The following is a 131,345-nucleotide window of genomic DNA, read 5'->3' on the forward strand; positions in this document are numbered from 1 at the left end:
TGTAAAGCTTTATCATGACCAGTTCATTTATCACTCACAGGGTTCAAAATTACAGATACATGCAGGCACAAACTAGAGCGAAGTTGACGGCACACCGTTGCAAATCCCATGCTTCCCACCGAAAGCAAAGTTGAAAGATGAGAGAAAGTTCCAACAGGAATGACCAAATATAAATTTTGAGTTAAAATTTTTCCCCCATTTTGACCCATCACCCCAAGTCCCCACCCACTCTCTAGGGCATGAACTGGGGGTCAAATTCAAAAAAAAAAAACAACTACATATTTCGTGAGTGTCTCAATGTTAATTGCATATACAAAGTTAAATTGAGAAAAACATGTTTTGCAATGTTTCTGTAATTGCATTTTTTGGTATTTGAGCTTTTGGTCCTGCCCAAGGTACTGTTCTTGCACCCTTGTGCCACGTGGTGATCATAACTACCAAATGTGATAAATTTTTGCACAACCGTTTAGGAGGAAATAGCATGACAGACAGACAGGCAGGCAGGCAGACAGGTAGAGCCGATTACAGTATCCCTCCGTTTTTCATCAAAGAGCATGGGGATAATATGCCTGGTGATGGCTTAGTGGTTAGGGTGGTGGGCTTGGGATCCTAGGATCCTGAGTTCAAATCCGTCTCAGCTGTTAAATTAATACCAGGTGGGGTTGACTCTGCCTGTCATCCTTCCAAGGTCGGCAAAATGAGTGCCCGCATGCTGGTATTCTGTGTCGGAGTGGCGACCCATCCAGGATTGTGTCCAATAGCCAAGGACACTGCTTAGGCAGCACCAGCGCTCTGCACAGAGTGTGGTCCCGATGGATGGATGGATGGATGGATGGATGGGGATAATGATGGTGCACGTGAAACCTCCTTAAATGCACTGTGTTGTGTGCACATAAAACAAAATGTCATTTTGGGGGGTGGGGGGGGTTTCCTTGCCTTGCACATGATTGAGGCTCGTGGAAGAGCGAGAGCAGATTGGAAAGGAACAAAATAGAAAGGGGGGGTGGGGAATGCTAACAGCAGAATAAAAGTGAGAGTGAGATCAAGGCGAGGGGGAGGAGGACATGTGTGAGTGAACAAACAGCACATAAACTGAATGAAACATAGCAAAATGAAGGGGAAAACGGGGACAAAACAGAAAAGGAACAAACCAACCGATAACTAACAAATGAAAGGAGTTGAGGGAGAGTGGGGGAAACCACAATAATATGGAAAAAGGGAGTGCTTGGGAATGGGTCATTTGGGATAGAAGAAAACATGAGGATGGAGGGGGTATGGCCTGAAGTAGTGGTGACCAGCTGTCTTAAAATCCTGGAGGGAAGAATAGGACTGAACAGACTGAGGAAATTGCTTCAACAATTGAGAGAAAAGAGGAATAAATGAGTGGAGGTGAGCAGTTCGCATGGATTTTGGGAGTTTAACAAGAAGAGCGTTACTATCACACTCTGTGCCTCCTGCAGAATCCTGGGAGAGATAGAGCCAAGGGAGAGCAGAGGGAGCAAGACAAAAAAGAGGAGGCAGTGGAATACAGACAGATCACCAACCTGCTAATGAGAGAGAAGAGAGGAGAGGAGAGGAGAGGAGAGGAGAGGAGAGGAGAGGAGAGGAGAGGAGAGGAGAGGAGAGGAGAGGAGAGGAGAGGAGAGGAGAGAGGAGAGGAGAGGAGAGGAGAGGAGAGGAGAGGAGAGAGAGAGAGGAGAGGGAGAGGAGAGGAGAGGAGAGGAGAGGAGAGGAGAGGAGAGGAGAGGAGAGGAGAGGAGAGGAGAGGAGAGGAGAGGAGAGGAGAGGAGAGGAGAGGAGAGGAGAGGAGAGGAGAGGAGAGAGGAGAGAGAGCAACAGGCTTACACACTCAGATTTGTCGCAGATGATTCCAATGATTTTGACAGCCTTGCTTTGCACGGCATCAAGAAGGGCGATGTGTGAGGCAGCTGTGCTAGCCCAAAGGGGAGAACGGTACTCCAACAAACTGTGAATGAAGGGCTTGAAGGTTGTCAACAGTTCAGAATGGCCAAGGAAAGACTTTACACAATGAAGGACGTCCAGTCAGTGGCTAGCTTTGGAGACCAACTTGGAAATATGATCTGCCAAAGAAAGATCATGGCTGATGCTGAAGCCCAAAGTTTGAGCAACCTAACCTCTTCAAGTCGTTTTTATTTTCAGGAAGTACATGGAGGGGTTTACCAGATAGTCCTTTCAGAGAGACAGGGTGAGTGTGTGGAATTTGTCAGGGTTGAAAGACATATGGCAAGTGTTGGACCAACTCCAGATTCTCTCAATGTCTGCAAACAGGGAAGAGGCTGCTGCCTGTCTGTCTGAAGGATGATATATTGTTGTGGGCCGGGGTCTGGCGGCGATAAACGACCACGAGGTGGAGCAGTAGAGTCGTCTCCCACCGAAAACCCGGAATTTAGGTCATGACTCTCGGATAAGTCTGAGAGTTCACGGGTCCCTTAGCGGACCGTGGTCGCCAATATTTTGATGGCGTGGGGTAGGGTTAATGGCCTAATTTCAATATACCTAAATACCCACGTCGTCCAACTACCAGGGAAAACCACACCCTCGGCCAACTCTGCCCGGATCGAGTTGCAGGTACCGACTCGGATCCAGCGTAACCGAGCGGAGTTACCAGAGCCGCGCTGGTCCAAATGACAACTTACCGGCCCAAACAGCCTTACTATTTCTCAATACGTACCTTGCTAGGCCAATGAAAGAAAACACGAACAACGAACTGGAACATTTAACACGGGGGTTTATTACAAGTAATAATTGGGAGGAAGACACAGAGCAGAGTTATCATGAATAAAGAAATGTAATGTACAAGCAAAGGAAAGCACTTACACAATTTCTACTTCCAGATGGGGCCCACGGACACACACACACACCCAAAAGAAACTGGACCCCGTGGGTCTTTAGTCGGTAGAGCTGAGCTGGGGTACCTGTCCCGCCCCGTGCGGTCACACCGACCCGAACCACCACGGTGGGACTCGAACCCACGACCCGAAGGCCACGGCCCTGGCTGCTCGGTCACAAGACTTGCCCTCCAAAGGACCGCAGACCGCTCCAACCACGACCACGACAGTCTGCAGAGTCCTCGTCGCCAACCACTCAGCCACGATGACAGACTGCTCAGCAATCGCCACGATCTCCTCTCTGCCGAGCACTGGTCCAGACAACCACTCAGCCACAATGACAGACCGCTCGGCAATCTCCACGATCTCCTCTCTGCCGAACACTGATCCAGACAACCACTCAGCCACGACGACAGACCGCTCGGCAATCGCCACAATCTCCTCTCTGCCGAACACTGGTCCAGACAACCACTCTACCCTTCTGAGGTGTGAGGGGTCTCTTCTCCTCGCCACTCGCCTCCTGATTGGACGAGGGGTTGTCGGACGACTCGTGGTCACCTCCCGATTGGCTGAGGCGTGCGTGTCATGCTCGCCCTTTGCTCATTGGCTGGAGGAAACGGTCCATGCCCTTCCTTGGGGCGGAGCCTCGATCCGAAGCGACGGAGGCTCCGCCCACGCCCTCAGTCAAAAACACGTGGGCAATGGCGACTGGGTCGAGTGAAAGAAGGTGGCGTTGTTGTAGCGGATGGAGTAGTTGTTGTAAAAACCTAACTTAAAAATAACTCGTAGCGCACACACGAAATTCCCATAAGACAGAAGAAGGGATTCCAACTATAAACACATACTTATTGAAATAACTAAGCTACAGGGACTCTGGCTGTTTGTGTGCACAAGGTTTCCAAATGGGTAACAATATGACACGACAGAGAGTGGAATCATTAGCAAAGAGTTCGGCAGGATTTTCCAAGAAATCAGAAAGATCTTTGATGAAGATGAAGAACAACACTGGGCCAAAGACACTGCCTTGGGGGCACTGCAGCCTTGACAGGGAGAGGATATGAGATGATCCCGTCAAGAGCTTCACGATGACTAGGTGAGTGGAGGAAGTCAGTGATTTATGAGAGGAGGTGGTCTTGGATGCCATAAGCAGAGAGTTTTGAGATCAAGGCAGGGTGCCAGAATGTACCAAATGCTCAATATGTGTCCAGAGACTGACCTGATTTCACTTCTGAGATTGAGGTCTTCCAATCATTGTCGGCAGTTGAGAAGCGGCATGTTCTGGGTAGAATAACCGGGTCTGAAAACAAACTGATGATCTGAGATCAGGCCGTTGGAGAAAAGAATGGATTTCATGTCAACTACAATGACAGATTCCAGAACAACCCTACTTATAATTGGAAGCAAGCTTTTAGGCCTGTAGTTAAGAGGATCTGTATGTATGATGTGTCCAAAATATGACAGTTTCTGTTTTAGCATCAGCGCTTCTAATGTACACGGTGGTCTAATTTCTTCAAGCACCGATTTGTTTGTTCTTCATGCAGTCCATGGAATTTTTAACATTCGTCTCCAACTTCAGATTTTATAACTGTCAATCTTCTTTCTTTCATTTATTTTTCACTGTCCACGACTAACATCCATGCCTTGCAACTGGAAATACCAGAGCCTTCATCAGCCTCCTCTTGGTTTGTATTGTCACATCTTTGTCAATCCTGACGTTGCCGTTCTCCCCAACGCTAACCATCTATTAATTTCCCCTCTACATTCCCCACTCACTTAAATCCTAGAACTCAGGAAGATGAAACTTGCAACTATGTCCACGTGATCATCTTCCAATTTGAACACATCAATCTTCTCAGTTGACAAGATTTTAGTCATTTTTACGTATAAATAAAGACCAGCTTTTTCACTTTCCTTCTTTACTCTCTGCAGCAGATTCAAGTCCTCTTTACTTTCTGACAACAGAGTAGTATCGTCAGCATACCTTCGGTTGTTGATACATCTTCCTCCAATCCCAACGCTAGCCTTGATGTCAGGGGTCCTCAAATATTTTTGATCGTGGGGCAGAACCAAAATTCCTTAGCACCTTTAAAAGCTACATTCTGTGGACACTACCCTTTTAAAATGTTCTTGCATAAAAGTTGATCTATTTGCTCCATATTCCCAAGAACGTTTTTCTCTTCGGCAATTACAGTCACTAGTGCAGGCCTGTAGGTGCCGGCCCATAGGTGCGGGCCCATAGGTGCGTGCCAGTATGTGCAGCTTCGTTCCTTCGCTCTCGTAAACGACGACTGGATTGGGGCATTGTTTCAATTAGATCGGACCAACCGTATCATAAATGGCCATAACTTGGGAAACACCTGGGAAACATACTCAGGTCCCCAGCGTCAATTGTGACGTCATATCAAACGAGAAAGAAGAATTGACGCCTCTCTCTCTCGCCCCCCCTCTCTCCCCCTCCACTCTCCCCTCTCTCTTTCGCCCCTCTCTCCCTCTCTTTTGAATTGTGACGCTCCCTCTCTCGCCCCTCTCTCTTGCCCCTCCTCTCCCCCCCTCTCTCAGCCCTCTCTCTGTAAATGTATTCACAAATGTCTACCAAGCACAACAATTAATTCAAACCTTGGGGAAAAAAAAAACTTTCAAACCCTTGGGAAACAGCTCTTTCCCTTGGGAAAATTCAAACCTTGGGTTTAATGAATAATTTGAACAATTGATTCGAACCTTGGGAAAAAAACAGCTTTCAAACCTTGGGAAACACTTGGGAAACAGCTGAAGAACGATATCAAACCTTGAAAAGGCACATACTCAGGTCCCCAGCGTCGATTGTGACTTCATACCAAAGAAGAAGAAGAATTGTGACGTCAATCGTGCAAAATAATAAATGAATAATTAAACATTAATTGACATCATTCGTGACGTCATAGCACCGGGTCCTGTCATTGGTTGACAGATAAATGGCCGTAACTTGGGAACCGCTCATCCGATTGATATCAAACCTTGAAAAGGTACATCCGCGTGGCCCTGGCAATATTCCTGGCAAGTTTCAATCAGATCGGATCGGCGGTTGTCGAGAAACGGTGGTCCCAGACAAACAGACAGACACACACAGAGATTGCTGGAATTATAGATAGATGAAGCAAGAGTATTCAAGTAACAACTGAATACAATTGATAGACAACAGTACCCTACAGTCACCATGCCACCTCACCATCTGGCCTACATGCCAAGATGATGTGGCAAACTTCATTAGTGGGAACAAAAAAAGCAAATAGTTTATCAGAATAATGTATAAGAATTACACCAAAGCAAACTATGAACGGTCAGGGTAGTGTGGTTTATGTGAACAGTGCAGTCGTTTTTGCTTGTACGTGATCTTGTCAACACAGGGCCCAAACCATGACCTTGCCTATAATTGGAAGCAAGCTAATAGGCCTGTGGTTAAGAGGATCCAGATGTATGACGTGTCCAAAGTATGACAGTTTCTCTTTTAGCATCAGTGCTTCTAATGACCTTGCTACACTGTTCAAGATGAGGGTCTGTTCAGCAGGAGGGGTATTTATTCTTGGTATACTTCATACTCAAGAACACTGCCTCACAGATGTTTGTACAGTACTGCTAAAAAGGCTGATGAACTTGCATGCACACTTGCAAAGCTCAGAAAAGGGTGAGCTCAGGAAAGTAGAAATCCACAATCGATGACATCTGAAACTGTCCCTTCAGATCCATACTTGCTTGCAGATCAACCAGATCCAGCTGTAGATGATTAGGTGCTATCATAAAATCGACGCCTTGTTGAACTGATGGTTCCCAGAATCAATTACCTTGTGCTTCTTACCCTCCATTGCTGTATTCACTGAAATGAGGAAACTATATAGTTTGCACTGAGGACCACAGCCACAGGTGGTAGAGATGGGGAGGAGCTAGGCAGTGTATGTGGATGCGAAATACTTCCTGCATTTCATTATGCATTTCTCATGGGTGCAAATTAACATTTTTATCCACTGGCCAGCAGGGCCGGTGACTAGAAAAAGTTACCGGCCAAGCAGAATTTCTACCAGCCCGATAAAATAAAGACAAAAGTCACAAATTTGATATCAAACACTTTTAATATACTCGCATGAGTGAGTTTGATGAGTGAGGTTGGTTGGATGAGTGAGGTTGGTTGGATGAGTGAGGTTGGTTGGATGAGTGAGGTTGGTTGGATGAGTGAGGTTGGTTGGATGAGTGAGGTTGGTTGGATGAGTGAGGTTGGTTGGATGAGTGAGTTTGATGAGTGAGGTTGGTTGGATGAGTGAATTTGATGAGTGAGGTTGGTTAGATGAGTGAGTTTAATGGAGGAGGTTTGCAGAATGAGTGAGTTTGATGGAGGAGGTTGGGTGGATGAGTGAGTTTAATGGAGGAGGTTTGCAGAATGAGCGAGTTTGATGGAGGAGGTTGGGTGGATGAGTGAGTTGGATGAATGGGGTGGGGGTGGAGGGATGATGCAGGGAGGAGGAGGTTGTGGGTGATGAGGGGGGGACCTTTTTGTGTGGGTGATGGGGGGAGGGCAGGGGGGTTGTGAGTAGTGCTGGGGGGGGAATTTTTGTGGGTGATGGGGTGGTTGTGGGGATGGTTGTGGCTGATGGACGATGGGGGAGGGGGGGTTGTGGGTGATGGACAATGGTGGGGGTACTACTCGTCCACCCAACATCACATATAAACTCGCTCATCCACTGAACCTCACCCATCAAACTCACTCATTCACCCAACCTCACCCATCAAACTCAATCATTAACCCAACCTCACCCATCAAACTCACTCATTCACCCAACCTCACCCAAACTCACTTATTCATCTAACCTCACTCATCAACCCAAAAGCCTCATCAAACTCACCCATCAATCTCACTCATTCACCAAAATTCACTCATTTAACCAACCTGGCAGTGTTGGGCACAGATAACCAAAAAGTTAACTTTGATAACAACAATCCGATAACGATAATCCGGTAATTATAATACAAAGTTATCGGAAGTTAACGATAATCCGATAACGATAACTACTTTTTAACAAAAAAAAAAAAAAGCTTCAAAACCCATATAAAAGACTTATTTATGCTAAACCCAAGAATAAAATAAGCATTATGCGTCTTTTTAGAGTCTATGAGTCGTCACACACAGCACACACAGCACGTTTAACTGGACGGAGTCCAACATGCATTGGGAGGTTAACGGGACGGGTCAAGGAGACAATGTGAATCCAACAAACAAATTAATGTCCATTTCTTACCGAAAGAGCAATGGGAATAGGTCCGCGGAACGCTGCGCACACAAACAGGAAGGCACCGTTAATTCAAAAATGAGAGGCACGACCTTACAAACACACCAAGAACAGTTACAAACATGGTGCGACAGTATCTCCATGCCTCAACACTCATGTCCGATTGTCTGTCGCTCTGCCAAAGGTTAGAGCGTCCTTGTGTTTGAATTAACCGATCTGTACGTTTCCCAACCTTGACCGAACCCAGTACCTGCAGAGCCTAGCAGCCCCGCATGGCTGAGGAAGTCGCCATTGCAAGGCTTCTTCTTCTTCGTCTTCTTCTTCTTCCTCCTCCTCTTCTTCTTCCATTTTTCTTCACGCGGCGGCCTGATTCAGCATTATCTTGTAAAACAAGTAATCTATAATCATGTACATTTTTCTCCTCAATAATTAGTTCGGCGAAATGCGACCTGGAAACGATAAAAATGTTATCGGACAAAAAATTAACGGACATTATCGGACGAAAAAAATCGAGTTATCGGAAGTTAACTGGTCCGATAACGATAAATAAGTTAACTTCCAATAATAGTCTGATAAAAAAGTTAACTTCGATAATTATCTGTTATCGGATTCTCGCTTTTGTGCCCAACACTGCAACCTGGGCATGAGAAAATGCGTCCAAACCGCGCCAAACCGTCAAATCTCGCGCAATCACGCGTGATTTGGAACGAGATGAAAACAGACAAAATGGCCGCCGCAGAATTACCGGTGATTTCTACGGACAAAAACAGTAGTTCTATTTGAGAAAACTAGTAGAGAAGCTAGTACAAATTGTACAAAATAACAGGAATCACCGGTGATTCGCCAGCCGCGCAGGTAAGGCAGTATTGTGTACCCGCCCAGCACAAAAGTTAGGCGCCATTGGCGACCAGGCGGCCGTTAATTTGCACCCCTGTTTCTACCTTTTTCTCAATAACTCCAAACTAAATCTTCCTTGAAAGTAAAGTTGGTAAACGATTCTCCCTTTAAAAGTATTTTAAACATTTTAAAATGCTCTACTTTCACTATCTCCCAGTCAGGAATTCACCACGTCTTCTTCTTCTTCACCTTATCCATCATGCTTCATTTTCTTCAGAAAGATAGTTTTGTTCTTTTCTACTGTTCTTTTTGTTCTGTTGCATCCTCATGTTTTGTGTTCTCGCTTTTCCATGAGCTCAACTATGTGTACTATATATATATATATATATATATATATATATATATATATATATATATATATATATATATATATATATATATATATATATATATATATATATATATATATATATATATATATATCCACTGACGGGGGATTAGGAAGGATTAGATCCACAGTTGAGACTGATGATGCCTGCGTTACAGATGTGGACCATGGTCTGCCTTTTCAGGACCCTTGCTCTGTCATCCAAGTTTGATTTCCTCATGATGTACTCACTATACAGATTGAACAAGTAAGGGGAGAGAATGAACCCCTGTCTGACCAGTTTTCCAATTCCAAACCATTCTGTCTCTTCATGCCCCGTTCTTACTGGAGCTTCTTGTTTCACGTACAGGCTTCTTATCAGTCATATCAGGTGCACCGCCATCCCCATTTCCCTCAGTGTAATCCACATCAATTCATGATCAACATCATCAAAAGCTTTACTATCTATTATGTAATGTGAAATGTGGTGTCTGTGCATGTGATTGGATGTTCACACGTTCGGCTGTCTCCCATTTCCGGTGGCCGCTTCCTGCACTGTCAAAAGCTCCACACGCAGGCAAAGCTCAATATTCAACCAGAAGAAATGCATGATACCAAACAAGATACATTTCAAATGTATAAATAAAACATGGAATCACAGTTTGTGTATTAACAGTGCATGAAGGATATGACCTGGGCTGACAGGATGGCCTCGAGGTACACACACTTGCTTCTAAGCTGTCTTGCTTGGGTTTGAATCTCAGCCCAGCCATAAACTGTCATCCATGTGTTTCACAGACTGGGTGAATCATTAATGTGCATGCCATCCCACCGATGAATGATAAACTCGGTGTCCCATCAACCGACATTAGTTGGTGGACGTTAAAGATCCCCCAAGGTGTCCTTCGCAAACAGTGGGCGAGCCATCGCCAGCACCGTGAACAAATGACAAATTCCTGGACCTAACTACTGCTGTGAAGGCAATGACAAACCACCCCGTATAACCCTTGCTTAGAAAGCCGCTTTGGCAGCACCGACGCTCCGTGACAGAGTATGAAGATTATCACAAAGTTAAACAAACCATGTCAACGTTGTTATTAACAGTAGCATAGATGGCAAGTGACCCACATTTCACGGGTTTGACCCGTCTTGTTTCTGAAAACAAGCAGACCCGTTTTAATATCGTCAAAACCCGTATTGGATAGAAAATACAATAAACTTTGAAAATGCAATGTTTCCCTCCTATTCCACTCGCAAGGACTGACACAGACTGATAGACCTGCAGCGACCTCGAGCCAATAGGCAAGGTATCGCTCTGGTTTCCACTTTTCCATTATTTTCATCTATTTTGGTTTTCAGTTTTTCTTTATTTTCATTCCTTTATTCTAATACCCCAATCCTTTGTATTTTTTGTGCATTCATGCCCACGCGTGTCTGTCGTCTCCCACTTATGGCGCATGCTTCCCACACTGCGTTTGAAAAGCTCAACATTCACTTTTGAAAAGATGGCAGAAGAGGCATGAATAAAGTTGATACCAAGTTTTATTTCATAAACGTGATATTTTGCCCTCTTTTTAGACAAATCCAGCCTCCGCCACCCGACGCTGCACCACCATTTTGCGATGGGCGGTATAAGTAGCTCAGAGCTTTGGCTATGAGTGAAACCAAGAATGTATTACAATGAACCTTTTCAAGTTCATGGAATAATTTAAATTGATGGACTAATTGAAACTTACCCCGTCACTTGGGACGGGTACTTTTGCTTGCTTTTCCCGTCAATGGGGCCAGGTACTCTAACTAGTAATCTATAAAACAGAAATACATCTTCCTTTGATATTCTCATACTTTTTCCATGATCTGCCTCACATATTTACAAGGTTCAGGAAGGTTTTAGGCAGAAATTTAAAAAATGGAACAAAAAAAACATAGCCCCCAGGGTTCAGGTGGAAGGCAGCACCACAACTTTCTCAATGTAAATGTGTATCATATAGTGCCATCTGGTAGGAGCCGGTATTACAAGTCGTGATAAAATAGGCCATAGATATCATAAAAGTGAGGGAAATTAACCAGTCCATGAGGATGGGTTCTTTTCAACAAATAGAGACTCTAAATGTAGTAACAAATATGAGATCAACACACCTTGTCCTTAAGTTCAGTCTCTGGAAGATCCCGAATGTCAGACAGAAGGTTTTGTATTTGTGGAACAAGCAGCGCCTTCATGTGGATAAAAGGCAGAGAAAATGCACCCATTAATTTACCTGTATTTACACGGTTCATAAAGTTCTGTGTACAACATAATATCACTGGTGAAGTTCCAAATGTCATGCCTCAAGTGAAAGTACCCTTTGGAAACACATCACAAATATTCTTTCTTCATTACTGGCATTAACTTTGAAATCACACTCATTCTGCACTTTATCAGTCGAAGAGAAAAGCACAAATGATCACACTCAAGATATACGGATACACTCGTTCATCAAGCACTTCCTAACAAATGTAATCTATCTGTTCATGCCCACGTGCTACTACATGCAAGCGCAAGCAACGCTACAGGGCAGAGAGACAAAGGAAAGAGGAATGAGAAGCCATCACTGATAATTCTGACCTAAATACTGCTGCTGTTTGGTTTCATTGTTCAATCGGTGTTATACATTGTGGTTGTTCTACAATTCCAGTTCATATGATGTGGTAATACCTCCCTCTCTTCCACAACCCCCCCCCCCCACATAATTTCCAACGCAAACCTCCAGTAATTACCTGAAGTGCGAGTGGGTTCAGGAATTCAGAACAAACACCAAGAGGATGAAGAAGAAGTGCAACTGCCTAAAAGGGAGACACAAAGTATTGTTGAACCAAAAAATAGTGAGAAAGATGTTGAGGAATGATGGCATAGGATTAAAAAGACAAGCCAAAGGGAAAGCAACAACAAATGACATAACCTAAGCAAAAACCTAATCATATTTGACTGAACGACACAAGTACAAGACGTGACTTTTGATTGGAAAAAGACTTTGTGACAACTCGAGTAACAAAGTGTTTTTCTTCCACATTCCATTCAATCTCATTCTTCCTTCCAAGTCTTCAAGGTCCAGCTGCTCACAGTTTTTCCTTCCTGAGAGCTTACTTCCGTGTACACTGTACAGCTTATCACCCCATGCACCCTCCCCTACCCCTCATTCCTCCCCACACCCAATGTCTGTCGAAGTCTCCTCTATTTTGTCCTTCAACCCTACCGTTGGTGTTTCTCCCCCCCCACCCCCACACACAATGTCTGTTGAAGTCTCCCTCTATTTTGTCCTTCAACCCTACAGTTGGCATTTCTCCCCCCCCCCCTTACCACTCCTCTATCTCTCTACTGTTGTCTTTGTCCTGATCCATTCAGTGTTCTAGCTCTTCCATGAGCATTGACCTTGTATACAAAAAAAGGTGATGGGGGGGGGGTATTGGGTAGCAGAACAGCAGAATGTGTTACCCACCAAGGGGGCCATTTTGCTGACATCATTTTCAAAGCCTCTTGCATTTTGAAGAAATTTCAATGTCTGTCGTTTACAAATGTTAATACAGTTGAATAGATAAATTATGAAATGAAAATATATCCATATTTCAAAAGTGTCACCTTTTTTCCCCATACCCTGAATAAGAAGTGTCTTCCCACAATTTTACCTCCCCCAAGTTTTGCCACCAGGTTCAGTTTCCTTTGGGTGATCCTTGGGGAAATGTCATGGTGATTGAACGCAGTGAACTTTTACCAACCGTTTTGTCCTTCGCAGGAATCTTATACCACCGGCGTGGATGGTGTGTGTTGACGGAATCGTCTGATGCAACAATACATTGATATAATTTAGCATCTTATCATCCTGCGCACGTGAAGTGAAAAAACGAGGTTAAGCAATTGGTTCACTTTGTTTGTCTGTCTACAAACATCAGTTTATGATCAAAGAACAACTAAATTTCAATTGAATGTCAGATTTTGAACACGAATCGGAAAACAAACCCTTAGTTTAGCAACACTTTGGCTATAAATTCTTCCCGAGTGTGCATGCCCAGAGAGGAGTGAGATTGTTTTTTTTGTTTGTTTTTTTTGTTACTCTGTCTGCCTGTCTTGCAGTCAAACAAAACTGAAAATCATTCCAAACAGGAAACTCAATGTTTTTAAGAACGTCATAAAGAACACAAACAACAGGCACAAAGAACTAATGTAACGTTTTAAATAAGGTGTTGTAAAGACGCTGCATCAATGGCGGTAATCTTCAAAAATATAATTTTCCAACAACATTTAAAATCTTTACTTTATTTCAGTTAAATTGATTACTGTAGTCGAACACTGTAGAACACAAATTGCCTTTTTAGCTCATTGAAAAAAATATATTGTTGAGCAATACATACTTGGACAAAAATTACGGCATTTTACATCATCTTAACCAATCAAATTTTTCTGCTTGCAGAACCCGATAATGTCCTATTTGTCAAGACTGCAAATGGCAAGGTGTTCTATGAACTCTTTAGTTGTGGATGCAAAATGTGTAACACTATTTCATGCCATGTGTGACAATTTTTAAGTGCCTTTAGATGTGTCATTCTTCAACCATGGCTGGTTAGTTATCAAAACAGGCCAGCCAGGGGCGGAATATTAAAGTTGAACTGACAGGAAAGGACAAGACAGACACAGACACCAATTATAATACCCTCTCCTCTTCGAGAACAGGTGAAGCGAATAAACCAAAAAATAAATAAAAAACAATGCAAATGAAAGCAAATTATTTTAAACAAAAACAAACTGCCACACCAATTGTTAAAATGTAGTCTTGTCTATTCATGAGCATTTCTCACATCACTTGGACATCTCACCTCCAAATCTGTCCGTTCTTCCTCAGCCTTGTCTCTAATGGCCTGGAAGCCACCTTTTTCACCAAACTCCATGAGGAACACAACAAAGAAATGCAGAGAAGGCAAAGTGTGATAAACATTCAGAGAGAGGGTTTAATGGGGAGAGTTCATGCAAGCGTGAAGAGAGGGAATGTAATTTTTTAAATAATCTATAAACTGTACAGTGATCAGCATAGAGGATTAGACAGAAAAGGTTATACCATACATTATTTGTCACTCACCAGGTTTATGAGATCTACCAGCCAACCATATGGCTCCTGACACACACACAAAAAATAAATGGAAGCATTCAGGAAGGTATGCAAGAGAGGATTCGTGTGTGTGTATGTGCATATATATATATATATATATATATATATATATATATATATATATATATATATATATATATATATATATATATATATATATATATATATATATATATATATATATATATATATATATATATATATATAAAATTTTCAAAATGCTGAAACAGTGAAGCAAAAAGGGATTGCGTGGTGTGAAAAAGGGATGCAAATGAGATGCACAATTCGACCCAGTACCTTGGCTGGGGCAGATTCTGGTGTGACTCCATAGGGTTGGCCATGCCATTGTCGAGTGCTGACCTTGCCTCGATTTTTGATGTGATATTCTGACTCGGGATTCAGAGACTGATTTGAGAAAAAAATTAAAAAGTGCGCTGAAGAAACATCCAACCAATCAAAATTACAAGCTAAAGAAGTAGGAAAATTTGACATCAAAAGAAATGCCTCAAAATTTTCAGTTCATAACCAAAGTGTCGTAGAAAAGCTACACGAAATAACAATGAAAGGTTTGTATTATTTTAAGTGGAGCGGCACTGTGATCGGTCGGGTGACATCATCACACGAAACTTTCAAAATGGCTGCCCCGCTAGTTGCACATATGAAGCAGACGACAGTTCTTGAATTTCTTACGATGGAAGAGGTTCCTCCAATGGATATTTATATGTATTTAAATCATGTGTATGGCGATTCTACTATTTATGTGAGCACCGTTAGACGTTGGGCAAAGCATTTCAAGAGCAGGGAAATCTATGTCAACGACAAGCCTTAAAGTGGTCGGCCTGCAACCGCAGTGACACCGGGAAACAAGAGTCAAATTGATCTGCTCATTAAAATGCATTGCAATTGATGGAGACCATGTAGAAAAATAACTTCATATCTTCTTCGACACATTCTCTGCCAGTCTGTCCGTCCCTCTATCTGTCACGCTGTCTATCTGTCTGGGTGGAGTTTCAAAATCAAATCACCACCATTTTGTTTGCTCTGTAAGCCTCTGCCTGTGCTGTACAGGAACCACGGCAAGTTGACTGCATCGTTGCTGTGGTACCCGAGTGAGTCTTCGTGTAGATATTTGGAGAGACGAGCGTTTCCTGGGAAAAAATAAGGTAAGTGGCGTATTTGTGGGGTATCGGGTATTAATTTTATGAATGTCTAAAAATTTTGCGTGGTCTGATGCCTCAAGGTAGCAAAGGGCACAACGGATTTTCACAAACCAATTGGTCTAAATTGATTTTTTTTCAAGCGAATGATGCATTTCATCACATGCCTGACAGTATCAGCTTTTAGATTCCATAAAGAATGAAGATGGTTGGTTTAAAAATAACGTTTAAAGAATAAAAAATAAAATTTATACTTTGAAAGCAACTTTGACAGTTTTTGAAACATTATAAAGGACCCCTTTGAAAGCTCTTCCCAGCCATGGGGATGATGGGGGGGGCGGGAGGGTTGAAAGTGAGGAGAGGAGGAAAGGAGAGAGTCTGGGGGGGAGAGTCGAGAGGGGAGAGTCTGAGGAGGGGAGAGAGAGGAGGAGGAGAGGAGAGAGAGTAGGACGAGAGGAGAGAGAGGAGGACGAGAGGAGAGAGAGGATGAGGAGAGGAGAGAGAGGAGAGGAGAGGAGAGAGAGGAGGAGAGGAGAGAGAGGAGGAGGAGGAGAGGAGAGAGAGAGGAGGAGGAGGAGAGGAGAGAGAGGAGGAGGAGAGGAGAGTCAGGAGGAGGAGAGGAGAGAGAGAGGAGGAGGAGAAGGAGAGAGAGGAGGAGGAGAAGGAGAGAGAGGAGGAGGAGAAGGAGAGAGAGGAGGAGGAGAAGGAGAGAGAGGAGGAGGAGAAGGAGAGAGAGGAGGAGAGGAGAGAGAGGAGGAGGAGAGGAGAGAGAGAGGGGGGAGAGGAGAGAGAGGGGGGAGAGGAGAGAGAGGGTTGGAGAGGAGAGAGAGGAGAGAGGTAGAAGAGGGAGGAGTCGAGGGGAGAGGGTTCCGGTCTTGAAGTCACCTGTTACATTAAGTGTAATATCCACGGGTCCCTGTTAGTGTACGCCTATTCCCTGTAATTAGCCCACCCACCCCTCTCGACCGTGTGTGTGTGTGTGTGTGTGTGTGTGTGTGTGTGTGTGTGTGTGTGTGTGTGTGTGTGTGTGTGTGTGTGTGTGTGTGTGTATGTGTGTGTGTGTGTGTCTGTTCAGGCCATAAACTTTTTATAATTCGAGCTTTGTTGAAGATTCTCAACTGGTTAAAAATATATATCTATATTTAATAAAATGTACAATTCTTTTTTAACACGTTTTGGTCAAATGTAGTTGAAGTACAAAGCGGACACAGACAGGCTTTGGATTTTGAGATGCTTTCTAGTTACTACGTACATGCAAAGCAAAAAGCTTTTCAACTCCATCAGGCCCTCCTGGATATCATGTTCTATGGACTCTCTAGTTTTCATTATAATTGTAATTATATTTGGTGAGAAGCAAAATAAGAGGCGTTACTTTCATACCGACCCTTGCACATACTTTATAAAGGTATTCGGTTGAAAAAAAACCAGTATAATACTAATATTATACTGCTACTAATAGGTAACATTTGTGGCCTACATTAGCACATTATGTGAGGATAGAGACAGTCCGACAGACAAATGAAAAATCGTGCTTAGCACGACACTTGGCGAATTAGTTGACCTTTCCGTGTGGTGGTCCAAGCTGTAATGTCATGGAATGTGTGGTGTTTATTTGATCGTACATTAATAAAATGACGCGACGTCACAAATAACAATTACCCTTAAAAAATGACGTCAATAGGCAAAACTTTGACGTCATACGCTTGCGAAAACTATGCGTAATTTGTAATAAGATGCATTTAGTAATCATTTAGATATTTGAATGAAGTTTAATTTGGCGTCAACCGGAAGTCACTATGACTGAGTCACTGAGTTATGTCCAAAAATGTATTTTCACGTTGTGTGACGTCACGTCGCGACGTTTAGTCTGATTAAGACGGGGTTTGTACGCGAACCATCTCAGGTGGATTGCCTATCAGGTGTAAAAATTTAAGAACGACTGGTCCAGCCGTTTGGGCTGTAGACGACCGGACAAACAAATAAAACCAATGTCACCCACAGGGTGACCCGTATCTTGCCAAAAGGTGACCACATGTGACTTATTTAAGGTCACACTGAGGTGAACAGAGCTGCTATTCACCAGGAGCGACTCCTTGAGGAATATCTGCCTACGAGAGATTCCGATGAGAATCGTTCTACAGAGTAACCATGAAAAATATGTTTGCCTCATATCGTCACCAAATGACGTCATAATGTCTCAAGCTTGACGTATCTAGAAAGCACTCATCGAGGTGTTCAATTTGAGGTACTACACGATATGATTCCTAAAACTTGAAAATTTGACCTTGGGGTCAAATATGTTTGACCTCAGGCACTAACCATGAAGGTCAAGGCCAATCACCACCAAAAACTAATCAGCTGAGCGCCAGACCATATACTACATTTCCATAAAGTTTGGAGACGATTCGATTAAAATTACTCAAAAAATAAGGGTTTCGTCGACTCCCCTGATTTGCGACAAAGTGACCTTGACCTTTGACCTTGACCTTCAAAATTTTATACGCTGAAAGGGACCTCTATAGGCCTCTGATATGCGAAGTTACAAAAATTTCCAATGATAACTGTGCTCTGCAGAATTTTTTATACGTGATTACAGACAAAAAAATAAAAAATAAAAATAAAAACGTGCAAGCTCACCAACATATCTTGCAAAAACTTCGTTTTGCAAGATAACAAACCAACAAACGGAACAGACCAACATACTTGACAAAATCGAAGATTTCGCCAAGTAACAAATGGACTCAAATGCAACACACTCTCCTCTGGTGGGGATAATGAATAAAGTTCTGCGTGCCAACCACAAAACGCAGATTTTGGATTATGCAACAAAAACTAACTACTGTACGAAGCGCAAGCCTTTTTATAAATACAATATTCACATCAACCATCAATGCCATTTTCACGATTGCAAAAGATTGCTCGTTAATCTGACCCCTCCACCGATTATTATGATACAATTAAATCATGAACAATAACAATTGTAATCAATAAATTAAAAATGGGAATAATTATATTCACTAATGAGTGAGAATTACCATGCTGAGGACGGGAAGCAATGACCGTGGTACTGAACCCAATTTCAGTCTTTCAACCATGAGTTCAAGCAACAGATGAAGCATCGTGAAGATCCCTTCGTGAATGTCGCCACCCCACTTGTGCACAGCGTTTGACCTAAGCAACTGCAAAGCACACATTCTAAATTTGTTTAGATATAACAAACTAAAATGGAAAATGTGAAATGCCAAAATGGCAGTGGAAGCAACTCAAAACACAATCAACACAAATAACTGGTATCAAAGTGGTTCAAGTCACAATAATAGTTAGGTCACACATTGATTGGCAGGTTCCGCAAATTGTTCTCACATACCAAGAAGGAGCACATAGTTACAATTGGATATCGAGAATCACAAAAAATTTGGATAACTACAGGGCAGAGAACCCAAAAACACAATCAAGTTGAGGTTTTGTCAAAAAAAAAAAGACTAAAAAACATTTTGAGATACAGAATTGCCTTCACCAGTGATTAACACAGGCCATGCATGTTCTGGTCTTGAATCATATTCCAGGGGTTTGGTGCCATGTGGTGGATCAGAGCAACATAGAACAGGATATCATTCTCATAATCACCTTCATAGTTTGGGCCGAAATTCGGTTGTGTACAGGGTGTTTCAAAAAGATTGATCCAACTTTGACTTCCTGCCATTTCTTTGTTTTTGACCTATACCATTTTCCTTTTCAGGGTTTGGTGGTGTTATCATGGTATTTGTTCCCTGGGATTTCTAGCTCCGTAGCTCAACTGTGCCATTGACAGTGAAACACAAGACAAAAGTGGTGGCTCTGTGGTGTGAGGCTAAATTATATGCAGACACCCGTTGGAGGTTCTGTCAGGAATACAACCTCAGAACACCTGATGGACCCACAAATTGTGTCATTCAATGTATTGTGAAACATTTTGAGCACAAGGGGGGTACAGTGCACAACCAGAGAAAGGACAACAGTGGCAGGCCAGCATCAGTAACCGAGAGCCAAGCCAACATCAACACAATGCGACAGTCCTGCAGTGGACAGTCCCAAGAAGTCCCACCGCGTTCCTGGGAGAGAGGCATCAAACCAACATCAGTCTGGCATATCCTCACTGAGGAACTGAAGCTTTTCCCATACATCATCTCTATTTGGCATAAACTGAGTCAAGATGACATGAGAAGGAGACTTGATATGTGCAATTGGCTCAATGACAGGATGGAGCAGTACCCAAACTGGATCAACCTGATCTGGTTCAGTGATGAAGTCCATTTCCATTTAAATGATGCCATCAACAACCACAACAACATTTTCTGCGGGGGGGGGGGGGGTCAGAACCACCTGAGGAGATCACTGAGAGGTACCTTAAAGGGCCTAAAGTCACATGTTTCTGCACTTTCAATGCCAAATGGGGAACGCTAGGGTCTTACTACTTTGAGAATGACAACAGCAGGACGGTGATGATCAACGGTGAGCACTACCAGGCCATGCGCCACAGGTTACATAATGATCTAGCCAAAACGTCACCCTAAACCAGCTCAGCATGACCTGGTTTATGCAGGATGGTGCACCCACGCATACAGCTAGTGACACCATCACTTTCCTGTGGTAGCTCTTCAGAAACCACCGCATTGCCCTGGGTACCACGCATGACTGGGCACCACATAGCCCAGACTTTAACCCTCTGTACTGGTTCCGGGGGGGCTGCCAAGGGCTCTGTCGATGCCAACCGCCCTGCCACACTGGATGATCTGAAACAGGAAGTGTCAGACAACCTCCAGGCAGTGCCACATGAGACCTACAGGAAAGTTGGACATACCATTGCAGTCAGGATCAATACCTGTCTGAACCACGGAGGGGCACACATCGAGAACGTCAATTACCAGGATTTTGCGTAAATACCAATTTCAGACCTTGGACTCTCACCAACTCGAGCAGTGACTTACTGCAATAGTAATCAGTGATAGAAAATACCATGTCATAAGCTTTCAAAAAATGTTTGGTTCACATTCCTGAGGTTTGTTTCTTTGTAAATAAACATTTAAAGCTGCATCACTCTTTTTGAAACACCCTGTATATACACTTTAACTAGAAAGAGCAATAAGAGATTGCAGACCCTTGCCAGGACTTGTTTTGTGGTGTTTGTGGTTGTTTTGTGTGGTGGTGCGTTTTTGTGTGGTGGTGCGTTTGTACAGACGATCCATTGACGATGTAGGTTTATGTTCATACAGCAGACAAACAGGTTTTTCGGTTTTACTGCATAGATTTACGTTTATGCCTGGTGTTGGCTTAATGGTTAGGGTGGTGGGCTTGGGATCCCAGCATCCAGAGTTCAAATCCGACTCGGCTGTTGCATTAATACCAGGTGGGGTTGACTCTGCCTGTCATCCTTCCGAGGTCAGCAAAATGAGTGCCAACTTGCTGGTATCCTGTGTCGGTGTGGCGACCCGTCCAGGATTGTGCCCAATAGTCAAGGAAACTGCTTAAGCAGCACCAACGCTCTGCACAGAGTATGGTCTCAATGGATGGATGGATCGATTTACGTTCTAATTGTATGTATTTCATAGATGTTGTCACGGTCCATACTTTGACGTATGCACATTTTAAAACTATGCACTTTGTAGATGTACTCACGTTTATAATACACATACTCACATTCTAATCCTACATACTTTGTTGAGGTACTCAGTTAAAAATAGATAACGAGTAATACTGGCTACCACCAGGTGACATTATATGTGGACAGAAAGACACACAAACAAACAAACAAGCAGACAAACAAACAAACAGACCCAAAAGCAATACCCTCTGGTGAGGGTAAAAAGCAACTTCATGTTTAATAGACACAGAACCACCCAATGCTGAAAGCAATGTCGGGTGATACATTACAAACCACAGTATCAGTCAGCCTACATTGGTTTTACAAGCCTTATATTTATTTTTGTATACAATGTCGAGGCTCGTATGAGAGCTAACACACAGAATGTACAACAAGGGGAGCAGGAGATAAGAGGGGAGGGAGAGGGAAAGGGAAAGAAAAAACTGGGGAACAGAGACATAAGGAGATCTGTGGAACAGAGAGGGATGGGGCAGAATACACAGGGTAAACAAAATGGGTACGACAGGGACTTTCAGGAAGGAAAGCAGGGAATGTGAAGGAGGTGGGTTTTGGGTGGACTAGCGGGAGTAAAAAAGGTCATGGTTTTGGATGGGGGAGATAAGAGGTGGTGGTGAACAACTGTTTTGAAGGCCTGGACGGAAGAATGGGATTGAACAGTGTGGGAGTTTGTTCCAAAGGCAGGAAAAAAAAGAGAAATGAAAGAGTGAAGGTGAGCAGTGATTCTTGATTTTGGTAGTTTTACCAGAAGGGGGTTGCTGGTGGACCTTGAGCACCCTGAGGAAATATGGCGGGGATAAATCGCAGACAGAGCAGGGGGGGACCAGAGAGGAAGAAGACAGAAAGACCCCCGACCTGCCTGCGGTAAGGGAGTGAGAGGCCCAAAGACTCAGCCTCATCTTTGGAGATACCAATGATCCTAAATGCCTTGGTTTCCACAGCGTAAAGCCGAGAAAGGTGAGAGGCAGGAGCACCAGCCGAGAGGAGAGAGCAGTACTCATCAGGCTGCAGAAAAAAAACTTTCTATGTGGTCAGCTCAGGTGTGCCAAAGGAACAACATTTCTTGGCACACCTGAGAATAATATCAACCAGCCACCACCCCCTCCCTTCACCCCCGGAATGAGAATTGATCCACAGATGCAGTTCTCTATTGGGAGATGCCTTTTTACAGAAAAAAAAAAACAAAACAGAATGGTCAAAAAAAAAAAACATAACTACGAAGCCAAACATGCAGTGTAGAGCACTTCGGCCCCAAGACTAAAGTACGCAGTCCATCAAAGCTTGGTAAACTAATACACATACACCTTGGCCTTGACGTCAAAGCTCATCATCATGCTAAAACATGTACATCCTAGCCCACAGAGCGAGAATGAAATGTCATACCATCAATGCTTCCGTTTGGGGGAACCCTGGCTGCTAAAAAGGATGAAATGGATTCCCACCAGGAGTAGAGTTGCCAAGCCATCTCATTGGAGAATATATCCAAGAGCCCCTCCTAAACTGGAGTGACAATCATGGACCCACGTGTCACACCGGTGCTGCAAGGGCCCTGGCAAGCAGGGGTTGCTGGACAAGCGTTCAGCCTGTTTAGGTATCCATTATATTGCAAGATATTTTAAAGTTAAAACGCAACTTTCCATTATATGAGCACATGCACGCACGCATGCACAACGTAGCACATTAATTTTTGAGAGCTCCCTCTCTTCTCATTTCCTCGGCATCGACTTCTGCAAACCCATTGTTTTACACGTCTCACCCGTCTCGTCGCCCATTCCAGTCCTCCACATTTCCGTCCACAAACTCAATCCAACACAAACTACAAATGTAACAATTAGAATGGTTGCTAGGGTTTGCGGTTTATTGCAGACCTATGTCACTCCACCCACCACACATCCCTTTACAACATCCCTTTTAAGATATGAGCACACGTGGAGTATATTAGTCCTTGAAAAAGGACACTGTTCACTGAAATGCTCGATTTTCTTAGTTTTCATCAAATTTGGTAAAACCTCAAGCTTCTTGTGCTTTTGTGTTCTCCACTCTGCAGTTCTCTCAATTTCAGCAATTACGGATTAACCCAACGACAAACTGTTCTTTGATTTCTTGCAACTCTTTCTCCTCAACAAACCGATGCGACCCTTCTTCAAAGGAAATGGAATAAATCAGAATGTCCTCCACAAATTCTTAGCACAAGTCAACACCTCACCTCTAAATGACCAACTCACTTAATACCATCTCCAAACTGTTAAAGAAACTTGATTATGAAAGTTTTTTTAACAAAACAAAACTTGCTGCTACCTGAGAAAGGTGCACGGTCATATTAGTAAAACGAGAAGATAGATATTGTCACAAGATCATAAATCTTTTTAAATGCCGTAATATCCGCTTTCTTCATGAAAATCACAAACTCATAAAGCAAGACTTCTTCATCTTCATCTTCTTTCCCACACATCACATGGCTGACAGGAGCATTGTTTGCTGTGGGCGCAGCTGTGCCACATATGCAGTGTGCCCCCTGTAGGTCAGAGCAGAAATTTGGAATTTGACCAAGATGCCTGTGATGGCTTGTCTCCAAAAAGACTATTGGATGGAGATTTGACTCAAAAGTAAAATGGTGGTACCAAGCAGGGAAACATCAATATACAAATTAATGATGTTGGCATGAGCAAAAAGAATACAATTCTACATGTAGGAGAAAACATTAACTCGTTCTACCTGCCATCGATGAGAAAAAAATAAATAAATAAATAAAAATCGATGGACAAGCAAGAAGGGAGAAGAAAATGACATCAATAATGTTAAAGGCAAACAACAAGGTCATGTGCCTCAGCCACCAACAATAAAGTGCTGATGATGTCCAGGGCATTTGACTTGGGGGTGTGGGGGGTGGGGGGAGGGGGAAATGCATTGAGGAAATCGGGCTGTAATGCTGGAATACTGGAATACTGGTTCAGAGTCGGTGTTAATCTTCTATTACCTGACAAATAAACAATGCGTCAGACTAGCTGTGAGATTCCAAAGAAGGACTGTGCCAAGCAGAGTACACCCAGTTGACATTTGACTTTAGATGCCAGTTGTGAAATGTGGTCCCAAGACAGGTAATCTCTGATGGTGAGGCCAAGAAACCGAAGAAGGTAAGAACTTTGTAGACAACAGCAGAATTAGCAAGGATATTTTTGTGAAAGTAGGATTCTTCCAAACGTCCAAGTAACATCAAATATGCAGTATGCAGAGTACATATATTCAAGTGAGGTGTAAAGCTAAAGACAGAAAGACACCAGGGTCAGTGAGCAGAGAAGTAAGGACTGCTATTAAATACAAGCAATCAAACGAAATTTATTGGGTACAAAATAATGGGACTGAAATCAGACTCGTATCAGAATTGGAGTAAACAGAAGTGAGTGAAGAAAACATACTTCATGGCCACCTGTATGTGGACACCTGCTCATCCAACATCTCATTCAAAAATCATGGGCATTAATATGGAGTTGCCCCTCCCCCCTTTACTGATATAACAGCCTCCACACTTTTGGGAAAGCTTTCCACTAGATGTTGGAACATTGCTGCCAGGATTTGCTTCCATTCAGCCACAAGAGCATTTGTGAGGTTAGGCACTGATGTTTTTGCGATTAGGTCTGGCTCACAGTCGGCGTTCCAATTCATCCCAAAGATGTTCAATGGGGTTGAGGTCAGGGCTCTGTGCAGGCCAGTCAAGTTCTTCCACACCGATTTTGACAAACCATTTCTGTATGGACCTCGCTTTGTGCACGGGGGTATTGTCATGCTAAAACAGGAAAGGGCCTTCCCCAAACTGTTGCCACAAAGTTGGAAGCACAGAATCATCTAGAATGTCATTGCATGCTGTAGCATTAAGATTTACCTTCACTGGAACGAAGGGGCCTTGCCCAAACCATGAAAAACACCCCCAGGCTATTATTCCTCCTCCAACAAATTTTACAGTAGGCACTATGCATTCAGGCAGGTAACGTTCTCCCAGCATCCGCCAAACCCAGATTAGTCCGTCGGACTGCCAGATGGTGAAGCGTGATTCATCACTCCAGAGAACACGTTTCCACTGCTCCAGAGTACAATGGCGGTGAGCTTCACACCAGTCCAGCCAATGCTTGGCATTGCGGACGGTGATTTTAGGCTTGTGTGTGGCTGCTCGGCCATGGAAACACATTTCATGAAGCTCTCAACGAACAGTACTTGTGCTGATGTTGCTTCCAGTCAATTTGTAACTCAGTAGTACATGTTGCAACCGACAGCAGACAATTTTTCCGGGCTACGCACTTAAGCACTCTGCGGTTCCATTCTGTGAGCTTGTGTGGCCTCCCACTTCGTAGCTGAGCTGTTGTTTCTCTGAGACGTTTCCACTTCACAGTAACAGCACTTACAGTTGAACGGGGCAGCTCTAGCAGGGCATAAGTTTGACGAACTGACTTGTTAGTGAGGGGGCATCCCATGACGGTGTCACATTGAAAGTCACTGAGCTCTTCCGTACGGCCCATTCTACTGCCAATGTTTGTCTATGGAAATTGCATGGCTGTGTGTTTGATTTTTATACACCTGTCAGCAATGCATGTGGCTGAAATAGACAAATCCAGTAATTAGAAGGGGTGTCTGCATACTATTTGCCATGTAGTGTAACTTGGGAGAATATATGATAAGAGAATATGAAAAGAATGGGAACAAAGAATATTAAACACAAGAAAGATGTCAAGTATAGCACAATACAGTACTTGTGAACTCAAAATTTGAAAATTTGACCTATCAAGTGTTTTAGATGATTGATTCTTATACATAATGAATTTGGCTGATAAGTTTTCCAACTACAACCTAATAGGTGTTTTGCATGATTTGAATGGCCTTAACCTTTACCTTCGACGAATTTTGACCAAAATTTACACACATATATACAAATAAATCTCACACTCACAATCTCCCTATCTCACAAATCTCACACTCTGACAACCTCTTTCCCAAAGGACCATCTGGCAAGCCCTCCTATCTACTTTCTTAACAATCCTCTTGAGGAAGTTCATTCATTCAAACTCCTGGGTCTCACTATCAGCCACAATCTTTCTTGGGTAAACCACATTTCAAAATTGGCCTCTAAAGCCAGCCACCAACTGGACACCCCTGTTGTACAAAGTCCTTCCTTGGCACACAGGAACTCCTATCTTCCTTCAAGAGTTTCATCTGCAGCTTGAGAGAGTACTGCTCTCCCCTATGGACTGGCTCCCATGCCTCATATCTTGCTCAGCTTGACAACATGGACACCAAAGCCAAAGCCTTTAAGATTATTGAAATCTCCCATAATTCTTTGGGTTTATCTTTGGGCTTATCACTTTGCCATCACAGACATATCGGTAGGGTCTCTGTATTCTACCACCTCGCTTCTGGTCATGCACCCTTTGCTCTTTCCATACTTTGTCTTCCCCCCTCCCCTCCCTTCTGGTGAAACTACCTAAATCCAGGGTCACTGCTCACCTCCCACTCATTTGTTCTTCTTTTTTCCCTCCTGTGGAATCATCTTCCACATCCTCTTCAATCTTATTATTCCCTCAACGTCTTCAGGATAGCTGTTCACCACCATCTCAGAAAATCCACAATCCAAAACCATAATCTTTTCTACCCTCATTAACCTCAACCAAATCCCTCCTCCTCTCAATTTTCCAGTTTTCCCTCCTTGGGGAAGAAAATCTTCTGTATCCATATTGTCCACCCCATGCATGCCGATTCTGCCTCCTGTTTTTGTCTGTTACGTCCTGATCCGTTCATTGTACAAGCTCTTCCATGAGCCTGGACTATGTATATAAAAAAGATAAGCTGTGCAAGTTTCAATTTTACATCTGCAAGAATAGTCGAGGTAATAAAATCACAAAAAGCCCCATTTCATTATAATGGGATGAAATTGTTGTCATGGAAACCGTAGACATGTCAAAACGGCTAAATCGATTGTTCTGTTTATTTGTGAACCAATTCAGTGACCCAATATGCAAATCCTGTTCAGCCCCAGACCATTATTCCTCCTCCACCAAACTTTACAGTTGGCACTATGCATTCGGGCAGGTACCGTTCACCTGGCAACCGCCAAACCCAGATTCGTCCTTTTAGTTTTGCCAGATTGTGAAGCATGATTCATCACTTCAGAGAACGCATTTCCACTGCTGCAGAGTACAGTGGCGGTGAGCTTTACACCACTCCAGCTGACGTTTGGCATTGCACACAGTGATCTTAAGCTTGTGTGCAGCTGCTCAGCCATGGAAACCCATTTCATGAAACTCTTGACGAACAGTGTTTGTGCTTATGCTGATTCCAGAGGCCGTTTGGAACACGGTAGTGAGTGTTGCAACAGACAAATTTTTTTCACGCTATGCGTTTCAACACTCGGTGGTCCCATTATGTGAGCTTGTGTGGCCTACCACTTCGTGGCTGAGCTGTTGTTGCTCCTTGACGTTTCCACTTCACAATAACAGCACTTACAGTTGACCGGGGCAGCTCTAACAGGGCAGAAATTTGATGAACTGACTTGTTGGAAAGGTGTCATCCTATGACGGTGCCACGTTGAAAATCACCGAGCTCTTCAATGCAGCCCATTATGCTGCCAATGTTTGTGCATGGAGATTGCATGGCAGTGCGCTTGATTTTGTACACCTGTCAGCAATGGGTGTGCCTGAAATAGCCAAATACTTTTGGCCATGTAGTGTATATATATCTATACACATTAGAGGGTAATGCCATGCTCAGGGCGGGAGCACCCTTCCCAGCACACCTTCGGTGAGCAAAGCACACCTTCAGCAGACCTCTGGGAAACCCACAAACTGTAGCACTTCTTGAAAATGCATTGTATAATTTTTTGTCATTTTTGTAAGAAATTATATTGATCACAAACACCACACAAACATCTATACAATGTTCTTGCAATATACTTTTTTTCAGCAAATAATGGGCAATCTCCACCCATGCAGAGGGTGGGTACTCTGCTAGTTTGAACAGAATTTGCATATTGGGTCACTGAAATGGTTCACCAATCAAAAGCTAGAAGCCGATTGGTTTTGAGGCCAAAAAGGTCAAAGGGTAAATGGTCATAGTCACATAAAAAAATGAATTTGCATCCGATTGACTTGAAATTAGAACAGGGTTTGCAAAAAAGGGACACCGATTCACCAAAAATCAGAACGATTGATTTTGTGGTTTTGATGATTTCCATGACAACAATTTCACCCTATTACAATCAATAAAGAGCCCCCAAGTGGCCGGCAGTCATTTCTTGAGGTTGCAGTTCAGACCTCTGCTGAATCCAAAATCTGGGAAATGTCACGGATGTTAGACTGAAGTAAATTTGGGGAACCCTGCCCTGGGAGCCCCCCCCCATTCTCCCCTATTCCCCCCCCCACCCCGATCCAAAATCGAAAATTCTAAGACCGCATGATCCTGCAGACCATCGAGTAGAAGGAATTTCTCAGGTTTCAGAGCAATTAGTTGGTAAATAAGGGACGAGTCGAGTCGAGATGCAAAGTTTCAGGGAGTAACCCCCTCCTCCTTCTAGGAGCCCCCACAATCCAAAATCGAAAAATTTAAGACCAAGCGATTGTACAGGCCACTGTCTTGTTTCCATGTGTCAAATTTCACAACATTAGCTCGGTGATAAGGGCAGAGTTGCAGAGTCTTGTTTCCGAAAAGTGTTTGATTCAGTGAATCGGAATGCCCGATGGAGGATTCTCGGTCTTCATGGGGTGCCACCAAAACTGATCAATGTGATTTCTGAACTATACTCAGTATACTCTGAACTCAGTATATGAACTGAACTCTGAACTGAACAGTATATATATATATATATATATATATATATATATATATATATATATATATATATATATATATACACTGAACTATACTATACAGCTGTGAGATGTGGTGATTCCATCTCAGACTTATTTCCAATTGTTACTGGAGTTTGTCAGGGGTGTGTACTGGCCCCCACACTTTTCATCGCGTGTATGGACTGGATTCTGGGGAGGATATCAGAGAGATAAAGCTGTGGAACATCGTTTGGGAATGTCAGGATCTCTGACTTTGACTTCGCAGTCATCTTTGCGGAGATGCTGGATATCCTCATGGGGGGTCTTGAGGTGCTGAATGAGGAGTCAGAGCAGCTGGGGTTATGGGTTTCCTGGGTTACAACTAAGATCCAGGCTTTCAATGATATATTGGATGCCGCTATCTTATCTGTTCCCATTTGTAGTGAGGATGTTGAGGTCATGGAGAGATTGTCTTACCTTAGCAGTGATATTCATGTCTCCGCAGGTTGTGAGCCAGAGGTCGATAGACGTCTGTGTCGGGTCTGGGGAATCTTCGGGTGTGGCGCTGTCGGTCACTATGCAGCATGAAAAAAAATCGAAGTTTCAAAGTCTTTGGTCCTTCCAGTCTTGTCCTACGGATGTGGAACTTGGACTCTGACCAAGGATCTGAGATAGACTTAACTCCTTTGGTACCAGTTCTCTTCGGGGAATCCTTGGGTATTGTTGGTCAGTCTGTGTACAGGGAGCAGTTGCTGAGAGAGACTCAGATGAGATTTGTTACCCATGTAGTCTGTGAGCGTCAGTTGCGGCTGTATGGACATGTGGCTCGTTTTCTCGACGCTGATCCTGCTCACCAGATTCTCTCAGCGAGGGAGTCTCGTGGGTGGAGGAGGCCAATGGGCCGACCACGTGCCTCATGGTTGCAGCAGGTTGACCGGCATCTCAAGGAGATGGGGATAGGCCAGGCATCTCCCTGGGGATTGTCAGATGGAAGCCCCTGGAGTACCGAAGGAAAATGAACAGAGTGACGCGCCGCTCCGGCGCATGCTCCCATCCGTGACCTGATCTGACTTGACTGGAATCCCAAGTATTTTTATTCAAAGACAACAACCCTTGTAGTTATGCTAAAGATAGTAAAACAGCCAGACAAGATAGTAAAATGATGTTGAGATCTGTTAGCTTGATTTCACCTTTTTTAGATTGCGCAAAATATGTTTTTATATTCTGTAATGTTGAGATTTTTTTTTTCTTGACTGAAAAATGAAAGTTTGATAGCTGCTTTAGCAAGTAAACAAAACTACCGATTCATGACCAGTGCTAAAATTTGGCATCACTCTTCATAGCTAAATACAGTTTCTTGCCAAGTAATCTCACAGCATGATGTTGCCGAGTTTGTGGACATCCAGTCGGCAGGGTCATAAAACTGTCCAATTATATTTTAGAATCATTCAAGATGTTAAAAAAATAAATAAATAAATAAAATTTAAAAACTCATTTTTATTATCAATATAAACATAAACACCATTCAATAAAAAGATGCATGGTACTACAAAACTTTAATATAGATGTAAACAGAGACATTTTGAAAGACATTATCATAAAAAGAAAACCACAAAGCTTTTCGTTGTGCTCTCTTCAGGTGAAATTCACACAAAGTGAGTGAGTAATGACCTGTATAGCCTGTGAGCTTGTTCATCCAAATTGATGGGGTCGCCATGGGCTCTCCTTTGGGCCCAACGTCAGCAAACATTTTTGTTGGCTATCAAGAACTGCAGAAGTTGACCAAGTTGCAGGTAACTCAATCCCCCATCGTATACTACAGATGTGTGGATGACATATTTTGCCTGTTTGAATCTCGTGAAGTCTGTGACCACTTCTTGAATGAATTGAATTCTCTTCATCCTGCCCTCACGTTCACTACGGAATTGGAACGTTCTGATTGCTTACCCTTCCTGGATGTCCTCGCAGAGAGATCTGCATCTTCATTTACTACGTCCATCAAGAGAAAGCCCACTTTCACCGGCCGGTGTACTCGATGGGACTCTTTTAGTTCAACGAGATACAAGATTGGTTTGATCAATGTATTAGTGAGTCGAACTAAGAGGATATGTTCCAACTACAAGCTTCATACAGAGGTGGACAAGATTGTCGGCATCCTCAGTGAGAATGGATATCCTGAGTATATCATCAGGAGGTTTATGCACAAATTCCTCACTGCTGTAGATGAACGGAAGATGGGTCCTGAAAAGTGCCTGGTCTATATCAAGATCCCTTGGAAAGGGAAAATGTCACAAAGATATGAGGAACAAATCAAAACATGTCTCAAACGGGTATCTGGCTGTTCGTCCAAGAGTGATTTTCACCTCTAGACATCTGATTCCTGCAATTAAGAAGGATGTTCTGCCTGCCTCAAAACTTAGTAATATTATTTACGAGTTCAAGTGTCGATGTGACGCTCGGTATGTAGGCACAACTACCCAGACTCTGACTGACAGAATCAAACAGCATGTCCCTTTGTCCATCAGGAAAAACACAATTGGTACAAGAATACAGCCAGTACCTGCTTGTAGGAAGGTCCCAGCATCAATCCCAACATCGTGTGCATCTGCTATTGGACAGCATTCGAGTGAGAATGCAAACTGTGCTGAACATTATAATGTGGATGCATTCAAGATATTGAGTAGAGGACGAAGTATAACGCATCTCCGAATACTAGAAACAACATTTATCAATTCCATGGACCCTATGTTATGTCGGCAAAAAGAGTTTGTCCACTGGCTTTGCTTATTTGTGCAAAGAAGAAGAGGAACACAAACTCGTCTCACGATCACAGATTGTGATGAAGAAGATTCTACAACAGCCTTAGCGGCTCCGCCTCAGACTCTGCAACCTCCAATTGGAGAGCTAAACACTGAACAGGCTCCTCACACCTAGACCGTTGGGAGATGATGCGTCAGTAGAGAACGTCCATTCAGAATTGGCTTTGTTGATAGGTGTCTATTAGACTGTTCTTCATCATTACTCACTCACTTTGTGTGAATTTCACCTGAAGAGAGCACAACAAAGAGCTTTGTGGTTTTCTTTTCATTCTAATATCCTTCAAAATGTCTCTGTTTATGTCTATACTATTCAATAAGAATATTTTCCCCTGATCTCCAAATCATGTCCGAAGCTCTTCATTAAAATAGGACGCTTTGTAAATGACAAACGCTCGACTCTAAATGATATGAAACTGCCATCTTGTTCTCTTAGAACCACATAAGCATAGACTGAGAATCGTACGCAAAGACAGAGTATGAAAACTGAAGGCGAACCTTGCCGAAGGCTTCAGGTAAGCAACGATTGAGAAAATGGCAGCAATTTTCATCCTTTTCGGCGATTCCTGAAACACAGCGCACAATTTTCACCAAATGTAGATTGAGAGCCAAAGCTGCCACCTCATAATTCATCTTATGACAAGTCTTTCTGGCAACAAGTATAAATATTTCACCAGTATAAACATACATTAAAAGAAGACGAAAAAGGACATTTTTCACAAAATTAGGGGCCGAGTTAATCATAAGTGGTATTTGTTAAATACGAATATGTAACATAACCACTTTTAAATTATTAAATGTCAAATATTATTGCAACTTGGTGTTTATACAAAATATCACATCTTCAGAAGGATTTTTTTAAATACCCTTTAACACAGAATATGGGCTGTTTCACAATGAGGGTACCAGGTTTGTCTCACAACCACTAAAAATGCAAACTCAATATTTTTATATTTTTATTTCTCCAAATCCGACATTGTTAATTACAATACTTAAATCCAAATTTTTGGAGCATCTGAATGAATATTAAAAAATTTATAGCCAGCAAGTAGTTTCCTTATAACTTCGTGGCAGTTTAGGTGTTTCCGGAGAGGACACATTTTTGACGGACACATGTAAGGCAATCAGTGCAGTCCATGCAAATAGAAGGTTATTGGTTACACTCAAACTTTGTAGCATAATATCAGTACAGGTGTATACACACTTGGTAAAACACACAATAAACTTTTTAAAAGACCCTTTATTTATATAAAAAAATTCTTCTACAATATGCATTTCCAGAGAGGACATTTTTTGACGGACGAACGGTGGGACATATTTATTGAGGGTGAAATAAATATTCATAGTCTGAAATGAATATGTTGTGGACAAAGTACAGAAGAGGTATTAAATTGATGCAACAACAGATAAAAGTCCCAATTTCTGCTTGTATTTGTTTACACACTGTGAATGTAGTGTACCTGGAGAAAATGAGACAGCTATTTGTCAAAAAAATGACAATTTTTTATGCCATTCTGCCAAAAATTGACATTTTTTGTCAAATAAAAAGTGGTCCAAGTTGTGCCATCACAAGTACCAACTACTGGCCCTAATGACAGAGATACTACAGCCTCTCATTTAGCTATTTAGCATGCAAGGGTACAAAATACCAGAAATGACCATGACTGTGAAACAGCCCATATGCAAACAACTTGGCATTTTCCATGTCAATGGTTCGCATTATTTTTCAATACCGAATCGAAGCTCAGAGGAGGCTCATGGTTTGTAGTGAAGGCAGTTTTTTAGTGTTAGTGAATGAAAGATGAGTAATCTGATAGATGAAATTAACGAGGTATCGAAAATGTAATGTTAATGAGGCATGATGGACCAAGTGGCCTTAAACTCACAATACAAGAAATCGCTTGTAAGTTGAAAGGTCATGACAAGGTAGAAAACATTTTTGACCAGGAAGAGCAATCAATGATTGCAGACCTTCACTCCAATTGTACCATACATACTTTTTGAAGTACTGGCATTCAAATTGTACATACTTTATAGAGGTACTCATTTGAAAAAAGATAACTGGCTACCACTCGGTGGTATTTTGACAGATGTTAGCACATTCTGTATGGACAAACGAACAGATGGAAGTGCAATAAATACCCTTTCCTTTGGTGAGGGTAATAAATACAAACATAAAAGATTAAAAGGAACGTGATGGCTTCTCAAGTAATGAAATCGATATTTAGGTGAAATATATGTGATAAAATGGGGTGGCGGGGGGGGGGAAGACTGACTGGAAAATGCAACAAGTTACAAAATCAAAATTATGAATGAAGAACTAGTCTTAATTGTGAAGGTGAGTGTCATTCAAAGTCAAAATTAAACACCAAACAAGATGCAAGACTTATTTATTTATTTTACACATTTGCACATACCTCCCATTGTGAAAGATATATTGGTAATCAGCTGAGATGCTACGGTATTTAATAGGATGGGAGGGCAGGACACGGAATTCACGACTTGAGGGACACAGCCAGTTTGGCCTTCAAACGTACACGTGTTTGAAGGGCATCGAGGACACTTGGCCAGGGCACCGAAGCCAAAGCGGCAAAAAGTGCTCAGGCACCGAGGCCAAATGAAGAATGCAAGGATAAATACAAATACCCGTGAACTTATCAAAAATGAGTATTTATCAGTGCCGTACTTTACAACTTGTCACCAATAAAAACATTGTGATGGTGGAATGGTGAATATGATCTGCACTAAATAATGCAAGGTGGCATTGATTATGTAATTAAGAACTAAAACGATGAGTGAATTAATCACACTTGTATTCCAAAACAATTTCACCGTTCAATAACATAAACATATCATTTTTTATATGTTGATTTATTTATTTCTATCTATGGCTCTGATTTATCGATGAGAGAACAATGCACGTGGAAGGGGGGGGGGGGACTTTTGAATGAAAATTTGAATGGCTCAGCCTCATACACACTCGAGCATTTGAATTCACAAGACCATGTGACATGTAAACCATGTTCTATTAAACAACATATATAATCATAATGTTCTTATTTTGGAATTTAATTATTTGGCGAATATTATCCTCATTGGTTGTTCATAATTCTGGCGGGGCTGGTGCATATTTAATCAACTGTAATCCCTCTCCTTCTTTGAAATAGTTATCTCTCCAATCTGCATGTTAATGTTCATCATTCATATTCAGCACAAGGCTGCAGAGTGGCATCATTTGCTGAGGGCATGGCTGTGCCACTGATGCAATGCCCTCTGTTGGTTAATGCAGGAATTTGTAATTTGTTAATGGTGCCGATGATACCTCGCCTTATCTTTGATCTACAATGTCCATCAACGAATGCGAGCAAACGAGACTCCCGATTAATGTCCAGCCGAGGGACGGCACACACATTCGTGAATCACCCTGTCTGTGAAACACCGGGATGACAGTTGAGACTTGGGTTGGGATTTGAACCAAGGCCAGAGAGCTTAAAGGTGAGTGTGCATACCTCAACATGCATCTGAAAATAAACAATGTGAACACGATTGATGTGACGAGTTTCTTGATAGGCCAAAAAAATATGGAGTGCATGAAGAATCACTTTGTACACTACTTCAGTGGTGAAGAATCACTTAAAAATTCGAGTATTCGGATCCGGATCTTCAACCAAAATCGAATCATTTCGTCCTAGTCACACACCCAACCTGTCCACCGAGTTTAGTCTGAAAACGTCCAAAACATTTTGATATCTTGCTCACAGAGACAGACAGACAAACAAGCAGGGGTGAAAACATAACCTCCATCCACCTTCGGTGACAGAGGTAACAATTTGGGGAAATTGACAAGGACACCAATATACGTGGCTTTTCTTCAAAATTATATCACAGGGTTTTAAACCTCGATAAGCAAATGCAGATGGGACAGCAGTGTTGATGTCGCTTCCTAAGAACAACCCATTCTGAAATGCTGGAACAACGTGGACCCATGAAATGCCATTTGTTACCAACAACCCAATTTCCTGTTCAACACACCTTAACAGAGACTTTCTTGGTCTATAAAACATAACCACACTCTTCTTGAGCAGCACCAGCAGATTCAGTAGATAGCATGCAAGAGTGAAGTTAAACGAGCTAATTCTACTGATGATATCCCTTTAAAAAATATATGTTGTTTGTCCTCTGGGTTGTGCGTTCATAAGCTGTGCCCTATTAGCCTGCCATTCCAGACTCAGAAACTATAAATACACATTGCAGCAAAGCCAGTTCGAGTGACAAGGTTCCAGCACACAGCATCCCGATGTAAACATTGATTTATATTTTAGACACAATCTCAATCCCTACAATACAAGACAAGAATACGAACTAAAATATTTTCAAAAAGCTTAAAAAAGAGAACATTTCACAAAGTGCAGAGAAAGCAGACAGGCCATTTAGCTGTCTAATCTACATTTCATTCCCAGGCTAACTACAAGCTATCACCCTGGTGCTTCACAGACATTGCCGTTGCATAAACATCCTCCAAGGGGATTTTGGTGCATTGCCATTTTACCCCTCTGTCATGTTGATCTTCCATGATTCTCAATTTCACAAAGAACTAGAACGGGCACTCGTAGAGCGCATACCTTCGCCGCAGCCACTAGTTACCTTTGTATTAAGTTGTCCACAACGCATCTCAATACAAATATGCATTTCATGACCCCCATGACCTTTGACCCACAACCGCTACCTAGGGTGACAATAGTACTATACCTTGTGTCATTTCAGAAGATGGGGAATTGAACACTGAACAATTTGGAGTTAATCTGATGTAAATCGGAAACATATTAACCGTTTTCATCATGAAAAAACAATGTTGACCTTTTTGTGACCTTGACCTTTGATCCGATCGCTCCCAAAATCTAATGGATTTGTCCTTTCATGATGCCAAACAAAGCCAAAACAATTAAAGCCTCTCTGCGTTTTGTTTTTTTGCGTCAAGTTGTCCACAACGCTTTCCGATATAAATGTGAATTTGTGTGACCCCCTTGACCTTTGACCCCCAACCACTGCCTTGGGTGACAAAAGTACTATACCATGTGTCATATTAGAGGATGGGGAATTTAATTTTGAACATTTTGGAGTTAATTTGCTGTAAATCAAAACAAAATTGACAATTTAATCACGAAAAAACTATTTTGACCTTTTTGTGACCTTGACCTTAACCTTGGATCCGATCGCTCCCAAAATCTAATCGATTTGTCCTCTCGGGATGCCAAACACATCCACAAAATTTCATGACAATCTGCGAAGTGGTTTTTGTGTAATGTTGTCCACAATGCTTCCCAATCAAAAACTCCATTTTGGTGACCCCCTTGACCTTTGACTTCAACAGACTAACTAGGGTTGCAAACACTATACCATACGCTATATCAGTGGATCGGGATTTGAATACTGAACATTTTGGACTTAATTTGATGTAAATCGGAACAAAATTGACACTTAAATCGCAAAAAAAATGATTTTGACCTTTTTGTGACTTTGACCTTGACCTTTGATCCGATCGCTCCCAAAAGCTTCGCCTGGCGTCCTTGAGTAACTGCACATCATCTCTGAAAATTTCATGCAAATCGGTCCAGCAGTTTTTGCGCAATGTTGTCCGCACACATATTTACCAATAAATAAATACACAGGGGTCAATACAATACCTTCGTCAAATGAAGTTTGCGAAGGTAACTCGAAGGGCACTCGGCAGAGCGCATACTTCCGCAACGTAATGCCTGCTCCACGAGAACATATCGGGCCCAATACATTTTTCATATATCATGCTATACAGTACGAGATCGTTTTTGGTCCCATCTCTCAATGGTGAAGAATCACTTTTAAAATTAAATAATTCTTGTATCCAGATCCGAATTTGGATCTTCACCAAAACTGAATCAATTGGTTGTAGTCACATACCCAACCTGTCCACCAATTTTCATCCGAATCCATCCACAACTTTTTGAGATATCGTGCTACATATTAGTTAAGCTCAATCTCAATAATGAAGAATCACTTTAAAATTCCAGTCGTCATATCCGGATCCAGATCTTCACCAAAATCTAATCAGTTCGTCCTTGTCACACACCCAACCTGTCCACAAAAATTCAACTGGATCGGTCCAGAACTTTTTGAGATATCCTGCACACAGACAGACTAACAAACAAACAGACAGAGAGAGAGAGGGGTGAAAACATAACCTCCTTCACCTTTGGTGGCAGAGGTAACAAGATGCCACCAGGATTTGGAGGAGGGAGACAGGTCTGAGAGTTCAGACGAGATTAGAAAGATGTTTTCTGATGTTGGGTAGGACAAAAGATTGGAAAGATGTTTGGTAGGACAACTGAAGACGAGAGGGGATAAATTTGTGCATGAGGGAGAGCAAGTTTCTTTGAAAGAATTCCCAGGATGAGTTGATGTCGGAGGAAGTAGAGATGAGAGACCAGTCTAGAAGTTTGATGGCTGCTTGAAGACCCTGCCAGTCGGCTTGACTGAAATGCCAGACTCGACGGCGCTGAGGTGGTTCTCTGATAACAGCCAGAGAGATGTCTAATTTGACAAACATGTGGTGAGATTAACTGATTGGAGCAGAGCAAGAACAGGAGATATTTTCATTGGAAATTTGTCAAAATCAGATCCAGAAGAGATGGAGTACCATTGGTTGAGATCTGGGTTGGGAAGTTCACAGATTGTATCAGTCCCAATGAGTCACAGAAGTCTTTTGCTAAAGTGCCATGGCAGGTGAGAGAGGTACCCACACCCAGCCAAATGACATGATGACAGTTGAAGTCACTACATATGAGGAGACGGGTCATTCTACCTCAGTTCACCCAAGGGTTGTAATCCGACACCCTCAGATTTGGCTAATTTTTTTGCATGTATGTTATATATGATAGTCTATGTTCACATACAAAATTTTAGCTAAATCGGACTCGGGTTGACGAGATATGACCTTGAGAACTTTTGACCTTTTCGACTAATGTCGCATTTCCACCAAAATTCAAATCCTCATATCTCAGCAACCCCTTGCCCTATCTCGATTATTTTGGTGTCGTTGGAAAGGTAATTGTCTATAGAATGCAAATCCAGCATCAGTTCGTCGATCTAGTTAAGTTAGGGGTGGATGATTTTTGGACATGACATTTGACCTTGACCTTGAAGACCTCGTGACCTTGACCTGACCTTGCATGAAAATGAAAGTTCATACTGGCTACTATAACATATTGTTACGTCTGAGGGGGGGTATGCATTCAAAGGGTAATTAGGATGTTTAATTAGGTATCCCATGCTGTTCGAGTTTACCAGGATCTCGATGTAATAAGTAGCAATTCAGTGGTGATAAGTTGTCTAGTAAATGTCCATTTCTTCAAGGGGGAAATGATAATTGTCACGTAATTAGATAGGGACACGGGATAGGGTAAGTGTGTCTGCGTAAACCCCTTTTAGTAGTCCCTGGAGGCTGGCCGTGACGTCACAGGACAGGGCTGCGGATGGCTCCGCCCCTTGATCACGATTGGCGGAAGGCGACGGCGGAAGGCCAATAAAACGGCTCGATTGGAAGTGACGAGGACTCGAGTATAAAAAGGTTCTGTTCGGGAAAAGAAGTGGAGGAGGGGTGATAAAAAGAAAGCGTCTGGTCGAGGCTGTTGGTCTCGGAGCGTGCTCTCTTGTTGCGCTGGTTTGTTCCTCGATTCGTCGTGTCTCGTGGCCTTGCTGTGCCTCGTGCCTCACCTCGGTTGGCTCTGGAGTTCTGCTGGCTCGGAGTACGGGACCGAACGGCGGGCGGACCTGCCTCCCTCTCCTGCTCGCATCTTGGTGCCAGAACTGGCTCCCTGGCGGCTGTGAGCAGTCTTGGGCCTACACCAGGAGGTCGACACCACCAGGAACAGTACCACGGTGTCTCCTGCCCCTGACGAGCGCAACGCCAGCTCGTCCAGCGCCAATCCAGGGACTGTTGCGTCGACACCACGGGCCAGCCTGACCACTAGGACCAGCTACGTTGTGTGTGTGTGTGTGTGTGTGTGTGTGTGTGTGTGTGTGTGTGTGTGTGTGTGTGTGTGTGTGTGTGTGTGTGTGTGTGTGTGTGTGTGTGTGTGTGTGTGTGTGTGTGTGTGTGTGTGTGTGTGTGTGTGTGTGTGTGTGTGTGTACCTGGCGCCTTCGAGGGTTTGAGATTTGTATATCCATTGGAATTGTTTGTGTTTTCCCCACGCCCGAACCCACACCACCATCCCGTCGAATCGCCCCGGATCCCTCCTCTTGCCGAGTCTTATTATTATTTCTGGTTAGAGAAATAAACATTATTAACTCAGTGAAAAGCGACTCGTGCCACCTTCCTCGTCCCGTTTGCCATAGAGCGATTAAAACTGCCATCTTTGGGTTATAAAAAATAAATCGCCTCCATCGTTTCGGCTCATTCTACGTTGGCGGGACTGTTCAAGTCCCGTGGACGTCACAATATCAAAAAACTGGAGGGGTAGTATTTTCGGCCAAAGTTCAAAGGTCGTAAAAATGCAACCAAATCATGACATACATAGACATTTGATGGATGCGTGGGACAATATAAAAATAAGTATAATTTTTTGAACCTGTGCTTTCATTTGGAGGACTTTGGAATCAATGCTGAGTGGAACTTTTTTGCCACTTCACATGGCGAAAGTGCATGTGACAGGTTAGGCAGAACTGTAAAGAGGTTATTAACAAAAGCCAGCCTCCAACGCCCGTACACAGATGCGATCCTAACTTTCGATGCCATCATTAAATTTTGACCGGAAAATATTCCAGGAATTCACTTCATCAATGTACAGCCTGGTATTGTGGAGGATTACGAACTGAAATTGAAAGAAAGACTAGAAAATGCGAAGACAATCGCCGGTATTCAAAAAATTTCATCGATTTGTTCCATTATCAAAATAGAGTATAAAAGCATTCAAACTGAGCAAACAAGAAGAAGAACCCAATACTGTACGTGCGGCTCGAGTCGATGGCGAAACTGATGAGGTAGATGATGAATCAGGACTAGAGTTTGAAATGAGTAAGCAAAACTATGTTTGTGCTATCTATGACGAAAATCCATGGATTGGACTTGTAGAGGGTATTTCTGATGAGTATGGTGACTATTACATCAATTTCATGCATCCCCACGGTCCGACTAAATATCTCAATTGGCCACTGGATGTGGACAGATGTTGGATTGAAGATTCAGACATTCTGTGTGTGACCGATCCACCATTAGTTGTCGGTTCTGGAATAAGAATTCGTTATAAAATTAGTGACCAAGATAGTGCTAAAATAACCAGTTTATGTAGAAAGTGGCAAACCCGTTAAGATTTATCTATGATATTTTGTGACTTGAACATGGTTTCCTTCCCCAAGAGAAAACAATTATTTAGCAAACTTTTTAGCAAAACAAAAATTAATAATTGAGACTAAACATCTATCTTGGATAAAATTGTATTTATGAATTTTTTGTATGATTCTGTGTTAAATTCATATTTTTATTTGCTTGTTGTAGATAGTGATAATATTTTGTCTTGACAAAATGAACTACTGAACCAAAAAATGTATGATTTTTTTCATCTATTTCAGTAGCAATTAGTCTTGAGGTTATGGTGTCATGTTTTGGTTGCGATTTCTATATTTGGTTGCGATGCCTTGAACTTTGGCAAGGCAGATTCATCGATGCAGGTCCGGACTTTTTTTATCTTTGATCTACAATGTTTTCTCAGTATTTCAAAAAAGTTGGATTTTATGTACGAATGTCTTTTTTGCAGACGAATTCCTGTTTTAAGGTTTTTGTTCTCTTGAAAAAAAATCCCTGATGGAATGTATTGAACTTGTGTTTAAAATCTTCTGAACGATGGATTCTAGTATGACAAAAAAAAAAACTCGATGCAGTTTTGCCTCGTTTTCCGTCGGCAGCACTGCGAAACAGGCCTGGACAAGTCCATTCATGTTTGAACGTAATATAGCTAATATTGACTGTAAACTGACAAGCCGGGGCATGTCTATGACGTCATGATTTTATTGAATTTTTACGACCTTTGAACTTTGGCCGAAAATATCTCAAGAAGAAAAAATACTACCCCTCCAGTTTTTTGATATGTTATGGTCGACAGTATGAACTTTCATTTTCATGCAAGGCAAGGTCAAGGTCACGAGGTCTTCAAGGTCAAGGTCAAATGTCATGTCCAAAAATCATCCAACCCTAACTTAACTAGATCGACGAACCGATGCTGGATTTGCATTCTTTGGACAATTACCTTTCCAACGACACCAAAATAATCGAGATAGGGCAAGGGGTTGCTGAGATATGAGGATTTGAATTTTGGTGGAAATGTGACATTCGTCGAAAAGGTCAAAAGTTCTCAAGGTTATATCTCGTCAACCACTAGTCCGATTTAGCTAAAATTTTGTATGTGAACATAGACTATCATATGTAACATGAATTAAAAAAATAGCCAAATCTGAGGGGGTCGGGTTACAAATTATTGTTTTTCTGGGTGATTTGAGGTGGAATGACCCAGAGTTGGGATGAAAGGATAGAAGTTGGTCCATGTTTTTGGAGAGTGAGGTGTAAATGGAGTCATCACTGTTTGGTGGACGGTACAGCACACATATAAACATGAGGTGGGAGTGTAGGGGAAGCCATAGCCAGAGGTATTCTTGGAGCTGTGGGCGAGAGAGAGCACTGCACGGTGAGTGAGGAATAGAGTCTTTGATGAAGAGAGCAACTATGCCGCCAGGTCGAGGCTCAGGAGTGTCAGAGGAGGGAGTTACCAGGGAAAGATACGAGGGTGTCAGAGACGTGTTGAAGGAGGAAAGTCTCTATAAGGCAGATTATGTCTGGTTTGTCAGTGGCAACTTGTATGGAGAGATCTATCAGGTTTGAGTGAAGGCCCCAGATGTTTGAGGTCCACATTGTTAAGGAAGAGGAGGGGAGGTAGCTTTTGGGTGCAGGGGAGGGAAGGGGGAGGGTAGGACAAGGGAGATGGTGGGGGAGGTAAGAAGAGTTGTTGAAAGAGTGTGGGGGATTGCAGAAGAGCTAGGGGAGGAGGCCAGATGAGGAGAAAAGGCTCAGTGGTGATGGGTTGAGGTCAATTGAGGAGTAATAATAGAGGGGATAGAGGGCAGTTGAACATTGGAGGAGGTGGAGTGATGAGATGGAAGAGAGAGGGCAGGGGAAGGAGGCAGCTTTGTGGATGTAGGGGTGGGGCTTTGGGAAGGGGGAGGGAGGGGGGAGAATGGAGGGAGAAGGGTGATGGGGGAGTTTTTGAGATGGGTGAGAGGGAAGCTTGAAGGAAAAAAAAAAGTGTGAAGGTTTGCTTTGAGAGGGAGGGGAGACAGTAAGAGCGTGCACGGCCAAGGTGCAGGATGACGATGGGAGAGAATGAGAGTTGGTAGTGGTAAGGTGAAGAAGGGAGCGGGCAGGGGGAGGTACAATATTTGAGAGGTTGGGAAGAAGAGGTGTGATGCGAGGAAAGAAGGAGCACGTTTGTGGTGTTGAGGAGTGTACTGATTGAGAGAGTGAGATATCTGTTAGGTTAGAATGGAGCCCATAGATGTTAGAACACCACACACTTTGGGACAACAGAGGAGCTGTTACTGAAGCAGAAGACAGTGAAGAGGTGCTAAGAGCAAAGGTAGGATGAGGGGCAAGATGGGAGGGGTTATGAGGACGTAAATTTAAGGAGGTGGGGTGAATTGGCACAGAAATTGAAAGACAAAAAAGGATGATTGATGGAACACGTACATGCATTGCAAACTGGGAGTTTCAAAATTTTTAAGTCAGAGATGCAATTAAAGACATTACATGAGGGATTCAATCAAGGAGAATGAAGAGAATGGAGAAAAGAAACGATGGAACAGTTGGACTTTTTAAACATGGGAAGAAGGAAACGTCGAATTGAAAAGTCTTTTGAAGAAGAGAAAAAAAAATTATAGTGAATTATGATACAATACCGAGAACCACGCGTGTGAAAGAGGAAGTTGTGACATTTCAAGAGACCATTTTTTTATTTTTTCTTTTGATAAAGATTACTTGAGATTAGGTGAAGGAAAGGTTGAAGAAAAATCATAAAGGTGGGTGGTGAATTTGTATTGGCAAACGTAGAAGGAAGCTGGCAGGTCGACAGAAGTAACAGGAATAAGAGGGGGTAGAAAAACACGTGGTTAAGGGAGGTGTAAGGTTAGAGGCAAGCAGTGAAAAGACATAAAGAAAAAAAATTGATTGATTTTTAAAGATTAGGTGAAGGAAAGGATGAAGAAAAAGAATCGTGAAGGTATTTGGTGAATGTGGGTCGGCTAAAATAGGAAGATGGTAGGTCGGCAGAAAGAGTTAGAAGAGTCGGTACAGGAAGTCACGTGGTTATGTGTAGAATAAGGCAAGGAAGGAAAAGGGTGTTTTTGTTGTATTTTTTATATTTTAAGACAAGAAACAGAGGGTATAGTTTGGAGGGACAGAAGGAGCGTCGTTAGACAAGTGGAGAAAATACAAATAAACACGATCGCGCGCACAGACGGGAAGATGAGTTGGCCTCAGGGAAACCCGATATGAAAAAAAAAATTTTTTTTAATTTTTTAAACGACGAAAACTCATCAAATAGCACAAATTTTGAAACAAAACCAAACTAGGAACACACAGTAAACATGGAGGTCACAAAATAAACAGTCAAAACGTGGCAAACGACCGGAAACTTATCTTTGAGAAAGTCGGCAGAGATCCCTGAGAGAACCAACCATTGCCTCAAACACCGCAACCAGAGATTAAATTGAAATGATTAAATTTAAATGAAGATTTTATTGGTTGTAGAAAAAAAAAATTTGGGGGAAGTTTACCGCCATTGATGCAGCATCTTTTACACCACCTTATTCAATATGTAACATTAGTTCTTCATGCCTGTTGTTTGTGTCATTTATAACATTGCTAAAAACAATAAGTTTCCTGTTTGAAATGATTTTCAACTTTGTTTGACTGCCAGACAGGCAGTCAGAGTGAAAAAAAATATCTCTACTTGAGGGGCACAGCCATGCATGTGCAATCAGGCCAAATTCAGAAGCAAAGCACTGTAACACTAAACTGCAGGTTACCGGTAGTTTCCCGATACAAGTTCCGATTCGTGTTCAAAATTTAACATTAAATTGAAATAAAGTTGTTCCTCGATCATAAACTGACATTTATAGACAGAAAGGACAGAGAGAAAGAGAGACGGACAGACAGACAGACAGACAGACAGACAGACAGACAGACAGACAGACAGACAGACAGACAGACAGACAGACAGACAGACAGACAGACAGACAGACAGACAGACAGACAGACAGACAGACAGACAGACAGACAGACAGACGAGAACCAATTGCTTCACCCCACTTTTCACTTTGTGTGTGTGGGGTAATAACATTGCAGATGTTCTCGGCTTAGACTATTTGAGACTGCTTCAGCAGCACAATTGCTCTGCAAGGTGTGGTCATTAGTTTCCGCTGCCTGAGATTAGGTTAGGTAAGGTGGACTGAGGTTAGGTTTTCACGTCTGTCTGTCTGTCTGTCTGTCTGTCTGTGAGCAGGATATCTCAAAAAGTTATGGATGGATTCTGATGAAACTTGGTGGACAGGTTGGGTGCGTGACAAGGACGAATTGTATTGATTTTGGTGAAGATCCGGATCGGGATACGAAAAAAATTTTTAATTTCACAAGGGATTTTTCAGCACTGAGAGATAGGGCCAAAAATGATATACGGCATAATATCTCACGTAGTTATAAATGGATTTGGACTAAACTTCATGGATTTAGACGAAACAGTTCGGTAACTAGAACAAGCCAATTAGATTTTGGTCAAGGTACGGATGCAGATCCTGCCTATCCGTGGGATACAAAACGTAAACTGTTCAGCTTCGTGGAGGCAGTGCTCGACTTGGTTATTTAACTTCAATGAGCTTGGTGTTTGTTGGCTTCGCAGTTCAGGTGGTTGGCCAAATAGCTTAAGGTCTAGAGTTTGAGCCACTATTGTGCCGTCAGATCACATCAGCCTGTCATCCTTCTGATGTCAACAAAATGAGTACCAACTTGCAGGGAAGAATGAGACATTCTCATATCCTGTGTCGGAGTGGCAACCCCTATAGGATTGCACCTCCCAGCCAAGGAGACTGCTTGGGCAGCACTAACGCTCTGCGCAGAGTCTGGTCCCGATGGATGGATGGATTTAAAAATTCAGATGTGAAGACTTCTCATATCTCCTCTGTTTCTTCAAATTACTGCATTGCAAATAATTATCCTTCAAATCAAAGGATCATTTGAGCGGTGGTGTCACGAGCGAACCTCTCGACTTGAAAAAGTGGCACGATATTTTTTTATTCCTCCCTTTTCATAACTCCTATCTTTTCCAGTGTCTCTCAGCCAAGTGCAAAGCATGGGAGGCAAACGCATCCTAGGACACTTGGAACTTGTGCTTCAGAGTCGTGTGCCAGTTGGCAAGTTTATCTTGCAATCGGACTCCCATCAGAAATGGAAACAGCACAAGAGCAGTAGTTCCCGTCCCATTGCGAAACCCCCCCCAACGATTCTGTGGACCACCACGTAAACGACCATCACAGTGACAAAATTGTGACGCAAGCGAGATGAACAATGGCCTTCCACGAATGATTGCTTCTGAGGGTGTATCAAGTTGCAACGTATTGATGTCATTTGACGTGCGACGTCATTTGGAGTGGAGATCCAGGGTGCTCGTGTTACCCACTTTCCCTGAACCCTTTTTAACCACGATTAAATCATCGGTCTTTATTGTTTTGGTGGTGGAACGTCAGATCACAAAAAGTTGCATTTCCTGTAGCATCAGCTTTCAATACCAGGAATGGGTTTTTGGGATGGAGACAACCCATAATAGCGAACGTAGTGAGCTTCATACTTAACGCGTGCACATGAGAGAATAGGAAACAACACAATACCCTGGCAATTTGGAATCCGTGTCGTTGGCTATGACCCTTTTGCTTCCGGTTTTTGTCATGGGGAATGGATTTTAATAAAGATATCTCCCACATCATCAAAAAATAAGTTTTAATCGCGATTCACATTACTTGATCGCTGATCCCAAATCCAGGCCGAAGTAACGGGAAATTGCGTATACAGTTGTGAACAAGTTATAGGTAAAGTCAGAAGCAAATGTAAGAAGAATTCTAGATTCGGTTCGAGTATTTATTAACCTCCGCCATCGAAGATGGACGGAGGTTACTGTTTTCACCCATCTGTTTGTTACTTACGAAATCTAAAGATTTCGTAAGTATATTGATGACTTCCGTTTCTGTTTGTTTGTATGTTTGTTTGTGTGTTTGTTTGTGTGTTTGTTTGTGTGTAGGCACGATAACTCGAGAACAGAAGAAGCTACCAATGTCAAATTACACCACGTGATTCACGAGGGTGATGGCTAGTGCTGATTAGATTTTGGTCAAAATCGGTCAAAGGTCAAGGTCACAGTGAGGTCAAAGATAATTCCATAAATTAATGTGGAGAAATGGAGTATTTTTGCTTCGCTCGACGTTACGAGTTCGTTTTAACTTCGATTTTAATTTTGACTTCGGTTTTTGCGATCGCTTAGGACGCTTAAAACTCGGTTGTCGAAATTCTGGTAAAAATCGGATGTTTTGGAGACGTTTTAAGAATGTATAAAAAAATATTTCACTCGACGCGTCACAGGTCGTCCCATGATGCAGTGCGCTCGAGCAGACGCGTCGTTGACCCACGTAAAGGTTTTGCGTGTGCGCGCTGACGGTGTTTTCGATAAAGATGGTGTTTAAAAGTCATTTTTTATCTCAATAAAGGCTATCGTCGCATGCCTGACTCGCTGAGCCGTCGGATTATGTAAAGTTTGTTGGTGGATGGCCGAATATTACGGTTTTGTGACTTTGATAAAATAATATTGAATAATCGCGTGGAGAAATGGAGATTTTTTGCTTCGCTCGACCTTACGAGTTAGTTTTAACTTCGATTTTAATTTTGTCTTCGGTTTTTGCGATCGCTTAGGACGCTTAAAACTCGGTTGTCGAAATTCTGGTAAAAATCAGATGTTTTGGAGACGTTTTAAGATTGTATAAAAAATATTTCACTCGCGCGTCACGGGTCGTCACGTGGTGCAGTGCACTTGAGCAAAGGCGGCGTTGACCACGTAAAGGTTTTGCGTGTGCGCGCTGACGGTGTTTTCGATAAAGATGGTGTTTAAAAGTCATTTTTTATCCCAATAAAGGTTATCGTCGCATGCCTGACTCGCTAAGCCATTGGATTATGTAAAGATTGTTGGTGGATGGCCGAATATTACGGTTTTGTAACTTTGATAAAATAATTGCATGGAGAAATGGAGATTTTTGCTTCGGTCGACGTTACAATTTTTGATGGTTTGGTACAGAATCATCGTAGAAACTTCTGCTTTGTGTCGCTACCTTCTCTAAAGACAGCTTTTATTAGACAAGGTCAGAGGTCAAGTTGACGATTTCGTAAGTACCAGTCTATGACTGCTTGTTTGTTTGTTTGTGAACAGTTTTAGGGAAAAACTCCTGAACAGATTTCGACGAAACTTGTTGGGGGGATGAGGTATGGTCCAAGGATCATGCCATTAGATTTTGGACTTGGTCCAAAGTCCAATATGGCCGCTATGGTGGCTATTTTGAAAAAATATTTGAATTTTTGTTTTTGCATTTCTACATGTTGTGATTTCCAACCAAAAATAAATAAATTTGTTAGACAAAAAAAAAAATTTGCAACTTTTTTTCAAAAAAATTTTGATTTTATTTGAATTTTTTTTTTTTTGCATTTCTACATGTTGTAAGTGATTTCCAACCCCCAAAAAATTGTTAGATAAAAAACCCAGAAATTTTGCACCTTTTTTTTCAAAAAAAATTTCGATTTTATTTTTTCGGCATTTCTACATGTGCGTCGATCGAGTTTAGTTTATTCAATCGTGGTTCAGTAGAGTCTGATCCATTTTGACCTACAATGAATAGGATATCAAGATCACTTAAGTGACCCAGCAGTATTGGCGGCGGAGGTTTTGCACTCGACCGAGTGCTCCCCCTCTAGTTTTTTTAGATGAGATCCTGTTCTAGGCGGTGTTGTTGTCGTTGTGAAGGTAATGTTGAGGTAATATTTATTTTTTCAGATGAGATCCTGTTCTAGGCGGTGTAGTTGTTGTTGTGAAGGTATTGTTGAGGTAATATTTATTTTTTCAGATGAGATGCTGTTCTAGGCGGTGTAGTTGTTGATGTGAAGGTAATGTTGAGGTAATATTTATTTTTTCAGATGAGATCCTGTTCTCGGCGGTGTAGTTGTCGTTGTGAAGGTATTGTTGAGGTAATATTTATTTTTTCAGATGAGATCCTGTTCTTGGCGGTGTAGTTGTCGTTGTGAAGGTATTGTTGAGGTAATATTTTTTTTTTTAGATGAGATCCTGTTCTCGGCGGTGTATTTGTCGTTGTGAAGGTAATGTTGAGGTAATATTTATTTTTTCAGATGAGATCCTGTTCTTGGCAGTGTAGTTGTTGATGTGAATGTAATGTTGAGGTAATTTTTTTTTTTAGATGAGATCCTGTTCTAGGTGGTGTAGTTGTCGTTGTGAAGGTAATGTTGAGGTAACATTTATTTTTTTAGATGAGATCCTGTTCTCGGCGGTGTAGTTGTTGTGAAGGTCATGTTGAGGTAACATTTATGTTTTTGATGAGATCCTGTTCTCGGCGGTGTAGTTGTTGTGAAGGTCATGTTGAGGTAATATTTATTTTTTCAGATGAGATCCTGTTCTCGCGGTGTAGTTGTCGTTGTGAAGGTAATGTTGAGGTAATATTTATTTTTTCAGATGAGATCCTGTTCTTGGCGGTGTAGTTGTTGTAATATTTATTTTTTTTAGATGAGATCCTGTTCTCGGCGGTGTAGTTGTCGTTGTGAAGGTAATGTTGAGGTAATATTTATTTTTTCAGATGAGATCCTGTTCTTGGCGGTGTAGTTGTCGTTGTGAAGGTAATGCTGAGGTAATATTTATTTTTTCAGATGAGATCCTGTTCTTGGCGGTGTCGTTGTCGTTGTGAAGGTAATGTTGAGGTAATATGCAGTCGTGTTATCACGGTTATAGAAATGCACAAATAATTAATTTGATCTATAGTATACCCAATCACACCTTTATGACTAAAAAATTAACAAAACTTGAGAGTAAATACTCTTGCAGTTTTAAGTCTACCTACTTTTATAATAAAGATATCTCCCGCATCATTAAAAAATAATTTTTTATCGTGATTTACATGATTTGATCGCTGATCCCGAATCCAGGCCGAAGTAACCGGAAATTGCAGCATCAAATGTAAGAAGAATTCTACCTTCGCTTCTAGGCTTTGCCTATTCCATATTACCCATATCAAGACACTTTATCTTACAAGTCCAAAATAGCACTGTTCAAGAACTCTGTTGATGGACACTTTTGCATCCCATGACCTCTGGACACTGCCATCCCCACCACACACACACACACACACACACACACAAATCCCCACACACACACACACACACACACACACACACACACACACACACACACACACACACACACACACACACACACACACACACACACACACACACACACACACACACACACACTCCCCATCCCCTCCCACCCCCATTTTTGGTGGTGTTCCCAAGACCTTATAAATGCTTATGATGTTGAAATGAAGTGCTTCACTTTGGGGTTGTTAATCCAAAGGGGGAGATTTCACCATCTTTCTACTCTACCACACCACACCACACCACACCACACCACCTCCCCCCCCCCTCCCCGCTTTTGCAGAACACACCTTCTAAATTGAAACACCTAGTTTGTGTTGCTCACCTTTTCTCGCCAAACGCGTCGCAGCAACGAGACACTGTCCCAAGGCCTCGTCCCGCCGGTACGGGATGGACCACTGCTCAGTAAACACTCGGTTCTCCAACTCGCACAGAAGGCCCACTGGAAACTCCTGCCGAGAATTCTGATTGCCATTGACATCCGAAACCTGCAGGGGACGAGGGGAACACACACAACCCAATGCGGGTTAAAAATATTCCCCCCCCCCCCATTTCGAATTGTCCTCAAGAGTGGAAAATAAACTGCGCATCGTCGTGCGGCCTACGGTGCTCGGCTATCCGAGGCACGACCACCGCGTCGTCCGAGGTGGACCCGCACCTGCAGGTCGCCGTGAGTTTGGCGAACAGAGTCTGTCCGCGCATCCCGCATGTCCACGTCGCCAAGGCCCGGCCGCTCGTGCGTCAACAGCGACACCGCTTCGGACACGTCGTTATTGGCGAGAAGCAAAGCTTGGCGGACCGCGTCCGGGTCTGGGAAACCCATGGAGAGCAGAACGGCCTCTGGGTCCATCATCGAGGACGATGTGGGGAGAAGGAAGGGGAAAGGGAGGGACCAGGAGGAGGGGAGAAGAAAAAAAGCGAAAAGAAAAGGGAAGGGATGAAAAAGGAGAGTAAACTAAGAGCCGAAGAAGGAAGTAAGAGTGAAGAACTGAGAAAAATTGATATGAAGAAGAATCGTTTCAAAAAAAACAACTACAAGTTGCAAGAAGACATACGGGGGAGGGAAATGAGGAAGTGAATCACCAGGTGTGAAAAATAATAATAAAAATAAAAAATATATGAAAAAAAAGCGCGATATGAGTCGTGAAAGATACAGCACTGAGGAAAAAAAAACAATATAAAAAAGGAAAATAATAATGATAGTCACCAACAAAAAAAAAGATTAATGTAAGACGCTGAGGTAAATGTCATTTCTCGTCTGCTGGTGATTGTAACGGTGGTGACTGGTGAAGAGCGCGTCGTGATAGAGCGGTGTATTACCTCATCGCTGTCAGCACTGCTAAATTCATTTACATCCGTTATTTTTATTTAAGATATTAAATTGAAATTACGGATGGGCCCACAAAACCGAATCCAGCTCGCACACCAACGTTGGCCGAAAGTTGGCAAAGGTTTGATAGTCGTAAGATGATTTCCGACATTGCTCCAACGTCCGTAAAAAGCGACGTCGATTTATCAACTGTGAAACGGCAGCCCCCCCCCCCCACCCCCCCGGTGTAAAATCGTTGGGACAATGGCCGGCGTTGGGAATGTGGACAAAATTACCTTGGGTCAATGTCAATGGACAACCAGCGTTGTGAATATGGACAAAACCCTCACCCCGGCACAACCCCAACCCCACAACCCCCTCACCTTCCCAACGCAACTACACAACCCAACACCCCCTCTCCACCAACCCCCAACCCCCAGCCACAACGCAACCCCAACCCAACTCCAAGTCCTCAACCCCTCCCTCCCCAACCTAACCCCGAATCCCCAACCCCTCACCCCCACCCCCCAATCCCAAGTCTTTAAACCCCTCCCCACCCTGTCTTCAAATGATATCCCCACTCCACATCTTCAACCCAACCTCAAATACTCAACCTCAAGTCCTCAACCCCTCCCTCCCCAACCTAACCCCAAGTCCTCAACCCCTCCCACCCCAACCTAACCCCGAGTCCCCAAATACTCACCCCCACCCCCCAATCCCAAGTCTTCAAACCACTCCCCACCCTGTCTTCAAATGCATCCCCACTCCACATCTTCAACCCAACCCCAAGTACTCAACCCCAAGTCCTCAACCCCTCTCTCCCCAACCTCACCCCGAGGCCCCAGCCCCTCAGCCCCACCCCCCAATCCCAAGTCTTCAAACCCCTCCTCACCCTGTCTTCAAATGCTATCCCCACTCCCCATCTTCAAACCCAACCCCAATTACTCAACCCCAAGTCCTCAACCCCTGCCCTCCCCCAAATCCACTCCTCAAACGCCTCCCCTTCCTAACACCTCAGCCCACCTTTCCCAACTCTTTGTTCTCGTTCTCCCTCTCCCAACACCTCAGCCTCACTCTCCAACCCCCCCCCCTCTCATATATTTATCTTCTGTATATAGGTTTGTGTGTACCTCGTCCATATTTGTCTGTCAACAGCTTGGTTCATCCCGTGTATTTATTCATAGCGTCTTGTCCACCATTATCCCCATATTCTCCTTTTCAATAAACACGACATAAAAACTGTCTTCTTGCCTTTTCAGCTCCCACTCGTTGCGCCGCCAAGTTCGGCCTCATGTGGGTGATCCATGGGGAATGTCAGTATTAAGTGAACGCAGTATTATCAACACCGTTTCAGAATCCCTGGATGGTCTTGGACCATCTGGCTCAGAGCAGTCTGTTAACACTTTACAGACCCCTTTGATGTGACAACTGGAGTCAGGTTGTTGGATAATGGACCTGGATACAAAAAAAACCCCATCCTGTTGACAACTGGTCTCAGGAGTGTGGAATTCGTCCCAATAACCCAAAGGAAAATTTAAAACAAAATTTAAGTGCAAAGAAAGTGGTTTGGCGATGGCGAAATTTCGAAGATTTCACTTTCAAATTTGAGCATGAGAGGGAAGTGGACAAAATGGCGGATGTCTACGTAATGGCGGATAGTGAGAAACGTGCTTGGAGGTGAACTGAGTGTGGGGCCTAGTGGGAAAGGGCCAAGGGTAAGAACCTCCTCCACTCCTGAGCAGTCCAGCCAAAAGGCTGTCACGGTGGATTTCCAGGCCGTAATGGAATTTATAGGGGACATGAGGGGGTAAATGAAAGCGGAAATGAGAGAAATGAACGGAGAAATTAATAAACTGGGGAAAAAAATGACATTTTAACGGCACAATTGAAAACACAAATCAAGGCATTTGGAACCGGGGACACTGGAGAGGAAGAGACGTGTGTGATTAGTAATGGCCTTGAAGGACACCGTACTAATGTGGATGTCACTGCTCTGGTGGGAAGAGATGTCTGTGTGTTGAGCTAGAGGGCTCAGAGGGAGCAAAGAAGCTGGAGGGCCTCGTGGTGTGTGGTCACCTCCGTGGTGTGCAGTGAATCCAGATCCAGATACGAGAATTTTTTGATTTTTCTAGTGATTCTTCACCGATCACCATTGAGAGATGTGGCCAAAAACAATACATAGCATGATATATCAAAAATTTATTGCGCCCGATATGTTCGACTGGTTTGTGTTGTTATTACCTCCGCCCACCGAAGGTGGACGAAGGTCATGTTTTCACCCATTGGTTGTTATCGCCTTTGGGGTTTCAGGAGGTGGGAGGCCTCCCAGAACTCAAAATCTCTACCTCCTATTTTTTGGTAAAGGATAATGATTCACGAACCAAATTGTGAAGTTTTGTTCTCGTAGCCTCGTTCCAAGGACTCTTTTAAATCTTCACTGAACCTCTGACAGCCTCCACTTGTAGCTCATTTATAATGATATTCCCCAGAATGACTTTAAGTACTCAGGAAGTGTTTTCTTTATCATTCCTGTAACTCAGACTATCACTGGTACAATTTCAGCTTTCTTCAATTGCCAAATCCTCTTGACCTCATTTTTCAGATCCTGAAATTTGGTCATTTTCCTGATTTCTGTAGCATTTAGTCCAAAGTAATTGGGAACTGAAGCCTCGATCGACAGTGCTGACTTTTCCTTTTTGTGTTTGAGCACTATGTCCGGATGCAAGGATTTGTTTGCGATGATCACACTTCATGGGATCATCTTGTCATGCGTGAGCATTATACAGTACTAGCGATACCCGTGCACATGCACAGGATAGCAGTACAACATAGCTGGTAGCAGACGACAGACCGTACATGGGGAATGACAAAAATACGCATTGTGCAAAATGCAAGTGGTACTATGGAACGCCAAGACTTCCCAAACATTGTCGGCATTTCCGCTAAGTGCCACAGCAATTTCATAGGGATCGTGTGACGGCGAGCCGAGTTTTTAGTGTGCAAGCTTGGTATTATAATAGAGATGTTCATTTTCAAGGATCGGATTTGGTTTGTGTTTCCATGATTGTTCTGGGACTGGGATGTTGAAATGTTTACAGATGTGCCAGTGGATTACTTTACAAATGCTGTCATATCTTTCTGTGTACAGCTGTTCTGACATGAGTTTTTTTTACATCCCGACAGGAGGTGACTGGTACTTTCTGTTTCCACCGCACAAAACCTGCATTTGGCCGATTGGCTCAATGTCACCGTTTTCTGAAAGGCATTGGTGTAGTGTATTTGGTCTTGAACATTTATGATGACTCATTCTCCATCCCAATAGATTTGACCTCTTCTTACCCATTCCAAGAAGCCTTCCTTGTCGATCCCTATCCTGTCAAGCTCTTTTTTTAAATTGTCCTGCTCTTTTGTCATTCTCCCATTTGTCAGAATATCTGCTGATATTTCTTTTTGTAATTTTACATATTTTTCTTTGCAATCATTGGGGCTGTGCTTGTTTGTTTCGTTTTTCTGTGTAGTATTCAACATTTCACCTGTTTTTGGAAGTTTGTTTCTGAATGGATTAAGAATACCTTTTTTGGTCTGTTGTTTTGAAAAGATCATGGCTTTGGATGGGGGATGACCTGATATGGTGGTGTCAAACAGCTGTCTTGAAGACCTGCAGGGAAGAATGAGATTGAAGAGAATGTGGAAGGTGGTTCCACAGGTGGGAAAAGAGGAATAAATGAGTGGAGGTGAGCAGTTTTACGTTTTGTATTCCACCAAAAGATCACATCTTGATCCGGATTTGAAACAAAATCGAATCGGCTCGTTCTTGTCACCGAACCATGGACCAAATTTGCATCATGTTTGTATCGAAATCTTGTGTCCAAAACGCATTGCTTTCTGTATCCACCTTACTCAGTCACACCCAACTGTTCTAGACTCTGTGTCCTTTTCATCTGACAAAGTGGAGAGTTTGCTGTCAAACCTCGACTCAGATTCTGTAACCGGTCCAGACGGCATCAGCCCACGTGTCCTAAAAACCTGCTCCTCTGCTCTTGCTCACCCTCTCTCTGTTCTATTCACCCTCTCATTTGCTCAAGGTCATCTGCCATCTGCTTGGTAATCAGCAAACATTACCGCTCTGCACAAAAAAGGTGCAAAAACAGATCCTTGCAACTACAGACCAATCAGCCTTCCCCCAATCATCAGCAAGGTAATGGAATCCATCATCGCTTCAGACATTAAATCCTTCCTCTTCTCCAATGGCTTGATTTCCGATCATCAATTTGGTTTCAGACCAGGTCACTCTACCCTGGATATGCTGCTTCTGCTCTCCCAACAATGGATGGAGGTCCTCAATGCCGGACATGAAATCGAAGCCATATCCTGAGACATATCGTGTGCTTTTGACACGGTCTGGCACCCTGCCTTGCTCACCAAACTCTCTTTCTATGGTATCCAAGGCCATCTCCACTCATGGCTCGCAGACTTCCTCTCCTGTCGCAGTCAACGTGTGGTCCTAAATAGAGTTCTTTCATCCCCTCTACCTGTGCAGGATTGAGTTCCTCAAGGCAGCGTTCTGGGCCCTGTTCTTTTTCTGGTTTTCATCAATGATCTCTCTGACTCTCTGGAAAATCCTCTTTATCTCTTAGCCGATGAGTCCACCCTCTGCCGTACCATCTGTCATCCCTCAGACCAGCAAGCAACAGCTTCTGCACTTCCTGCCGATCTGGGTAAAATCACAAACTGGTCCAACATGTGGAACATATCTTTCAACCTGGACAAATCTCACACTCTCACTTTGTCTCTCCGAAAGGACCGTTTGGAACCCCCACCCCTCACACTCCTCATCCCCCCTATCTACTTTCTCAATAATCTTCTGTAAGAAGTCCTTTCTTTCAAGCTTCTGGGTCTCACTATCTAACATGATCTTTCCTGGGAAAGCCACATTTCCAAGCTGGCTTCCAAAGCCAGTTGCCAACTGGGAATCCTCCGTCGTGCAAAGTCCTTCCTCGGCCCACCTGAGCTCCTGACCACATACAAAGCTTTCGTCCATAGCCTGATGGAGTACTGCTCTCCCTTCTGGGCTGGTACTCCTGCCTCCCACCTTTCTTGGCTTCACACTATGGAAAACAAGGCATTTCAGATCATTGGCATCTCCCGCGATGAGGCTGTCTTTGGGCCACTCACTCTCTCACCACAGGCAGGTCGGTGGTCTTTCTGTCTTCTACCCTCTCCTCTCTGGTCTCGCCCCCCTGCTTTGTCTGGGACATGTCCCCACCATATTTCTGCAGGGCGCTCAAGGTCCACCAACAAACCCCTTCTGGTAAAACTACCAATAATCTTCTGGTAAGAATCACTGCTCACCTTCAACCTTTAATTCGTCTTTTTCCCTGCCTTTGGAATAATAAACTCCCTCACTCTGATCAATCCCATTCTTCCCTCCAGGCCTTCAAAACAGCTGTTCACCACCACCTCTTATCGTCCCCCATCCAAATCCTCAATCTTTTCTACCCCTGTTAATCCACCCCTAACTCACCTGGCTTTGGAGTTGGACCGACCGGCCGGGTTGAAAATGTGGCTTTCCCAGGAAAGGTCATGGCAGATAGTGAGACCCAGAAGCTTGAAAGAAAGGACTTCTTCCAGAGGATTGTTGAGAAAGTGGAGGGAGGTGTTTCCAAGCGATCCTTTCGGAGAGACAAAGTGAGAGTGTGAGATTTGTCCGGATTGAAAGACATGTTCCACGGGTTGGACCAGTTTGTGATTTTACCCAGATCTGCAGTGAGCGAAGAAGCTGCTGCTTGCCGGTCTAAGCGATGACAGATGGTATGGCAGAGGGTGGAGTCATCAGCAGAGAGATAAAGAGGATTTTCCAGAGAGTCGGAGAGATCTTTGATGAAAACCAGAAAAAAGAACAGGGCCCAGAACGCTGCCTTGAGGAACTCCAGCCTGGACAAGAAGAGGGGATTCAAGAACTCCATTTAGGGCCACACGTTGACTGCGACAGGAGCGGAAGTCTGCGAGCCATGAGTGAAGATGGCCTTGGATATCATAGGAAGAGAGTTTGGTGAGCAGGGCAGGGTGCCAGACCGTGTCAAAAGCACGCGATATGTCACGGGATATGGCTGTAACTTCATGCCCGGCATTGAGGACCTCCATCCATTGTTGGGAGAGTCGAAGCAGCATATCCAGGGCAGAGTGACCTGGTCTGAAACCAAATTGATGATCGGAAATCAAGCCATTGGAGAAGAGGAAGGATTTAATGTCTGAAGCGATGATGGATTCCATAACCTTGCTGATGATTGGGAGAAGGGCTATTGGTCTGTAGTTGCAGGGATCTGTTTTTGCACCTTTTTATGCAGGGCAGTAATGTTTGCTGATTTCCAAGCAGATGGCAGATGACCTTGAGCAAATGAGAGGGTGAATAGAACAGAGAGAGGGTGAGCAAGAGCAGAGGAGTCGGTTTTTAGGACGAGTGGGCTGAGGCCGTCTGGACCGGTTGCAGAATCTGAGTCGAGGTTTGACAGTAAGTTCTCTACTTTGTCAGAGGAAAAGGACACAGAGTCCAGGGACAGTTGGGTGCGACTGGGTAAGGTGGGTACAGAAAGCGATGGGTTTTGGACACAAGATTTCGTTTTTATTAACAAGTTTAGGCATTCAGCCTTTTCACGTGCAGTATCAGCAGTGCGGCCCTTTGAGGTAAGGGAGGGATGGAGGGGGAACATACACCAGAAACAGATTTGATTAGACGTCACCAGGATTTGGAGGAGGGAGAGAGGTTTGAGAGTTCAGACTTGAGCTACGAAAGATGTTGTTTTCTGGCTCTCCTGAAGTTAGACACACACTTGTTCCAAGCTTTATGGAAGGAACTGAGATTACCCTCAGTTGGGTTTGCTTTCCATGAGGTAAAGACAAGTTGTTTCAGGACAACTGCCTCATCACAAGCTTCAGTAAACCAACGGCGGGAGGAAGGGTAGGACAACTGAACACGAGAGGGGATAAATCTGTGCATGAGGGAGAGCAAGTTTCTTTGAAAGAATTCCCAGGATGAGTTGATTTTTGAGAAAGTAGTGATAGGAGACCAGTCTAGAAGGTTGATGGCTGCTTGGAGACCCTGCCAGTCGGCCTGAGTGAAGTTCCAGACTCGGCGTCGCTGAGGTTTTGTGCTTCCATCTCCCACCCCTCTTGTCTCCTGCTCCCCTTGTTATATGTTCTGTGTGTTCACTCTTATACGAGCCTCGACAATGTATACAAATATATATATATATATATATATATATATATATATATATATATATATATATATATATCCTTCTACATGCTGTTCCCGAAGATATAGGTCTTGACATCGAGCTTTGTTTTATCAACTCCTTGGTGAGCCTCATGTAAGTGGGAAACTATTTCACGCTGCATCATGTGCGGTATGACGATGCATTCACCTTTCATAATGAGTGCATCTTCTATGATTAGGTCATCTCTTTCGGCCCAGTATTGGTGAAGCTGGTGAGATATGGATGTGTGTTTATCTGGCCATCCATTGATGATGATGTGTTTCAGTCGCTGCAATTCTCCATCTTCACGCGTTGGCTGGAATTGTTCCACAAGCTTATTGGCCGTAAACTGGACAACAGTGATGGATACGCCAGTGTCCATGGTGTCAATATGGTTCTCACTCAGTTGGCCAGACAGTGCATCAGCCACGAGCATGTCCTTCCCAGGGACATTCACAATGGTCAGGGTCATAAGGTACAGTGGTATATGGAGAAGTGGGCATTGAAGTCACTGAGTTGCTGCTGAGAGGTTCCTGAGGTAAATCATATCGATTGGGGTATGGTCTGATTGTACAGTGAAGTGGCTTCTGTCGATCAGATGTATGTGTGGAACCTCTCACATCCATCGACAACTGCAAGTAATGTTGGCATATCTGGTTTCAGCATCACCAAGAGTCCTCAAAGCGAATGCTCTTGGCCTGCCATTGTGGCCTGAGAGCAGCACCGAGACCGTGCATTGATGCGTGCATGTGTGCATCAGCGATCACTTGGGATGCGGTTCCAGGGCTTGTTCCATAAGCAAGCGGCTTGCTTTACGCTTGTCAAGCTGCTCGTTTGATTCAAAGCGCTCAAGCAAGTACTCCAACGGAACGGAGTGCTCGGCACCCCTTAAGAACATGCCGGTTTCCATGGAAACAGTGCTGAGGTAAAGAAATGAGGAGTCAGAAGGAACCACCTGTCAGGTTATCTATATGGACCCTACCAGTGTGCATTTTGGGGAGGGGGGGGTTTCATGTTTGTATATGTTGAAGAATCAGGATGAAAAGTCGAGTAAAAATTAAATTATGAAATGCTAGTTTGGATAATATTATGAGTACAGTATACATAACAGGGATAGGCCTCTGAACATGTCATTCGTGGTCGTGTCGTTTTGAATCCGACTATGGCGGCCATTTTTGCGAGCATAACTAAGCACCTCTCTTAATCGCTTGTTCCGCTTGCCAAGCGGTTGATACGGAACGATTGGTTTGGAAAGTAATTGCAAGCCGTTTACTAACGGAACACACCCCCAACAGTATGTTGTTCGCACTTGCCAAGTGGCTTAAGCACTGAGGCAAGCTAGTTTGATGCGGAACGGCTGGCTTCGTAAGTTCTATCCAGCTGCTTGTTCCGGTGCTTGAAGCCCGTGTGGCGCGCTGTGTCCTGTTTTGAGCGCACACCAACGGCAACATCGTTTCTTTCAACGCTCATGACGTCATGGCTATTTCCTGACTTTCTATCTCCGCCACATCTCCTCTTCCTCTTCCTCCTCCACCTCCTCTTCCGCTTCCTCTTCCTTTTTCTTTTCCTCTTCCTCTTCCTAACCTCTTCCTCTTCCTCTTCTTCCCATTATGAAATGACCTCTGTACAGTTTTATATTTGGGGCTGTAAGGTTCAATCCCACTGTAGCTTTGTGCAGATTTTGTCATTCCATTTTGTATATTTTTGAGTCAGTCTTCCTCACATCTGGCTTCGCATTTCGCTTTTACGTGAATTCCGTCGATTTTTCCTATTTATTCGGTGGGTGTTGGCCATGACGGTATAGTTAGAAATAGCATACCACTCCTCAGTCGGATGTTGCTGCTCTTGTTTTTCGCTGTGGAAGACGTCGCTGCTTGAGGACATTGTGTATGTACTAAGTAAAAGACGGTACAGTATTTGTATGGGAAATGTCTTCGGATTGAAAGTAAAAAAAGGGAAAGCAGTAAAAGGAAGTCTTCAGCGGGGATGTCAAGTTTAGAGTGCGGGAAATTTGATGTGAGCGGTGTTTGTTTTGTTTTTTAAAATTCGGTTTAAAACGATAATATTTAATACTGAAGTGAGAGAGCGAAAGTGGATGCAGTGCACGGGGTTTAATTTATCCTTTGTGGAATGTGAGATACGGAATTAAACGTTATTTTTGGATTATTTTCCTTCCCACATACATGTTTGCAGTATCCGTGGGCGATTCGCATGGTGATGTTTGTTCGAGGATTTCGTAAACAAGCTCAAATGAGCTAAGATCCTCGTCCTCTTAATGATGACGTCATAAAAACGAATATGACGTCATTGTGATGTATCAGGTTTGCGATAAATTATCTGTGCTAATGCCGGCTTGATTCCCGCAAACAAAATTCAAACAGCTTGCCTAGTTTCAGAGATATTGGTGTCGGCGATTTCCATTAGCGGCGATATGACGTCAACTTTTTTTCAAGGAAGAATTTCCAAAATCGGAGATGGTTACTGCCTGCGCGTGGGCTTTCTGCATATACGTGGCAAGTTTCACGAAGATCCGATGAAAACTCTGGGTTGTGAAACAAAAAATGTAAAAAAATAGGAATGACCACGTCATAAAAATTGATATGACGTCATAGTGATGTATCATATGTGCGGTAATTCATCTCTGCTAATGCCCTGTTCGATTCCCGCAAACAGAATTCAAAAAGCTTGCCTAGTTTCGGAGATAAATCTTTAGGCGATTTCCATTAGCGGAGATATTATGACGTCATAACTTTTTTTTCTAGGAGGAATTTTCAAAATCGAAGATGGTTACTGTCTGCACAGGGTATTTTAACATATATATGCCAAGTTTCAGGAAGTTTCGATGAAAACTGTAGGCTGTGAAACAAACAAGTCCACAAGAAGAAGATGAAGAACAACAACGTGAGTAAGACTTAGAGATCCTCCACGAGGATCTAAAAAGTTAAAGCTCTGTCTGTTCATATTACTCTGCCGACAACCCTCTCCCGCCCAAACAATAAATAAACAAGCAGTCATAGACTGGTACTTACGAAATCGTCAACTTGACCTCTGACCTTGTCTAATAAATGCTGTCTCTCGACAAGGTAGCGACGCAAACCAGAAGTTTCTACGATGATTCTCTACCAAACCATCAAAAATCGTAACATTGACCGAAGCAAAAATCTCCATTTCTCCACGCAATTATTTAATATTATTTTATCAAAGTCACAAAACCGTAATATTCAGCCATCCACCAACAATCTTTACATAATCTGACGGCTTAGTGAGTCAGACATGCGACGATAACCTTTATTGGGATAAAAAATGACTTTTAAACACCATCTTTATCGAAAACACCATCAGTGCACATGCAAAACCTTTACGTGACTCAATGATGCGTCAGCTCGAGCACGCTGCACCACGTGACGAGCCGTGACGCGGCGAGTGAAATATTTTTTATACAATCTTAAAACATCTCCAAAACATCCGATTTTTACCAGAATTTCGACAACCTGGATCTGATTTTGACAAATTTCCCTGACAATATCTGCTGCTCTTCCTTCGCTCCAATTGGTTCTTCTGACCACGTCCTTGTCAAAGTGGACATCTCTCTGGCTGTTATCAGAGAACCACCTCACTGCCGTCGAGTCTGGCATTTCACTCAAGCCGACTGGCAGGGTCTCCGAGCAGCCATCAAACTTACAGACTGGTCTCCTATCACTACTTTCTCAAACATCAACTCATCCTGGGAATTCTTTCAAAGAAACTTGCTCTCCCTCATGCACAGATTTATCCCCTCTCGTGTTCAGTTGTCCTACCCTTCCTCCCGGCCTTGGTTTACTGAAGCTTGTGGCGAGGCAGTTGTCCTGAAACAACTTGCCTTTGCCTCATGGAAAGCAAACCCAACTGAGGGCAATCTCAGTTCTTTCCACAAAGCTCGGAACAAGTGTGTATCTACCCTCAGGAGAGCCAGAAAACAACATCTTTCTCATCTCAAGTCTGAAGTCTCAAACCTCTCTCCCTCCTCAAAATCTAGGTGGCGTTTAATCAAATCTGTTTCTGGTGTATGTTCCCTCTCCATCCCCTCCCTTACCTCAAATGGCCGCACTGCTGATTCCACACGTGATAAAGCTGAATGTCTAAACTCGGTGTTTGCAGCTAAATCTTGTGTCCTAAACCCATCTCTATCTCTACCCACTTTACCCAGTCGCACCCAACTGTCCCTGGACTCTGTATCCTTTTCTCCTGACAAGGTGGAGAGCTTGCTTTCAAACCTCGAGTCAGATTCTGCAACCGGTCCAGACGGCATCAGCCCACGTGTCCTCAAAGCCTGCTCTTCTGCTCTTGCTCACCCTCTCTGTTCTATTCACCCTCTCATTTGCCCAAGGTCATCTGCCATCTGCTTGGAAATCTGCTAACATCACTGCCCTGCATAAAAAAGGTGCAAAAACAGATCCCTATAACTACAGACCAATCAGCCTTCTCCCAATCATCAGCAAGGTGATGGAATCCATCATCGCCTCAGATATGAAATCCTTCCTCTTCTCCAATGGCTTGATTTCCAATCATCAATTTGGTTTCAGACCAGGTCACTCTACCCTGGATATGCTGCTTCTGCTCTCCCATCAATGGATGGAGGTCCTCAATGCCAGACAGGAAATCCGAGCCGTATCCCTGGACATATCACGTGCTTTTGACACAGTCTGGCACCCTGCCCTACTCACCAAACTCTCTTCCCATGGTATTTAAGGCCATCTCCACTCATGGCTCGCAGACTTCCTCTCCTGTCGCAGTCAACGTGTGGCCCTAAATGGAGTTCTTTCATCCCCTCTTCCTGTGCAGGCTGGAGTTCCTCAAGGTAGCGTTCTGGGCCCTGTTCTTTTTCTGGTTTTCATCAATGATCTCTCCGACTCTCTGGAAAATCCTCTATTTCTCTTTGCCGACGACTCCACCCTCTGCCGTACCATCTGTCATCCCTCAGACCGGCAAGCAGCAGCTTCTTCACTCACTGCAGATCTGGATAAAATCACAAACTGGTCCAACACGTGGAACATGTCTTTCAATCCAGACAAATCTCACACTCTCACTATGTCTCTTCGAAAGGACCATTTACAAAACCCCCCCATCCACTTTCTCAACAATCCTCTGGAAGAAGTCTTTTCTTTCAAGCTTCTAGGTCTCACTATCTGCCATGACCTTTCCTGGGAATGTCACATTTCCAACCTCGACTCAAAAGCCAGTCGCCGATTGGGAATCCTCCATCGTGCTAAGTCCTTCCTCGGCCCTCTTGAGCTCCTGACCACTTACAAAGCTTTTGTCCGTAGCCTGATGGAGTACTGCTCTCCCCTCTGGGCTGGTGCTCCTGCCTCCCACCTTTCTCGGTTTCACGCTGTCGAAACCAGGGCATTTAAGATCATCGGCATCTCCCGCAATGAAGCTGAGTCTTTGGGCCTCTCACTCAATCACCGCAGGTTGGTCGGTGGTCTTTCTGTCTTCTACCGACTCCTCTCCAGCCTTGCCCCCCCTGCTCTCTCTGCGATTTGTCCCCACCACATTTCCACAGGGCGCTCAAGGTCCGCCAACAACGCCCTTCTGGTAAAACTACCAAAATCACGAATCACTGCTCATCTTCATTCTTTCATTCCTCTTTTTTCCCGCCTTTGGAATAAACTTCCTCACTCTATTCTTTCCCATTCTTCCCTCCAGGCTTTCAAAACAGCTGTTCACCACCACCTCTTATCTTCCCCCATCCAAATCCTCGATCATTTCTACCCCCGATAATCCACCCAAGCCCACTTCCTTCATTTCTCCTGCTTTCCTTCCTGAAAGTCCCTGAAATGTCCATCTTCTCTTCGCCATGTTCCCGTCCCATCCCCATCCCTCTCCCTTCCACAGTTCACCTAATGTGTCTGTTCCCCACTGTTTTGTCCCTTCCACTCCCGCCCCTCTTGTCTCATGCCTCCTTGCTGTGAGTTGTGTGTTAGCTCTCATACGAGCCTCGACCAAGGTATACAAAAAAATAAAAATAAAAATAAAAACCGAGTTTTAAGCGTCTTAAGCGATCGCAAAAACCGAAGACAAAATTAAAATGGAAGTTAAAACGAACTCGTAACGTCGACCAAAGCAAAAATACTCCATTTCTCCACATGAATTTATGGAATTATGTTTGACCTCACTGTGACCTTGACCTTTAACCTATTTTGACCAAAATCTAATCAGTGCTAGGCATCACCCTCCTGAATCACGTGGTGTAATTTGACATTGGTAGCTTCTTCTGTTCTCGAGTTATCGTGCCCACAAACGCACACACAAACAAACACACAAACAGAGGACGGAAGTCATCAATATACTTACGAAATCTAAAGATTTCGTAAGTAATAAAGGAAATCAAAAGCACCTTGAGGTTTGAGGATGTCTGTCCTGTCTTCTCCGCCTCACCGTTCTTCTCCTCGGTGAAATTAAATAAACAAACTGATGGATTGAATCGGTGGTGTTGGTAAAACACGGACATCGTGGTCCAAATGGCCTTCTCTTGGTCCCGAAGTTCCGAGTAAAAAATGTTATACCCTCCTTTCTCCTAACATCTTCCTTTTCTTTTTCCCCGATTTTAATTTTCCACACCACCCACCCAATCAACCATGCATACCTTATAAGTAAATGGCCCCGTGTGATTTGACTTTTTTTTTAATCTTCACCAGGAATCGATATCCTCCAGGATATCCCTGAGGTACGTGCACTCACCTCTTCGCAGTTTAGCCTGAGTTCTTCAAATCTCTGCCCAGCTACAAACCGTCATCCCAAGTGTTTCACAGGCGTGATTCATCGATGTGTACGCCGTCCCTTGGATGGACATTCAACCGGCCGTCCCGTCCGCCGACGTTAGTCGGTGGATGTTAAAGATCCCATGGTGTCCTTCGTGAAGTGTAGGCAACCTATCGCTGGCACCCTGAACAAATTACAAATTTGTAACGTCCAGGGGGCACTGCATCAGCAGCGCAGCTGTGCTCCCAGCAAATTAAGTCACCCACATCCATTTGCTGCAAATGAAAGAAGAATAAGAACTTCCAGAAATTGAGGAGCCAAACAAGTTTGATGTTTCATTCTTTGAAATCAAAGCATCTTACTTTGGCAATAAGCTTTCATGCACTACTCATGATGTTGATAAAGCAACAATTGTATGCAACAATAACACAAATTATGAAAGAAGCTTGATGGTGCTATATGCTTGTACCTGCACATCACAGTCTACCAAATATTGTGCCGTTTCATTATCCAGGTGTAACGCTTGAAGAGTGGAAACAGAAAGGCTGCTCATCCAAGTTTCTGTGCCATGCCTCTTATTGGTAATAAGCGCCCAAAGGGACCGAAGAAGCTACGCAGGAAAGCCAGCCGTCCCACTTGGGATGTGTGTATTGCTCAGCTGTTTTGTGTTTGTGTGCGTGCATGAAACTATGTGCCTGCATTTGCTTTTACGCAAAATAAATTAGCTCTGGACGGGATTGTCATACGCGAAGACGTGTTGAAAAGTAATGCTTCCTGTTCTTTTTCTCAAAAACAAGCAAAGATATTTGAATAAAGCAAAGACAGATACCAACATCAATGTTTATTCTACCGTGGTGCAAATCACCACTGCGGTCCACACGATTCTGCCAACATTCAAGTAGTTTTGGGTTGCCGTCGCACAATAGAATAGAACTGTGTGTCCTGCTGACTTAAACAGGACTTCACAGCAGCCTTGACATAATTATTGGAAGAAAACTGTTCTCCCCGAAGATGCTCCTAAAGTTTGGGGAAGAGATGAAGATCTCTGTGCTAGTGATCCTTTGTGACTGTACTTCATCGACCATCTCTTACTCTCAGGATCATAATGGTGTATCCAGCTCCCGTCTCCAGTCATCTCATCTTCACTCATCTTGACTCATGTAGAAATGAGACATTTATTGTCAGAATCACGAAACTTCGCACCCAGTGGCGGGAAGAACTAATTTGCAGACTGCGTTTTGTTTCTTTCGAATATCTTCACCTGTTTTGGAGAAAATGAATAGGAGGCATTTTTTCAACACATCCTCGTATTTTATGAAATGTAACATTTTCTCCTCCTCTGCTATGACTGTTTGAATGGTTTTATGCTTTTGATCAACGTTTTATGTTCAGTGTTGGATGCTTTGTTTACAGTTATCCTTTTTTTTTTCATTTTCTGCAGAGCACGATGACAGACATTGAAGCAATGAAAGCCACACCAGAGGAGCTGGTATGTTACGTTTTCAGTTGCTGGTTATTGTTACAAATCCAGGCCATACATTTTGAGGATCATTACAGCCCTTCTCTTATATTTTTCAATCGTTCTTCACTGTTTTATCAAAATTTGATGAATCCACGGTCGCATGACAAACATTTAGCCAGCTGTGATTTTGGTAATGCATCAGGAAAGTGCTATTTCGGTTTTATAAGTTAATGCAATGTATCAGGGCAAGAGGTGATTGTTTTGGATGTAAATAGTCAAATTTCATAATATGCATGGCTTTATGTTGCAGTATGCAATCGAATCGTATGCAATTTAATTTCAGGCCCATCGAAAAGAAATTCACCATTCACACCATAGGTCTCAAGTCCAGGGAGCCTTCCGATCATATCGTTCACACTCGAAAGTTCACACCCAGGGAACGTCCACAAAAAGTCGAGTTGGCCGAGAAGCTGCGGTCACAAAAGAGGTGAGGCATCCGAAAAGTGAAAACCGAAAATCCACCCTAATATGCTAAGAATGCCAATCAACCTTTTCAAACCACAAATCGTCAATGTTGCAGCAGGGCTGTTGTCTGATAGTAACTTATAACCACTAGAAACAACAGCTCCCTTGGGGAGCAGCCGGGGGAGATGAGAGGAAGAAGGGTCAGTTGTGAGGGGGGGTGATTAGTGGAGGGGGTGGGAGTCAAATATGTATTTGTGCAGTGGTTCATACAGTGCCTTCAGAAAGTATTCACACCCCTTGACTTTTGTCACATTTTGTTGTGTTACAGCCTGAATTTAAAATGGATTAAATTTAAATTATTTTGTTACCGATCCACACAAGATACCCCACAATGGCAGTGAAAACATGTTTTTAGAATTTATTTACAAATTAATTAAAAATGAAATACCGAAATATCAAATTTATAAAAGTATTCAGCCCCCTAAGTCAGCAAATACATTGTAGAAGCACCTTTGGCAGTAATTACAGCTTCGAGACTTCTTGGGAATGTCCGAATCAGCTTTCCACATCTGGATTTGGAGAGATTCTCCCATTCTTCATTGCAAATTTGCTCAAGCTCTGTGAAGTTGGATGGTGAGTGTTGGTGAACAGTGTCATCCTTGAGATGTCTCTACAACCTGACTGGAGTCTAATTGTGGCCAATTCAATTGATTGGACATCTACTATATAAATGGCAGTCCTTCTGTCTGTCTGTCTGTCTGTTTGTTTGTAACCAATAAGCTCCTAGACCAGTGAACCGATCTTGATGAAACTTTACACACATATAGACCTAACATTCAGCTCCAGGATGCGCTAAGTGGCTTTCCATAAAATGAAAAAAATTATATATATAAAAAAATAAAAATAATAAAATTCCCATTAAAAAAAGGCTTTTTAATAGTGCGCCGGCGTATTAATCGTAACAAAAGGCTTCATGGTTAAAACGCTAGGGTTTTTTGAAATACAAAATGTTCGTATTCGTTGACTTTTTAAACATACACATTCTCCTCCTGTTATTTGAATTCTCGAACTGCGCATGCACGGCAACAGCGAACTGCTGATATATCTGCTCATGAACGAGCCAGGCAAGGGGAGTCAGCTGCAGAGAGAGAGAGAGACAGACAGACAGACAGACAGACAGACAGACAGACAGACAGACACACGTCTTACTGCTGATATATCTGCTCATGAACGAGCCAGGCAAGCAGAGTCGGCTGCAGAGAGCGTCGCCTAACTGCAAATAGAGCGTCACACCGACGGGCAAGAGAAGCACAAAACTCATGTTCCAGCTTTCTTGGTCCGGGTTTTGGCAGGACATCAAGGACAGTTGCCACTGCTGCTAGAAACATTGAGTGGCTCAAGGCCGCCTTCAACTATGACCTCTCTGAGGATTATGGCAGCATAAAGCCTTCCTTCCGTAAATCTGAGGAATAAAAGAAGCCTTCCTAATTTTCTCCATACAACTAATGCCTCAGTCTAACTAGCGTGAGGAGAATAGGGCAAATTTCCCGGGTATTACTGGGTACTTCAGCTAGTGATTTCTAAAGAAAGAAACACACCTTTCTACAGAGACGTGACAGAAATAAATAGACACCATGATTTTAAAATAATTTATTTCTCATTTGAAGAACATTTGATCCATTTTAATCCATACACTAGTATTTGGTAGACTTGCCATTTGCAGATTTCAACGCTTTTACTCTTTCAGGCAAAGAATTAACGAGTTACAAAATTTTATCTTGTGGGATTTCTGTTGAAGCGTCACACAAAAGGTTTAGCAATTCTGCACGTGATGTTGGTTTCCTGGACTTTTTCCGCACAGCTCGATCCAATATGGCTCAAAGGTGTTAAGTGGGATTCATGTCAGGAGAATGATTTGGCCATTTCTGTCCTTCTATTCTTTGGACTTTTTTTTGCATTGTGGCATGGAAAATGAATTTAAAATACAAAAAACTAGTTGGATAAGTGTCCACCCCACTGAGTTAACACTTGGTGGAAGCACCTTTGACAGAAATTACAGCTGTGTCTGTTGGGATACGTCTCTACCAACTTTGCACATCTTGATTGGACAATATTTGCCCATTCTTCTGCACAAAACTGTTCCATCTCATTGAAATTGCGTGGAGAGCATTGATGGACAACAGTCTTCAAGTCATGCCACAGATTTTCGATTGGATTTAGGTCAGGGCTCTCTCTGGCTGGGCCACTCAAGAACATTTATATTTTTGTTCCTTAGCCACTCCATTGTAGCTTTGGCTGTGTGCTTTGGGTCGTTGTCATGCTGAAAGGTGAACTTCTATCCCAATTTCAGCTTTCTTGCAGAGGGCAGCAGGTTTTCCTCAAAGTTTTTTTTTCTGTATTTTGCTTCATCCATTTTCCCTTCTATCTTGACAACTGCCCCAGTCCCTGCTTATGAGAAACATCCCCATAACATGATGCTGCCACCATCATGCTTCACAATGGGGATGGTATTCTTTGGGTTATGTGCTGTGTTGGTTTGTGCCAAACGTAGCATTTTGCATTAGGCCAGAAAGTTCCATCTTTGGTTCATAAGATCACAAAACGTTTTACCATATGGCTTCAGAATCTCTGAAGTGTTTTGTTGCAAACTTCAAACAGGACTCAATGTGAGCTTTTTTTTGAGTCATGGCTTCCTTCTTGCCACCCTACCGTACATGCCAGACTTGAGGAGTGCTTGGGATATTGTTGTCACATGCACATAGTAACCAGTTTTTGCCATAAAGTCCTGTAGCTCTTTCAAAGTTGCCAGTGGCCTCTTGGTAGTCTCTCTGATCAGTCTCCTCCTTACTTGGTCATCCAGTTTGGAGGGACGGCCTGATGTAGGCAGGGTCTTGGTGGTACCATCAGCCTTCCACTTATTAATGATTGTCTTGACTGTGCTCCAAGGAATATTCAAGGCCTTTGAAATTTTTTATACCCATCCCCTGATCTGTGCCTTTCCACAGCTTTATCCCAGAGGTCTTTTGAAAGCTCGTTGGTGCTCATGGTTGAGTCTTTGATGTGACATGCACTACCCAGCAGAGAAAACCTACAAGAACAGCTGATGTTTTTCTGAAATTATCAGAATCATTGCAATTTAATACAGGTGGAGGCCAATTAACTTGGTGTGTGATTTTGAAGGTGATTGGTTCTACCTGAGCAAATTTACAATTGTTATTCTAAGGGGGGGGGGGTGGACACTTATCCAACCAAGATATTCTAGTTTTGTATTTTTAATTAATTTTCTGAAATTTGTAGAATTTGTTTTTCAATTGGAAGTTGTGGGTTACGATGTGTAAATAAAGGTGGAAAAAGTCTGATTTAATTCCAGGCTATAAGGCAACAAAAGGTGAAAATTTTGAAAGGGGGTGTATACTTTCTATAGGCACTGTATATACATACATACATACATACATGTAGTGGACAAAAAAAATGGAAACACCAATGTAAAGTCACTTAATCCGGTGTTGGGTCACCATATGCAGCCAGCATGGCCTGTATGCACCGTGGCATAGAGTCCACCAGCATCTGGAATTCTGCGGGAGGGATGCGGCACCATTCTTCCATGAGAAAGTCAATGAACTCACATTTGTTTCATAGAGGTAGAAAACGTTGTCTCAGGTGTCATTCCAGAATATCCCATAAATGCTCGATTGGGTTCAGATCTGTTGACTGAGAAGGCCATGATATATGGATAACATTAGTCATTATTACCTCCACCACCAAAGGTGAAGGAGGTTATGTTTTCACCCCTTTCTGTCTGTCTGTCTGATTGTCTGTTTGTTTGTGTGCAGGATATCTCAAAAAGTTGTGGATGGATCTGGATGAAATTTTGTGGATAGGTTGGGTGTGTGACAAGGAGGAACTGATTAGATTTTGGTGAAGATCCGGATCTGGATCCGGCTACTTGAATTTTTTAACCGTTTCTTCACCATTGAGAGATGGGGCCAAAAACGATATCTAGCACGATATCTCAAAAAGTTATGGACGGATTCGGATGAAACTTGGTCGACTTGTTGGTGTGTGACAAGGAAGAACTGATTAGATTTTGGTGAAGATCCGAATCCACATCCAGATTTGATAATTTCTACAAGTGATTCTTCAGCATTGAGAGATAGTGCTAATTATCGGTTTAGCACTGATATCTCAAAAAGTTGTGGACGGATTTGGACGAAACTTGGTGGACAGGTTGGGTGTGTGAGAAGATCCGAATCCAGATCTGGATACGAGATTTATTTAACTTTTCAAGTGATTCTTCACCATTGAGAGATAGGGCCAAAAACGCTATAGTACTGTGTAGCATGACATTTCAAAAATATATTGGGCCCCGATATGTTCTTCTGGATTAGGCATTGCGTGGCAGAGATATGTGCTCTCCCGAGTGCCCTTCTAGTTTACACTGTATTTATTGTATGTATATGTTTATTTAAATGTTAACACGCTTTCTATACATAGTTGCGTGTTCATTGCAATAGTAATGTGTTTATTTCTGGCTTCCATCGATCTTCCTCACTATCTTCTTGAAGCCCAGGAACTGAACCTTCCGTTTCCCATTGGCCCTTGGTTTTCACCATCGCGGTTTCAACTATCATGGCATTTTCCAAGAACCTAACATGGAAAAAATATCACGGCATTTTCCCACGATATTGGAGGGTTTCCTGTATACCAGTATATTTGAGAGACACTCCTCATTCCGAAGCTGTTTTGTGCAGGTGCTGGTACAGCCGTATTCTCTGGGTGAAATGTTGTCACATGCTGATCGTTTGTTGGCCTCGGCTGAAGACTCATATGAACATGTCCCACAGCGACGTACTGGTCAGTTTGAACAAATACTGGCATATTAATGTTTAGTGATGGAGTAACACAGATACAGGTACTGATGCATGTGTGTGGTGCAGCTTTGCTTTCAGTGACTCCAGCCCCCAGTGCCCTGTGCAAATCACGAGATTACCCGTCTTTGCTTTGGCCTGACCAACCGACTCAGTTCCACCTGAAAGTAATATAATTAATTGCAGTTGATTTCAAGTGATATTAATGGCCTTACTACATGTTTTACTTCATACCCTCACCCTTGAGTGCTGATTATCATAGTTACTGTCATCCCTCAGGCTCTTAATGACATCCCGGAACACTTGATTTCAGTGGGTGGTGATTATGAACAAAAACGTCCTTCCCAACTATCTGAAGTTGAACATGGACATCTTCAATTCCTCAACTCTCCACCCTATCCTGGTACAGTGTAGCTGATGTGTCGTCTCTTAACATGTAGTGTTAAATACCAGTCAGTGGAGAAAGAGAAATTTAAAATGTTAATTCTAAAATCCCAAAGTGCTTTACAAATACAGTCTAAAAAGGAAAAATGGTACTGAAAAGGATTTTAGGAGAGATTGAGGCTATTATTTAAGGCTTAAATAATAAGGATAACAGCACAAGACTTAAATTTTAAGCGGTGAAGCCGCTTCAATATTTGGCTATGTCCGTCCGTCCTTCAAATATGACGAAGAAGAAGACTAATCTTTCCAACCCATCATGTTTAATTCAAAGTGATATTAAGTGCAATTCTAGAGTGTTCGAAAGGGTAATTCTAAAGGATAAATCGAATGGGTTTCGTTCGTTTCTAGGCTTTGTCTATTTCATATTAAAAATGGCAAACTGAACTGCTTCCTTCGGAGGCAGGTGCAATTTTGTATACTAGTGCGGGCCCGTAGGTGCCTGCCCGTAGGTGCGAAACGACGACTGGATTGGGGCATTTTTTCACCCCCTCCCCCTCTCACCCCCTCTCTCGCCCCCTCCTCTCTCCCCCTCTCTCGTGCCAGTACCCTCTCTCGTGGGTGAGGCGTGCCAGTATGTGCAGCTTCGTTCCTTCGCTCTCGTAAGCGACGACTGGATTGGGGCATTTTTTTCAATTAGATCGGACCAACCGTATCATAAATGGCCATAACTTGGGAAACACCTGGGAAACATACTCAGTTACCCAGCGTCAATTGTGACGTCATATCAAACGAAGAAGAATTTTGATGCCCCCTCTCTCTCGCCCCCCCTCGCTCCCCCCTCTCTTGCCCCCTCCTCACTCCCCCTCTCTTGAATTGTGACACCCCCTCTCTCCCTCCCCTCTCTCCCTCCCCTCTCTCCCTCCCCTCTCTCCCTCCCCTCTCTCCCTCCCCTCTCTCCCTCCCCTCTCTCCCTCCCCTCTCTCCCTCCCCTCTCTCACTCCCCTCTCTCACTCCCCTCTCTCACTCCCCTCTCTCACTCCCCTCTCTCACTCCCCTCTCTCACTCCCCTCTCTCACTCCCCTCTCTCACTCCCTCTCTCACTCCCCTCTCTCACTCCCCTCTCTCACTCCCCTCTCTCACTCCCCTCTCTCACTCCCCTCTCTCACTCCCCTCTCTCACTCCCCTCTCTCACTCCCTCTCTCACTCCCCTCTCTCACTCCCCTCTCTCACTCCCCTCTCTCACTCCCCTCTCTCACTCCCCTCTCTCACTCCCCTCTCTCACTCCCCTCTCTCACTCCCCTCTCTCACTCCCCTCTCTCACTCCCCTCTCTCACTCCCCTCTCTCACTCCCCTCTCTCCCCCCTCTCGCCCTCCCTCTCGCCCTCCCTCTCCCCCTCTTCTCTCCCCCTCTTCTCTCCCCCCTCTTCTCTCCCCCTCTTCTCTCCCCCTCTTCTCTCCCCCTCTTCTCTCCCCCCTCTTCTCTCCCCCTCTTCTCTCTCTCCCCCTCTTCTCTCTCCCCCTCTTCTCTCTCTCCCCCTCTTCTCTCTCCCCCTCTTCTCTCTCCCCCTCTTCTCTCTCCCCCTCTTCTCTCTCCCCCTCTTCTCTCTCCCCCTCTTCTCTCTCCCCCTCTTCTCTCTCCCCCTCTTCTCTCTCCCCCTCTTCTCTCTCCCCCTCTTCTCTCTCCCCCTCTTCTCTCTCCCCCTCTTCTCTCTCCCCCTCTTCTCTCTCCCCCTCTTCTCTCTCCCCCTCTTCTCTCTCCCCCTCTTCTCTCTCCCCCTCTTCTCTCTCCCCCTCTTCTCTCTCCCCCTCTTCTCTCTCCCCCTCTTCTCTCTCCCCCTCTTCTCTCTCCCCCCTCTTCTCTCTCCCCCCTCTTCTCTCTCGCCCCTCTCTCTGTAAATATATTCACAAATGTATTCACAAAAAAACAAAAAACAAATAAATAAACATTAATTGTGACGTCATTCGTGATGTCATAGCACCGTGTCCTGTCATTGGTTTGGTAAATAAATGGCCATAACTTGGGCACTGCTTGTCCGATTAATATCAAACCTTGAAAAGGCACATACTCAGGTCCCCAGTGTCGATTGTGACGTCATACCAAACGAAGAAGAAGAATTGTGACGTCAATCGTGGGGAAAAAATAAATAAACATTAATTGTGACGTCATTCATGACGTCATAGCACCGTGTCTTGTCATTGGTCAACAGATAAATGGCCTAACTTGGGAACCGCTCGTCCGATTGATATCAAACCTCGAAAAGGCACATCCGCGGGTCCCCAGCAATATTCCTGGCACGTTTCAATCAGATCGGATTGTCAATCATGCAAAAAAAAAGAAAGTAAACAAATAAACATTAATTGTGACGTCATTCGTGATGTCATAGCACCGTGTCTTGTCATTGGTTGACAGATAAATGGCCGAAACTTGGGAACCGCTTATCCGATTAATATCAAACCTTGAAAAGGCACATCCACGGGTCCCCAGCAATACACCTGGCAAGTTTCATTCAGATCGGACCGGCGGTCGTCGAGAAACTGCGGTCGCTTACACACACACACACACACACACACACACACACACACACACACACACACACACACACACACACACACACACACACACACACACACAGATTGCTGGAATTATAGATAGTTGTACAGTGTATGTATATATATATATATATATTTATATATGTCTACTGTATACATACATACATACATACATACATATATATAATTTTTTTTTTAAGTCACCAAGTTCCACAGTTGAGCATATTTAAAAAATGCTCAATCTCCAAAAGTGTTTGTTCTTGTGCGAGTAACTATCAGGACCTTAGAGTCATTAGACCATAGCTTTCTTGAAAGGTCCCATGTTGTTTTTGGCTTTTTCGCTCTTCAATAATATTTTAAGTTATTTTTGTTTGTGTATGGTGAGCTAGTGCAATGTATTGGGCATTTTGAGGCATGTGAGCTATGAGACTGGCTGCCATATTCTTGGCCGATTTATAAAGCCTCGAGAGAAAAGGCAACAGGTAAGCTTAGTTAAAGTGAGTTGTCACAAACTTCTTTTCTGCACAACAATCATCCTTTCTCTATCCAAAAATCTAACCTTCTGAAAGACCTAAAGGTATGAGGATGGTAGGTGAATACGTTTATGGTCGACCGAATGGGCAGACAAGAGAAGCACGGTGATAGAAAAGATAATGAATGGGTCCAGATAACAGCACAAGACCAGGGTGTGCTGTCTGTCACTCTGATGGACTCGGTTAGAGTGCAATATTCAATTGTTGCCTGTGAGGAATTTTTCACTGGAGATGAAAGATTTGCTGTCAGTGAGAATCGGTGGAGCATATAAAAAAGGAATTTTTATAAGTAGAGAGTTCGCTGAGTACCTTAACCCATGCAGTTTTGAGATAAATACAATAATGATAATCATAATATAACGAGAAGAAAATTATAATATAACAAGAAAGAGCAAAGATTGCAGACTGCCACCAGGACTTCTTTGTGTTGCAAATAAATGGAAGGATGTACTAAATGAAAGGTCTAAATGGTCTAGTTATAAATGTATAAAGGTCAAATCGTCTGAAGGTCTCAAGGTTGAAAGGTCTGAAAATATCTAAATGGGTTTAAAGGGTCTTCCTAGGTCAAAGGGGCCTAAAGGGTCGGAATTGTATTAAGGGTCAAAATGATCGTAAAACATATAAAAGGTCAAAGGGGTCTACAGGGTATTAAAACATCTGAAAGGTGTGAAGCTCTTCAGGAGTCTAAGGGTGTAATGGGGTCTAAAAGGTCTTCAGCGGTTTTAAGGTTCATAAGGTCTTAAAAGGAGTTTGAGTTCTAAAGAGTCTTTGAGTTCCAAAGAGTGTAAAGGGTCATAGGGGTCTTAAAGGGTGTTAGGTGTCTTAAAGGGTCTTAAAGGCTATTGGGGTTCTAAAGCATCTTGGAGGTCTAAAGGGTCTTTGGGTTCTTCGATTTTTAAAGTCGGTAATTTTGCGATTAGAGGTCAAAATCATCTTCTTCTTCACGATTATCCGTGGCGTCACACCTGGGAGTTGATTGTCATTTTCATACTGTCGATTGGTTACATCGCAGTGTGATTTAATTAAAAGGGCGATTAATTTTCGATTTTTGCACAAGTATACTTAGTCGTTGCATCCTCGGTGGTTGTAGTAATACAAACTGAGATGGTATGATGCGACACCAATGGCCGAAAGACTCTAAATTTGCCGGAAATTTGGACAAGATTTGTCCGAAATCCCTGAGTGTGGATCGGGCCAAGAAAATGTTCGCTTTTGGGTTCAGAACATTTTACACAGCACTGTTATGAAACAACCGAGATGGCTCGATCTTGTGGTTATCTGTCACCATTGAAAGAGGATGTCTTTTTTGTGCTGTCCCACCATCGTGTCCGTAATGTGTCATGCCGTGTCCCACCGTCTTGTCTGTGCTGTGTCGTGTCCCACAATCGTGTCTGTGGTGTGCTGTCGTGTTTCTGCTGTAGTCATGTAACTGATTTGTCAATTAATACAAAATCCTTTATAAACCGTCAGTTGAACAAAAAAACAAAACCTACCAAACTGTGGTGAACATGCGACCGGTGTTGCCATCTTCGTCTGACTCGCTCGCATGAGTCTTGAAACTATACGGCTCCATAATTCCCCCGAAAGTGTTTCCATCACTAATTTTGTTTCCAATGGTTTCTTCAAAATCCCACTGATCAGTTTCAACGTAACATCCTGAGAACCCTGAGAGTTGCTAATGACGGTGGAATCCGTATCGGAATCTGAGCTCAATATACACTAGTAGGGTGAATATACTGATTCTGGCTCACTTTTCCCCATGTAAATGAATGGGGGATTTTCAGCGATTCATATTTTTTTTCCCCTAAAAAGTAAACCCCCTTTTTATCCCAAGGTATATTTATTTGTCTCCCCTTTTAACCTCGGGACACCTTTTGTCAAATAACCAATGCAATAAGATAAAGATTTGTTCATGTAGCAAAGTAGTAATGTGATTTGTTAAAGGTGATTCTGAAGAAATATCTGAAACATGTAAGCCAAGGGGTACTCTTTTTCAAATAACCAATGCATATTGTTTAGCTCACTCATTGAACCTATAAACATTTGTTCATTCTCAAATTCCTTCAATAGTTTAATTTTCTTTGCACAATAATCCCCATCTAAAATATTTAAAAATAAAACATTTGAATCTTTATATTTTTCAAGATACCCCTTTTGTGTCATTATGAAATGATATACTTCTCTTAATGATCTCATCTGACCACCTCCTGAGTTGCATATCATTTTGAGATTATGGTAAATTATTTTTCCATTGTTCAATTGATAACCATCAAAGTTTTCAGTCCATTCAAGGATATTTATTATTTTCTTCATATCCTCTAACTTACTAGTTTTTAAATTGATTCGCTTATTTGTTTTATTTACCTTTATTTTAGTTATTTTTTCAATAACACTTATTTGATATTTTTCACATTCATTATGATTTTCATTTATATACCAAGACTGAGATTTTCTCCACTCTTTAGTTTGATTAATACTTGGTTTGACCATTTCTATATTATGAAAAAGATGGCGGTAGCCCTTAAAAACCCTAACCCATATTGTATTCTATATACTCTATGATTAAATATTCACTCTATCATACAATATCCATATGGAACACAATCTATTCCATTATCTAAAATAAATCTCTTATCATCAAAGGCTCCTAATGCCTTTTTATTTACTTCTTCACTTTATATCTTATGTTTATAACTTCTTATTGTATTCATTTTCCTATATTCTTCTTTCCAATTCATCAAACAATTATAATAATTTCTAAAAGTTATTGATTTCTTAATTACATTTTTCTTTATTCCCTTTAACCTTTTATCAATCTGATCACCATACTTATAAGCATATGCCTTTGCTCTCAATCCAATAAACTCACTCATTACTTTTCCACCCAACTCATCCTTAAACTTACCAAAAACCTTTTCATTCTTTTTTGAAAATAACTCGCTCTTCTTACTAAAATTACTTGTATCATATACTCCAATATTTTTCTTTATATCTTTATAAACATCATCAGTTTTTATATCTAGAATAAAACTATCAGTGTCCATATACAACAATGAGACATTTTCACCATACTCTTTCTTTCAGTCATTATACAAATAATCATACATCAATGTCTTTGATAAATCAAGAACTGCTGTTCCAATATAAATTGGTTTATCCATTACAATACTTTCCTTTTTCATATGAATAGCAGAAAAGTTCTCTGAAAAAACCTCTTCTCTCTCAAAACTTGGTTTATTTATCAATTTTGAAGCTTCTTTCCAAGATGTTGCGAATCTAATGTTTTGCCTGTTTCTAACATTTCCCATAGTCTTTCCAAATACAGCATTATTCATTAATTTATAAAAGTCCCCTTCAAATTTTACTTTTGTATTTGCTCTCATATCTGCATTGAATTTAATATACTTTTCCATCCAAGGACTTTGTTTAAATTTTAAAACTATGAATTTTAGCTACTCTCAACCCAGCAGATAAATATTGTCTCAAGTTCCTTTGATGCAAAACATATCCCTCTTTATCATAGAATGTTGTTAATAACTTTTCTGTTGATTTGCCTTTAATATTAAAACTTTTATGATAATCACTTAACCATTCTTTCTTTGGGGTTTCTTTCTCGCATGCAAAAGGAAGGTCTTTATGCTTATTATGAAGATCACTCGGGTACCTCAAATCAACTTCAAAATAATAACCTTCTTCCTCATTCAATTCCTCTTGAGAAGAAATAACAATATTCATCAAAGCCTTTTCATAATCCTTTTCTTCCACCCACTCTAATTTACCATAAGGCAGAGATTGAGACATTGCCCATCCATACAAATTATTAGCATCAAAATACATCAAATAATTACTATCTTTTTCACTGTCATAATTTGGAAGATATTTATTATTTGCTTTAGCATATCTTTTTGAACATACTTGTGATATTCCACCTCTCTTAGACTTCTCAATCATCAAAAGCATATCTACATCACTGATTAAATCTATATCTTGTTTTGTCATTTTCAACATTGCACTCCAAGCTAAACCAGGAGTTCTGAAATTGTGGGCAGGATCTAATCCACAACAATTTTTATTCTGACAGAGTGATCTAAAAGCTTCAAACATATCAGCTTACAATAAAACATCTGTTTTTAGATACAAGTCATTATATTCTCCAAGGTTCTTTACCTTAAATATTTTCCAAATTTCTTGTGCGTGTTTATATTCCTTATCACTTATCTCTTTTTCATAAAGGTTATTATAGAAACTTTCTTTTGAAGGAAGTCGTGTTTCTTGAAATCTCATAAATGAATCCATATAATCAAAAGGATAAATTCCCTTACTTGTAAGAATTTTCTCTTTACTTTGAATTTTATTCCTTGTTTGCATTTCCTCTCTAGTTAGAATTCCCTCTTTAATCAGAATTTCCTCTTTAGTTCGAATTTCATTCATTGTTTGAATTTTCTTTGTAATTACAATTTCATCTTCAGTTCGAATTTCTTCATTAATTTCCTCATTAATTAGAATTTACTCTTTACTTTGAATACTCTCTTTAATCTGAATGTCCTCTTTTGGAAAGAATGAATTAAGATTTGGAAAAGAGCCCATGGAGCTTAGATTTGATGCTAGGTCGGCTAGTGGTGTTCCCATCAACTTGCAAGAATCTAGAAACCTAATACGAGTTAAAGGTTTTGTGAATATCATTTTTGTAAATGAAATATACTTTTGACTTGTGGTTGTTATGGCAGAAATATTCCCTGGTGTTTTTGAAAGTTCATTTATAAATAGATGTGTATCATAGTTGGCGCTGTTGTAAAAAAAATACTGGAATAAAAGAAGGAAATTTATAATTAAGATTACAACAGGAATGAGCAGGACCTCAATATTTACCAGAGAGATGACAATGATCCCTAACTTTAGACTCCTCAATTTCCTCCTCACAAATATGACAGATATTGTTCTTTCTAAATTCTAATTTTTCTTCTTCGGTGAATTTCATCGGTTCATTTGTTTCTTTCATTAATTTAGTTAGTCTTACACAATCCTTTTCTAATCGTTTTACAAACTCTTGTGAAGCTTTTTTTCCACTATAATATTCAAGTTTATTATGCATTTCTCCAACAGATGATTTGATATAATAACAGAAACCACAAGGAATATGTTTTTGATATTTATTTGTATGTGATTCTTTTGGATTAGGAGAAGCATTATTTATCTTTTTTAGGATACATTCAAAATCAGCGTATATCACAAATGGGTGCATGATAGATTTATTATAATCTTCAAAAGAAATCTTTTCACCAGGTTTAGGCATTGTAATTACAGCTGATTTATGATTACTACAATATTTTGAATGTTCTTTTTGTTCTTTTGTATGAAATGAATTAAGACATCGCTTACAAGGATATATTTTGTTTGCTGTTCTGAATACCTGAGAAGAGATTAATCTTGATAAATTATTGATGTATGTGTAATGTGAATTCTTTCCAACACTAAAATATAAAAGATCAATGTGTGTTTCTTCATTTTTATAGTTGTTTGAAATTTTTAATATTTGAACTATGTTTGTTTCCGTTAATCCATATACATCAATAGAAAAATTATTCTTTTTCTCAAATTTAGGAATATCTGTTAGTGGCATTGGGAATTTAAAATCTTTAATGTCCAAGGTATTCTCATATTTCATATATTGTTTTACTCTTTCTGAATTACAATTTGGTGGATGTAAGTGAGCAAGAACAGACCAGAGAAAACATTTATTATCATTGTTCTTAATATTAATAACTGCCTTCTTTAAGGCCCAGTCACACCTTGACGTTTTAGCCAGCTTATGCCGATTTTTGGAAATTTTGTGTAAAACGCTGGTACACGTCGAATACGTTATGGGTACGTTTTGTATATGTTAAGACCACACTGAAAAACACTGCCATAAGTGGTAGTATGCTGGCTTTTAACGTTGAACTTTTGGGTTTTCCTCAAATTTTTTCATGCTTGAAATTTTACGACGTATGCCGGCGTATGACTCACACGCTCCGCTACGCTGGCCATAAGTTGTAGGCACGTTATGCGATCGTTGACACACGTTGAAACGCGTTACTTGTAAGTTACTCATAAGTCAAAACACGTCGAGGTAATGTTTAGCGTACCCGAAACTTATTTCTAACCTATGAGTAATGTTTTGTAAGCACGCTACACGAACATTGTTCACACTTTGCAACACGTTACTTGAAAGTACTACTACTACTACTACTACTACTATTACTACCAACATCGACATCAGTAAATTCTCTCGAACTACGACTACTACTACTACTAATAACATCGACATCACTAAATTCTCTCGAATTACTACTACTACTACTACCAACATCACTAAATTCTCTCAAACGACTACTACTGATACTACTACTACTACTACTACTACTACTACTACTACTAATAACATCGACATCACTAAATTCTCTCAGACTACTACTACTACTACTACTACTACTACTACTACTAATACTACGAACATCGACATCACTAAATTCTCTCGAACTACTACTGCTTCTACTACTAATACTAATACTACTACTAACATTGACAACACCAAATTCTCTCAAACTACTACTACTACTACTACTACTAATAACATCGACATCACTAAATTCTCTCGAACGACTACTAGTACTAACATCGACATCACGAAATTCTCTCGAACTACTACTACTACTACTACTACTACTACTAACATTGACAACACTAAATTCTCTCGAACTACTACTAATAACATCGACATTACTAAATTCTCTCGAACTACTACTACTACTACTGCTACTGCCACTGCTACTGACATTGACATCTACTCAACATGGAGTCTGGAAAACTGACGGGTTCCTCTTGTGAAGCCCATTTGTATATAGCTATTCCCCTAAACGCTGCCAATACGCCATCATATGGTAGCTGTAAGTTAGAAACACGTTCAGTAAGTTCTGTGGTCGTCCGGAAGACGTCAATCAAATTCGTCTACATACGCCAATGTGCGTTTGAGATACGTTACACATAGGTTCAAAGCACGCTACTAATAGGTTCAAAGCACGTTACTCGTAGGTTAAAAATTAAGTTTCGGGTATGCTAAACATTACCTCGACGTGTTTCGACTTATGAGTAACTTACAAGTAACGTGTGGCCGACGTGTGTAAACGATTGCGGAGCGTGCCCAGAACTTATGCCAGCGTATGTGGAACTTGTGAGCCATACGTCGAGTACGTCGTAAAATTTTCAGCATGCTTGAAATTTCACGACGTACGAGACGTACCACGTAATATGCCAGCGTACTTCATTGTTTTTCATCGTGCTCCTAACGTATACACTACTTACCCATAACATATTTGACGTGTCCCAGCGTTTTAGACACATTTTTCATAGGTCGGCATACGCTGGCTAAATCGTCAAGGTGTGACTGCGATGTTGACACTTCCAATTTTCAGGCAGTTATGATTTAAATCTGCGTGCGGCAGGTTTTTAACAGAGAACGCCACGAGTTCGTTGGCGATACGTGCAGCGCGCTATGACTAAGTTAAACTATCGTTGGGCATAGGTTGTGAACGCGGACCACAGGCTAAGCATTCGTTGGTATAAGTTATCTTTAACACAATGAAACGTTCTGTGCCCGTTACTAATACGTTATGCATACGACCAACACGTTATGAATACGACCAAAACTTAAAAAAAAAAAACTCAAAACTTCAGCGTACGCCAACGTTTTATGTGCATTTTTATACGTTGCCAATCCTGGCTAAAACGTCAAGGTGTGACTGGGCCTTTAGTTTTATTTCTTTTGGTAATTCAATATAAGAAGAAGCTTTAAGAGGGTTTGATTTTAGAATGTGTATATCTAAAAAGATTATTTTTTAAAATATTAAATCCTCTTCCTTCCACTGTATTATCAAAATCCTCCTCTTGTCTTGAAAGTTCTTCATAAACCCCACAATTCAAAAAATCTTGAAATGATGTAATAAAATGAAGATCTGTTCTCATATAAGGAGTTTGTTCTTCATCTTGTCTTTTCGTATTCATTTTCACTCCCATATAAAACTTGAAAGTTTCCATTTCTTTTAATGTCTTTTTAATAACTTTTTCAACATCAGGTTTCACTATTTCAGCTATTGATGATGGACCGGGTTTTCCAATTTGAAAAATCCTTATTTTTATATGCCCTTTAAATGCCCCATCAGAGTTTTCAATATAATAGTCTCCCTCTACTTTAAACTCATTTTTCTTGTGTTTTTGTGATTGAAGATGTCTATTATAACAACTCTTCAAAACATCCTTTGAGCAGATATCACAATGTTTTCTTTCCAACTCAAGAGGAGATATTTGTTGAAATAGATTTAATGTATGTTTGTTGGTTTGAAGGTGTTTTTTGTAATATTTATATTCGTGATTACAAACATCGCTGTACATTGTATTCACCATATTTATAAAATAAAACTTTGATTGAACTAAAATTTTCTTGATGAAAATTTCATTTAATTTATAGGTGAATCTGTGCTTAAAACCATTTTATCCTCCAACTTTTTTCACTTAATAAATACAATGTTTCAAGACACAAAAGATAAGTTTCAATCAATATCTTCATTTGTAAAAGATACTGAGAAATATGTCAAGGATGTAAAATTGAACAAAGATAAATATAACAACGATTGGATAAAAACAATTACGGTGGATAAGATGAGTTCTTCAATTTCCTTCAGTGGAAGGGCTTTTAGTATACCTGGAAGAACATCAGTGAAGATATCTCTAACAAAAGTTTCTCCTCTCCTTCTGGCAATATATTCAAAACTAGAAAAAGCAATGAAACAAGAAAAAGTATCAAAAAATAAAAACCTTATGGATGAAGCTTCAGAAAGAAAAGATAAGACCATCTGTAATATGCAAGGAGAAATATGTATTTTTTTCAACAACCCTAAAGATATTAATCCTGATGAAATAAAGGATGTTAATATATCAGGTGAAATGACATTTCGTTCAATTGTAGTTAACGATCATTTTAAAATTACCTTTAATATAAAAAATGTAGCAGTTGAATCTGTTAATGAAAAAAAGTATAAAGATATCGATGGTAATGTTTTTTCGACTAATTAAATATGAGTCAATATTCAACTGAAGATTTTGAAGATTATGAGAGTGATTATGATACCGAGAGTTTGCATTCAAACGGTAGTTATGAAAGTAGTTTTATAGATGATTCTGAAAGTATCGAAGATGATATTGAAGATGAATTTCAGTTTAAGTAAAGTTTTACTTTATAAATATGATAGACTTCCCTGATTCTCCATATGACAAATTTGAGAATTGTCCTGCGTGTGAAAGACGGGGATTAAACACAGAGTCAAAAGCCTATAAACAATGTATATTCTGTGATTATCTTCTAATTAATGATAATAAAAAATATAAAAAGGAAAATAATTCTTTTAGATTTACACCAAAAATGAATTAATTCACAAGATTGATTAGAGAAATGAATGTAAAGTACGAGGGTGATAACACACCTTTCCTTACAAGGGAAGAAACTGAACGTATTAGAGAAATGTTCAAAGGATTGTTGTTATATATTATTCATGGATGTGATATTCAGGGAAATATCAACACAAGATATTGCATAAATAAAATAATGGATTATCTTGAAATTAAACCTGAACTTAGGATAAAATATAGAGTTTCTAAAAAAGCAAACAATAATTTTAATAACCTGTTTTCCAAATATATAAATGGATGATTTTTTACCCATTTGGGAAAATAAAATAAAATTTAGCAATCATAAAAATCTTCCAAATTCATTAAGATGTCTCAAAGTTGGTTCAAGCGGATGTGGAAAAACCTGCTTACTTTTGAAGATGCTCCTGACTCCCAACTTTTTAGATTATGATAATTTAATAATTTTCACAAAGTCGAGTTTTCAACCAGAGTATCAACTTCTCTCACAAGGTTTTAATGCTGGTCTTCAAAAAGAAGATATAATCGGTTTATTTAAACGTCAAAAAAACCTAAATGATTATAACATTGAAGATATAATACAACTATTTTGCGATACACAGAGATGTAAAAAGAAATCAAAACCGATAACTTGTAATCTTAGTGATAATACGGATGATATACCGTCTCCCCAAGATTTGGATAAATCAAAAAAGAACCTCGTTATCTTTGATGATTGTGTTAATGAGAGAAACCAAACGGTAATGGACAGCTACTACACAAGAGGGAGACATTCTTCTTGTAATTGTATTTATCTTAGTGAATCATACTTTCAACTTCCTCGTCATTCCATGAGAAACAATGCTCATACTTTTATTTTATTCAAGTTAAATTCAATAGATATAAACAATTTTTGGAGAGATAATTGTTCTACATTATGTAGTAAAAAGGAATTTGGGGATTGCATGAAGCACACGACTGAAAAATATAAATACATTGTTGTGAAACAAGATGAGATATTAAATGAAATTTTCCAATAAATAAATGGATACGAAAGAAAGAGCAAGAAGATTTAAGGAACATCAATAGTTGGTTTCAAAGGTTGTAAAACAACAGGAAGACATAAAGAAGAAACGCAGACAGAAACTAACGGGCGAAGAAGCATTTGAAAGAAAACAAGAGATATTTTTTAAACCACTTTTAAAAACTTTCCAAGAAAAAATTAAAGATGTTTTCACAGTTCCCACAGTAGAATATACTCCTAAAAAACTTCAAATGTTAAAAGATTTTGATCAAATGACGGAGGAAGAATTAGAGCATTTTGGAGAATTAGAATATGATGATGAAGGTTTATTTCAACAACTGGAAGAGATTAATCGACCCCCTGATTATATTGTGAATGCTCTTCAAAACAATGAATATTCAGCGGATTCAAAAACCAAAGCAGGGCTCATTCCAACACAACAAACAGCGATATTTCATCTTGTTCAAGAAAAGGTATTGATATTTAATGATTAATTGAAGTTCTTGGGTTCTGCTCAACCCCCTGTTGAACTAACTCCGAGATTAATGTTTTTCTCACAAAAGATGGAAGACAAGGTTCAACTGTGAGGGATGAATCAAAGTGTATTGATAAACCATTGGATATGAAAAATAATGATGATAGAGTATATATTGATCTGCTGAACACTCTGAATTATAGGGTTAGTATTTCTGGTAAAAGTAGGAAAAATGAGAAGGAGAAACACATTATTCAGGCTTTAAGTATCATTGGTTCAGGTATTAGTTTTCTTCCAAATGACCCATCGCGATTAGTTAATAGACTGTTATTGTTGTTAGGTAGTAAGAAGGCTGGAAATAACAATTGTTTTAATGAAGCATCAGCCATTTTAGACCAGTTGATGAACATGAAAATAATTAATAAATCTCAATATAAAGACATTTTATCTCATGTTAAATAAGATGAGAAGCACAATCCTGAGTTTTAATTTCACAACAAGCGACCACACATCTTCATTCCCATACCCACTACAACTTGACCCAACAAAGGAATATGAGGCATCTTTATTGTCCATGGAAACTTATAATACCTTATTTAATATAACTGATAAAAAAATGACAAGTTTAGTTATAATCCGGGAAGTGGATACAAAACGATAACAGTTTCACCCGGAGCATATGAGATTTCTCAAATATCTTCCGAAATTGCTCGTCTTATGAAAGAACAGGGTGATGAACCAAAAAATATTGTTATAGACATTCAAAAACGTACTTCAAAATCAACGATTAAACTTAAAAATAACTACAAGGTTGATTTCACAATTGATAATTCATTTAGAGAGTTATTGGGTTTCTCCTCAAAAAAGATTGAAACTAATGGGACGTTTTACAGTGATAATGTCATTCAAATATCCTCAGGAATAAATTCGGTATTAATTCACTGTGATTTGATTGATGGTGCTTATAATGATGGAATAAGAACAAATACAATATTTTTATTCAGTGCATACTCAACCCCAATTGGTTATAAATTCAATATGGAACCCAAAAATTTGGTTTATCTCCCTGTGTCAGGAAAAAAACAAACACAGAGTTAATTTTAGGATAACCGACCAAGATAATCGAATGATTTCTTTTAATGGGGAAGTTATATCCATCAGAATTCACCTACGTGAAGTTTTCCAATAAATAAATACGATAGTTATTGTGAGGAAACACGAGTTGGGAAAATATAAAATAATTACAGGGGATGGGATGTTCCTTTCCCCATACTATAAGGGTGAAGGTATGTATCTTGGTAGAGGATACTATAAACCTCAGAGACAAAGGGGTGTCGGACATCAATTTAGAGGAGATGGGATAATTGATACTCTAATGGGTATCGCTTCAACTATTTTTAAACATAAAGACCTAGTTGGTTCAACTGCTTCTGCTGTGGGAAATGTAGCAGGTGCTGTAAAGAGCATAAAAGATGCCCAAAAGGAATCTCATAAATTACAAGCAATTAAAGAAATTTAAAAAGGTAAAACTCGGTTGTCTCCCCAAGAACGACATGAAATAATTCAAATACTTGGGTCAGGGTTTCAAAAGTTTTAACATCTTTTTTCCGAAATAAATACAAGTATGGAAGCAATTGATAGTATCTATGATTTGGATGATACCATTGTTATCTCAAACTCCACTAAAAAAGAGGATTACTTCAAGGTAAATGAAATAACTGGAACAGACTGGAATGCAAATGGTACAAAAAATTTTGAAATAAATAATCAACAAACCTACTTGAATCTATCCGAAAGTTTCTTGTTGTGTAAATTTAAATTCACTAAGGCTGGGAATAACACAAACGCTACACTCGTAAATTATTTCTTCTGGAAAATGTTTGATAGTGTTCGTTTGTACATTGGAACACAAGAAGTTGAAGCAGTTGATTATGTCTCTGCTGTATCTGAAATGATGAAATTTACACTTTATACATTCAGTGATAGAATGGGAAATGGGGCTGTCGAAGGTTTTATTTCTGATATGTCAACGGGAACAAACACAGACCCTGGATATACTCAAAGGAAAGGAGCGTATAATGATGATACAAAAGCAGTTAATAGTTTTACTGTGGCAGTTCCACTTAAATGTATATTTGGATTTTGTGATCATGATAAAGTTCTGTATGGTCTGAAAATTAGATTTCAACTACAAAGGAATGATAATGAAAATAGATTACTTTTTGGTGTTGGTAGTGCTTTTGGTGAGTAGAATAAATTTGTAATTGATGAAATGAGTTGGTATATTAGTGAATATACGCCTAATCTTAAAACAGAAGACATGTTGAACAGAAGACTTCACTCAAAGAAACCACTCAGTGTATCATACCTCAAAAGAAGATGTCAACATGTTAAACTAAACTAAACTAAACCAAACCACTTACACATGGAATTTGGGTGTTCTGGAAGGAAAGCCACGATATCTGTGGATCATTTTTAAAAAGCGAGATGATGATACTGCGACTGATAAGAATAATGCATTGAGTGATAATGCTAAGGTGAAACAACTTCGTGTTTCTCTGGATGGAACATTTTACCCACGAGATAGATTAGAAATTAATTGGGAAAAAATGATTTTGCTGAAGCATACAAGTCTTACCAAAAGGTGTGCGAAAGTAATGGAAATAAAGAACCTATTTTGGATATGACAGCATTTAAAAGTTTGTATACAATCTATGCGTTTGACCTGAGTGCTCAAAAGGAAACGAAAAGTCTAATCGAGTGGGTACTTCCCTATACATTGAAAGAGGAGAGAGTGAAGAAGTTGATACATATTGTTTGCTTTTGGAAGAAACAGAATTGCAGATTAATACAGATAATGGTGTTATGATTAGTCTCACATAATTTTTTGTTAAATAAATGAGTGGCAAAATACCAACTGGGGTATATGTTAATCAAATCAATCTTCATAAACTATCATCTTGTGTTCAAAATCAAAAGCCTTGTACGATTAACGTCAATACAATTCAGAGAAAAGGAGCAGTAAGAATTGATGTTTTGCTCACAAGAGAACAGGTTAAAATCTTGAACGATACTGGCTCACTTAAAATTAAAATGACAAAACCAATGTTGAAAAAATACTCAATAAGAGAGACGAGTGGAGGATTTCTCCCATTTCTAATTCCTTTATTTGCTGGTTTAAGTGCGGTTGAAGCATTGACGGGTGGTATTTCAACAGCGGTGAAAACTGCCAATGAAAGGAAGGCTCAACTCCGGGCTCAAAAAGAATTGGAAAGACATAACAAAGAGTTGGAGAAACAATTTAGTGGAAGTGGTGTAATTGTAGATTTTACTGAAAAGCTTGAAGGTCTGCCTGATAAAGCGAGATTGTTAGTTGGAGATATGCTTTCTTCTATCGCACAAGCAGGTGTAAAATTAACTAAAAGAGGTAATGGATTATATCTTTCTCATAAATAAATGAGCATTGATGAGTGGTTTAAAGAATTTGGAAAGAATACAACATCAAATTTACAACTTGTCAAATATTGCAAGAAATTAAAAATTCATAATGTGGTTATTTGTATAAGAGATGAATTAACAAACGTGTCGAAACATGCAAAGAATATTATTATGAACTTAGAAGATAATAATGGGAACGGTTCTCATTGGGTTTGTATTTTTAATAATCAAGACAAATATTATTTTGATAGTTTTGGTCTTCCACCACCTGTTGAAGTCATAAAATTCTTTCAGAATGGTGTTTACCAAACATTTCAAGTCCAAGAATTAAATTCCAAGTGTTGTGGTCAATTATGTCTATATGTGTTATTTCAACTCAACAAAAATAAATTTTTGTATGACATTATTTTAAATCTAATATAAATGACTTATGTTGGTAAAAATGGTTCTATCTTTGGTGTATCCCAAGAACTGGATATTGATTTATCAAATTATTACACAAAGGCACAGGCTGATTGACATAAATATAATATAACCAAAAATATTAATATGAAAAATGCTTATAAATTAAAAAATTATCCTACCCCGACTGACGCGAATGACTTGGTGAGATTAAGTGATTTATCACAATATATATCCTTAAATAAAACGGCCGTGTATTCCAAAGATACAGAAGTGTTGATATTATCTCCAGGTCATACAGAATTCACAGTTCGAATTAAAATAAATTTTTATAAAGAAGGGCGTATCGTTTGTATGAGAATAGAACAATGGGGGTATGATATGAATGATTTAGGGTATAATTGGTCATTTAAAATTGACCTTGAAGACCTGGAACAATTAAATCAGTCTCGTAAGGAAGAATATTATCCAATGGGTATAGAGAATGAGTTTTGTGGAGCCACGATTAGTAAACAACAAATAAAATAATTTAATAAGGGTAAATATAATCATGGTTTTGCCCTAGTTTATATCATGAAAACAGAAAAAAACAGGATTATATATAATAAGTAAGGAAATACAAAATGATTTAACTTTGGGAAGATGGGGAGGTGTTTCGTGTCATAATATTATTCTAACATATATTTCTAATACATAAATGACGGCAAGAAGGCTTCAAGAAAATTGTAATTTCTGTGTCCAAGCATACCTTCAAGAAAAGGGTATTCGGTATTTTAATAAATATGTTCTACAACATAAGAATGAGGTATTTTCAATAAAAGATTGGCATTATGCTGATGTTGATAAACCAACAACTTTGGATTTAATTAGAATGTTAAATCATGAAAAAATTATAAAGTTAAGAAAACGTAAGGCTCTTTTAGAAATTCAAAAGAAATTTTATTGGTTTCCTGTTGTAAAAAAAAATATTTTGGATACAGGAATAACAAGAAATCCCAATGAATATATGTATGATATTCTTTGGGGTGTAAACGATTCAAGGATAGTAAGGGATGAGGAAGTTGAAGAGAGAGAAGAGGAGGAAAAGGAGAAGAGAGAGAAGGAGGAGAGGGAGAAGAAGGAGAAGGAGGAGAGAGCGAAGAGAGAGAGAGAGAGAGAAGAGAGAGAGAGAAGGAGGAAAGAGAGGAGAGGGAGGAAAGAGCGAGAATGAATAAATATGAAAATATGGAAACCAGTGAGATTAAAAAAAGATTGGTGGTATTTCAGAAAATAACTCAACCCACCGAGGAGGAAAACAAAGAATTGACAAGTCTATTAGCAGTATTTTCGACAAGACCGTTGACATCGTTTTCAGGGAGAGGATATTTATGTTAATTGGAGTTTTTCATTTTTTTCTTAAATAAATGGAGGAGAGAGTGAAGGCGTTTCTAAGGATTCTTTATGTTTTAAAAATTAAGATTCAAATGTGCATGTTGGAAACTAAAAAGGTTTTTACACTCTGTCGGAATTTTTCTCATAAATAAATGAGTTATTGTCTCAAATGTAAAAACAAAACTAATACGAAAGATATCTCATATTTTAATAGTAAAAATAACAGGGTTATACAAAAAGGTATATGTTCGGTGTGTGGTTCAAAAAAAATCAATTTATCTCCAAACACAAACTCCGAGGAGATATCCAAAAGTTTTTATCAGAAAGTAAATTTACAACTACTGGAATACCAGGGGAATTACATCTACCAGGGTATACTTTCTGTGGTCCAGGCACAAACTTGGATAAAAGATTAGGTGAGGCAGATTATCCAAAACCATGGAGTAAACCCATCAATAGGGTTGATGAAGTGTGCATGAGGCACGATATTGATTATGGGAATACCACAACGTTGGAAGAAAAACATGAAGCCGATTGAGAAATGTTGTATAATTTGTCTCTGATACAAAATCCAACCTTGAGAGAAAAAGTTGATTGGTTCATCGTGAAGAAGATGATCAGTGCTAAATTGAAACTTGGACTTGGAAATTCAAAAAACTTATAGGCTCTAATGATGTCATTAAAACTGAAGAGCAATTAGCTGATGAATTACATCAACCAATATTCACAAAGTTTCAGAGAAGGAAGGTTTATTCCAAGGAAGTTGATTATATCTGGTCTGCTGATTTGATTGAACTCTATCATGATAAGGGGTACAAGTATGCTTTAACCATTATTGATTTGAGGAGTAGATATGCATGGGTTGTCCCTTTAAAAAACAAAACAGGTAATACTCTTATGTTTGCCTTTCAACAGATATTTAATAAAAGTAAGAGAAAACCTAAAAAATTGTGGACTGATGAGGGTAGAGAGTTTTATAACAAGACATTTATGGATTTTCTAAAAAATAACAGTATTACATTATACAGTACCTTTAATGAAGGGAGGGCTGTTGTTGTTGAATGTTTTAATCGTACCTTAAAAGAGAGACTATATAAAAAAATTCACACAACTTGGTTCACAACAATGGTCATCTTTTATTCAGGATATTGTGGATAAGTATAATGACACGATTCACACGTCAACGAATATGAAACCATCAGAAACATTTACAAAATTAAAATATGAAAAAGAGATTAATGTCAGAAAACCTAGGTTCAAAGTTGGTGATATCGTAAGAATATATAGGTGGAAATCTCATTTTGAAAAAGGTTATATTAAATGATGGACGAACAAACTTTTTTAAATTGTTGATGTAATAGATACGGTTCCTTGGACTTATAAGATATATGATTTAGAAGGGGAAGAGATTTTAGGTTCATTTTATTCACAGGAATTACAAAAGACAAAGATAAATTGAAAAATTTTGACTCCGCCCCTTTTTGACTCCGCCCACACAAACCCCACCCACATAAACCCCACCCCACACAAGCTCCACGTAAACCTCACCCCACACAAACCCCACACAAGCTCCAGACACAAGCTCCACCCACATAAACCCTGCCCACACAAACCCCACCCACATAAATCCCACCCCACACAAGCTCCACATAAACCCCGCCCCACACAAACCCCACACAAGCTCCACACACAAATCCCACCCCACACAAGCTCCACACACACAAACCCCACACAAGCTCCATACACACAAACCCCACCCCACACAAACCCCACACAAGCTCCACACACAAATCCCACCCCACACAAGCTTCACACACACAAACCCCACACAAGCTCCATACACACAAACCCCACACAAGCTCCACCCACATTCATCATATTCACATAATTAGTGATTAGTTAATTAGTTAATTAGTTCCCCACACACAACATGTTTATTTAATTAAAAATTCTCCACCCATCCACACAAGCTCCACCCATCCACCCATCTATCCACCCATCCATTTATCCACACAAATCTCATCCACATAAGCCTCTTCCACATAAACCCCTCCCACATAAACCCTGCCCACACAAGCCCCACCCACATAAACCCTGCCCACACAAGCCCCACCCACATAAACCCTGCCCACACAAGCCCCACCCACATAAACCCTGCCCACACAAACCCCATCGAAGCCCCCACACACACCCCACACAAACCCCTCCCACACAAGCCCCGCCCACACACGCCCCGCCCACACAAGCCCCACCCACACAAGCCCCACCCACATAAACCCCTCCCACACAAGCCCCTCCCACACAAATCCCTCCCACACAAGCCCCACCTCCCTCATCCCCCCTGTGCGCCCCCCACCTTTGACCCACCACCTCCCTCATCCCACCCCACCCTTCCACACACACACACACACACACGGGGAGAGGAGGGGGTAGGATGAGGGGGTGATGGGTCGTTGGGGGAGTGCACCTACCTCCCCTCCCCCCCTCCCTCCCTCTCCTCTTCATGTCTTCATTCTCTTTTTGTAATTCAAATCAAATAATTGTAAACAAAACAAATATAATTAATCAAAATTGAAAATATTAAATATTCATTTGCGAGAATGTATAATCTTTCACAGCAATCTTCTTCAGATGTCTTGTGATTTCGAAACTCGGACACCATATTCTTTTTTGAAACAAAAAGTGGATAATAATTAGGTTTTATAAAGATAATTACATGGTAATATTAATAAGCCTGGTGTTGGTTCTTCGTTCAAGCCTCGTTGACCACTGAATTAACACACCAGGAGGCCGACTCAGCCTGTCATCCTTCCGAGGCCAATAAAATGAATTCCAGTGTACTGGCATAACCGTGTCCAAACTAATGATGCAACCAACAACCATAAGGCTACATTCAAAAGAGAGTGATATTAATAAAAGAATAAATAAGCAAAAAACTAAATAATAATTCAGAAATATTTACCTCCAGAAAATCATGTGTTGTACCAGATTAGATTGCTTCAACAGTTTATGTTGTGTGATCGAGCTGAAAAAAAAAAAATAATGAGTCAAGGGTATAGATGGAGAGACAGACAGAGAGAGGTAGGTAGAAAGACAGACAGAGAGACAAACAGAGAGAGAGATACAAAGAGACAGACAGGGAGAGATAGAGAGATACAAACAGAGAGGGGCAGACACACACACACACACACACACACACACACACACACACACACACACACACACACACACACACACACACACACACACACACACACACACACACACACACACACACACACACACACACACACACACATACACATACACATACACATACACATACACATACACATACACATACACATACACATACACATACACATACACATACACATACACATACACATACACATACACATACACACACACGTCTCACCGTTGGTTTAATTCACTCGAGATCAGAGGCCGTGATAAGACTTCGTGCCAGTCATTAAAAATGTTCTTCAATTCTCTTCTCAGATGATTGACCTCTTCAATAAGAGCATTAATTTCATGCACCTCGTCGTGATATGTAAACTGCTCTTCTTCCAAGGACCTGCCAGGAAAAAAAATATATATATATTTTAGCATTATCATGATTTAATTTTATTCAATTGCTTCTTCGTTCAAAGAGGAACCCATACACAAACTTACCAACTTTGTGGTGAGCTGTTTTCTTCGTCAGAAGAAAGATAGTTCATGTCTCAGTTGAAAACCATTGGTACAAGGTGGTAAAAATGAAAATCCCGTCTTGCAGAAACTTTGTCTGGCGAATCACTTATAAGGCAACGATGAGGAAATTGCCTAATCATCGGGTGTGGCCACAGGAAATGACGCTTCGGGCGAGACAGCTTGGGAAATACGTGGGCGATACATTCTCAAGTAGTATGACTGATTTTAAAAACAAAATTAAAATGCTTCAGATGATTTGATTAAACTTACGTTTAAAAGCCTGTTAGTGTTCTGATTTAAAATATAAACACGAGGCCTTGTCTCTCACAGAATACTTCCTATTTTTTTACAGCATGACTGTCCCAAAACACTTCCTCATTTTCACGGCACGACTGTGTCGCAAAACACTTCCTCATTTTCACGGCACGAACTGAAAACATTTGAAACAAAACTTGTTTATGGCGTGGTTTATGCAAAAAAATGATATGCAACTCAGGAGGTGGTCAGATAAGATCATTAAGAGAAGTATATCATTTCATAATGACACAAAAGGGGTATCTTGAAAAATATAAAGATTCAAATGTTTAATTTTTAAATATTTTAGATGGGGATTATTGTGCAAAGAAAATCAAACTATTGAAGGAATTTGAGAATGAACAAATGTTTATAGGTTCAATGAGTGAGCTAAACATTATGTACTGGTTATTTGAAAAAGAGTGTCCCTCGGCTTACATGTTTCAGATATTTCTTCAGAATCACCTTTAACAAATCACATTACTTATTGAACAAATCTAGATCTATTTTAATAGATATCTTTTTCTACTTGAACAAATCTTTATCTTATTGCATTGGTTATTTGAAAAAAAAAGTGTCCCTCGGTTAAAAGGGGAGACAAATAAATATGCCTTGGGATAAAAATGGGGTTTACTTTTTCGGGAAAAAAAAATGAATCGCTGAAAATCCCCCATTCATTTACATCGGGAAAAGTGAGCCAGAATCAGTAGATTCACCCGACTTACAATGTTCCTCGATGTGAAGCTGCCGATTGGATCAAAGTGGGTTTTGAGTCCTGTCGCTGGGGAAAATCGAAAATAGACACACTGGGGGTTTTTTTAACAAAACTTTGTGATTGGCAAAGAAAATTCAAAAATAAAATTGCTTCAAATTATACCATGATTAATGATTTTCATTGGTTTTTCAGAAGAAAACTATTGCGTTTGGGTTCCCCTTTCAAAGGTTTTCGGGATCTTATATGGTTTTAGGGTTATAAAGGATCTGAAGGGTCTTATTGCTCTAATGGGTTTTATGGGTCTTAAAGAGTCTTTGAGGTCTTAAGAGTTTTAAGGGTCTTTTGTGGTCTTAGGGTTGTAAAGGGTCGAATGTAATTAATACACATACTCGCCTTCTATGTGGACAGACAAAGACAGGCAGACAGACAAGCAAACAGACGGACCCAAATGCAATGCCATCTCCTTCGGCGAGAGTCACAAGAACATGGACGGGGTCTACGAGTGGCAAGTTTGATTGGTCATGATAATGTAAAATGCTGTAATATTTTGTCCAAGTACTGCTATCTTTTAAAAAAAAATTTTTAAGGGAATTATTTTCAATCTTTTTTGACTGGCAGAGTAAAATAAAAATATTGCACTCGTGTCCGAAGGAAACTGTTCAGTTTGGCATTTTTAATATGAAATCGGCAAAGTCTAGAAACTAACGAAACCCTTTATAATTATCCTGTAGAACCCTCTATAATTGCACTTTCGAACGCTTTGGAAATAAACATGGTGGGTTAGAAAGGTTCCTCTTCATTTTCGATGGACGGATGGACTGACGGACAGACACAAATATTGAAGCGGCTGCACCGCTAAAAAATTATCTCCCTCCCCTCTGCGCATGTGCAATCGGGACAAATTCAGAGACGATGTTATGCTAAATTACAGGTTTGTTTTCCGATTGATTCTCCGATTCTTTATCAAAATGTAACATTCAATTGAAATGTTCCGCGATAATAAACTGACGTTTGTAGACGCACAGACAGAAGTGAACCAATTACTTAACGCCACTTTTCACTTTGTGTGCATGGGTTAACACCATTTCTAAATGACATCTTTTCAATTCCAGCTTAGACAAGTTGTTAAATAGACCAAGAGGCTCCTAGAGGCTGTAGTTTTTGTTTTTTTTAACTTCCGAATTGCAGAAAAGGCTTTCTTTTGTCGACTTGTGCAGCTATTTTTTTTTTATTTTCCCGAAAATCACTTCGAGGCAAAAGTTAATTTAGTGTATTGTTGTGGGCTGCGGGTGGGTGGCGAGAACAACCGCTAGGTGGGGAAGTTTTCGCCGTCTCCCACCAGACTCCCCGGAATTATAGGCCATCGCTCGGATAACTCTGCGAGCCAGCGGTCGATTAATCAACCGTGAAACGCCAATATCTCGACCGCGTGGCGTAGGGTTAATTGTCTCGATCCAATATACCTAAGTAATCACGAAATCTTGGCTACTGGGGATTCACGCCCTCGGAATGTCTGGCCGAACCGGATCACTCTACCAGCTACGGTAGAGTATCAACTTCCACCTACCAACTCCGGCTCGGATGCAGTCGAGCGGGTCTGCCCTGGACGTTCCAGCTACGATGTACCGATTACCGGGGATGAATCCCCGTCTGAACTCGGATACGAACCATGTTGGACCAATGCAAGAAGGGATGGAAACGAACTGGGGACATTTCTAACAAGTTTTATTTACAATAAATGAAGATGCAAAGCAAGACTTAACGTGAATATGCAAGAAATATTTACAAGGATCAAAAACACTTATTCAGTTCTACTTAAAGACGGGCCCACACGCAGACAAACACACACAAAACGAAAATAAACCCAGAGTTCTTTATTGGACCCTCCAGCCGATGAGAGAGACGAGCTGGGGGTCAGAGTCCGGATGGGTACCTGTCGTCGCAGGAAAGCGTGCTCGGTAATGTGGCACCTCACGTGGCTACTGGTTGTCGGGGCACGGTCCGGGAGTTCGTGCCAGGCTCGTGGCTCGTATTGGAACTTGTGTGGCGAATCATCGGAGCTCCCAAACTCCTCTCCGTGCACGTACCGACAAAATCTCTTTTCTGTGCAGCCACTGTGATCCAAACTCTGCCGCTCCACCACCCCGAACCAAGCTCTCCCAGCGCTAATGCCAACGACAACCACCCTCCGAGTCTCCGAGATATATCTAACCTCCCACACGGGGAGGGGTCTTGGCGAGAATCATCTCGCTGTCCGTCCCTCATTGGCCTACGGCCGCACCTTACCAGGGCGGAGCCGTGGCCACTGGTCAGAGACCCCATATTCTCCACGTGGCTTCATTTGCGAAGAGTAACAGGGTCAACGCTGAAAAAGCCATACAAGAACTATGAGCCGAGGACTGGAACCCTCTCGGCAAGTCAAGGTACGAGCAGCCAACGGGTGGTGATGGCGTGTGATGGGCAGGTTGGGTCATGCAGATGGGATGGTTGTTGGTTGTTAGATGGCTTGTTGGAGGGTTCGTTGGATGTAAAGATTTAACAACCTAACTAAAAGAAGTCGCAACGCACGTATTTAATTATCCCACTAAACAAAAGGAAGGGGTTCTGACTACACACGTACTTAACGGCATAACTAACTTTTGGGACCTGTATGTTGAGTGCTCATGGTTTCCAGATTCGTAACAGTATTTTCTAATGGAGTTTGCCCAAATTCACATCAGTCAAACGTGTGGCCAAGATAGAGGACCTGTGAACTTTGTCCTGTGTTCAGATTCACTTTGTGGGTATTTTAAACCAAATTAATATTTGAATTTTAAATGGAGTATGTACTGCATTGAATTCACAATGTGCATCCCTTTTACTTGACACCCCGTTTTCATGTTTAAAAATAATTATTTATTGGGGTGCAAGTGTGGCCACATTTGGTTATCTTTGCCCTCGGGGAATTGGAGCAGAAACACACCCCCTTCCCCCCCAAATCTCCCAAAAATTGAATCTATCTTTCCCTACTCCCCTGCCATCACACCAGTGCAAATGGGGAAATGATAATATAATATTAAATAATGCAAACTTAGTTTTCAATGACATTAAAGTTTTTAACAATGGTAAGAAATGCTACGGTATGTTGGTCTGGCAGTATAGCCTAGAGCAGTGATCTTCATGATTGCTTTAGAGGGGGGCCACTTTTGTCCATAAGACATCAGTGTGAGAGCGGTTACCACCTGCAGGACTCCGAAAAGGCTGCTATTAGGCCCCACCTTCACATACTCTTTTTTTTTTTTGTTGTTGTTGTGGTCAACTGGCTTCAAGAGTAATTGTTTGTGCACTGCAACTTTACTGATATAATCATGTTACTTTTATGCTTCACGTTGTAGCACTCATTTGAAACCATTAGGTCAATTTGGTAGCATTTATGGCGGATTATGATGAGGTGCTTTCACATTTGTGTATTATCGGCCGTACTTTAGGCCACCAGGGGCCGCCAGTGGCTCGCGGGCCATGCAATGAAGAACAGGAGCCTCGAGGTACGCACACTCATCTCTGCACTGTCTCGGCTGGGTTTGATTCTCAGCCCAGCTGGCTGTGCTATGAACTGTCACTCTTGGTTTCCAATGCAAGGTGATGCATCAACGTGTGGGCCTTCCCTCAGAAGGACATTAAGAGTGAGGACCTGTCTGCCAACATGTGGTTGGTGGACAATAAATATCTCACAAACAGTGTGTCTCACAAAGAGTTAGCAAGTTATCGCCGGTACCCTGGAAAAATTACAATTCTTGCCACCTTCAGTCTAATATCAGGCCTGGCCTGCCTGTTCTTCAAAGTCTTGAGGCAAAAATGTTCCATGTCCAGCCCCACAAGAAGACGGAAAGAATTGGGGCAGTTGCACAAGAAGACATTGTAGTACTGTAGTAGTAGAATAGTTGCAGTGCATTCATTTAGTGGCAATAATGTGAATAAACAATACCACTTTGATTGTTGAAAAAAAAAAGGGTGTGGGTTAATTTTTTTTTTGTCTTTTGGCCTTGGCCAGGATCTTAAGTTCAATTTTTGTCTGGACTTGTCCACACAGATAATTCAGACAAGATTAATTGTGTATTTATGTCTGGCACAAATACATTGTTGCATTTATTGGTGGGGTCAAGGGAGCAGTCTATATTTAGTTTAAGGCTGTTGACACCTTTCAAATCGTATCGACATCCTGTATTTCAGAGTGCATGTTTCAACACAGGATTAACGACATGTTAACCTTGTGTGTCAAATACCACTGGTAGTGGGGCATATAACAGCAATTTTTGAGAGGAATCATGCAAATGATGATACAAGCATCAAATTTGGCACATTTGTTCTCCAGGGGATTCTAATCAAATCTGCCTGATTGGCCATTTGAAAATCCAAATTTTGAAAAATTTGGATTTTCAAATGGCCTATCGGGCAGATTTGATCAGAAAGCCCTGCAGAACAGAAATGCCAAATTTGATGCTTATATCATAATTTGCACGATTTTTCTACTATCTACTACACTATGGGATGTCTCGTTGGATAAATTGTCCTTGTACTAGTCATCTTTGAAGCAAAGCTTCAGCTAGGTTTATTCTCGCTTAAACAGTGTAAGAGCGCTTTTGAGTGGGGGGGGGGGGGTGTCCACATGCCAATGTTTTTGCAATTTATCGAAATCATCCTTGCCTTCCCTTCTTGTTTTCCTTTATCATCTCAGATTCTTCATCATTTTGTATTCCAGCTTTACTGGATGCTTTACACACTGAACTCGGACTTGTAGTACAGGGAAATATGGGGCCAAGAACCAGGAACCAGAATCTGACTGCTGTACATGGTGAGGATGCTGTCTTGGGTTCGACCAGACATGATGTGGATCATTACTTGGCTTCGACCCTCCAGGCTTGCTTACACCTTGCCCGAAGATCCAAGCAGGTTAGTTCTTGGTTTTTTTCCTTGTTGTAACACTGTTGCAGTTGAAGGTTGAAATACTATCGGTGAAAAGGAACAACCGACGACAGGAAAGTTTTCACAGATTTATTAACCGATGACACAACACTATGTGGCCTGGTTGAATAAGGTAATTTCACTTTACTGCATGAACGAAGGTTGTGAATAAACAGCTACACCAGCATTATTGCACATAAAGTTTCAGATTGCTGGCTATCTATATATTGCGTATTAAAAATTGTGGAATTTTTCATCCACCTTTCTCCTCGTTCCTCTCCCAATATCCTTTAGACGTTTCGTATAATAACCTCCTCTTTACCCCCATTAACCTATTAACCTTCCCTAACCCAACCAGCTTACTTGCTATTTCCTCCCTCTCCTCTTTTCCTGTTCATTCATTCTCTTGATGTTGGTCTCACTGTTGGTTCTACCTTGGTCTTCCATGAGCCTTGCTTCTGCAAAGAAAAATCAAAAAATATCTCCTCCTCCACCTCCTCCTCCTCCTCCTCCTCCTCCTCCTCAACATCTTCCTTGCTATTTAATTTCTCACCTCACCCTGATGCCATTGGATTTGTCTCAGGGTCTGACTGTACTTGTAAACTTCTTGCAGTCTGTTCAGGGCTATACCTGTCTGACCGGTTATTTCATGTTGCTTGTACTCAGGTTTCATAGTTGCTATTAGCAACATCTTTGCCACACATCACTTTAACCATTCTCAAGCAGGTTATTTTGGTAATATTACAGCTTCTACTTTTCTCTGTGAAGCATAATCACTTTTCCAAAAAAAGTTGTTTTTGAAAATCTTTTTAAAAGTTTGTTGGAAACTTGTTGTGCAGTTTTATTTTAATACTATGGACATTGTGGCTCTCATTCAGGTCTTTACATACAAAGTAAAATTAACAGAGCAGTAAGGAACAAAAATACGTTAAGGGGACCAAACAACCAGCCAACATCTGGTTCCAAACAGGATCCTCTGATCTGATCTCTCCCTCTCAAGGCTTGAGCGCACCAAGGCAGTATTCTGGGCCCGGTCTTATTCCTTGTCATCATCAACGATCTCTCTGATTCTGAAAAATCCTCTTTTATTTATCTCTTTACTGAAGACTCCACCCTCTGCCGTGATATCCCTCATCCTTTCGATGGGCAGACAGCAGCCTCTTCCCTCTCTGTCGACCTTGGCAAAATCATAAGGAGCCGGTTGCCGAGTGGGCAGCCTCCATGGTGCAAAGTCCTACCTTGGCACACCTTAACACCGCCTTCATCTGCGGCTTTATGAAGTACTGTTATTTTCTCTCAGATGGTGCCCCTGCCTAACACCTTGCTCAGGTTAATGCCATGGAAACCTAGGCCTTCAAAATCATTGGAATCTCCACTTGTGAAGCCGAGTCTGGGCCCATCACTTTCACATTGTAGACAGATCGGTGGTCTCTGTCATCTACCATCTCCTTATTGGTCTTGCACCCAATGCCCTTTCCATGTTCTGCTCCCCACAAGTTTCTGCAGGGTGCCTACTGTCTGCAGTAACTCCTTTCTGGTAAAACTCCCAAAATCCAGACCCATTGCTCACCTCCACTCATTCATTCCTCCTTTTTTGCCCCCACTTGTGGAACCAGATTCCACAGTCTCCTCTATGTCATTCTTACCTCCAGGGTTTAAAGGCAACTGGTCACCACCATCTCAGGTCATCCCCCATCCACAATCATGATCTTCTCTGCTCATAACAGCCCCCCTCCCCCAAGCCAACCTCTTCCACTTTTGTGATTAATTTTTAGCGTTTGAGACTATAACCATCTTGTTCACCCCCTGTGTCCTCCCCTTGCCCTCATTCTTCCTCACATCCCTTATTTCTCCAAGTCTTCCTCTAGTTTGTCCCTCAACTCTGCTGTTGATGTGTTCCTTCCCACTTCTCCCCCCTCCCCCCCACCACCACACCCTCTCTCCAGTTCTTTTTATTCTGTTACTTCATGATTTGTTCTGTGTTTTAGCTCCTCCACAAGCCTCAATACTATATGAAGAAATATAGTCTTGAAAATTATCTTTATTCAGAAAAGTATAAATGCCTCTCTCAACCAAGCAAACATGTCATAATAAATAGGTTACTTTGTACTCTAAGTGATGTTTTTGTGCATGTACCGTATTTATTTGACAAACTACTTGTTAAATATTGTCGTGTCCGGGTCAGTTAATACCGACGCTGGGCAGATGGGCCGAACTGGCGGTTTACACCCTCGGACAACATTCCAAATTATGGTGGACACCGTGCTTGTGGGTCGTCAGGAGAGACACGAGAATCCTTAAAGCTTTTAAACCCAATGGATTTATTTCCCGAACCACAATAATAAAAAGAACCAGGGATGATGTAATTGCGATGGAGGAGACGACGGTCGGTGGGTTGGGATAGGGAAGAAAGAGAAAATACCGAATGGAAAATAAATAATTATGTACAGTGAGGTAAAAGAAATCTAAACCAACGAGGCGCCACACTGGACTCAGTCACAGACGGGAAGGGATAAAACTGGGGGACTCAGCTCTGCGGCAGCAGGGACGAGCAGGTGATGAGGGATGAGAAGCAAGACATTGAGGAAACGGGGCACAGGACGAAGAGAGGCACAGGCAGGCGGAGGCTGGCAGAAGCAGGCAGCAGGACAACCTCTTTAAAAGGCTTTCTCCTCAGTCTCGCACACACCAAAAACTCCCAGCCACGTTCTCAGACTTCTCCGCAGACCAACTCTCACCAACTGCCTTTTTCCTCCTGTTGTCCTCGCCTCAGACCCCCAACTGCTGCTTTGGCTCCTCCTTCTCCTCTCCCTCGGCAATGCTCCGCCCCTTTGGGACGAGTCTATGACTCTGCCCCCCCACCCCCCTCTCGGTCCAGCACTCCACCCCTTCTCAGGCGATCCATTGCTCCACCCCTCAGGACGCGTTCATAGCTCCGCCCCCACCTCTTTCGTGCCAAGTCTCCCAGTGCCCCCCCCCCGTACAAGTGGACATAGAGGTTATACACACAATTTCCTTAATCATAATCCATAACTAATTATGACCACCACAACCCCCTTTATGGTGTACATGCAAATAAGACAATTCTAAAGCTGACATTTTCCTGCTTCGACATCGAGATGGCTCGTACATGGACCATGCTACTCTACACATTCCTTTCTGCTCTATGGTAATATCTTAACCCCCCCTTTCAACTTCTTGGTTAGCCTCCAGCAGCCAAACAACTCCTTTGCTGTACGTCCTGCCGTGGAGGGTCTCCACACAAACAGGCACTCTTGGCCTCAGGCTCTCCTGGCTTCACCCCAGGTCGCCAAGAGTCTACTACCCATTAGTCGCCCAAACCAGACCCTCGTCCAACAGACCCCTCACCTCCGGCTGCCAGGGGCGAGTTACCTTAGGAGGGGCCACAGTCACTGCTCCTCCAGAGCCTCATCCATACCTGTGGACACACACACCTTCCCCACCCATAAAACCCCAAATGTCACTCCCTCCCCCGCTGCCATACAATTTTTTTCACCACCTGTAATACACGCTATTGTGCACCTAACCTGCCATGGCCTGCATACACACTAATCATCACACACTCAAACAAAACACAATTATTTAATTTACAATGCACATCACATTTTAACCCTTTCCACCCGATCCACATGCTTGGCTCTCATGGCCACTCTTGCCCGGCACCCATACGAATTCCCAAACTCTCCTGCACACCCCCAATAGCAAAGCAAGATGAGTCCTGACAATGAGGAAAGGGTAAATTTAATAAACCAAATCCAATCACCACTGGGGAGCACGTTCAATACCAGCAGTGCCTGCTGTAGCCATTCTTCCCATGTAACCCATTCCAAATTGCACCCACGGCTCTCTTCCCAAACCGAGAACCCATAAATCATGGTGGACCATCTGAGGAAGGTTATACAGGCCTCTCAGGGCCTTCCCAAACACTTCATAACATTCCACAGATGCTCCAGTGGTTGTCCGGTGGGCTGTACTCATACCCGGTCCATGTGGATCGACCCGCATCCAAAGACCAGCACAGCATGGCAGGTTTCCACATGTTGGCTGTCTCAGAGCCTCAGGGAGAGGCTATCAGGCCACATGTCTGGGCGATCACCCCATCAGGCCCTTGCTAACTCTCATTGGTGTCACCACAAAAGCATGGCTCGCAATACCTCTCCCTAGTGTTTCTTAAGGTGCACCATGACCGCTGCCCAAGGGAAACCACCTCAGACCCCCAGAGATCTCAACCCCCTCCAGTGTCTGGCACCTCCACTGGCCCGAGGCATTCGCTCGGACAGTGCCCTGATGAATAAGAGATGCCACACTCCACCAGACTTCGTGGGGCCCGGGTTGTGCCACAGCACCCGTGGTTAGACCCCATGTACAAATTCTACCAGTACAGCTAAGGAGCTGCCTGGTTCAACCCAATTTCCCAGAGCGGCAGTCTCCCACGAGGCGAACCCCCTTAACCCCACCTGCTCCGAATCTTGCAGCCTGGGGACCAACTCTCACCAATTCTGCTTTAAAGTAATTTCCCAATTAAATTTTGATTTTAAATTCCTGGCCTCGTGTTTCCAAATGCGGCTGCATATAATTACTCTGTTATCGGGCCTTTCTGCGCCCTCCAGCAGCCGCTGGTAGCATTGAGCTTCCCGCTCTTTCAACTTTCCTCCATTGTCATGCGTTACCAGCTGCTCATGATTCCCAATCGGGGCTCCAACTGACACTAGCCCACATTGGCCTGTCTCTTAAATTATCTTCCTTTGCATTTTGTTCTTACCCGCTGCCCTGTGGCAGCCAAAACACACCTCGTGCGCCGTGGAGCAACAACCCTGGGCACCTAATCGACCCCGACAGGGTCCACCCCAGGAACTGACATGACCTCCACCAACACCAGCTCACACCCGATGACTGACACAGCCTCGCTCTCCAGAGTGAGCTCAGACCTGCACATCAGCTGTCGGCTTCGCTCCCACCACGAACAGACTCGCCCGTTGGCCCACACGTTGCAGGCTCGGACACCTGGCTCACCGCCTCAGGTTTGACTGCCTGTACGTGCCTCTGAGCGGCGCCGCATCACACCTTGTCGGTCCCTGGCATGCCAGAAGAACTCCCGCCAAGTCCAACCGCATATCCGCAAGTGCCACATCACAATCCATGTAGGTCGTTTCACACAGCACGGAGCCTATCATCTGTCCCTCTAAACCATCTTTCTTCGTCTCTTGTATGGTCTCTTTCCACTGGAGCAAAGCAACGTCCACCCCGGCTCAATGTTCTTCCAGGCCATTATTATTTAACAAACATGTCCCCTCCTGTACCCCTAACTGCGCTGTTGTGGAGAAAACTCGACCCGGTCAAGCAATTACCAATACTTTCGAGTTGAAATATATATTGTTACGTGCACGGAGAAAGATTTAAACAGCAAAGTACAAAATCTCTACCTTTATAAGACAGAACACCTGTTGATATAAAATGTAATTATGGGCATTTTTCTGCCCGAGGAAACAGCAGGAGATAAGAAAACAGGGAGTGGTAGTCATCCCATTCTGACAAAGCATAGCCCAAGGCTTTGTGAAATCTTAGCAAAACACATCACTCAATGTTCCTCAGTCTCTTAGTGAGCAGAACACCAGATTTTGTACTTTGCTGTGGTTTGTGTGCGAGCATGGGAATTCATCTCCCACATTCGTGGTTTGATTGCAAGCAAGCAGTTTAACACATAGATCAAAGACACACACACACCTTGGGGCAGTAAGCTCAGTGTGGGTTGTGCTTTCTCCTTTCAAGGATATGATAAACATTTTTTGCAAAAACCCTTTATTTTCCTCAATTATGAGTTATATTCTTTTACCCATGTTCAGCCTGGTGTTGGCGCAGTGGTTAGGGCAGCGGCTTGGGATCCAAAAGATCCTGAGTTCAAGCCCCGTTGGACCACTGAATTAATACACCAGGGGGTTGACTCAGCCTGTCATCCTTCCGAGGTCGGCGAAATGAGTACCAGTGTACTGGGCCGGTGTATACCACGGTTAAAATAGGTGTACCATATCCCTGCGTCGTAAGAGGCGACCAGGGTTGCATCAGGAAGGGCATCCGGCATAAAACGTGCCAAATCACTATGCGGATCATACGGATGATCCGCTGTGGCGACCCCTAACGGGAGCAGCTGAAAGAAGAAGGAAGGATTCTTTTACCCATGTTCCCTTTTGGTGACCAACTCCTTTTATGGTGACAAAACGACTTTAGTGAATTACAATGCATTACGAGATGTTTTATACCTTTAAAAGCATGTAAAAATAAAAATGAGGAAATGAGGACGTATATTTGTGGACAAAGAGCATCAATCTCACGATGAGAAACTTGTTTCAGCATGATTAATACAGAACACCAAGGCTTGGTGATAGTCCACAGAGCTCGATCATCACCTTACATGACAGAAAATTGTTTGTGCAGCATATAATACACTTCACAAAATGGAATTAATTATTTTTCTTCTACAGCGCCACTAAAATTTCATTATTTTTATTCATTTGTTCACCCATTTTATCCATTCGTTCAATTTGGTCATTCATTTTTAGGTCATCTCTACCGAGATGACCTAATAAAGCCGGACCAAATGTCCATCCGTCCGTCCGTCAACAATTTTTCTTTCCGATCTTAATGAAACTTAGTCTGTGGGTAGAGGTCGATGAGTGTTGCACAACGATATAACTTTTGTCCGGGTTCAAGGTCAAGGTCACGAGGTCACGTTCGTTATAAAAATCGCCATTTTCAAAACCTATTTAGTCTGCCATTCTACAAGATATTCGGCAACTGTTTATTGATTATGATAGTAAAAAATATTTCTTGTATCTAACTGGACAAATTTTTGAATTTCCGTCCCGTTTGGCCGCCACATAACCTGGAAGATGGTCAAAAACACCTCCCGGTACAAAGAAAACTTTTTACTTCCGATCTTGATGGAATTTGGTATGTGGGTAGAGGTCGATGAGTGATACCCAACGACATATTTTTTCCCAGATTCGAGGTCAGGGTCAAGGTCACGAGGTCACGAAAGTTGTAAAAGTCACCATTTTCAAATCCTATCTCGTCTGTCATTTTAGGAGATATCTGGCAACGGTTCATCGATTATGATAGTAAAAAAACATTATAGAGATGACCGTCACCCCCACAAGGGGGTAATTTTTTAAATTATTTTTCATACCTCATCCCCAAATCGCTTTTCATCTCATTCACATCTCCCTTTATTTCTTTCACTAATTTTCCTAACATGGCCTGGATGGCTATTGCACTTGCTTCCTGGTTTGATGGCTCAGGAACTGGGGAGGTTCTTACCCTAACCTCTTCACTAATCCCAACCCTGGCTCGCTTCCTTCCTCTTCGCTGCTTCCTTCAACCGCATAATTCTGCACGTCTGCAATTTTGTGCAGCAGCTTTCTTCCCACGTGTGCCAAGGAATTTCAAAAAAAAACTTTTTTTTCAATTTTCAACGTGCTCCACTGCGTTCTCCCGACACCAATTAAGTATTAATTTGGAAGTCCTCGGGTTCTAAATCCCACTCCTGATAAACCAATTGTTGTGTGCAACTCAGTTAACACCAACACTGGGCGGATGAGCCAAACTGGCAGTTCACTCCCTCAGACGACGCTCTGAATCATGCGCGGGTCACGAGGAGAGACACGAGAAACGTTAAAGCTTTTAAACCCAATGGGTTTATTTCCCAAACCACAATACTAAAAAAAACAGGGATGATGTAATCGCTACGGGGGAGAGGACGACGACGACGACGACGACGAAGATGACGACGGTGGGTTGAGATAGGGAAGAAAGGGAAAACCGAATCGCGATTTCGGTTTTCCTAGAAGGAAATCCTAGAAGGGCATTATGCCAGGTTATGCAAATCTACTCTTGTGAATCGAAAACCGAAAGGGAAAATAAATAATTATGGACAATGAGGTAAAATAAATCGAAAGCATCTTGGCGCCACACTCCGGACTCAAACACAGACGGGAAGGGGACAAAACTGGGGGACTCAGCTCTGGGGTAGCAACAATGAGCAGGTGATGAGGGAAAAGGAGCAGGATGATGAAGTGAGCAGAAGATAACCAGGATGACGACGAGACGAAGCACATGGGCAGGTTGACAAAATGGAGCACAGGGCAAAGAGAGGCAGAGGCAGGCAGGTAGGACAACCTCCTTTAAATTATTTATTGGTCTCACACACACACCAAAAACTCCTAGCCACGTTCTCAGACTTCTCAGACCAACTGCCTTTTTCCTCACGTTGTCCTCGCCTCAGACCTTCAACTGCTGGTTTGGCTCCTCCTTCTCCTCTCCCTCGGCAATGCTCCACACTTTTGGGAGGCGTCTATGACTTTGCCCCTCCTCTCGCGGCGGCGCTCCACCCCTACCCAGGCGATCCAATTGCTCTGCCCCTCGGGAGGCGTTCATAGCTCTGCCCCCGCCTTTTCCGTGCCAAGTCTCCCAGCACCCCCCCCCCTTCCCGGTAGTGGTTCACATAGAGGTTATACACACAATTTCCTAAACCATAATCCCTAACTAATTGCGACCATCACCACCCCTTTACGGTGTACATGCAAAGAAGACAATGCTTAAGCTGACATTTCCCTACTTATACATTGAGATGGCTATCTACTCTACACATTCCTATCTGCTCTATGGTGATATCGAAACGTCCCCTCCCCCCCCCAAACAAAGCGATATATTTATCGCCTTTTCGTACAGTTCTAACATTTATGAGATTTGCATTGGAGGTTATTAAATGTCTCTCCGCTTTGTTATTGCAAATGTACTTTCTGTTTGGCCTAAGCTTTAATAATCGCAGAATATGCTTTGACGGTCTGGTATTCATTTGTGGATACAAAATCCAACTGCATACATCATATGGGAGTGGGTGGGTGTGGGATTAGCTGTGTGTGCAGGGAAGGAGGGGTGGTTAAAATTCCTGCCATATTTGCACAGGTAACAAATAGGTGGTTGCTTTCAGTTGGAATTTACAAGATCTATGGCTTTGACCTGACTTCATTGTGATTTGTTGTGAGTTATTCCGACTTTGGGTGATGATAGTATTACCATGGCAAATGCTATATTATACAGTGCTGGGCCTATATCACCATTTAGACATCTACTTTTCTTTGGAGGAGGAATCGCATGTAAATTGCTCAAAAACGATTTCACATTTTGATGCCTGAAGCAAAATGTTTACATCACTGTTATTGTTTATTGGTATGTGGCGCAGTGTGTATGTGGAACATGGAAGAAAGAAACCAATAGAGAAAACGGAGGTGAAAACAAAGTAGCAGAGGATGAAGGTCAATACGAAGCAGTGCAGACAAAAGTGGGGGACAATCAAGAAGAGAATGCACTTTGGAAGGAGCTCAGGGAACAGCGTACATTTATGGATACCCTTGCAGTTGAAGTGCTTTCTCTGCATGAAGAAAATGTATCTTTACAGGTATAGTCACCTATTCAGCTGGAATCACATTTCAGGGGCGTTATCCATAACTATCATAACGCACAAAAACTTATCACATAACACTCAAGACATGACTTTTCATAGGAAATAGTGCATTACATACTTGTCAAGCTGTTTGACCTTTAACTGCTTGTGTGGGGTACTTTTTTAATTTGTTGCAACGTTTTTTTTGAAAGGTTTTCATAATTTTTTTGTTTGCTAACTTTATCATTTATAAATACAATAAAGCATCAGTAAATTCCTGGTGGGAACACCCCAATCAATTATTATTTATCCTCAAAATGGTGGGCTATTGGGGACTGGAATAATTGTGGGGGTATATTCTGGTGCTGTAAATTTTTAATTAACTTTGACATTGTTCAGGAACTAAATATGATTGTGTCATTGGCAGAAAATGTATGGTCTCTGCAGGTCAAGCTCCAGGACTCTCTCAACATGATGGAGCAGTTTATGACATCAGTTGGTCATCCTGAACTATTCAACCAATCTGCCAAGACTATCTCTTGCATTCCAACCGCTTGCACCTCTCTTAATGCACCACTCACCGACACTGTTCAAGATGCTCACCCTGTCCAAAACATTCAAATCATACACCCGAATCAGCCTGGTCCTACCACCCAGTCTGTCCAATTTATTAAGCCTGTCTCTCATGCCAAGACAGTTCCACTCACCCAGCTTATAATGAGTGCTCCACTTGTCCAACCTGCTTGGACACACTCGCCAACCCAGGCAATTTTGCAGATGCACGCCGCTCCCATCTCTCACGCCGCCCCGGTCTCTCACGCCGCCCCGGTCTCTCACGCCTCCCCGGTCTCTCACGCCTTCCCGGTCTCTCACGCCTCCCCGGTCTCTCACGCCGCCCCGGTCTCTCAAGCCGCCCCGGTCTCTCAAGCCGCCCCGGTCTCTCAAGCCGCCCCGGTCTCTCAAGCCGCCCCGGTCTCTCAAGCCGCCCCGGTCTCTCAAGCCGCCCCGGTCTCTCAAGCTGCCCCTGCGCCTCACGTCGTCCCCGCTTCTCATGCCACCCCGGCGTCTCACACCACCACAGACTCTTACGTCATTCCACTCACTCACACCACCCAGAACCTCCCACTCACTTCTCATTTTTATGCTCCCCCTTCTTCGTCCAGCATGTCTTCACAAGGGCTGAACATCTTATCATCACCATCTCTTGGATCTTCTCAATGTCAATCTCCAGAATCTTCCAGCATGGTACTTCAAGACAAACATTGACACTATTTTCCCTCTACTTCTCCTAAATCTTCACCACCACATGGTTCAGACTGCAAGGAAATTATTGATGTCATGGTACATTATTTTAATAGTACATATAAGATTGAGGTTCATGAAGGAGTGAGGTGGTGGATGGTAAATACACAATAAGCAAGGGAATAAATAATTGTTTGAGTAACTTTTCAGCAGCACAAAAGTACACGAAATCGCCCCCCTCTCCAGTCCCCCCTCACTCCCCCCACATACACAATTAGAAATTATGACTGCATGAAATCTTACCCCATTAATTATTCATTTACTACGCAACATGGAAATATGAGAATGATGAGTAATTAATTGTCTTGAGCCCTGTACTACCTTCCTCCCCCACAGAAAAGTAACACTGAATTACGATGTACTGTGGCTGTGAGATTAATTTTGGTAATGTGACATGATGATGATGTTAATTATCTCACACGTCGAAATGTGATGTGCTTTTGGCAGGGAAGCTTCATGACAAGCTTGGAAGCACGCGTTGAAAATCTTCGCCTTCAGCATATCCAAGCTTCACAGCGTTTGCACTGGCTGCTTGGGCAGCACGAAGGAATGGGAAATCAGGCAATGAGGATAGCTGATGAATCTGGGCTGAGAAGAGAGATACAAATAGAGGGACAAGATGTTTCGATAAAGAGAGCATCAGAGGAGGGGAAAGACACGATTGGGGAATGGACAACTGAGGAGTTTGGGGAGCGGGGAAGAGAAGTTCCAGGAATTTTGGACAAAGAAGTGCGAGAAAATGTTCGGAAAGGAGTGAGATTCAGTCAGCCACCAGTCCAGCCATCTCCTGCTTCTTTTGTCTCCTATTCCCATTACTGCCCGGTTACCCAAATGTGAGTTGGTGAACACACTAATTTATGGCTGAACAATTAATTTCTTTAAATGTTCAGGATGATATGCAATCTCCGATAATTCTATCTTTGATCTAAAAATTAACATTTTGGGAAGGTAGACACACATTTCCATATGCTCTGAGAGCCCATGTTTTTGTGTTCTCTGAACTGTTATTGTTAGTATTCTCATGTTTCAGCACTCACGTGATTGTTATATCGAGCAAATTCTCTCACCTCCATTTCATGAAAACAAGACCTTGTTAAAACACCTTAATGCTGCATCTAACTGATATTCTCCCCATTGTAATTGCCAATCATATTGCCAATAAAACTATATATTTAAAATGTCTGTCTTTTATAATCTTTCAGTGGGTAAGGGAGTGGGGAGGGTTCTTGAATGCTTTTGAAAGTGTTGCTTACACTGATTGTTGGAAAGTCCTTATTGTTACCCTCGCCGAAGGAGAGCGTATGGAGTTTGGGTCTGTTTGTTTGTTTGGCCGCACAGAACTTTCGTGTTTTTCTCCGCAACCGTTTGTCACATTGAGACGAAATTTTCACCGTAGGTGCAACTACTCGTGTAGAATGTTTTAATGATAATTATGACATCAGAGGTCATGTGGTCTGGCAGCCATGTTGGAAAAACGGAAATCCTTTGGACCTCCTGTATCTCCGAAACCGCAGCAAGGAAAAAGTTGAAACTTGGCACATAGCAAGTACTCCTTATGGGGGAATGAGTGTGATTTTATTAAAAAAAAAAATTTGACGTCATAGGTGCCTTCATTATGACTTAATAATTGCATATGTTGAATGCTACATTTTCATATGTGATCAGTATGAAAATGCTTGAGGGTCAGCAGGGATAAAATGGTCCACAGAAAAAAAATGATGTCATCGGTCACGTGATTTGGCAGCCATATTGTTTTTTTTAATTTAAAAACCTTCAAAAACCTTCTTCTCTGAACAGATTGAGGCGAAACTTTACACATATGACTGCCTATCCATGAGGAACAACAGTTGCACACATATGATGTAGGTCACATGGTTTGGCAGCCATATTGGATTTACCCTAAAACCAATAAAAATCTCCAGAACGGCTGGACAGATCAAGGGGAAACTGCACCAAATGTTCCCCAAGCATTGGGTGTACAAGTTTGCTAAGTGATAATTGATAGGTCACATGGTTTGGCAGTCATATTGGATTGAAGAAAATATTAAATAATGTTTTCTCTGGAACCGCTTAATAAATTGACATGAAACTTCACAATTATGATCCAGTAGTGATGGGGTGTACATATTGTTATGATTATGGGGGTAGATGAACTGATTTAATAGGACAGATAGGATTGTATAGTGTAACATGGTTTGACGGGTAGAAGCACCTCAATGTAAATAAGTCAAGGAATCTGTCAGCTTAGGTGTTGCATGTCACCACACAAGGGGTGGTGTGGTATTAATTAAGTTCGGGAATAAAAATAAGTTCTCCTGTACGTGATGACCCTCTGTGATTTTTCCCTATGTTTTTATATTCTAAGCCAGGCCGAAGCGAGAGACCGAGTCCCTGAAACAACAACAGGAGAAGCCCCGCCTTCCTGGATTTGGAGGCGAGGAGGCCATGTGCTGGGGGCGGAGGAGACAGAGGGTGATAAGAAAGAGGAGGATCGAAGGCGCAGTGTGCTTGGTGAGGGGGCTTCGGAGACAGCAGATTGAGCAGGATAGATTGCACATCTGGAGTGATCATGTAGAGGAGATTGAGCGGAGGTGCTGGCCAGATTTGCGCATGTTGTGTGGAAAGTTGCTCCAAGCGAAGCGAGATTCTACCTGCGTGTGCATGTGGATGGTGGAGGCGCCTTCCTCCCAGGCTTGACAAGAGACGGCACCATTTTGTTTGCAAGTGCACGTGCCGGATGAAGCTCGACTAGGGCCAGCCATAGGCCAGGCTGAGTACGAGTGTATTTAAAAAGGGGAATTTGATTTTCGTTCGTCACCCTTTGTCTGTGTTTGCGTCTGTGTGTGCGCGAGACCTCGATCATTGAAGTTGTTTTATTATAATCATTACATTTCATCTCCATTATTGTCCTTATAAATATTTTAAGAAACCACATTTCCTGTCTTTGTAGTGGGGTTCACGGCTCAAACCCCCTCGTGCTGTCCATCCTCCGTAATCCTCCTTCCGTTCCATTCCAAGAACTCGTTATTCGTCCGCTACTGCCCTCACTGGGCTCTGTTGTTCGAGCAGGATTACCGAACATCTAGACCTGAGGAAATCGTGGACAAGAACATCACCAACGTCCTGGCTGCTGCCTGTGCCAAAACAGCAAACGCCACCAGTGATATTATTCTTGGTCGTCCTTTAATCATTAATATTACTATCCCATTTGTCGTCATACCTGCTGGCTCGGTAGTATCCATCAAATTACTGGATATGGCCATTGGCGTTGGCAATGAATTACTGGCAATCGGAGCTGGCAATGCACCTCCTTCAGCCCAACTGGATCGAGGTTCCCCACACACATTTTGCTCTTGGTTACATACTGTTACAGGCTTATCGGCCGGTTCACAAGCGGTCTCTCGGACCTGCTTCCTGACCTTTGACACTGAAGTTGACAAGCCGTTGATAGCTCCATGGCAAGATGGGTTTCTAAGCAACCACTGACGCCGTTTGAGACTTAATTCTGGTAAAGTCCCCACATCCAAATCCCGTGTTACCTCCCCGGTGAATTATCCCCACCGGATGGGAACTGTATTCTCGACACCCCAACCTTATTTATCAATTAGGTACGGCCGAGTGGAACCATAAGTGGCACATCGGCTAGTCTTGACCTTCGCTAATCAATGGGGTACAACCTCCCTTTTCCTAATGACACACTATGTCTAACTAATGGAGATAAGAGACAAGCAGGCAGGTTTGGAAATAACTGTTGAAAGACACGTATTTACAGAAGATTGCCTTCGTCCTTACCACTTCAAAAGCCCCTTATACAGTCAACCCTCATCAACAACAAGACATAGGCACCTCATACGTCTTGAAAATTAGATAAGAAAGGGAACAGAAAGAGGAAGAAGAAGTCAGGGCATATGGGTGACTCCTTTCTCACCCGTACCTGAGCTGGCTGGCCCACGTGGGTCCCACTGAGGTGTAGATGCAGGTGAGTGAGAAATGGGGTATCATGGAAGGCGAGGTGTGTGTTTAAAGGCCTGTTGTGAGAGAGTCACTTCTACCATGACTTGGTCAGTGCCCGTTCCACTTGGCGCTTTTGGAGCGTCTCGCCTGGTGCCTTTGCGTTCCACTTGGAGCGCCTCATTTGGCACCTTTGCCTTCATCGACAGTGCTTTCCATTTGTGCCTTCTCATTCTGCCTAGCACTCCAGAAGCCCGATCAACCCAGCCAGGTCTCCTTCCCTCAGGACACAAACTCCCTCAGGATCTACATGAGGAACTCAGCCCTCAACACAGTCCTGCTCTGCAGCATACTTGAACTGCTCTCTTCTCTTGAACTGCCCTGTGCTCAAACTTAACTTGAATTCTGCAAACTACTAAATCAGAGGTTTTTGTTCTCCCTAGACTGTTTGCAATCACGTCCACGACCCAGCTGATGGGATTCATCCCCGGGGGGGCTGGGCACCAGCCTTTCTGATGTCAGGATGTCGGGATGACTGGGATGCTGGAACAGTGAGGGTTACGACAATCGTAGCGCTGCAATAGCGATTATTTGGTTGAAGCACTGGTGAAGTGAAGTGGTTTGAGAATGTGGTTTGGAATTCAAGCATGAGAATGGAGGTTCAAGTACGGTGAGGGTTTGAGGATGGGTGTTTGGGAATGAGGAAGAGAACAATGGGGAACGTCTAAGTTCATCGTGATAACCATATCCGCCCGTCTATGAGGAACGTCTAAATACACTTGCAACGCATTTCCCTGTCCACTGATATGAGGGGATTTGTAACCTAACTAAACAGAATTACTATAGAAATATCTAAACTTCAGTGTTTTTTATGTCTTGAATGTAACTCACCGGGGTCTTTCCGAAACTGCAACAATAACTTTGAACATAAGTGGCACTGCCCTTGACCAAGAGAGTGGATCGCATCCTCTCCTCCAGACCATGCCCGTCAGGAAGTCAGTGGAGAAAGACTGCATCACGATGTAATACACGCAGCTCACAGCACGGTCATTGTTTTGGCCACAGCTATACATTTAATACTGTTACGAATCTGGCAGCCATTTGCACACAACAGCCAGAGTCCCCGCAGTTCAGTTATTTCGATAAGGATGTGTTTATAGTTAGGGTCCCGTTCCTATGTTTAATGGGTGATTAAGTGTATGTGCGCTGCGAGTTATTTTTTAGTTAGAATTAACAACAACAACCTCCTTCGCTCCTGTCACCATCGGCCTTCTTCGCGCATGCGTGCCGAGCACAGACGTTGGCGGGGCTTCCATCACCTCAGATCGGAGCCCCGCTCCAAAAAAGGGCATGCAGTGTTTCCTCTGCCCAATGAGCGAAGGGCGAGCATCGCACGCATGCCCCAGCCAATGGGAAGCCAGAATGCCCAGGAATAAGAAGGGTGGCGAGCAGTCGGTCTGTGTGGCTTGGTCTTGGTTTGGTCAGGCGGTCGGTTGAGTGAGAAGGGTTCGTGCAGGTGATCGTCGTTGCTGCCGGTTGGTTGGTGTCTGGGCTTGTCGCCATTGCTCCTGTTTCACCCCACGTTGGGCGCCGTATCATTGCCGAGTCTGGAGTCTCGGTTGCTCGCCATCCAAGCTCCCATGGACCACGGGTCCCACACGTGCAGTCACGGGCCTAACCGCACGAGGCGGCCAGGTACCGACAGGACTATGGTCCCCAGCTCGCCTTTCCCTCCTGGGCTGAGGGGCTGAATAAAGACCCGGTGGGGTCCATTTCTTTTTGGGTGTGTGTGTCTGTCTGTGGCCAGTCTTTAAGTAAAATCGTTTAAGTGCCTTGTTTTTTTTGTACATTGCATATTATAGTCATGATAACCCTGCTCTGTGTCTCCCTCCCTATTATAAATAAACCCCGTGTTAAATGTTCCAGTCCGTTGCCTGTCATTTCTTCCATTGGTCCAGTATGGTTCGGGCTTGAGAATTAGGGAGGCTGATTGTACCATAAATTGTTATTTGGACCGGCGCGGCTTTGGTAATTCCCGCTCGGTTACGCTGGATCCGAGTCGGTAACAGCGACTCAGTTCGGACAAAGCCTGCTGAGGGTGTGGCTTCCCCGGTAGTTATATGGCGTGAGTACTTAGGTAAATTGGAATAGACAAGTGGACCCTACCTCACGCCGTCGAAATATTGGCGACCATGGTCCTTTAAGTGACCCATCGACTCTGGAGTTATCCGGGGTGACGACCTTCAATTCCGGTGTTCAGTGGGAGACGGCCCAACTTCTCCGTCTAGCGGTCGTCCTCGCTACCGAACCCCGGTACCACAACAATACCTCCCAGCTCTGTGGCATTCAATCTGCAACCCTAAGAAACAAAAGCAAGCTGAGTTAAAGGAGCCAAGACGTCAAGTCGAGAAGGATGAAATAGCAGATGAACGTGTGTGACAACTGCAGAATCAATCGCTCCAGGCTCAAGAGATAGAATGCCAGTCTCTGAGAGAATGCAAGGCCCTGACCACACATTTGGCAAGACAGATATTGAGACAGGCTGAACAGTAGCGAGAGGAAGCATGACTGGTAACTTCATTCTTAGATACAGGTGAAGAACCCTTCTCTTCTATCAATCCCTCAACAACCAAACGGCCAGCCATCACCAACTGTCAGGTGATCCTGAGTGCTGGTGCACCATAATTCACTCTACCAGTTCAACCAAATGACCTGTTGTCAAGGCAGCCATCACTACCATGGCCAGACCTTGTGATTGATACTGCTGCAGTCCTTCAACCCCTCAGTAACCCCAACCCATGCCTCGATTAATCCTCAAAGCCGATACACCTTCCAGTGGGAATGTCGAGCAAATGTACATGAATACATATCTCAATGGAGCCTCATTAAACATTGTCCCAAATAGGGGCAATATACAGAGCCCTCCACAAGTGCCCATGCCCAGGCATATCCACCCGGTACCACCATTCCTTTTCCATCCTCCAACCTTCATCTCAATGCCTCACCACATCATCGGGTCCCATACCTACCATCATCATCTTTTTGGATGCCTCCATCACCACACCTTATGAACCTGCTGCTAGCTTCATCTTCTGGGATGCCAAAACCAACAATACCTTACTTTAGAGAGGAAAATAAAGTTAATTCACCCTTTTTAAGCTGGCATTGGCTAACCTATGCCTGGTGTTGGCTTAATGGTTAGGGTGGTGGCCTCGGGATCTTATAATCCTGAGTTCAAATCCCCCTTTTCTGTTGAATTAATACCAGGTGGGGTTGACTCTGCCTGTCATCCTTCTGAGGTTGGCAAAATGAGTGCCAGCTTTCTGATATCCTGTGGTGGAGTGGCAACCCGTCTAGGATCATGCCCAATAGCCAAGGAGACTGCTTAGGCAGCACCAACGCTCTGCACAGAGTATGGTCCCCATTGAGGGATAGATAACCTCATGGGTAATCACACTTGCTTGTCAGAGGAGTACAAATACCAAGTACTCTTGAGCCACCTTTAACTACCTGGCATGTACAAGCTTCATAAGGCCTACATAAATAATCTGAAACCATGCACAGCAGCCTTACGGGCCCTGAGGGACAAGTATGGAGAGCCAAAGCAATTTGTACATCATGAGATGGACACTATAATGAGCATGGCACAGATGAAGGATGAAGATATGGACGCCTGTGAGGACTTGCCCTCTCAGTGCACTCCCTAGTAGGTATGCTGTAATCCCTCAAGGGTGAAAAAGGATTTGAACTACAATGTGAATCATCGGGTGATCAGCAAATTTGTTTCGGTCATCACGATGGATTTGTTGAGCACTGCATCAACCAGGAAATTATAAAGGCGGATTCCGATCAGACTCACTGCGACATCTGGCTGCAGACAAAGTCCCATGATAAACATATATCAAACAAAGCCAATGTACTCCACAAGGCAGAGAGACTGAAACTTAGGAGGAAGGAACTCTGTCTTTCAAGAAAAAAAGACTCATCTGGATCCGTTCTACATCTCAGTCAGAGATGGCCAGCAGAATGCCACGGCCTTCTGTTAATGCTCCTTCAACAACTACATCAAAGGAACGGCCCAAGCCGTATTGTCCTCACTGTAACAGAAATGACCATTATCTCAGTTCATACACAGAATTCAGGAAGCTTTCCACAGACCAGACTATCAAGTGGGAAAGGGAACATGATCATTGCTGGAAGTGTGATCAGCCACATGTCTCATCACTGCACACTTAAGAAACCCTGCATGACTTGCAAAGAGTTGCATGTAACCATCCTACACAATGTGCAGAGAGCCAGTGGCACTATCCTCATGAGAGGCTCACTGCCACCACCTGCAGTATACCTTGACAACTTCTGGTCCACACAGCGTTCTGCTAAAGGTGATAAAGGTGCTTCTTAATGGCCTGGAAGAGGCCATGGAGACCTGTGCCATCCAAGACAATCGACAACAGAGCAGCTGAACATGGTATACCTGAAACATTACTGCTCAAGACAATACATGCAGACAAGGTGCAGTAAGTGTCCCAGTAGCTGCTCTTCATGGAGAGGCCTTACTCTCACCTAAATAGACTACCCCACCTCTTTGACTACCCGGCAACCAACCTTTGACTACCCAGCAACTATGCTCAACCAACAAATTAGTTGGGTCTGACTACCCTCACCTCATCCTGCTTAAGCAGTATGTGCAGTATGGTCCCAAGGGTACTCCAGTAGCAGTCTGTACAAAACTTGGTTGGTCACTGCAAGGCCCAGCCAGTATACTCCAACAAACTAGTCAGCAACAGCAGCACCTGTTTACTGCTCTCATGCTTCCATTACAAGACGTACTGAGAAAAGTTGATAGACTTTGGCAGACCGATGTCCTCCCTATGTCAGTGGAAAACACTACCTGCTCCAAGCAGGACAAGCAAGGAATGAAGCTCCTGGAATCTACAACTATCAGGATCGATGGAGATGGAGTATTGTGTTATGCTTTAATCTGTACTCAGAACATAACACATTTCACAGCAAGCAAAGAAGCGGTTCTCTCGAAACTGAAACTTTCAGAAAGATGATTCTGAAAGGACTCGGACCAAGCTAATCTATTTGGAACAGATCCAGAAACTAGTTGATGCAGGCTACGTGAAGAAATTGAAGGAGGCAGCGTCAATGCTTGCAAAGAATCCTGGTTTGTCTCTCACCATGTGGTAATGGGAAGCATTGTAAAGCATCGACTTGTCTTCAACCGTTCGTTCTGATACAACAGCCATGTGCTCAATGGACATCTACTCCCAGGAGCGGTGATGGATCCTCCCCTGTTTGGTGTCCTACTCCACTTCCGCCAGCATGCTGTTTCAATCTCGAGTTACATCAGGGCTATTTTTCACCAAGTGCACCTTGTGTCAGAGAATCGGCCACCGCTTATTTTTTCTGTGTTTGAACATCTGTATGGCAGCACTCTGAGGTTCGGAGACCAGATAGTGGTGAGATCATGGTGGTTGGTTACACCTACTATTGGTCTGGTCACTCTGATGGTTACCATGCCCAAGGAGTTGCTGTAGTTGTGTCAAATAAGCTGACTCCAATGATTGTTGAGGTAACACCGGTCAACAAGCGTATGATGAGACGAAGGATTTGTCACTCCTTGGATGTCGTTTTCCTGGTCTCTCCATATACTCCGACTGAGGTGAGTGATCTCACCGTGAAGGATGCATTCTATGCCGCGCTCGAGTCTGTGGTTGATCAGTGCCCCAGACGAGAAACTCTTCCAGTCTTGGGAGATTTCATTGCATTGACTGGAACTGATAGGGATGGTTATGAGACATGTGTTGGCCCCATGGGTCTGGAACTGTGAACAAGAAGAGCATGAAGTTCCTTGACTTTGCAAGAAGTCATGGACTTAGGGTGGCTGGTTGATGGTTTCAGCGCCCACAGGTTCATCGCTGGACTTGGTATTCCAACGCTGGCGGTGCGGCAAAGGAGATTGACCATGTGCTCGTTGATGGTCACTGGAGGATGATCCAGAACTGCAGGGTCTACCGGAGTGCTCAGTTCCTCAATACCGACCACAGGGTTGTGGAAGCAACCCTGAAGTTGCAGCATAAATCTCGAAGAATGGTACCATCCCAGCCGAGACGAGATGTTGACAAGCTCAAGGATGAGAGGGTAGCTGAGGAGTTTGCGAACGGGCTGAGTGGAGATTTGGGGGCTCTGGGTGCTTTGTGGAATCCTAAAGAGTTGTGGAGTGCCTTCAAGACCATCGAAATGATCGTCATGACCTCCCCGTGCTGATTAGGCTAATTCACTACAAAGAACTCAAAAGAATTCCCATGTTTTAAACGTACTCCATGTTCAGGTGTATCGAGCAGCTTTATAGGTCCTTTCCACAGCATGGCATTGTAATTACAAAATAAATAACAAAAATAATAGCATTGTAACAAAGTGTATATTAATTAACACTCATAATATTGAAAACAACGGTAAGAGTAGTATCATTTGGCAATAATTTATAATAATAACCAACGCATAATCTCCGCCCTAGCCCAAGCACATCCAGGATTTGTGAAAGGGAGGATAATGCTCCAGCAGTACTGCAGGCAGGTATACTGCCAGGTCGTGAAGACTAATGAATAATTTGGTCCAACGGGTCCGCGAGTTCCAACAAATAGAGCCCAAGCTCATGTTTCTTCCCGCTAAACCCTTTCCCAGGAGTTCCTGGGATATTGAATCGAAATTCCTGTCTTTTCCCCATTTTTTTTTTCGGTTTGAGCTCGGAGAATTTGGCCTCAAACCATCTTTACTGACAAGTGTAGATGTGCTTACGCTTGTGCAGTGTGCTCTGTGTACATCCTTTGCCAACACGAAGGAAAGACTCATGAACTTGTACTTCATGGCCGTCAACGTCGTCAAAACCATCAGTGGGTTGATGGGATGGCCAAGCCCGAAAGGTATTGCGATACACACTCGCCTCTGAGCTGTCCAGCCTGGGTTTGAATCCTGACCCAACTATAGACTGTCATCCCCGCAGGCAGTGGTTCAGGAGCCACCATTCACAATCACTATGTGGACCTTGAAATTGTTGGTACTGAAAGGTTTGTTGATGGATTCATGAACCATAGGGGTTCGAGATGCGGAATCAATCAGATGTTAGTTTGGCATATAGGAGAGTAAATTTGTGGTTTGACCCCCAAAAAATTGATACAAAAGGTTTTTCAACGGTTTTGGGTAGGTTTTGACCTCCAAAATAACATACTAAAAATCTACTCAAATCCACCTACCGGAAAGGGCCTATTTTCAAGATGGCGTCCAAAATGGCCGCCGTGGGCTTAAATTTCCATAGAATGTGCAATAGCTGGCCTACATTTGTGATTTTTGTGTCAATTTCTATTTTTTCGAGGTCAACAAATCCAATGAAACCATTTTCAAAGCTGATCAGTGATGGGAAAAACCTTAAATCCAAGATGGCGTCCAAAATGGCCCCCAAAATGGCCGCCATGGGCATAAAATTGCTACTAAATTGTCAATAAATACCGTGCATGTGTGATATGTGTGTCAATTTCTATGTGTTGGCGGTCAACAAATCCACTGATATCATTTTCAAAGTTGATCAGTGATGGAAAAGCCTTAAATTCAAGATGGCGTCCAAAATGGCCCCCCAAAATGGCCGCCATGGGCATAAATTTGATACTAAATTGTCAATAAATGCTGTACTTGTGTGATGTATGTGTCGATTTCTATGTTTTGGAGGTCAACAAATCACCTGATATCATTTTCAGAGTTGACTAGTGATGGTAAGGCCTTAAATCCAAGATGGCGTCCAAAATGCCCCCCCCCCCTTCGTTTGAAGGAAAATGTGAAAGCGGGTTTATTGACCATACTTTCCATAATCTTCTCTCCAACAGACTTATGCTCGTGGACATTCACATCCGACGCGGCCACCACTCCAGTCACAACATTTCTTAGTGAGGGATCTGGAGAAAACGGAGAGCATTCACTGAGTTTTGAACTGATTTTGGCTAGGTCAGAAGCATCTCTTTCCATCCTTGCGCCACTAGATTCCTTGTGTTGTTCACTAGTCGTGTACAAAAGATCAGTGAATTCCTGCATCGCACTGTTATATTCCGACGTGACCGGCATTGACATTGTCCATAGAGACCGTTGTTTTTCACCCATCCCACTTCTGCGTGTTAGGCCACCAGTGCTCTTCAGGGATCTCATCGAGGTCTGTTCGATGACAAGATGAGGGCTTAGACCCGCCCAGAACTTATTACTCCGTCGGATGACATGGAATCCATCTGCAAACTTGCGGAAGACGTCTGGATGATTCTGTTCTAGCTCTGTCATTTCTTGAAGATACAAGTAAGAAGACTTCAGGTAGTTGTAATGGCCAGCTGCAGCAAATATTGGCAGACATTCAGTTATAGCATGTAGAAACATAGAAAAACATTACCTCCGAAACATAGAAATTGACACAAAAATTGCAAATATAGGCCAACTAGTGCCCATTCTATGGCAATTTAAGCCCACGGCGGCCATTTTGGACGCCATCTTGAAAATAGGCCCTTTCCGGTAGGTGGATTTGAGTAGATTTTTAGTATGTTATTTTGGAGGTCAAACCCTACCCAAAACCGTTAAAAAACCTTTTGTATCAATTTTTTTGGGGGAGGCTATTTTTTGTTGTAGATTTACCCCACTAATATTTGGGCAACTCTCAGAATTGGCATAAATCCAAGATGGGTGTCGCTTGATATGTGTGAAATAGAAAAATGCCAAAACTTTTGATTGGAACATGCTAGAAGGATGATTCTATTGTTTAGATGGGGGGTTTTAGGCATGGTTGATTCATCTTTTTCATGTTAAAAAATTGTGCCGATTCATTCTGTTGTACCCCTCTGCCAGAGTCACCCAGTCACCCATGCCTTTGATTCCATATACCAGGCTGAGGAGAAGGCTGCATCTACCACAAGACGCATACATATAGAAGAGGTCACAAAAGGATGAAAGCTCCACAGTGACGATCGAAAGCGGATGGCAAATGAGTAGTCAAAGCACTCGCATCCCCTGTCGACAAAGTCAACGGAGCTGTTGTACCACACTATTTGGCCCTGTGGAGGTACCGTCTCAACGAAAGCTGTATGAGCAGACGACTCCTGCAATACAACCACATTGCTACTTTGCTCGTTACCTTTGACTGGTATCGTGTGGTATCTCCTGTAAAGATGATGAGAGGGCACGACGAGATGGTACTGCTTGAAGCACGACCTTACAACCTGACGCTGACTTCTCTTCTTCCTGCTATAGATGTCATCATGAAGAGAAAAGTCAATAAAAGAAGACTCTCGCCCCTGCTCTGCACATGTGACCTTGGGAAGAACATGTTGATGATTGATGAGGACGAGGGGCTTCTCAACCATGAAGAGGGTGACGTCGTCATGGCGAGCTACGTTATAAAGGCTGCCCTGTAAAGGAGAGCGTGTCATTCAAATCCTCAGTGACGACGCAGGTGCGTTTGTCATTGTCATCCACTTTGTATGGAAGTACAGCATCGCAGGCCTAGTTCGAATCGAGAGATGGGATGCAAGCATGCTCAACATCACCCAAATTGCTTAGAAGCTCGGAGAGAAGTCAGGGCAGCTTTTTGGCATGCATGCGCTGACCGGTTGTCACACTGTTTCCAATCCGTATAACAAAGGGAAAGTCACCGCATTCAAGAAACTCACGGCTGCAGACTTTCCCAAGCTGTATTGTTACGAATTTGGAAACTTACTGCACTCAACATTCAGGTCCCTATCGAACAGTTATATCGGTAAGTGTGTGTTTATAGTTAGGGCCCCCTACCTGTGTCTAACGGGAATTACATGTGTGCTCTGCGGAGATTCGTTTACAACAACACGCCTTCACCTCGCTTCCTCACACCGACGCCATTGTCTACGTGCGTTCGACCACGTACATGGGCGGAGATTTCCATCGCCTCAGATCGAGACTCCGCCCAGGAAGGCAGGGGTGTGCCCCTTGTCCAATCAGGCCACAGAGTTCGGTTTTCCCACGACATGCCGGCCAATGAGAGTTGAGATTTCCACAGAAGGCGCTTTTTCACGACACGCCGGCCAATGAGGATAGAGATGGCCACAGAATGCAGCTTTCCCACAACACGCCGGCCAATGAGGATGGAGGCCGCCTCAGAGGGCGATTTTCTCACGACACGCTGGCCAATGAGGGTGGAGGCCGCCTCAGAGAGTGATTTTCTCACGACACGCCGGCCAATGAGGGTGGAGGCCGCCTCAGAGGGCAATTTTCTGACCCCGGACAAGAAGAAAATATAAAGGAACACCAAAGAGGGAGCGTTGGTTGGTTGGTCGTCTTGGTTGTCACCTGGTTGTCGTCTTGGGGTCGTGGTGGTCATCATCATCGTGTTGCGGGTTTGAGTCCCGCCAAGCTGGATCATTGTCGCCTCCGATCTTCTCCTTGGCCGTGGTCGATTGGAGAGCGCGGTGCTTGGAGCAGCGTCGTGTTGCGGGTTCGAGTCCCGTCGAGCTGGATCGTCAAGGGCCACACGAGGTGGACAGGTCCAATCGCAGGCTCTGGTCTCCAGCTCCCTTTCCTCGAGCTGGACGACTTCAATAAAGACCATTGGGATGCGTGTGTGTGTGTGTGTGTGTGTGTGTGTGTGTGTGTGTGTGTGTGTGTGTGTGTGGGGGGGGGGGCGTCTTTAAGGAGCAACTGGATAAGTGCTTTTGCTTGTACATTGACTGCATTTCTTATAGTCGGATAACTCTGCTCTTTGTGTGTTCCCTTCCCCCCCCCCCCCCCATTATAAATAAATCCCCTGTTAAATGTTTCAGCTCGTTTTTGTGTTTCTTTCATTGGTTTAGCACAGTGCGTGTTGACAAGTAGCGAGGGTAAATTGTGCATTTGGACCGACGTACCTCGGTAAACATCCGCTCGGGTAACGCACGGTTCGAGCACGCTACTGCCTCGTTCCGCTCGAGCTCCGTCGAGGGTGAATTTCCCCGGTAGTTTGGACGACGTGGGTATTTAGGTAAATTTAAATTGGCAATCGACCCTATCCCACGCGGTCGACCTATTGGCGATCTTCGGTCTGATAAGGGACCCGTCGGCTCCGGAGTTATCTGGGGTGACGACCTATAAATTCCGGGTGTTCGGTGGAGCCGACTCTACTGTTCCACCTTGCAGTCGTGCTCGCAGCCGATACCCAGCCCACAACAGTATAATGTTCTGACTAAGGAGACTGCAGCAGAGACAGAGTTGCATGAGACGGGAGCAGAGTTCTTCTGTGTGCTCTATGGTCTGCCCAACACCATCTATCTATAATTCCAGCAATCTGTGTGTGTGTCTGTCTGTTTGTCTGTCTGTCTGTCTGCGACCCCCGTTTCTCGACGACCGCCGGTCCGATCTCATTGAAACTTGCCAGGAATAATGCCGGGGACCCGCGGATGTGCCTTTTCGAGGTTTGATATCGATCGGACGAGCGGTTCCCAAGTTACTGCCATTTTACTGCTTTTTCAGTGTTGAAAAGGTGTATATATGGCAGCTGAAGGTGTAGTTCCACCTTCTCACTTTATCATCCCAAATTTTTTCACAAATTATTAATAACCGGACGACCACCGGTCCGATCGGATTGAAACTTGCCAGGAATATTGCCGGGGACCCGCGGATATGCCTTTTCGAGGTTTGATATCGATCGGACGAGCGGTTCCCAAGTTATGGCCACTTATCTGTCGACCAATGACAGGACACGTTGCTATGACATCACGAATGACGTCCCAATTAATGTTTATTTATTTATTTTTTTTGCATGCTTTACGGTCCGGTCTGGTTGAAACTTGCCAGGAATATTGCTGGGGACCCGTGGATGTGCCTTTTCAAGGTTTGATATTAATCGGATAAGCAGTTCCCAAGTTACGGCCATTTATCTGTCGACCAATGACAAGACACGGTGCTATGACGTCACGAATGACGTCACTGTTGTGATAATAAAGTACCATACTGTAATTGGCGGCAACGGTAATTGGGCGGATGTGGCAGCACTGTATATGAAGGTCAATGGCTGGTGTTGACACGTATACCACGTACTCCGTGGAAAGTCATGCTGGAACAGTAATGGTATGTTATATACTATATTAGGAATAATGTACTCTGAGGAATGTAATTGGTATTAGAGTATGGAGTTTAACTTCGTTATTATGTGATGCGTATGTGGTATTTGCCTTCAGTATTATGTGGACAAGTTATTGTATTTTGTTATTCTTACCCTATGTATATTTATGTTGTTGTAGATATGCGTATGGGTTTTGTGAGAATAAAGCCGATCGAAAAGGTCTATTGTTGATTACTACAACAATAATTTATTCTCACAAAACCTACCTGGTTGGATTGGACCAGAAGAGCGCCGAGGCCTACACTGGAATGGAGCGTTTGCTGAGACCAGAGAGGCTGGATTCAGATCCCAGTTCACCCACGGCGGCACAAGAATGGAAACACTGGTTGAAGATGTTCGAAAACTTCCTGGGAGCTCTACCACAGGATAATCTGGATAAGATGAGTCTGCTTACAAATTTTGTCTCACCAAGACTATACGAAACTATCTCAGAGTGTACCATTTATGATGAGGCTATCCGTACTTTACAGTCACAGTACGTAAAGCCCACTAATGAAGTGTTTGCACGCCATCGTCTTGCAACTCGCCGTCAGCAGGTCGGAGAGTCCTTAGATGAATACCTTCTGACTCTGAAAACGTTAAGGAAAGAGTGTAACTTTGGGGCTGTAACAGCAACTCAACATTGCGAAGAATCCATCAGGGATGCCTTCATTAGCGGCCTGCAGTCACCACTGATCAGACAACGTCTATTAGAGAAGAAGACTTTAGATTTAGCTACCATGTTTGATCAGGCGAGATCTCTAGATTCAGCCCAAAGAAATTCAGAATCTTATTGTGTTATTCAACCCTCCCGTTCATTGGGTGCTGCCTCATCCAATCAGAATACCGGTGAAGTGGAACCCACAATTTTTATGGCTGCTACGGGTGTTAAATGTTTCTTTTGTGGTTTTTTAAAACACCCACGTGTAAAATGTCCGGCACGAGAGGCTGTGTGTCATAAGTGCCAGAAAAAGGGTCATTTTGCTAAGGTGTGCCGTAGTACTTCATCAGTAGCTACTGGTGCTTGTGCAACTTCCTCTGATCAGGCAACGCTAGAGGCTGTGTCTTCTGCCGCTGCCCCAGGGGTGTTATCAAAGGCGGTTGTGAGGGTCACGCTCAATGGAGTGGAATTGGATGGCCTTATGGATAGTGGTAGTTCAGAAAGTTTTATCCATCCCGACCTCGTTAAGTGCCATTCCTTAAGTGTACATCACACCCAAGGCAATGTTTCCATGGCATCCACTTCCTTCACCGCTCATACATCAGGGTTCTGTCGAGTCAATATCAAAGTAAACGGTCGGTGCTACCAAGATGTGCGTCTGTCCATACTCCCTCAGCTGTGTTCAGATATAGTTTTGGGCCAGGATTTTCAGGGACTGCATGATAGTGTTACACTGACATATGGAGGTAGTTTGCCTCCTCTTGTTATCTGTGGACTCAGTACACTGTGTGTTGACCCTCCAGAACTGTTTGCCAACTTGACAGCTGATTGTTATCCTGTTGCTGCTCGATCACGCCGGTACTCTCCCGATGATCGGAAATTCATTGAAAAGGAAATTCAAAGGATGTTGAAGGAAGGTATTATAGAGCCCAGTAACTCCTCTTGGCGTGCACAGGTTGTTGTCGTTAAGAACGAAACTCACAAGAAACGCTTAGCCGTGGACTATTCAGAAACTATCAACAAATTTACACTTCTTGACGGGTATCCTCTGCCTCGTATAGATGACACTGTTAACAAGATTGCTCAATACCGTGTTTTTAGTACGATTGACCTCCGTAGTGCGTATCATCAAATCCCCATCAGAAATGAAGATAAGCCATACACCGCGTTTGAGGCCTGTGGACGCCTTTATCAGTTTGCTTGGGTTCCCTTTGGCGTCAACAATGGAGTGGCTTGCTTCCAACGTATCGTGGATTCATTCATCCAAGAAGAAGAACTGGTTGGAACATTTGCTTACTTAGACAACATTACTATTTGCAGCATGACTCAGGAAGAGCATGATGCTAATCTCACAAAATTTCTTGAGGCTGCTAAGAGAAAGAATATAACTTACAATGAAGACAAATGCATCTTTTCAACCAACAGGCTCAGTATTCTCGGATTTGTGGTGGAAGGAGGGGAAATGCGTCCGGATCCGGAACGACTCCGACCCTTGCAGGACTTGCCTGTGCCTCGGGACATGAAATCGCTCCGACGCATCCTTGGCTTCTTTGCCTATTATTCACAGTGGATATATGACTACTCAAGCAAGATCCGTCCACTGTGTGCCACTACTACATTTCCCATGACAAGGGAAGCAGAAGCGGCTTTCCATCTACTTAAGCAAGACATTGAAGGTTCAGTGGTGAGGGCGATTGACGAATCCGTACCCTTCGAAGTTGAGACCGATGCTTCGGATGTAGCAATTTCTGCAGTCCTCACCCAGGCAGGACGTCCGGTAGCCTTCTTTTCCCGAACCCTTCAGGGACCCGAATGTCGTCATGCTTCTATTGAGAAGGAGGCCCAGGCTATTATTGAAACAGTTCGCCACTGGAGACAGTATTTGACAGTCAGACATTTTACTATAAAGACAGATCAACGATCAGTGAGCTATATGTTTGATAAGCAGCATAAAAATAAGATAAAGAATGATAAAGTTTATGCGTTGAAGGATGGAATTATCTTGCTATGATTTTGACATTGTGTATCGTCCTGGTCGAGAAAACATTCCCTCTGATACA

At 42.5% G+C, this 131,345-nt stretch overlaps 2 protein-coding genes and 1 long non-coding RNA gene across 11 annotated transcripts in view; 1 reads left to right on the forward strand and 2 right to left on the reverse strand.

The window, feature by feature from the left end:
• Positions 1 to 51,448, reverse strand: part of USP24 (ubiquitin specific peptidase 24) — a 213,657-nt gene extending 162,209 nt beyond the window's left edge. The window contains exons 1-9 of the mRNA XM_085886059.1: positions 51,072 to 51,448; positions 50,739 to 50,901; positions 32,364 to 32,431; positions 18,639 to 18,782; positions 14,744 to 14,851; positions 14,417 to 14,452; positions 14,157 to 14,222; positions 12,066 to 12,131; positions 11,448 to 11,522 (exon numbers count right to left, since the gene is read on the reverse strand). Of these exons, the coding sequence (XP_085742185.1) occupies positions 11,448 to 11,522; positions 12,066 to 12,131; positions 14,157 to 14,222; positions 14,417 to 14,452; positions 14,744 to 14,851; positions 18,639 to 18,782; positions 32,364 to 32,431; positions 50,739 to 50,901; positions 51,072 to 51,266 (921 nt within the window). The 5' untranslated portion in view covers positions 51,267 to 51,448. The remainder of the gene's footprint in view (positions 1 to 11,447; positions 11,523 to 12,065; positions 12,132 to 14,156; positions 14,223 to 14,416; positions 14,453 to 14,743; positions 14,852 to 18,638; positions 18,783 to 32,363; positions 32,432 to 50,738; positions 50,902 to 51,071) is intronic.
• Positions 51,449 to 55,437: 3,989 nt separating this feature from the next.
• On the forward strand, positions 55,438 to 113,712 carry LOC147025261 (uncharacterized). Of its 9 annotated transcripts, none has more exons than XM_085886064.1 (12): positions 55,438 to 55,456; positions 66,234 to 66,362; positions 67,161 to 67,208; positions 67,525 to 67,668; positions 72,398 to 72,500; positions 72,584 to 72,681; positions 72,794 to 72,917; positions 100,299 to 100,355; positions 101,546 to 101,760; positions 111,032 to 111,247; positions 111,680 to 112,477; positions 112,982 to 113,712. In XM_085886064.1, the coding sequence occupies exons 2-12, from the start codon at positions 66,288 to 66,290 to the stop codon at positions 113,369 to 113,371; spliced, it is 2,268 nt and encodes a 755-aa protein (XP_085742190.1). In that variant the 5' UTR covers positions 55,438 to 55,456; positions 66,234 to 66,287; the 3' UTR covers positions 113,372 to 113,712. The 9 variants fall into 9 exon arrangements, with proteins under 9 accessions (XP_085742190.1, XP_085742192.1, XP_085742189.1 ...); XM_085886066.1 differs by lacking the exon at positions 55,438 to 55,456 and adding an exon at positions 59,885 to 59,903; XM_085886063.1 differs by lacking the exon at positions 55,438 to 55,456 and adding an exon at positions 60,618 to 60,865.
• On the reverse strand, positions 95,096 to 96,018 carry LOC147025262 (uncharacterized). Its single transcript, XR_015059413.1, has 3 exons — positions 95,805 to 96,018; positions 95,548 to 95,706; positions 95,096 to 95,154 (listed from the first exon to the last, which is right to left on the reverse strand). It is a non-coding gene; the product is annotated as an uncharacterized LOC147025262 (long non-coding RNA).
• Positions 113,713 to 131,345: the final 17,633 nt, after the last annotated feature.

This window comes from Eptatretus burgeri, chromosome 6 (assembly GCF_056783735.1).
Source record: "Eptatretus burgeri isolate ZD-2024b chromosome 6, Ebu_testis_v1, whole genome shotgun sequence".
Classification (NCBI taxonomy): Eukaryota; Metazoa; Chordata; class Myxini; order Myxiniformes; family Myxinidae; genus Eptatretus; species Eptatretus burgeri.

Excerpts from the sequence above, each read along its gene's own strand:
- LOC147025261 (XM_085886064.1), top strand. The coding sequence starts at position 66,288 with ATGCCTCTTATTGGTAATAAGCGCCCAAAGGGACCGAAGAAGCTACGC. Across the intron at positions 72,682-72,793 it reads CGACTCAGTTCCACCTGAAA|GCTCTTAATGACATCCCGGA; the intron begins GTAATATAATTA and ends GTCATCCCTCAG. Across the intron at positions 100,356-101,545 it reads TGAAGAACAGGAGCCTCGAG|ATTCTTCATCATTTTGTATT; the intron begins GTACGCACACTC and ends TTATCATCTCAG.